Source organism: Myzus persicae, unplaced genomic scaffold (genome assembly GCF_001856785.1).
Source record: "Myzus persicae strain clone G006 unplaced genomic scaffold, MPER_G0061.0, whole genome shotgun sequence".
NCBI lineage: Eukaryota > Metazoa > Arthropoda > Insecta > Hemiptera > Aphididae > Myzus > Myzus persicae.
The window spans coordinates 1,294,726-1,438,437 of NW_019104266.1; the positions used below are offsets into that span (position 1 = coordinate 1,294,726).

Below are 143,712 nucleotides of genomic sequence, written 5' to 3' on the forward strand. Positions count from 1 at the left end.
AGACTTAATCGATATTCGATTGACCCCAATAAATCATTGATTAATTAAGTATTCAATAATTCAGAAGTCAAAACTATTTTATGCGCGCAACATCGTTTAAAAATAAAATCAAATTCATTACATAAAGATTTTAATGTTTTGTGCAATTCACTTTTATAAATGTTAATACTATACAGGCATGGATGGAAATTGAAATAAAATAAATTTTATTATAATGTATAATTGTCGGCCGTCGGGTAATAATATAAAATATTAATGAATTTATTAATATTGCTGTAATTGATAAATAATGTTCGTTATAATCGAATTGGCTTATTTTTTATCTCAATGTCATGGTATCGTAATGATGTACAAATATCCGGATTGGCTATTATTGCCATTAGTCGTTATGCATCAAAAACTTAAATGCTGCCAACCTAATGTTTGACATTTTGAAGATTCTATGTGACTTAATTATTTATTTATGCTATTGTTAATTTGTCAAAATAAAGTAGGTGAATATAAAATCTAAGACGTTATAACATTATCAAAAATAATATATACGCACCTAAGTTAGTTATTATTTAAATCTATAAAACACATAGGTGTACTGCGCGTATAATTTGTGCCTACATAAGTTTAAATAAATAAGCATAAATAAAAGTTCGGGTGCATTCACACTCTTTATTAAATACTAATCTTTATTGGTAGCGTATCAAAATGGGTGAACACTTTATCGCTTATCCGTTATTGGAATTAGCTATGCAATTATCTATAAGTAACTAATATAACTTAAAAAGGAAATTAAATACGAATGATTTGAAAAGATTTTGATTTGTTGCCAAATTCAATAATATAATGTATTTACGAGCATCTTCTATATTTTATGAATATTTTTTTTCAAGTTCACACTGCTCGTAACATATATACCACCTATATTCATACACGGGTGCGGTGATGACAATATTGAATCAAATGCACTTCATGAATATTTAAAATCCACGGAAAAAATATTATTTATATTAATATATAATTTAGTACAACATACATATAATATAATACGTATGTTATTAAATATATTTTAAAAGAGTATAACTGTATAAGACTGCATAGTACATTGTAGTATATATGTAATTGTATTTATAACTGCACTACTGCAGTCTACAAATTATTCATATACGCGTTAAAGCAGAGGCGGCGATCGACAGAACGGAACTTATAATTAGGTATAATATAAATAATATACATAAATAAATGGTGGTCGGATCACCAGATATTTAAAATTTTTAAAACAGCTAATTTATTGGAAAAGGCAACCCCCGCGTTAGAGGTTAAACTCTTGACTGCTTGAGGTAAAACGCTAAGTCAACACTGACAATGCCACAGTATTACATAATTTTAGTGATATGCATATTTAAAATAAATGGTGACCAGACTGTATCGACGTTGGTGAGATATTTAACACAGCAGTATATTATGTACTTTGTTTGGGTTGCTATATTCTATATTGTGTATTATATAATATAATGTATGTATCGAAATATGCTAATGTGATTATCGATGGTGTTTATTGCATAGTCCTTGCTTGTTTTTAACGACATCTGAGGTCAGTATACGAGTACATTCCGTTTTATAATTGAATAGAATATAATATAATATACAATATCTTCATTCTTGGTTTTGACTAAAATGCATTTTCTTTTCTTCTCTTACTATGACATTCGATATTAGTAAATAAGGTACAAATATCGCGTTATAATAATGTATACTATACTAAGTACTAACCTCGATGAAATTATACGAATTAGAATATTCGTATATTATGGTTTTATATTTTTATATATATTGTTTTTTTTATATTATGTAGTTATAAAATCAGATGATAACTATGAGTAGAGGAAATTCATGGACCTCAAAATTAAAGCAGCTGTTGTTAATCCATGGCAAATAATTGTTACGTTATATACATGTATTGGAAACATAGGCGAATAGATTTATTATTCTTACAAAAATAATTTTATTATTTATTATTATAACTTAATATATATTTTGTGACTTAGTCAAAAGTACAATATTTACATTATATTTTATATCATTTTTTGGTCATTACCATTTTGTGAGGGGGGGGGGGTAGGTTGGTTGAGCAACACATGTATGTGGGAAGAGGATTCGTCACTAAAAACCTGGGTGGTCATCCATCCGTGAACTAGCAACGCCGGCCAATGTTGACTTCGAAACACGTTAGTGACTGAAGCCAACCACTGTGTCCCACCAGGCTCCATTGAAAATTATTTTAGACTGAGTTGACTTTTTAATGTACTTATTACATTTATGTGCTGTACATTTTTTTTGTGAGTCTGTCATTTCCTTTTGGAACATTAAAAATGCTTCAATCTCAAAGTTTGAGAGTAGATTCTGGTAGAAAACGGATCTAGTTGGTAATTGAGAGGGGAGAATTTAATTAATTCAATTTAACTCATCCATTACCGTCACATACTCAATGTAATCCAATGTTACTTGACACCTAAACTGGCTGTATATACTATGTTCCCCGTTTTTTTCTTTATTTTACACGAAAATATTACTAAATCTACATTGTTTAGTTATGTTTGGTTGTTATGCCTATGCCACCTATGCATCTATCTATTTAGGGCTGGTACCGAATTGGTTCCCGAGCTCCAACCCCACATGCCGAATTGGTTCCCGTCTGAAAAAGGTATTTTATTAAGTTGAGCCGAATTGGTTCCCGTTTAATTACGCACATTTTACAGGCTTAGGACTGTCAACTTAAAAGTAGGCTTGGTTAAAAATGTGCGTTAATGCGTGTTATAAAAAAAATGATATAATATTATATACAATTTTGAATCGTTGATTTTGAAGTCAACTATAGTCATCACTAGGTGTAGGTACAAAATACAAATAATAAAATATAATAAATACAATTATTTAAAATCGATGATTTGCAAATTTGAAGCAAACTTTCTTTAAGTATTAAAATCGCATAAGCTTCTCATTTGTGTACTCAGTCATACAATTTTCCAAGAATTTGTTATTTTTTTCTTGTTTGCTAGTAAGTTTCCTAGTATTATTACTTCGAAATTTAATATAATTTAATGTCTGAATACTGTTTAAAGTCTCCATAAAATAAAATATATTAGGATGGGCAGTTGTAAATTCTTTATTCAGCTTTGAATGGAACGATTCGCAACAATTTGTAGTCCTATCAATATTTTTGTCAAATCTAGCCCAAATTTTCGGTGGAAAGATACTGTCTGACATTATGTATGTATCATGAACGTAGTCGAAGAACTGATCCAATTTTGGGCAGTAGGGTTTTATGGCCATCAAATCATTATAAAAACAGTCTTCGACATCTTCAGGTGATAATAAGGGCAGTCCAAAAAATAGTTTAAGAAGTTGTCCGATTTCTGAAGCATTATCTTTAAATTCATTTGAGAGACCAAACTGTTGAATTTTTCTCCACCATGACTGACATAAATGGAATCTGCAACCTCTAACTGTAACTTGCTGTAGCTGTGAAGTTATGGCACTATGGATAGCTGTTTCAAAATCAACGAAAACCGTGCCAACTGTTAGATATTTTGCGACCTTATGTAAAGCAAGTATGTAAGTGTCAGTAGTCTTGTTCGGGAGTAGGCTGAATACGACAGGAACATAGCTATTTTGTACCTTGATAAAAATAGAAAATAATTGGTAAAATTGCTTAGGACAACTTTTGAATGTTCCATCGACAAATACCGTAGTGGCTTTCTTGAGTTGTTCCAAGTTCTGCGTGCATGTAAATGTAATTATATTGTTGACAGAATCGTTGTCATAAATAAAGTTTTCTCCGAGATTAGTTATTAACGAATATTCACTGACACTTTTATGCAGTTCTTCAAGATTAGAAGGTAACTTGGGAATTGTTCTTAATTTAGCAGCATTCAAATTTTTACGGACTCTGTTAATATCATTTTGAAGTAGTGACTCACTATGACTGTTTGAAGCTATCTCCTTGCGTATAATTTTTGATGGTCGCTCTGTAATAAGTTCGTCACATTTTCTTTTTAATGAATTTGTCAATTGTTGTCGCACAAGTGTACCATCGTTTTCACTTTCGTGGTTATGTGTTAATACTTCTTCACATAAACAATCTCCGTTCAATTTAACGTATGCTTTACATTTTCGTTTTGTACATATCCAACTCTGTATGTTATCTGCTAGGTTCTTTTGGAATCCAAACTTGTAATTGTCAATAATCAACAACTTAGTTCCCTTTTCAATAAACATAAACTCCATAATTACGAAAAATTAAAATTAAAAAACATAAATTCAAATACGAAGTACAAATTACAAATTTACACGATGTGTTATTCGAGACTGTACAGTGCTCACTGCTTACCAACATTATTGTCATTCGTACATAGGATATAGACGATATACCATACAGCGATAAAAGTACATAATATATCTTAATCGTTATCTCAATTGATCGGGATATCGCAGATAATTTGCTAAACTTCCAATATATAAATATATTGCCATCTTATTGTATATTATACTATAGATTATAGAGTGTAGCCGTGTAGGTACATTTATATTTTATAAATTACCTGTACACAAACGGGAACCAATTCGGCTCAACTTAATAAAATACCATTTTTAAACGGGAACCAATTCGGCTCAACTTAATAAAATACCTTTTTCAAACGGGAACCAATTCGGCCAAACGGGAACCAATTCGGTTACTCCCCTATTTAGGTATTATTAAAAATAAAAAAATGATAAGAAAAATTTGTCAGGTCAACTTTATTTGTTACTTTGTAATGCACTTTTATAGTTTAAACCTTGTGACCTTCTTAATTATTAACAATGCATTATGAGCTAAATACAATTATGAATTATGATGCATATACCCGGTATGGAAATATATGGTTTTTTTTTTGTATACAGATCGAACGTTGTTGAATAATGCATACATTTTTAAATAATGTAAATAAATCACACACACAAATAAGTGCCAATGCAGAACTGTCATTAGATATACACATATAATACTTCGTTGAGTATTTGTTGTATTATGGTATATCACAATTCATACCTATCCAGCCCTATAGTCTATTTGCGTACACAATATCGTATCTGCAATCTACATCATACAGTCTTGTGGTAATATTTATAACCTTTTAAGTGCAACCGGAGTACAAAAATAAATATTTGTATATTGCTACCTACTGAAACAGTTGATGACTCTTTACATTGCAACGGAGGTCAGTATGCCCGTACTTAAGTGCCTAAGTTGAACAAAAATTAGAAGGGAAAAGAGGGAATGCAAAAGTGTAAACAAAACGTGCGTATCAGGAGATCTGAATTTTTTATTCATTAGGATATAATTAAAAGAGTACACTAAAATATTCTTAAAAAATAAGGGGTACTCCGTTTGCGCCGCCCCCTAATTCTTTCACTGGCCTGCCTATAAAATGTACCCTAGGTATATTAGTAGTATCATAGTGGATATTACTATTTATTACACACGAGCTAAACACTAATGAGTAATGTTTGATATGTTTTTGTTGAATTTGAGCATCAAATACTAATCAACATTGTAAATGTAACATATTAATGTTAGGTAACTAGTAGATAATATACATAAGTTTTATTTCTACTTTTTTATAATAGTTACAAATACAATGTACACAATAAATATTTTATACGTTTATTTTAGACAAGATAAATAATAATATTCATGGAAGATGGAACAATAGAATCATTTAAAAAATAAAAAAAACAAGTCTAATATAAACATTCTTTAAAAATGTGCAATCCCAAAAATGTTGCCACTGCGGTCATTTACCTCTTTCACCCTGCCTTAATCGCAACACTGTGCTGGTGTTCGTATCATACAGACATATAGCTATCAGTAATTCTAGGACGCGGACGTTTTCAACTCGTTTATCAGATTACGGCAGAAGCAACATCAGCAACAATAATTAGGAGGACGGTCGTACCCGCGTGTGTTGCTCCGTCTGAATAACGCATAGCATAGCATACTTTACGTTCTAATGAACCCATTTTACTGTGTTATTTTCAATATTAGAGCGAATTGACCCACTATCAAATATAAAGATAAGAATATTATCCAGAGTACAATTTTTTTTTATATCTTAATTTTAAAGCAAGTTATGAGTGTTTAAAAATGAATGGATATTTACAATTTTAAAATCATCGTATATCTTGCTTCAAAATTAAGATATAAAAAAAAATTCTTTTCTAGAGTCACCCGGATAATATTCTTATTTTTACATTTGATAATAGGTCAATTCATTTAAGTATAAAAAAACAGATTAAATGGATTTTCTAAACTTAAAATTTGCTATGTTATACGTTAGTGAAATGGACTCAATATATGCTTGTACCGATATATGACGTCCGATAGGTATAGCTGATATAATATAGCACTATAGCTGCAGAATAATAATAATAGTAATAATATAATACGAGGCTGGTCAACAAAAGAAAACTTATAATTGGATTCCCGAACCAATAAATAGCTACAATATTATACTCGCACGCGTACTACATAATATAATAATATTATGTACACGTTCACTACTGTGCCATCAAAAACAGCTTTTAAACAATGCGTTGTTTTTTCTATCTTCGCGTATAATACCTACGTGATTGATAGTGTTTGTGGAATTTATTCTCCGAACATCGAACAAACGTATAAATTCGAAACCTACGGAATTGGAATTCACCTTAAAAAGAGTCATCGAAACTAGTTTTGGAAAAAAAAACCAACACACGTAACCTACCCAAGAATATTATATAAATATAAATACCTATACATTTATACACACACAACCTCTTTGGACAAAACGTAATAAAAAAAAAATCGTTCAAATAAAGTACACGTAGGTACTATACGTAAGGTAGATGGAATATTAGTACCTATATATGTATAAAATAATAATATGTATGACAAAAGATTGTATTATTCTTTCCCAGGTGCCCGTTCCGATAGAGTTGAAAGATAAAAGACAGTATTAGTTTTGCGACCAATGAGCTATAAACTATAAACGTACAGCAAAAATGCCTATACAAACTTTACAATGTCCAGTGTACTTCCTGTGTTCAAAATATATGAGTTCCACGCCGGTGATTTTCGTCTGTCCTTTTGGCGACCTCTATAAAATATTAGTGGTTAAACATTTTTCATAATATAATATTAAGCTTTATACTATTATATTTTACACAATGGTGAAAATGATAAGGCTGGTTACAATGCGACTAAATGTACTTGCATTTTCAATCAGCGTGTTTTCAAGTTTTATTGAAAATTGAAATATATTCCCTGCCTTTTGAGTACAAAAATTCAGAAAATCTAATACCATCATTGCAAACACGATTTAAAAAGAAATTGGTAAGTTTAAAAAAGCCCAAAAATATATTAAGTACATCTTATAATAATCCGTTTTGAATAAATATAAATAAAATGTTAAAAATGCCGTTCGCTTAATAATTTATTAATGATGGTATATTGGTACGTGAATAGTAAATAATGTATACATTTGATTATATTATTCATTAATGGGTTTGTACATTGAACAATTTATTATTATTGCTTACATTGCGCATTTTAGCGAACACCTAGTCACGTTGCTGCGAGCCAGGGAGATGAGCAAACATTAAACTCGTACTCTTCCATAAAGTGTCTGCACTCTACACTCTACTCTTTACTGAGTTAGCTTTTGGGTTTTGTTTATATAAATTATAATGCAATAATACATCACTTATTGTCTTGTACAATGATAATCGTTTGAGGACTCCTCGTCGAGTCAATTAGTACTTACTACATAAACCGTGCGTAATGCGTTTGTTGCGATTGCAATGGAATAAAAAGACCGTTGCTGAAACAGTAGGCACAGACGAAATTAATATAATATATAACTTATTAGTATACCCATTACGAATAATAATAATAATAAAATTCAAGTGCCAAAGATGTTTTTTTTTCGTGTGACTATAATAATACTTCATATATCCCACATTCCCATCCATACCGCAGATTTGCATTTCTCAGCCATCAGCGAAACATCGTATAGTAACAATAATAATTATAATGTCAACCCACTACATGCATAATACGCAATAGACTTGATCTCTTAAAACACACAACATGGTAACATTATTATTATAACCATTATTGTAAATTTGTTGAAATCTTAGAATGTGATGACATGTTGTACCAGACAAAATAATATGTAAACAATATTCGGTGCTCGAGGTCTGAGACGCATCGTACGGTCCCGTGTACGGCGTACAGATACATAATATTATGTGCACCATTATTATTATGCACTGCTACATGCCAAATACATTTCAAACTTTATACTTTTACCTTATCCTTCAACGGCTTCAACTGTCGTATACCTACCACTGAGCATAATATTATGGATGATGTGTACAAGTATAGAAACTATAAACGCGACGGCTATCCGTCCGTCAACAGCCACCACACTGTAGCATTAAGATAGGATCTCCTCCCCATTATCCCGTCCAACCAAGTTCAAGTGAATCGCGTCAAGAACGCGACGTTATGTCTACGCTTGCTTAATTTTTCTTTCGAATAGTTAATAATATTATGTATAGGTAAATACCACGTGTCCAATGTCGTTATCATCATCAGTGCCAATTCAGTGGTGCAAGGCGTTTTACAGTAGTATAGATAGGCACTTATGGTGCACTCATTACCATACACACCGTATGCATAATGCGCAGATTGTCCTGCTGCAAACGTGCACGTGAGACGACTATAGCAGGTTAATATTTAAAAATGTACTTCGAATGTAATATTATAATATACCCTACCTATAGCCTATATAATAATAATAATATGTGCCTTTACACTTTACAGTTTACACACACTTCGATAGTCGATTGACGACGTATAAGTACTGTGCAGAAGGTAGATGCAATTTTGTCGTCTGAATGTACAATTTTTTATGACGTTCGTGGCCTTCGTTATAAATCATAATACATCATACATGCGATGCATTTAAAGTGCATAGACAATAGTTTATTGTCGGTCGCCGACCAATCGAACGAAACGTAAGTTGTAAGTACCTACCTATACGCATATTGATTATTTTAAGACTGAAGTGAATTGCATAAAAAGCTCTATCCATGATAACGATTAATCGATAAGTTAATTAAACATCATTGAGGTAGGCGTTTACGCGTATCCGTAGTATGGATACGATAGTTTTTAACACTTTATTAGGAGATACACGACCGTCATAATAATGATAATACCTATAAATAATTGTTTTATTTTTTTGCCAAATGGAATAAGTTTAATACTATAGTATAATTTGTTAAAAAAAAAACCAAATTTTGTAAAAATATTATTTAATAAAATAATGTTGAAGTTGTTGGGACAAAAATATATTTGTTTAGTTAAAATTTGTTTGTATCATGAGTAAGCGTATAAAAATATGTTTTTATGAATAACACGAACACATATATCCTAGGTATCTATCTGAAATTCTAGCCGAGACTTCCATGATGATAGAATGGCTAAAGGGCTTAGTACATGGCGATTACCTTAAGTTGCACCAAAGCATATGAGTCATAATATAATGTTAAATCTTGGATCGAAAATATATGTTTGGTATCGTCACCATAGAAAATATGTTGATAATACATATAGGTAGATTATAGTCTGATACGGTGGAGAAGACCATTTGCAGTTAGCAAAAATAGTTATGATTAAATGTGAAATCTGACTTTTGGTAGTTAGTATATAGATACTAGTGTATTTAGACAATCGGCTGACGAAGACTTATTAATACACAACTTAAAATAAAATAAAATATCATTGTTATAACTTAAAATGAATATGTATTATTAATAAGAAATAACTAATAAGTACCTACTATAGTTACTAAACAATTTGTGCTATGGGATGTACATCATTTCCATCAGCTGTCAGTATTTAAAATTTTTCTTCTAAATCAAAGAGATTTCCTGATTAAAAAGAAAATTTTTTAAAATTACTTTCAGATTTAAAGAATAATTAATAGATTTTTTTCCAACGGTCGGATTATTATTTTTTCTGTTATGTATATTATATCATATAATGTGCGAATAATAATTATTCAAAATTAAATCAGGTCATACTAAAACTTTTTAATAATAATTTTGTATCGGAAACTTTTAATCTCGTTTTCTATCTCAATTTACATATTTAAAAACCCTTGCCGTTATTTATAATCTTTTGATTTTTTAATAGAAATCCATATTTCATAAGTACCTATGTATATGTTTATCTCTCGTTGTAAAACTATTTTAAATTTATTTTTTATGCATTTGTGTGTATACTGTATGTATTATAAATACATCTATTATACCGAACAGAAACTCGAGTAACTTATTGAGTTACAACGAGAACGATAGAAGATGATAGATTTGAAATCTATAGGTACTTGACGATGAGAAAAGTCTAAAAATACATTACGAATGTGAAATAAATGTACAAGAGTAATGAGTATTGTGTATAATAGAATGTTTTAGTGAATAGTAATAACAAATTATCGAAAAGTAACCTCTTCGTGGGTTACGCATGTTTAAACTTTTAACACACACGCTGACTTACGATGTTTCAATATTATACCTTTAACCTATATATATATATATATTATATATATATATATATATATATATCTCACCCTGTACTATGTATAGTCTGTACACAATACATGAATAGCAATGCTTTCCTTTTAAACTGTATTTTTAAAAGCACAGAGGTGCTCAGCTATTCAGTGAACATTAAAAATGTATCGATGTCCATAAACCGAACGAAATCAATAGAATATTCAACACACCATCTATATAGGTTCTATGTTTGGAGATGGCGTTATTTTCAGCTACTCAAGCTATTATGAATGTTTTCGTGATTAATCGATTTGTCGCGAAGAAAACGGCCGCATTGGGATGAACCATATTATCGGCATTAAGGCCGTTGACCATTATAATAGTACAAATATGTACCATAATATAATAGGTAATGTAATAATAGAATATATAATATTATTATCATGATCAGATATCGACGATATTATATAACATACCGTACGTACACTTCTAATTATTGTTTGAAATGTATATTACAAGAGTATTGAGTATTGACGTACTATATAGATATAAATATAAATACATCCAAGAGAACTGCAATTTAATGCACGCCGCGGTTGTCGTTACCGCTGCTACGCTTTGTAATCAGAATTTGAAAAAAACAGAGATTTTTTTGTCTCGTTCATATATGAATTTCGTAACACATTAATGACGATTACAATATTATATTTATAAGTAATATATGGTTCATAATATAGATTTTTAGGATTAATAAAATATTATGAATGAAACAAGTAACAACCGGTGATAAAATTTGTAAGTACTATAGCAGTATACCTATATCTTACTAGTGTACTACCACACTGTTTTAGTGGTTGATAACAAAATAAGTATAACCAAGTAATTAAAAAATCAAAAACCTTTTCTGGCAAAAACTTACTACCAAACAAAAAATACTTATAATCAGTGTAACAGTATATCTATACTGGGTATTAAATATTAATTATTATTATTTAATGGTAACGTTTTATTATTTATGTTGTCTGTTGAATTTACAAATCAAACTATAATATTACCTAATATTTTTGTTAAGTTTCTTGAATTTGAGTAATTAATTAATTGCATAAGTCATTAGGTCCTTTTTACCCTGAAAAAATGATGAACTTAATAAGTTAGGTTAAATTAGTTAAATTTTATTTTGACTTAATTTTTTGTTGAACGCTGCTGCAGGTAGTATACAAATTAAGAATTATGTTTATGGACTACGGAGTTACAGCGTATTATTGTAAATATAATATAGGTTCTTTTCAAAAGGAAAAGGCAGCGAATTCCTGGAAAATGTTTAAAACGGTAAAAACATAAAAACAATAGAAAAAGTACAAAAAAAACATCAACCGACAACTTGGTGTTTTTTATAATGATCTGTAGAATATAAATTATTAAAAAATATGAATTTCGACGAGTTTGGCTTTTAAATCGGTATGAATTTCAAATAGTCTTCTTTAATAATATTATCTTTTGAACAAAATCTAACAAAAGGTATTAATTGAGAAGTAGAACATATATCTGAATTTCCATTTTATTTACTGTTTATAGAATTTTGGATTTTAGAAGGTACAATTTAATTTTAATTATCTTACAAAATTTAAAGGTAATAGATTAATATCTAAGGCATCTCATAGGCTTTTTGTTTTATTTTTATTTTAAAGCAAGCTATGAGTATTTTAAGATTACAAACTTTCCTATTTTAAAATTTTCATAACTCGTTTTAAAATTAAAATATAATAAAAAGCATCTAAGATGCCTTAATTAATAATCTTACCTTTACATTTTATTAGGGGTAATATCACTCTAATTTTTAAAATTTTTATGATTATAAGCATTATTATTGTGAACGTATAAAGTTTGTTATGTTGCGCGTGGGGTCAGAGAGAGAAAAGAAAAATGCACCGACATCCTCTTAAGTATTAATTTCCATAGTATAAAATATTAATAATATCATAATATGTCTATTGTGTTTATTCAACTATATGAAAATTTAAAAGTGAAGTGATTTAAAACGTTTGAAAGTTAAAAGTTCTTACAACGAGAATAATCCAATATGAATCAATTGACAGTTTATTTTTGAAAATTGAATTTATCTATTGAACCGAAATCAAAATTCAAAATTATAATACGTATACAATTCCGAGAGAAATATCTATTTTTAATAAATATATTAAATAATAATATAATTATTACTTTAATTTTTAACACATGTCTTACTATGGTAACTAATTTACTGGTGAAGAAGGTTGCATTCAAATTTCAAACTTAAAATAATTACTTTTATATAGAATGTCCTAGTATCGATCAACATATTTTTTATTTTTTTGTGGCTTGATGTAGTTCGTCGTTTGGCCTTTAATACAAACGTGTTCTGAGGTCAAACATCAGCCGGTGTCACTAGTTCCCTGCAGATTGGTGACCAATGACTATCCAGGTCTTATAGTAACAAATCCTCACCACCTATATACGTGTTCTAATCTAACCGTAGACTCCCCTCGCAATTAAAAACCTACCTTTTGAAACCTCAAATCAATAAAAAAACCAAAAATTTTTTTTTAATTAGTGACGTTGCGGAAGTTAGAGTCCTGGGATATAAAACGAGGTATAAAATGTTATTAAAAAATGAAAACAAACAAAAATGATTATATTAATACTTCATAATTTATAGACATCACATAATATTATGTCATATTTGAATTATAACACACTACTGGATGTTTATTAATATTAATTAAAACTGAGTTTTGAATAAATAAAAAATTAATTTATTCGTTTTCATTTAAATAATCCTACTCTCGACAGTTGACAATACCACGGTACTAAAATAATATAGCCGTATTACCCATACTGTACATACATACATCGCATAAAAATAATATATTTATAAAAATATAAATGTTAAACTATTATCAATTGCATCATAATAAAAACGCGAAGAAGCAGAGGATCTGTAGGATCTTTCAGATGCCAATGAATCAATATTATACTATATATGTGCAAATACCATATCATTATATATACAGATACAGACTATAGAGATACATATTATAGAGAGAGAATGAAAATAATCCAGAAACCAGGTCCTGAACTCTCGCTTTGTATAACGGATAAAGGAATTTCTCGATTTTTGTTTTTGTTATTAGTAAAGATATCATTAGTGAAGAATGAATAAGTGTTAAGAACAAGGACACTTGGGTTAACTCCTGAGGAAAAACTAATCTAAAAAATAAAAATAAAATTTGATTAAAAAAGAAACGTAATGAAATTTTAATGCACGTCTGACGTAGAAAAATCTTGATCGAGTACGATGATATTTTTTTAAATCACGCCATGCGTGTTCGGCAATTAGATAATGATATTATGTAGTGCAGTTAATAGATACAAAACAGTTTTCTCACTACTGCGTGGCCGCCGTGGCTTCAAGCAGGTATCTCCTGTTATAATTCTTCAAGTCAGACTCGGGCCACGTTTGTATAATACGTCAAAGATAAAATTGCGAAAGTGTTTGGAATGTTTATATGGGGTACGTACATGCAGTATAGTACTTTACGTATCATAATTAATAGTGGTTGATAAAAGAGAGATTGATATTTCAGTTGTTTATATATTCATATATACCACACCAAAAATATTGTTTGCGAGTATGATTACCGTTGGCGTATTATAATTTTCATAAATAATCCTTCTACAGGCTTAGGTTTTGCCTATGGTAATCGATCATTTGCACAATTTTTTGGAGCTCCCGTGAAAAATCAGTTTAGTAGGTGTAAAATTAATCTGAAGCTCAACCTCCCCTCTTAAATCAACAATTCCGGGTGGGGGTGTAACAAAATAAACATCCTTTGAACGTCCTGCGCAGGTACAAACCGTTTCGCTCACATCCTGTTGGCATCTGCTGCGGCAGATCTTATTATATTAATATGAACATAATCATAATACCACGGCACATGCCACATATTATACATTATGTAATATGTATATTCAATATTTATGTACAATGTGCATTGTAGATGTTCTTCGAAATTTAACGTGATGTGCAACACGCCGAAACACGCACTAAACGATGGTTGCCGTACGTTGGCTTGTTATTTTAATTAAAAAAAATTTTAATCGAGCACGCGATGGTTTGGAATAGCAGCGGCAGCGATGTGGGCCAGAAGGGGGTGGAGTGTACAAATAAGTTAAAAACGTGTACAAAACATAATTATATACTTGACTGTTTTTATTGGCACAAACAGTCGAGTATTCTTTTATTATTACTATTAACATTCTAGCTCAGAAGTTCCCAAATTTTTCATAACGTTTCGACTACAGACCTTCTACTAATTCCATGGGTTTTGCCCATTATGGATATTTTTTTAATTTTGGACACCCACTACATACTCTAATGACTATAGGGCCCGGATTTGAGTTCCCTTAAAAATATCGAAAAATGACCTTTCAAAAATTTAATTGATGACCTTAAAACCTTGGAATTGACCTCATATTTCTTCAGAAATTAATATATAAATTAAGATCGTTTTATATCAAAAACAGATTAGCTGATGCTATTTTAGCTCGATATGTGTACTTATCTATTAAATATTTTTTTCGTAATAGGTATTACTAAAAATAGGTCAAAAAACCTAAACACAAATAACACTCTAAAAATACAATAAAACATCAAAAACCTCTTAAAGTGCGAAAAGTGCACCAAAAAAAGTTAGTTGTTAGGATACTATTTGCTTGAAACGAACTTGTATTTTGGAAAGCATGTTAATCATTCTAGAAAAAAATATGCAAATACATCTAAATATGAACTTTACTAATGATATTTTTTTGCTCATTTATTGTTTCGTTGTTAATCGTTATATATACTATATAGAGTATAAATAAAATGTATATTAGTCTGGCAGCGTCATTGTGACACATCGCTGTACACACTTGAATAACGATTTATGATAAATTATAGAATTAAATTCAAACATCAACGAAAAGTAATAAAAGTAAAATATATAGTTACATAGAAATACTGTATTTATACATAGATAATACATTTATAATATTTAAATATAATAATACATTATATATTTAAAAACTTTATGCGACCCACAATTCGGGAACCACTAGGTATATACTAGCTGGTGCCCTCAGCCTATCAGTATAATACATATACATATATATATAATTATAAACGAGTTTAATGTTCGATGTGTGAATAATCTCGTGAGTCGTGATATTATTTGGTAGGTAGTGTGTACTGTGTATAAACATATTATATAATTATTACGATTGGCGTTTAAAACGAATACGTTTTTTGATTAGTTTTATTTTATACTATTAAATTATTTTCAAGCTTAAATTCAAGCTCAAACCTTGACCCTCTAAATGTCTAATATTATAGGTTAAATTTAATTTGTTTAAAAGAAGAAGCAAACTAAAAATGTTATCGATGGTTGCTACTTTTCACGAAAAAATTCCCGTATAGGTTGCATAATTGTCTACATTCGAAATTCTGCAAACAAATTTAATCAACATAAATCAAAAATGAGATCAGTTTTTAGTTCTTACTATATAATGCAAATAATATACGATTAGCTTATACTTATACATACTTTAAAAGGGAACCGTTGCTTGGGCGTAATGAGTACCTAAACACGATTGCGAAAATTTTGCCTTTTTATTACACGATTGCGAACGAATGTCGCTTGTCAATTAATTTGTTTTTTAGTTGAAACCCGAACGACTGGGAACATTTTTTTAGGCTACGTTGCCAATTTTATAATTTCAAAATATATATATATATTATATATAAATAATACAATACTACATTACTACATTATAACTATGTTACAAAATGAAATAAAATTTTACAAAATGATAGAAGATGTTTAAAATGTTGATTGATTAAAAAAAAATCGATACAAATATCAATTAATAATATCTTCAAATAATGTACAATAACTGATAACTTATAAGTTACTAACAAATAAACACACAAATAATATATATACATTTTTTTAACTTAAATTATTTCCTTGGTAAGCTGCATTTCCAGCTTTTTTTTTAAATTAGATTCTTATGGATTTTATAATCATTGAAATTTTTTTATGTTGATTCAGTTTTAGATTTATCCTTTTTGGCCATAGGATTATGTATATTTTTAATAGAATCTATTATAATCAAAGTTTGTTTTAAAACGGAAATCACTGCCTGTGTTGGAGACTTTGCGTTATAAAACTGATCATTGTACGTTCTATAAAAGCTCTCGCCTCTTGGGCCTTTTTGCAGTGCTAAAAAATAATTATAAGAACTTAGAAATGTTGTATTTACTGGTACAATTTCAGAGCTGAGATGTTTAAAACATTTTTTGAACGTCGTTCAATATTTTGTTGACTGTTGACCAAATGCTTATACTTACCAGTTGACTGATGTAGAGACGTCTTATTCGAAGTTGTTACAATACTTGCAATATATGTCTGTACACAGAGGGGTATTTAAGCACAGGCCTTATAGGCCCGCGCCTAGAGCGGCAACATTGGAGGCCGCCAAATTTAAACTATTTTTTTGCAAAATTTTAAAAAGTATTTTTCATTTGATAAAATCAAACTTAACTAATTTTTTGTTCGCTCAAAATTAAACATCTATCTACATGTACCTACAACTATATTATACCCATACGGGCCATACGCAACACGCACTACGATACACAGTATAATATTATAATATAATACATTTTATATTTAAATATGTTTTATAAATAATTTTAGGAAGGATAGATTGGGGGGGGGGGGGGAGGCGGTGAATTGGCTTAAAGACTACAGGTGGAAAAACCTTAAATATACGCCACTGACTGTAGAGACCCATCTGATATTACCATCATTACGTTTTCTAACAAAACTGTATTTAAAATTATCTAAAAGAGCTAATTCTTTGCCACTTTCGGACATAATTATTTGAATTTAAATATGGAAGAGAATGAAAAGGACAGGACACGAATGAATCATAAATAATACTGCACGACTAAACGAATCGAGCTGGTTTTCTATCAAATTAATATCTATAATATAGGTAAATATGTTAGTAACCTTTCTTATCGTCCGGCGCAATAGCAAAAAACCATTTGAAAATAAAACAAAATTCGTACAAATAATACAAAATCGATTTATTATATAAATATAATTGACTAACACCGAATCTGGCAACGCAGCACGGAAAAAGGCAGGTAAAAACGTTTCCAATCGTAATACGGGAAAATATCCATTCGCAATCGTTCCATTCGCTAATAATATTTTGTAACCTTTGATTCATTTTAACGACACATTCACACATAACCTACCCAGTGACGTAACCAGGGGGGAGGCTAAGCGGGCTTCAGCCCCTCACCATTGGCCGTGTTATTATGGTATAAGTCTTATATAATAAAAGGCAAAGTACAAACCATGATATTTCTAAAAACGGTTTCGAAGAATTATTTTGAGTATTATCAATTATTGGTAGAAGTTATTACGGTCATGGGATATAATAATAACGACCTAGTTGACTAGGTACTGCCTTATAAGGCAAGGGATATAGGATTCTGATTTATTTTGTTTGAACCCCGCCTCCCACCATAAAAAATCCTGGGTACACCACTGATTCTAAATATTGAGTAAATATGATTAAGGTTCTAAAGTACATTATTTTTGTGAAAAATGCAAATACATTAAGTCATATTCTTATCCAAGTATATAATATATATATATAGGTATATAGATCAATATAAGTTCTATTCTGTGATAGAAATGAAACTTATTCAAAATCATACTAGGTACATATTTATATATCATATCATTGTAAATAAACTATGAATATATAATCATTTATAATTTCAAATATTGTTTAGTTTGTAAATATGCATTATACTTCACTATTTAAGTTTAGCATATTATTCATTTTTCATTACCTAGGTCTTAGGTATGTATTTTAGGTTATATAAAATATTATGAATACTTTCAAAAACGTTATTGTTTTTTTTTTAAACTTTTGTATTTATAATATAAATAAATCTTAAATTATGTTGAATACTAGTGTACTACTTCATCAGAGTAAACTGTAAGTTCTAGGTATCATGACAAAATTACCTGTATGTAATTTTCATATAAGTTTAATATTAAAAATCAATTGAATTCTTATTTCTTTATAAGGAGGTATAGATAGATAAAACTATAAGATATATATATGTATAATAGATGTAATAATATAGATTAAGTTTACATTGTACTACAATGAAAACATTAAAAAAATATCTCAAGGTTCATGAAAATTGGATTATTTCCAAATGAAAATTTAAAATGAATTATTTTACACTCATGACCCTAAATATATTATAAAATATAAATAAAATAGAGTGTATTACCATTGGATTATTATATAGCAGTTATTAACTATATTTATTTATTTATGCAAGTTATTGTAGGTATAAATTAAAAAAAAGTAGTACAAAATATACAATTAAAAACACTGTAAACTGGATGTATAAATCAATTTTTATATCTAAATGTATACCTACCGTATACACCACGGCACTTATTATGTTAGAAAAATTAACATATTTAAAATTTTAAACGTTAAGAATTTTATATTTTAAATGAAGAACATTATCATATAATATATATAATAATAACTAATATGTTTATTCGATGAAAAACAACAAACTTTTTAAACAGAAACGTTTTGAATATTATCTTAATCACTTTTTTTTTATTAAATTGATATTTCAATAAATTTAAACAAAGTTACATAAATCATTAAAAACAACTGAGTGATTAAAAAATACCACATGGTCTCATCTAAACTTGAAAAAAATATAACTATATAATATGTGTCAATGCTATCACCTGTCAATGTCAATGTCAAACATATAGATTATTAGAATGATTATAAAATGTATTTATATAAATTGGCTATTACCTACCAAATTACTTATGGTATTCGTTAAAAAATTCAATATAAGTTTACAAAAAACTGACGAAGGAGTACGAATAGGTAGGTGCAGAATGTAGTCATATGGACTATAGTTATACATAAGTTATACATAAATGTAACTACTGGGACCCCCTAATCGTTATAAGGTCATTAGGATATGGAGCACTAGCACAAGAAACAAACTAATACTCCAATAATATCCCATGGAAATAACTATAAGAAGTATAGATAATAAAAATTATTTAAACAGAACCATAAATAAATTATCTTACAAGAATCATTATTGTACACAAAAGTATTAAAGTAGCACAAAATATATGCCGAACAACCTGTTCTATTTCATCGCCAATTCTGTTGACTTTACACGTATGGAAATACTCTACTTCTGTTGTACTTGTTGCTGATGTGGCATTTGGACTACAAAAAACCTATTTAGACTATTTCCAGGACATAGGCAGGACCAAATGAAAATAATTTTCAATTATAGATTGTCAAGAATATGAAGATATGTTGAATGTGCGTTTTTAATATTTGACAATAAATAGAGAGTTCTGCACATAGAAATCAACATCGAATCTGGTTTCTTAGATAAAACTGTAGAAGCTTATTGTATACTTTATAATTTCGTCAGGCGGCGAAATGGATATACATTGAGGACACATTAAGCAATAATTTAGAGGACATTTCAGTGAATAGAAATGAAGTTGGGGTTGTTATTCGCTCCCAAAGTATTAATCATAGAAAAGAGATGTCTGTGGCTACTTTTAATATTAATTTATGGAGGCAGGAGCAGAACCATTTCATTACCAGTTTGGATAAAAAATTATATTAGTACCTTAATTAGTATCTTTTAATTTTTATTTTGAATGTAAGGTGTTGAACTTATTTATTATTTTTGTTATAATATATTATAATATATACCAAAAAGTACCTATTGGGTACTACTACTAAATACTATTCTTTTTTTATTCTTTCTATTATTAATTATTATTATCTTTAATATTGGAAATTAAAGTAATAAATAAATAATTAATTAGAGTTAGAACATTAGGAAAGTGATAGTGAATTACGTTATTACTACCATGAACTTTACTTTGTGCTTCACGCTCCTGAATAGATGTACTTTCCCAATCTTTAAATGTTACCATACTTATGTCGTTCAGTGATTTTCTTTTTGAATCTCTATAAATAGTTTGCTTGTCACATTCCACGAGGATTCGTGTTTTTCAATTTCGAAAATAAACTATTCTACGTCGATCATTGTGAATATGAATAAATTGTACTTAAAAATTACAATAATTAAAATAATCTTTAACCAGGCTCTTTGCATTCATAACAACGCGTTTGCGAATTTCGGTAAGATGGTTGACCGGTGGCCGGTGCCGCCGTCGGACGACAACGAACGGCGAAATCGCTGTGGATGGCGCGCTATATTTAAACATGACGTTTGTTCGGCAACCTAACCTAAAAACCAAGACCTGGTAGCGGTAAAGCCATTCCATCCGGATGGCGAAAGTACATAATACATAAAAGCAATTATAACGAATAGATCGAACAACAACACATGATTGACGTATCATAGACATATGATTAGTAGTTTTTGACCTTACCCAACATGTAAACTGTAATCCGAGTACCATAAGAAAACTGTTAACTCTAGTCACGAATTTGTGGATTTCTATGAAACTAAGACAGATAATTATATAATTATACATTTAAAATCTTCACAAATTCGGCGAACTAGTATTAATCGATAATCATAACCATTCGCATCATTTACGAAAACAACAACTTTCAACGATCACATCCAAAGATCAAAGACATCTGCAACACACGAGAGCCATTCAAGCCGAAAGAGCCGGATGTACTTACAGCGTATATTTATGAGCACCGTAGCCGTTGAAACCTGAGCACCTTCACGTACTCACACAAACAGGACCTGAACAATTTTATAATTTTTGCTTAAATTAAGTGCAGGGATAGTTAATAAACTATTTTTTTATTCACTGTTGAAAATGTCCTTAAACTATTTACTAACAAAACACCAACGTCTGGATCTCTGGCAGTTCGCATAAAACAATACGCAGGGTTATCATAATTATGCGCCTATAAAGAGTACGCAATATTCCAACAAAAATAGATTGCGACAGTATTGCTCTTACGCTGTATTAACTCTCAACTCAGTCTCAAGTATAATCATACATTTGTTTTTTTACAATAATTATCTCTCAGTAACCAACTTAAATTACATTGTTGATGATATTAGAAAAATTATATTGAACAACTGATAATTTGATCAAATGTTTCAACTTTCAAGTATGTAGGTTAGTCATTAGAACACAGAATGTATAACAAAATAAGAAATATACAAACAGTATTATTCTGTTGACCCTATATTCGTGTATATTATATACATATAAATATTGACCAATTTAATTATAAGCATCGTGGTTAACGAGTGTTACAAGAAAATAAACAGAAATAGTTATATGTAATATAAATAATTGATGAGAAATAATATGACAAGAAAAATGCCTTTATCATAAAATTTAAAATACTCAATATAAAATAACACCTATTAATTAATTATGGGTACTAATAGTCGGCACTCGGTAGTAACTATACCAAATATTGAGATTTTAGGAATGAAAACTTTTTTTTCATAACTAGTTATTTATTGTTTTTAACGAGTTAAAGTTAGATTATTTTAGACATTTAATTCAAGTAGTTAAGTTACTAAGTTAATAGTTGTTATGAATTAAAACTAACTAGTTAGTGCCTAAGTTTGAGTATCTATATTTTATATGGTTTATCCACATCTCGAATGCTTGAATTCGGTTGGTCGAAACTTTGGGTAGAACCCAAGTCTCAATTTTGTAAAGTAGTACGGTGAATATATAGCAACGAACCATTCTGATTCGGAAATCATCTACATGGATCTATGCTTATCTGATGGCTATAGAATATATTTCTCATTTTCACAAAATCCGCTCTTACCTTTTCTATACGACGTCCTATATCCTGTGTGAATGATTCCAGTTGTTTATCAATGGTTGCCGTATCAGCCGGTGTTATTTCATGATTTAATATTTTAATTTGCAATTTTTCTGCACGTCTAGTGTTTGATGGCTTAAATATTTCTTGGAGCATAATATAATAATTGTGTAGATAGTTTATACTGCATGTTGATAGTCATTATACTCTGTATAAACGACTTTCAAGCTCTCTGTTGAAAATATATATTTTAAAGATTTTTTAGTCATTAAATCTGTAATAATTGAATTATACACTCAACAATACAAAAAAAAAGGAAACAATAATTTTTTTGTGTACACAAATTATTTTTTATTAATATTAAACAAAATAAAAGTCACATACAGTAATGGCTCATTTTCAAAATACATAATTTTTAAACACGTAGTGGTTTAATTGAAAAAATGTGATCATATAAATTTGAAGAAAAAAAATTTGCTACAGGAAAAAGCAGAATAAAGTTTGTATTGTTAAAATTTTATAAGTAGGTACATGATTTTTAATTACGTAAAGGGGGAACAAAGAATTTAGAACAAAACGAGATATTGTTATCCAGAACAAATAAGCGCAAAGTGGCTATTATTAAAATGTTGTGTGCATAACATGATTATTAAAAACACAAAAGGGGGAAATTATTTTGAAAAAAGGAGATGTTATTTGAAAAAATGAACACAAAGTGGCTATTATTAAAATATTGTATGTGTATAAGGGAGGGGAAAAGACAAACAATTTAGAGCAACATAAAACGAAAACAAAATACAAGATAGGAATAATTGAATGAGACAAAAAATACGCCTGGCAGGAGACACAATAAACCAGGATTTGAGTATACGAGATGGCGAATAGGTGCGGATATGCAAGCTTTAGGCCACTGCATAGTCTGCCCATGGTCACCTCTACAACGTTCTCGCGACTGGTTCCGCTGGCGAACGAGTGTCGCTGAGCGTTTGTTCTGGCGCGTGACGACTTTACCCGACCTTTGAGGCTAAACAGGGGTCAATGGTTGACGGCGACGAGCGGCGGCTATAGTGCGCGATGTCGGGCTCTTTGACGGTCGACGTTGACTGCTCTGAAAACGGGCGGCGGAGAACAATATAGACACTGAGCGAGTGAAGCAAAATTTGACTCTAAGGAATCGGTGGTCACCGCAGATAAACGACTCGGCTGTGCGAATTACCGCATAAAGATAGAATCAGCTTAACGCAATACGCTGTCTTCAACCATCGATAATTTTGGGCCTGGCGTTGTTTTTTCAGCCACGTTTTTATCCAATGACTGCCGCCCCAAAGTCACTCGCCTTCGAATCCTGAAACGGTTGAGTTTTCGCGGGTCCGGCACCTTTGATGTCCGTGTTCCTAGCACATATCTTTACCGCTGGCCCCTTGCCAAGGTCTACGCCGCTGCCGTTGTAACGAATCACCATCGCCATTGTCATCGTCGTCCATCTCTCCTACATACTCGACCATAACTACAGCCTAGAGCTCGAAGGCTAGAAAGTCTCGAACGTCCGTGAACCGTGGATGGTCGGAGAACGTGAGTGACGGGTGACTTACAGCCGGCCACTATCCGTGTTCTTTCTCGTATCCTCCCCTCCTTTGTGTCGCCGTCATCCTATCGACGTCTTTGGCCTAAGGGGGTTAAGCTGTGAACGGTTTTACTTTGGCAGCAACACAAGACGCGGAAAACGTGCTTGACTCGTTTCCACCCAGTGGAAAATCTGCTCCAACGGGATGGAGCGCATTGTCCGGGTGCTGGCGACGGGTCTAGCCAACCAATCAGCTCCCCAAAGCTGTTTAACACCCTTGCACCCTTGACCGGCTGAAGTTCGGGCAATACATCTTGCACCGTGGAGTCGCCAAGTGGGCCGTCCTCAGGAATTAGAGCGGAATCGATGCACTCAGGTTTTGGGTACTTCGATTTGTCTTCTTCTGCAGTACCCGTTGTATACTTTTAGGTGGTCTTTTCTTTATATATATATGCCTATAACATTTTACTTCATTCAATTATTTACCCTAGACACTCGTTTTTCCAGTAAAATAATAGTTGTTTTTCTCAATTTCTTACCATACGATGATGCAAGTTTATTTTAATTAATAACTAATTTTCCTCTCAACTTTCTTAATTTTTTAGTAGAACTTGGTATTTTTTTAAATTTTTTGGGTGACATTGGTTAATCGGGTAGATCAGGTTTAAGCATGCATCAAATCGAATTTTAGTACATTGCCTACCAAGGTGGTTGTCAGCTGAGTTACACTTATAGCCGCTCATCGGCATGTACACAATCAAAATAATTAATAAAATTAAGATTAAACATATTTTTCATATAGAGTGTGCACCTAGCGGGGTTCGCAATTCACTACAGGTGAATAGCGTACTTGATAATATACTGCTCACATTATCACAAGCGAGTCTCATATAGAGTTAGAATTTTTAAAGGACAATGAAGTGCATATCATGCAAGGCAAATAGTATTAATTATAAATACACTTTGTTTATTTAATAGACTATAATAGCCATAAGGTGTATCCACCGATAAACATACAATACTCTATTTGAGATAATTCTTTAGTTCATATTTTCACAAGTTATAATTAGGTATTCAAGTAAATCATCAATTGAATATTTTTAGTCTTGGTTATATAATCAAAACGTTTGTTTTTTTTAAATCTTAAATTAATGCATACATAATAATATTTAATAGAGTACCTACCTAATATTTTTCTGGCCGATACAAAATCAACAAAACGTTGTTACGATAGATTTGACTAGTACCTATAAATTATTTTGGTCTCTCGAAGATTATTTTGACTTATTGATCACTATTTACTTGCTTAGCTACATTTACGTGCGTATACTGTTCCGTACATCACCAGTATTAATCGTTATATCGTTGTCGCGCTAAAGTCATATAATAAAATAAGTCTACGATGGATTCTAACGACAAAACCGTTATGCTGCAGTCAACGGATGGAGAAAAAATGCAAGTGATATTCGAAGAGTTAAGGTCGGCCAAGTTCCACATTCCGACTACATTTTCGGCACAGTTTGGAACATAGCCGGCGTTGAAAAGATACGCGTCTACGCCGAACGTGGCCACGATTTGTCGTCAACCAGTCGCAGCAGGACACTCAGAAACCCATCAGCATTTTTCCACCCCAGCCGTGCAACCCTGCAATCCTCGTGAGCTGTCTGACGTGCTGGAACAGAACGGACCCCCATCCAGTCCACCGAACCACGAGGTGTCTGGTGTGAAGTACCCGGGATAGTGGATACAACGAGTCGCTGAAGGAGAACGGTGCTGTGGACTCGACGGATAAGCAGAACGAAATTGACACTTCATCGTGTACGTCCGTGCAGCCGGCGCCGGAACTTCCAGCAACATCGCCCAAAGTCCGGGAGCTCAACGAATTCGCAGGAGGCTGTTCAAAGAGGGGCCGATGGTCCTCAGAGCCCAATATACATATAAGTTTCGAACTAGTGGACACTCCGGAACTGACAACTCGTGGGGAATGCAGTGACAGCTCTGGTCAGAAGTTGGTCGGCGACCCCATTCATCCTAAACACGTCGCACGATGTGGAGCCGGACGAAGAGATTCGTCCGGCGCATGTTTTGCTGCGCCGTTTAAGATGACCTCAACCTTTTTACTGTATGTAAACGTGATTTATTTAGGTTCAACTTCAAGTGATCTCTCCCCATAGCCATAGGTCTCAATTGAAGTTAAACCTTAGGAAATCAAGCTTATATTACTACCAAAATTATAAAACAACTTTTGTTCATGCAGTTGATTTATATAAATAAACTTGCTTTGTTATGCTACTTATCTAATTGGTTTTTGATTGAAATAGTATGAAAATAAAAATCATAATTAATCATAAAATGACTAGAATTTATGTATAGTTTATATTTATATATATTCACTGTACTTATCCTATAAAAAAGTAACTAGTAACAACTACCAAAAGATAGAAATTGTTGAGTTTTGAACCAACTATAGTTCTATTAGTATTTAATAATTCATGGCGCTTAAACATAAACCTGATAGTGAAAATATATATACACACGTACATGATACGATTAGGGGGAGGGGGAAACCCTGGCCACTAACTTTTTAGATGTATTATAATATATAGTTTAGAAATGTGTGGTTTTTATAGAATCATAACAAAGTTTTGAGAACAGTTAAAACTGCTCTTTGAATTTCCATCTTCCACCCTCGTGTATCCTTTATTGAATTGAGTTTCTAATTTTTATTTTGACCTATTTTTACATCCTATGATGCTAAATAAGTGACTGAAATTTGTGACAATGTAGCATTGACCATGTAGGTCAGTACGTTGATTAATTATGGTTGACTGTAACGTGTAACTATGAAGAAATCGGTAAGCATGGTAAATGCAATATAGCAATAAAAATGTTTGATTATAGGTACTCGTCATAATATTCAAAGTTGCACTTAAAAATAACAGTATTATTATACTATTGTTATACTGCTATAATTCGAAAAAGTCCTAGTTCAAATTATTGATTTACCACCACCATAGAGTCGGAAACGCTTAGAAGTTATGGTCTTGCTCGCCGCAATAAAGTTCCGATTGTAGTGAGTCGTTTCATTGTGAAGTGGGCGAAGGAATTAAAATTGATTATATATATATTATATATATATGAAACTATACTAAAACAATATCTCTTGGGTAGTCATATATCTTATGCGATTAAACTTTCTGAACTATACAACTACAAAGTTTATAACTTCATAAATATGTAAAAATGAGAGAGAATTAAGAAAAAACGAAACTCAAACATAAATTATGACAAAAGAACCCATAACGAAATTGGACACCAAATTCTAAAGTGTCTGTGTTTAAATTATAAAATTATTCATTACATTGGTATGAAATATTAATAAAACTATTATTTTAAAATCGACTACCATGTTTGATACAATACTCGACGTTAGATAATATCAATTAAACTATATGTTAATATGATACTATGTACTATGTAATACATTTATGTTATCATCCGATTATAAATTATACACAAACAAGTTGTAAAAAATTAAAGTTTGATACAGTACTATCTGAATTACTCGGCGTGGCCCGGAAAAAAATTGTGTTTGTTCAACTCCTTTTGGGTGTAACTTCTTTCTTTCAGAAAGCAATTTCTTTTTAAGTGTTAATAATATTATATTATTATAATTTAAAGCCATACCGCCTGACGTTGCCCGTAAGACCACAAGAGTTGAGTACGTAAGTGTATAATTTCTAACTCTAAAGTTTCAAAGTTATATCAAGTTTGTCGTTTTTACTTAATCCAACCTCCGATGATAGGGACAACTTTTTGATATGTCATCAAATAATCTAAATAAATCAGCTTCAAATTTTCTTTCTCTATTTGTACACCTAGCAAGGCGCTTATAATATTTTACCGATAGTACTGTAGTAGAATTTTTTCAAACATTAAAATTTGAAACAGGTTATCATACAGCAAAATTACTACTATATAGTATTACACATTAAATACAAACAATGTACGTACAACAACAAAAGAAGTTGGACAAGTGGGTCCTACCGCTCTGCTGTACATTAGTTGTTGAGCATGTCATTGTAATGTTTGTGTTTTATTTGAATTCAACGATAAATCATTGCATACGAAAAACGATTCTGAGCAGAGACGTGTCATCCTAGCATACAATAAGAATGAAAAAATCATATAATTTAATACTTAAAAAAAAAAAATAAAGATTGAAAATATCTCATAGCTTCAAATGGCGTAAATTTCCATGAAACTTTTTTTTTAATAACGGTATTTTTAATATTTTTGAACTACTATTAAAGCATCTTATGAGCATCCTTGGATTATATTTTCAAGATTTTTTATTATGTGTACAAGTTTTTAACGACAGTAGCTCTTAAAAAATTTCTCAAAGCTCTATAAATGGCTCAAAAACAGTCAAAATATTTCGAAAATGATATTATTGATAATTGGTGAAAATTTCAACAACCCCCAAATTTTTATGACAGACAGTAAAAAAAACACACATCATATTGTGAATACAGTATATTCATTCGCTGTGTTCAGAATCTAAGAAAATACTAATATCTACTAATATCTATTATAAATAGCAACCAATGGCAACCATTTAGAAGCAAAAAAGTTTCAATTTTCACTGTGAATCTAAAGATACTTGTTTGACCACCTCTTTAAAATCAAAATTATTCAAAATCCTTTTTTATTGCACGTTGAAAATGTCAAATCATTAGCTACCATAGTTTAGGCTGTGCGTTGATCAAGAATCAGTCAGGAGTTCTTATTTCATATATATATATATTTATATATTTATATATATAATAAGGTATGGGTTATTATTGAATTACAACCAGTCAATTACACTGGTATGCTGTTTAATACGATAGCCAACGATGTGTAGGGCATTTTGGATGGTTTTATTATACTACACGCTCTGAACTAAAATAGTTTGGAAATGAGAAGACTGCTGCAAAATATACGACCAGTATACAATATAATAAGCGGCAACATATTGTTCACATCAGAGAAAAAAATATCGTTGTCAAGACAAAGGATACTCTATGTATAATAATCTGCGATTAAAATCTAAAGCAGTTTTCTATAACGTATGTATAATGCTAAAATTACATTTTTTTTTTTTGCTACGACATACGATCATTGAGAGCTCAGAGAAAGTCAAGAGTTCAACCCCTTAAATATATCTGTTCTCAGGGTCGTTTTGTTCATAGATAAATTATAATTTGTTGCATTGAATAGAAAAAAACAGACAACAGTGCTACCTAATGAAGTTTAGTAATTAACAGTTATATAATAATTGCGTTTCACATAATAAATTTTTAGTGTATATATTATAACTAACTAACTAGGTAATTAATGATTAGTACTGGCACCATAGTTCCTAGTACTGGCACCATAGTTAATCCTCCAGTCCTCGATACCATAATAATAAAAAAAAAAAAGGTAATTAATGATTATTCGCTTAATTGATACATTTTTTTTTGTTTATGTATGGAATTCAAATATAATTCGTAGAACACGTCGAATACAATACACATATCATATAGATACCATTTATACTAGGTAGTACGGGGAAAACAATCGTCCACGCACAATTTTGAAGTATTTATAAAAATTCTTCAATATTGCTTGTGTTGAAAAACAAATGGCTGATGAGATCACTATTCATTATACATTTATGCACATAGGTTCGACCAATTAACATTCTTTGTTCAAAATGGAGGATGTTAATGCGGTACAACTATGTATACACTGCAAAATGCACGATAAATAATTATTTTGCTGAATATGTATTATTTACTTATATGATTTCCATCGGCCATCTTCAAGGGCATGACAATATAATGACATAGGATTGGTAGTACTTACGATAATATTAACTTTAAGTTTTAAATAAATATGAAATGTACCTATACAGGATGATTCACCAAGCACGATCACCCCAATTTTTTTAATTTAGTGATGAATTAAGTCAAATTCTGATTTTTGGCATTTTTAAATATAATTACAGACCAGATTTTCAAATTTTTAAGATTTTTTACTACCTATTTATGCGGTGATACAACTGACTATTTTTCAAACGGGAATCGCCCCTATTACTGTCATCTATTTATTGGATAATTTTTTTAAAAGTTCAATGTACCTAAATAAACATTAGAATGAACAGTTTTTCAGTCATTAAAATGTTCATATTAAGGATAATTATTTTAAAACATGGTTTAGTTTAAAATATATTTTAATCGGATTTAATGGGTTTATTATTTATTATCCTTAGACCTAAGAATAGTATTTTTTTTAAACAAAAACTTTTATTTTTCATTTCAAATACTGAAAACACAAATTATATTTTTAACATATTACTTTATTTACAAAAGAATATAATCAGTGAAGACACATAGGTAGGTATAGTACCTATTATTATACTAAATACGGAGGAACGTGTTGTTACACAAAAATTGAAAAATCGGGAAACTCGATCTGCTGTATAGTTATAGCTTGATGTAGGTGTCGAGTGTACCTTAGAATTGAGAATAGTTCTGTGTAACGGATGTGTTAAATTTAATTCGATGATAAACCATTGGATCGAAAACAACAGCCTTTGAGCGAAGACTTTCTGCTAGTTTATATTACTCCACTAATTTGTGTGCGTATCATATGAATTTAAACGCAACTCATATTCAACCTATATTATATTGTTAAACAAAAAAATAACGGTACCTATATATATTGAATATTTAACTTTATATCATAAATATATATTTATTATTTATTATAAAACACTGTTATGTAGGGTATATACAAATTCCATAACAATGTGCAGGTGTGCGGAAACATATATATTGTATATGATTGCGGTATTAGTACACACTTGTTTATTAATAATTAATAATCAATATGTATTTTAATATTTAATATATAGCTAACACTTCAAGACTAGAAAACACGGTACACACGTTACACATGTAGTCATGTAGATACTGATGGTTCGTACGATATTACTTTATTTAACGGCTGCAATGCTGTAAGCCATATTATATTGCAGGCAAACGGCTCCAAGAAAATAATATAAAAACCCAATTTGTTTATAAACAACGTGCGCGTTTGCGCAGTGTAATAATAACGAAATATATAATAGTATATTATAATACACTAAATAATGTATGGTAATAATCCATAATATTTTAAAGAAGTTTAAACTAATTATTAACCTATTTGCAAACACGATTGTAGTTTGAAGTGAGGTGAATGGTCCTTTTAATTATATACATTAGCTACCTTACGCGAATTGCCAGTCACATCTACTTATCTACTATATTTTAGTCGTGAATTTTATACTAAATAATAATTTGAATAGTATAATAATGCAAAACTATGCAACTATGTAAGTATAAATGAGGATAAAATAAAATGTAAATTCAATTTTTTTTTTTAGTTCATCAAGATATTCATTAATTTGGTTTTTTATTTAAAATGTCGTTTATAAATGCGGCTAGAACTTAGTACCTAGTATATAGGATGCCATATTATGCGTCGGAGTATAGGATCAACAAGATCGCTTACTAAAGTACTAAGTAGGAAACGTCGGAACGTTTTAATTCGTCTTCCGTTTTATTCGACTTCTGCTCATTAACGCCCGTATACTATAATATTATTATCGCGGCTCGCACAACAATCGAAACGAAAAACAAAACATCTCGAAACAACCGATCTCTTTTTATAGACGCACGCGACACACCGCGCCGTTGTGCACCTAAATATATCTGGCCGCATCATCGACGTGCGTTCACTCAGGCACAGCGGCGACAGCCGACAGGCGAGAAGATCACTTTTCGACGCTTTTATGTATAGTACGACTCGTGTGCCCCGTATAAGTGCCTCGTAAATCGTTTTCAGACCGATTCCGACCGGCGTATCACAATAATAACGTACTGTACAACGTCAACCAATCCGAATTGCGTATATTATTGTAGCGTTACATTATATATACATATGGTGCTCAGAATTCCAGAGGACTGACGTGCGTTCTATAAACCAGACCGGATCGAAGAACAATAGATGAGCGCCATAATATTATATAGTGTTCTGTGTTCCTATTAATATACATTTACGTCAATTCTTTATTATAGATAATTATATACGCATTAAATGCATGTATATAATATTGTTATGTACACAATGTTATAATATTATAATACGTTAACATATTATTAATATTATTATTAATTACGGCGTAGAGTGTAAATTACGATTTACGTTGTTCACCTATTACTGAGAAAAGGACCGTTGTCGATAGAATATTAGAATATAATATACTTGAGTCCTTCCTTCCCCTCATAAATATTTATTTGATATTACGATTTACGAGCTATTACCCCGGCATATTTTGATCTCGAGAGTTTCTCGACAATATATTTGGTTATAATTACCCATCTTAAAATAATATCCAAGTCGATCTCTGACGGCACACGATAAAATGGTATAATTATTGATTTACTTTAGCCGTTTGGGTATACATTTTTACCCCCAGTGTTTACTCTTCATATATCAAAGGCATCCTTCGGTACAAATGTAGGGGTGTTAAAATTGAGTAAGCGTCTGTGAAACGGTATAGTATCATACATATTTTATTTAACTCTATCGTGATAGTAAGCAGAGATTAAAATCCAATTACGTAATTTTATGAATTTAAAGAACCCAACATACATTTTTAATGGTGATTAGTGAAGTACAGGGGAAAGCCAAGGGGCAAGGACTCGATTCCACAAGTGGAAAGTCTACTGTGAATTTGGTTTCATGGCGCAGTAATCATTTTCATCATCATCATCGTCGTGGATGGATTAAAAATCACAATATCCTTATTCACAATCGCATGATGGATATTCTTTAAGATTTTATGAGATTCGGAGTTCTTCGACCCCCCCCCCCCCCCCCACCAACCACTAACAAAGACATTTTTCTAGCCACTGATTCGTATCGTATTTTATAAATGATGGAAATATAATATAAGGTGAGTACTCGAAAACGATTGAGGTTGTACCTATATGCGTAATATACGCTCAGACGCTCTTAATATATTATACGCGTTGTGGAAGGCGCCGTTTGAAACATGTGTGTGGTTTTTTTTTTTTTGTTCGCAAGTCGCAGAAAACCGAACAATGCCTATATATCCGCGAAAAACTGCCGCAAATGAAATGCGCAAAAAAAAAATGTATAAATAAATATATCGAATCTCGGAGATATACACGTATATGTTATTGTTATATATGTATATTATGCGTGCATTGTGCATGTAGATAAAATACTTTTTGTGATATTTGCTGCACAGATGCCAAGTGCCAACTCCATAATTTATAGCGCACCGCCAACGGGGACTATTCGGAAAAATATAAATAAAAAATAATGTTCTCATCGCGATATATAAGCGCATTAATTATGTTACGATATGTATTATGCATTCTCCACGTGTAACAGGACAAAAAAAATTTTAAAAGAGGAAAGAAAAAAACCATCCAATATGTGCTCGCTACTGCCGTCCGCGGTCTGGCAGTGATCTATATATCGTATATTATACTACGTTGTGTTGTGTTGTATAATATGATATTATAATATTATATCGACGAGTGAGTATAAAACACACGCCCACGAGCGTATGGCGTATTATATAATATTGTATCGATAATTACTCTCGCCTCGTTCGTGAGATCGTCTCGCGACCGTATTTATTGGTAAATAAAGAAATGTATATTATTACAGTTCTGAGTAAAATAAAGATATACCCATAGGTATATACTGATTAATTCATATCGCATCTTTCGCTTCTATATACAAATGTATACAAAGTATTATTCCTAGTATAGACGTAGGTAGGTATATTATATTATGTATGGGGTGCCCCAAAAGTCAAGTCTCACACTTTAATCTCCGTAGCAAATCAATATTGAAATGTATTCTCTTTACAGTAATAAGTATGGAAATTCTAATTGAATAGCATAAGATTCAAATTGTTGGTTTCAACAATACTAAAATGTTCGAAAAAATGTTGAATGAAGTACAATTTTTTTAATTTTCCATTCAGCTTTTTTCTTTGTTTGTAATAAATTCGTCTAAGCATTATAATAATTGTATCATTACAATTTATGTTAATAATAATATGAACATAAACATTTTTAAAATATAATATGAAATCGATTTAAAAAATAATAGTAATATAAATAAATTTTAAATCATTTAAATTTAATATTTCTACAATAGTATGAACATACATATTTAAGAAAAACATAAGAAGTCTATTTTTTGGTAGGTATCTATACTAGATAGTCTATAATTTATTGCGATATTATTTTAAAACCACAAGGGATAGTTAACATATTTCCTTCGGGTAAACACAACTTTGACCCGGGAGGGTTTAAATATTTCCATCAGGTAAATATAATGTCAACCCGGGAGAGTTTACTAGCTTTAAGAATCGTGGAGTATACCATACCTTCGGTACAGTTTACCGCTGCACATATACCGCTGCTTTGTTATATTCCGTGTCTTTTTGGACTTTATCGTACGGCTTGATCCGTACAGCTAAATGTTAGTTGTCAGGTTAGATAGTGTGATATCATGTACATCCATGTAGTGGCGTATAGTGTATTTAACCATTATGACACCTGCAGGTGAAAAGCTCAAAACGCTATAAAACACTGTTCCGTTCTACCGGGCATCGGCTACTATCAGAAAACAACGAAACGAATAAAAATACGAAAAAATAGTTTTGTCATAACTATACTTCATTCTTGTCACAGTATAGTTGGTATAGGCTATAAATCATATTATCTTCTATTAATATGATATATACATATAAATATGAAATGAGTTTTTTACAAATGGCTAATCTCAGAAGCTACTGAACCTATTTCAAAAAAATGTATACCAACATACATTCCTTGAGACTCGGAGCACATTTTCTTCTTGTTTCAACACCTTCAGTGGTTCACACATATATGACATTCCTTTTTTACTCACAAAAAAACGAATTATTTTTTGTTCATGTATAAAAATTGAAGTTGGTTATAGAAATAACATTTGAAAATAAAATGTTGTGGACAATCCGACCCCCTGCCATGAGTTGCCGAGATGTTTTTACATGAAATAAAATAAAATTTAATTCATTGTTTGTGATTCAATAATGTACAACAAAAGGTCCTTATGTTTGTATGGAATCGTTTAGACTCAAAAACTATACTCGTCCAATTTTGACGAAAGTTTCAGAGATTGTTATTAGAGATATAAGGAAAATTTTGAGAGTTGTTGTTTGAACCATGCGAAAATACACGTTCGAATAATACATACCGTAGTGCTTTATCGCCTATATCTAATCCACCACAGGCAGATTTCCCACATCCTAGTCGAATAATTCGAATCAGTTGACAAAGCGAAGCATACACCGTGCCGATTTGTTCGTGAACTGTAGGGGTGTACAAAAACCGATATAGCGCCGTGTTTTATGTCCGTTGGTTTTTTTCCCGGGTGAAGTCTCTGGTCACATATAGCTGGAATATGAATTGAATTATGATGTTATTTTACCATGTGAGATGTGTACTGTGTACTATATATTATTCAACTACATGTACCAGTGCCTAGGTGCAGATAGAGATGGCGATGAAAACTGTACGGAGCAAGAATAACACGCCGGTTTACCATAAGCCACAATTTTGAGCGTAATCTTCGAGAATGCAATGATAGTAGGTATTAAATCAAAAAAAAACTGCACATATAGATAGAACAATATTGCGTATAATAATCGTAAACGTGCCGCGTGCGCCACGTGAGATTTGGTTTTCAAGGATAACAGGTTCAGAGTAAAATTTGTGGGAAACGAGTTGTGAAAAATAATATACAATATGTATATGGAAAAAAAAAAATCGTGATTTATATAAGAACGTCATTGGGCATTGGTTGGCAGCTCGGGAAACATGTCGGTGCGGTGCATTCGTATGTATGCGTTTAATATTATATAGTTTATTATATAAAACACAACTATAATACAACTCAATGTTATTGTAATATATCATACAACATGCGTATTATTGGCCCTGCGCTTGTACTGTACATAATGAACGTATTATTTACTAGGCCACCGCATGCGGTTGCAATAATGTACGGTGCACCGGCTCATTAAAATGGCACCGACAGAAAAAGTAAGACAAATAAATACCCACACGCACGAGACACGTACACATCGTAAGTTATACATACATTATGCAGGTGCAAATAGTAAATATGACGGGTCGGAAGTTCGGAACCTGCACAGTCCACGATTAAGTATTTACCTATACATATATATATGTATATATTCCAGATTTGTGTACAGGCGTGAACGGGGGACACGTGAGGTTATATAAATATTGTCACTATACCTGTTGTTGTTGTTGCAGTCATAATAAATATAGACCAGGGGTAACCGATTAATACTTTCCGTGGGCCACATCAAGATTTCGGAGAATTCTCGCGGGCCACAAAAATGCCAAGTACATATTATTATATTTATTATAACATGCCGATTGGCCAAAACTAATGTACAGAGATAAGAGATTATCGGCTGCTCTTCTCCGTGTCTGCGGGGCCGGTTAAAATTCATCCACGGACCGGATGTGGCCCGCTGGCCGCCATTTGGTGATCCCTGATATAGACATATCCGATTGCACCGAAACTGCAGGTAAGTGGTATTTTGCCGATCACGGGTATGGGGTATACATAGAGTTTAATTACTCATAATGCCGGAAGTGTGAAACGACTCGTTTAAAGACACGAAAATCACGCCCTTCTTCCATATATTCCGGGCAGAGCTGCAGACGGTATATTTTGGCATATTTTCGTGTTAACTGCACACGATAATAATCAACAGCATATTATGTGTTGTACATAATGATGTATATTATAACACCTATTATATATAATATGTTACGTACTGAGTGATGCTTGAGATAAATAAAATACCTACTCGTTTTCTCGTTTCAACTTTAATGAAAATATTGTTTTTTTCACATGATTACAGCTATAAATAAAATACTCGTTTTCTAGTTTTAAATTTTTTGAAAATATTGTTTTTTTACATGATAACAGTTTTTTTTTATTATTAAAATGATTACAGTTATGAATTTTAAATATTTTCATGTTGTACAACTAATTAACTACTCGTTCGAAAAAAAATTAATCTATGGATTTCTTGATATTAATCTTAGAAAAATCTTATATTGCTTCGGAGTCCGAATTTGAATATGTATGTTTTTGCCAAACTGTCATTAATTAAGAAATAGACAAATAATAATGATAAAAAATATTACAAAATACCTATCAATTGAAAAAAAAAAATTGTTTACCAAATCATGCAAATTTACAAAACATAGAATGCCAAGAGTATAATAAAAAATTAGTGTCCATCTTTAAAAGGACTACCTTGAATATAATCCATAGCTATTTTAGTATTTTTCATGGGTAGTGTACCTACGGTACATACACCGCGGAAGTCCTTTCATTCCAATATATATTATTATACTTCCTTCCTATCACAATGCACCTAACCGCATGCGTTTGCGTTATAAAATGTGCAACTCCAGCACTCTAAGGTATCTATAATTGGTACTTGCATGTATTACCGATATATTGTACGAGCACTATTGTATTTTTATCACTCTGGAGCAGCAATGTCCGTGTGCATTATTACTATGTAACAACACGCCAAACAAAATGCCTACATATCGTATATTATTATTGTACATCAGCAATTCGTCTGCGCGACAGTGATAATATTTTCTTGTCGAATATCGATATGGAAAGTGAAACTATTGATTGTGATATATAGCACGTTTATGATAATACTTATATACGATTACGCATATTATTATACTATAAGCACTGTTGACTTAATATTGAACCTATATATAATCACATTAATGTGCCGAACGTTTATACGCGTAAGTAATATAATTTATAAATTATAACAATGCGTAGGTATAATTCAAATGCATATTATAATGTACGAGACATTGGGCAACCTACACGGGATTTTGGCGTAGGTCTTTCTATATACGACTTCATCGGTTATAATAAATATTGTGGATATAAATATATTATTATTATGTTACGTGAAAACAATTTTTTTCATTATTTTTGGTTTATATATACAATTTCAGTTTCGTATACAATTCTTAGAATTGTGCTGTACTTACATTGGGTATTTAAATAAGAAACGATAATAGGCAACACTATATGGTTTTTATTTCTATTTTTTAAGTACTTATATTATTAATAAAAACAAATTATTCAAGATAAAGCAATATAATCTTATACTATAAAATAATAATTTAATAATATAATATATATACATGAAACATTAAAACGTAATAATATTATAATGATTTTATGTGTGGTATAAACGCGACGATTTAATTTGCGTACAAAACAATTAATATATTTTTAACTATATTAATTATTATTTTTAGCGTAATATTAGGGACGTGAATATAAGTTATAAATGTATAATATTATTCACCTATTTATTTAGGCATGAATTACTAAAATGACATTTTGAATTGCAAAGAAGTCTACTTGCTTTTTTACTTTAATATTTGTTTGTTTTGCAAAGTTGAGTACCAACAAGCACTGTCCTTCAAAGTTTGGAGTATACACGGGCTGCTTCTCGCAATGATGAAATTTAAGTTTAGGGTACATCGTCATTCGTCAGTGTGTATACATTTTTCTTTGCACATTGTAAATTGGTTTTTACTGTATAAATAGTTGTTAGAGTTTTTCTCAGTCGAGCGAATTTCAAAGAAGTTATGTTTCAATCAAATATAATACGCAATAATAACTATAGTTAAGATGATATTAACCTATTAATAAATTATTATCTAAGAGTATGACGCCAATGAACACATCGTTAGTAACATCGTGCTCTATCTAAGTCTGGAATTTCAACTTTCACTGACTCCTCGATATTTTCATGATAAAATAGTTTTTCGGACATTTCCGCCGTTGCTTGTAGTTTTTTTTTTTTTAACGTTTCCTGTCTATATTTTCTCAATTAATTGTTTTTTTTTTTTTTTTTGATACCGTAATCTCCATCAACTTATTAATATCTTTATCTACTTTATATTAGATACATCAAGGTACAATTAAGTATTAACATTATAGAGGTACTATATCTTTATAAATTTTTGGTCGTAAAATAGTAGGTACGGGAACCCGGGGCTATAGTTGTAACAATTTTCATAACTCTGAAACTAGATGGTATTTATGTTCTGGATATATGTTGTGTACTTTATCACAATGAAATTAATCATTTTTATTTCGTCTTTGGACTGATTTTAGTTGTACGAAGAATTTTAAGACGAAAAAAGTGAATTTTAAGTCTGTAAGTAATTTTTTCCGTAAATGCGTTTAATATTTGCCATTTTTACACTTTATAGCTACCGTTGCATTTGTTAACTTGGCTAATAACTAGTGAATTAACGTATACCTATTTTGGTGTGTACTTTTTGTTTGTATCAAATAATAATATAACTCATAAAGTTGAATTGTTATCAAATAGTAGACTGGAGTTCATTGTCACAAATTACAAGTGGCTGATTGTCACAAATTACGAGTGGCTAGTTGTCACATGTTTTTAAAAGGTTCAAGTTTAATATGTTTAAATTTATTGAATTTTATTAACTTATTGTTTTTTATTAATGGATTTAATATATATTTGTATCGAGAAATTCTAAATTCGACACAAATTTAACATTGACAACTAAAAGTTTAATTTTGATGATGTTTATCATTTGTTTTTTTCCCCGAGACAACTAAACCCCGTGATCATGATGTGATAACAAATCCGGAAGCGGGGTAGATATTGTTACAAATACTTATTTTATTTAATACATTGATTTATATAAAATAATTATAATAAATTGTTCTATGCTCGTAATAAAAAAACTATGTATTATAATTGTAAAAATAAAAAATGTTTTATTCACTGTTCACATTTTTCGATGTATATCATATTACCCATAACATAATAATATAATATATCATTAGCGTAATACGTTTGGTACGTACCTATTTTTCATTATCTCCGTGTATTTTTCATGAAAATATATGGGTCCTAATATTTGGCATCGGATGACGAAATACACGTGTGTACAACAGCCTTGGCCTCTTATAGGATTTTTTCGATATTTAAAATTTTTTTTCAAACGGGTTGCTATATTTCGATGAAAAAGAAACTCGTCCCGTCGTCATCCGCTATGTGTAAAAATGGCCCTGAAGTAAATTCAATAAAAAAAAATCCGTTTGCGTGTTTGAGTTGGCCGCGCATAACTGCTCCTATCGGCTGATGTCCAACAAAATTCAAAAAAACTGCCGCAGCATAACAGAAAACGATGTACTGATGATATTATACATGCACAATCGTAATATTTTCTCTCTTTTGACTCATACTATTATTAGATCTACTACACGTATAGTTGGTGTACTCTAGACAATATTGAATTTATAAGATATCTGCACATTGTATTTTTACTTAAACGACACTGTAATAATGTATACATACTTCTTATTCTTTGTCCGTTCTAAAAAAAACACACTATTTTATGCGCTAACAGGATTTTTATTTATTCATTTTATAACTTGTACCTTAGTCAATACTTTTTGAAGAATTCTATACATTTCGGAATTTTTTTTAAATTCAACAATTTTATATTTATTAATACATAACTTGTTTTACTGTGCTTTACCAATACACACTTTCACAATAGCTGGTAAGTATTGAATAATGAATATTAAAAACATCAATATAAATTATATTTGTGTACAGAGTGTATATATTGTCATTGTTGACGTTTTTTTTTTTTTTAATAACTATGGCTTATACCGATTGGCTTTTTTCCTGGAGAGTGATTTATAAACAGTTGTTAATTAAACACTGAACGACAATATGGGTATACCGAAACAAACAATTATTTAACAACGAGTTCTGTAGAATAAACTATAGTAGATTTAGCAAAGTGTAATTTTCAAGAGATACATAAAATTAATACATAAAAACAATTCTAAAAATGTGGTTTCAGTTTATTTAAATTCACAGGCCAGTCCATTGCTATATAGAGTGGCCCAACACGTAAATACGTATAGGTACCTATCTATACGTGTTTGATATTTTGTATGTGTTATGCCGGGTTGCATAAAAAAATTATTAATTCAACAGCCCAATAAAATTAAAATGGACCAATCATGGGCCGCTAAACCACGTTTAAAGGGTCATTAGCTCACTATTGAATCGTTAAATGTTTAGTGATTGTTCATGCAACCCGGCATTAGTGTTTAAGATAATTATCTACAGCTTATCCAAAAGATTAATGAAATGTTTGATTTTAATTTATAAAAGGTTATGAAGTTGTATTAAAATGCACATAGTTAAGAAAAATATATTTAGTTCTAGTAAATTAAATGTACTCCTACAAAATATTTCATTTAAAACTGTTCGTGGATTTACTTAACTTAAGAGAACCCTAGTTTGTTTTGCAATGAATCAAAATTGACAATTTAACTCTATATATACATATATGTATACAAAAATATTCTGGAAAAGAAATGCCATACAAAAATTTATAATTTTGATGTTGGTAACTGTCACAGTAATTTATTTTTTAATTTCATATCTTCGATCTATGATCATAAAAAACAATACGTAAAACAACATAATAATATATACACCCTGTACACACTTCATATCGTATATTTGTAGTTACATATATGTGCAAATGAGCCTTATGCCCCCCCTACACTAACACATTCAATGAGGCCCATTATCTACTTGAAAAAAAATAAAAATATATATGGGACTATGTATAGAACACATGTATGTTTATTCTTTATATAATATAATATATTGACATTTCGAGTCGACAAAACAAAAACACAAAAGTATCCCATACGAGTAGGTATACGACATCAGGTTTTTCTGGTATTTAAATTGTACTGTTTTAACTAAATCGTTATGCATTGTGCGTGTGTACAATATAGGAGGTTTTCTGTTGAAGTGATTTTTATGCAAGAATTATCAACGGAATAAGGCGGTCGGTTGACGAAAAAATACAATACGTAGGTAGCGTAAGATTCCGTATATTAAATAGTTTTCGTTCAGTGTGTTCGGTGTACTATATCGAAAGGAGAAACGAAAACTGCGACATAAATAATAACGAACGGACGTCAGTCCAAACGTCAATGATGGCGAACCGTTTCGAGGGTAGTGTTGACAGTGTAGCACGTAAATCGTTTTCTCCAGAAGGGCTGCGGTGAATGTAATATTTTAACGCAAGAACCCTCGAGCGCACATACTCCGCAATTTGTTCAGATGACTATGGTGGTGGACGGTCGCATATATAATATAATACACGCAATTTCGACGGCGTCCTTATAGAGTACCTACCTAAATATTATGTGTATAGAGGAAAAAAATTGTTTATAAATATGTACATTATACCTATAATAATATATTGTACAGGCATATTATTATTATTTTCGCCCTTTTTCCGCAGTGCATACTCGAGACCGGTCGCCTTAAAATTGCCATCGAAATGAAACTACCTGTGCAGTATAATATACTGTATATAGTATTCGCACGCGTATAATAGGTACTTACAGAGTACCCACCTATATACCCTCTAGCGGTGTGCGCATGATCATCAAGTCTGACCGTAAGGTAGGTACATATATTGCGAAACGGAGTAATGCGATTTCGTATCATCAAACACACAAAATACATTACTCGAGATTAGTGAAAAATGATTTATAGAAATAGGATCTATCAGTGGATAGCCTCCGATCAAGTCCGAAGGCCAATTCTACTGTACACGGGATGATTCACTGAGCATGTTCGGCCATAATTGTACTGTAGGTAATAGAACAGCAGGTTAAATTAACTTTTGACGAAAACATTGCATTTGAAAATGTTATTGTGTATAAAATAAAACAAAATACATTAAAAGATTCAAGTGCCCAGTATCCACGGTTTTTGAATTGCAACAAAATAGATAAAATCGTCACCTATTCTTTGTTAAAATGTATATAGGTATCTAATTTATGGTCTAATAAAAATGCCAATAAAAAATTGTGATCATATGATTTTTAGATTTTATGGTTGAAGTATATAATACTTATGATGAACCTTGTATTGCATTTTCAAGTCAAAGCTTTAAGAATTGAACATTCCATACATTTTTAACTACAAAATAACTCCCAAATTGTTGAGATTTTGATGAATTAAATTACATTTTGAACCTCAAATGCTTATAGTAAAATATTGGGCCAATGAATGTTTAATATTTTTCAATTCATATGATAAAACTCAAGAGGAACCCATTGTGTTACATTTTCAAGGTTTTCGACCAAGCAAAATGTTTTTTATCGACAATAATTTTAAAAAAACTATAGTATAAATAAAAAATGTATTATGAATTTAAAAGCTCAAAAGATTAAAAAAATGATCGTGTACAGAAAATGAGCATTCAATGAAAATTTCAAGAAGGTATGTTTTTTTATTTATGTCAAAAAAACAAAATCAATTTTGGTTTTGCATAAAAATTCCCGTTTTCCTTTTTTTTTTTTTTACCGACGCTTTTAAAAACGACTAGGAATTTTCAATATTAACCTCTCAAAGTTGACATACTCGTACCAACTAGATTTATTTTACCAACAGCAAAGATACTGAAGTTGAAAAATTAAAGTATTTTAATCGCTCTGAAAAATGTTTACTGCAGACACAAAAAACACACATCACAGTAATATCAATACATCTAACGCTTCGCTTAGAATCTATAAAAAATAATGGTCATGGGGGATCAGACCCTCAATACCCTCCATTGTATACACTTGAGGTTTGGAAGACATGGTGATTTGAACATTTTAGTAAGTACCCAATTAATATTAATCCATACATGTTTATAATTTGTAAACATCGTATAATAAACACTAGATCCAATAGGCAATATTACATCTATTTTATACTTTTGTAAGACCATTTTTAAGGATTATTACCCTTATAGCAGGTAAAGACATTTTAATAACTAAGTAGCTACTTGATAAAATGTTAAATAAGGTACATCAACATTTTCAAATAAAAATATTCATGGATAAGTGCACTAAATAATTTACAGTAAAAAATATCTAATTTGAAAAACTCATTAAACAATACGAAAGAGCACGAAAATTGTAAAATGTAGTCCTCTAGTAGGTACCTACCTACATTTAAATACTCAAAAAATCAGAATTTGGACAAATTCAAATGAAAAATAGGGCAGGGTGGATCATGCTTGGTGAACCACCCTGTATCGTAATAACGAAGACGCGAACGCGGCAAAGGTAGCTATAGTTCTGTTGTATTTTTAACGAAAACAAATTATAAACGGCAAAATTCACATCGACTGCGCCTGAACATGACACAAACACCTTACGAAAACGACACAACCGCGAACCGCCTTTATGCGTATAATATAACACTCGTCCGTCCGTCATAACAACGCGATCGATATGCGCTGTGATATAATGCACGAACACCGAATGTCATTGCAAAAGCAACAGCAACATAATATCCGTATATTATTCTACCTATATACTGTATATCATGTGTGTGTGTGTATGTGTGGCCGGTCAAATGTAATCAAGATATGTAACCTAAATATCTTTGTTGACGCAGTGTACCTATATACAGCGTCGTATATTATAATGTTATAGTTATCGTCCGCACTTGCAAAAACGAATAAACTGCAGTGAACACTATATTATTATATTGTATCTATACGTTATATCATATATATATATATACATACCCACCGCTGTTGCTGTTGCTGTTACAAGTATTACAACTGCTGGTATTTGGAAAATGAAAAACTCTCTCGAAAATTGGATGCTAAGGTCGTAATTCGTTCGACTTGGTAAAAAATATTTTAACCTATCGAGTACAATGTGTAATCAAATACTATATAATATACCTAATATTATAATATAGGTCAACGCCGGCGTACGCGATCTAGCGGCGGCGACGACGAGGCGGTGGTGTCCCTGCTGCCGCGCCCGTATATATTATATTATATTGACGTGAAGTCGTGAACATTGCCCGGACAAAATATTATCATTTCGTTTTCATAATCTTTTCTTTTATTTTATTTTGTTCGTATCGATCGCGTACCCGGATAGCTGCTGCTGTTGATGCCACTCTATGCACATTACATTTCGAAGGGATCTTGATGGTATAGGTATATTATTATATAACATTATCGTCGCACGCGCACACCAGTTATTTAAGTTATTTTGCGCTATTCGTGAGTTGCGTATACAAACGGGCCGCGTGGACATCGTTGTTTTCAGTCAATAATTCATATTATTATAATGTATTTTCACGAGATGCGATATTATATCAGAGGGCTGGCCTCCATCACATACGTCTTAATACAGTTTTTAAGTCTTGCCGACCAATTTTCTGTGTAAAAAATACAATTTATTATTATACATTATTTGCATCATTATCTTTTCTGCGTCTATAGACCGCTCCCCGGAATATCGAGAAGTCGCGTCTATATGACATCGACGACTTGTAACTAAAAAATATATAAAGAAGACGGTTAAAAAAAAATGGTTCATATATTGCATACGACCATACCCCCTGCAGTATTCAGCATTTCAGCATATACGCAGCCCCGACGACAAGAGATATCGCCGTAGTCGGGACCGGAATTAGGCACGCTTTTTTTTTTTATTCAAATCAATAAACATCCACACCCTATCTGCAACACATATGACAAATCACGCTCTACACCAGAGAACACACGTATATACATTATAGAAGAACACTCAAAATATGAAGCTTGGAGAATGGGTATATACAAACTACATACAATATCATATAATATTATTCCCCCGGGGTGGGGTGTATTATAATTTTATCATATTATATTATATAGGTACTCGTTATACACAGAGAGACGCCTAGAGAGAAACGAAATCAACCGTGTAGGTACTAGGTAGTATTAGTCGAGAGCTGCCGTCGTTGACAAATCATCGTGACGGTGAGAGGACATTTATATACACATATAGAATAAGCGAGCGGGATAATCAAATTTTCGGACGGATTGAAATCCTGCCGCCGCATAATATTTTATAGAATGTATAACGAAATTTCCCGGTGATATATATTATTATTATTATTGTTAATTATGCAAGCACGAGAGGAACTAGATACATACTATTCGGTATGAGAGGTTATACTTATTTATTTTCGGTCGATTCCGGAATCCTTCTCTTCGGGCGAACGCTCTGATTGAATCTTACCAAAATATCGATTGCGCACACCCACCGCAGCTATATAAACGTGTGCGAGGTACATAATAGAATATATATTATATTATCGTTATTCATTACGGCGCGACAAGTTTTTCTTCGGCAGCACTGTTGTAACGATATTCGGCAGTCAAAGAAAAAAGCAGCTTCTATATAAATATATAGAAACGTCATATTATGCATACAGTAATAATGTAATTATCAGACGGTTCGTCTGATCGTTGTGGGAGGAGGGGAGCGAGGGAACTGCATACATAACAATATAGGTATATAATAATATTATGTAGTGCGTCCGTTAAATAATATATGCACATCACGTATATACACGTCATAATATTATTATGTACGTCTGCGAACGTATTATGCAGAATGATTCACCAAGCATCAACCCCATTTTTCCCTTTAACAGTGAATTTATTTAAATTCTGATTTTTCAATTTTTAGGTGGACATAGTTTCGAAGACCATGTTTTCAATTATTTAGATGTTTTTAATATTACAAGGAGTGTCCTGCGGCAATACATACTTATTTTTTTACAAATGAGAACCAACCTTTTTTTCTATGAAACAAAAAACAGATGCAACATTGAATATTTTAAACTAGTATTATTATAATAATCAGATATTTTACAATTTTTAAAATGAATAAGTTACCTATTCAAGTTTTTAAATCAACACAGTTCCTATATGTCAGATGTATTCCAAGTGGCATACTCGTACTACCGAAAAGTACTTAATTAAAAAGTCCAAGAAATAAAAAGTCTGTGGTGAAAAAGTCCGGAGTGTGATGCACAATCAAACTTTCAATTAGTATTAGTGTAAATTGTTAACTAAATGATTTACCTGACGCAATTAATAAATAATAAATAATCATGTAAGTACCAATATCCGCAAAATAATCACAAAATATATCAATTAAATATATTACTTTAAATATTGTTATACATACATATATACCAGCATTTTATTTTTAAATAGATATTTTTTTTTGGCAAAAGTTAATTAAACTGATATGTCATAAGATAATATTAGGTAAACATTATAATTATTGAATTTTTTAACACTGTTGTACATATTATATATGTTATATGTGTCAGATTTTTTTAAGTTAAGATAATTAACTAGATAGTTAATACTTAATTAATACTTAATTAAACTGAGAAATCATATTATAATATATTATGTATGTATGGTAATGAACATCAGTACCTAATTATAATCATTGAATTTTTTTTTTAAATAATTATTTTAAATATTGGTACTTACTTATATACATCGAACTCTTTTATCGCGATTCCTTCCAAGCCCACTGATATGGACCTAATATTAATACATAATAATTCAAATAAGTAATAATTAACAAAGTAGGTGTACTAACACAAAGGTAAATTACTCAAAAACTATTTGTTCAAATTTCGATTTAGATACATCAAAGTTTCAAAATATTAATTCACAGCATAAAAAAAATGACGGTGATTCTCATTTGAAAACAAAAATTAGTATCGCCCACTGAACACTCCTTTAATGGTATACAAATTCTAGATAATTGAAAGTAGGAATCTGTAGTATACTTATACGTTACAAAAATCATAATTTTGAAAAATTGTTTTTCAAAGGGAAATTTGAGGATTGCTTCGTGAATCACTCCGTATATTATTTTATAATATTTGTGAATAAAAACACATCGGGGTCTTCGTGTCTTGCACTATTTATATATATACATTATACACATATAGGTACATATAATATACTTATAAATTATAATATTATATAAGAGACGTATTGTTCCGATATACATTATACATGTTACATAATAAGGTATTAGCGAAGAACAAAATAAAAAAAAAAACCAAAAAATAACGATGATAATAATAATAAACTAGAATAAAAAGAATGTGAACGGAAAAATGAATGAATAAATAAAAAATTACGACTCTGGGCGCATATGCATACACAATATAATAATATGTGTACAACGTGTAGGGTGCAGGATGAGATGAAAAGGATCACGTCGCAAGGGTTTTTTTTTTTTATATTTTTAGTATATTGGCGGCGAATGTACATAGGCATTATCGTGCGTGGCTATAATATATAATATGATATGCGTACCTATAATAACCTAAGTTTTAGGTAGATATATTATATCATATCATGTGTATATACATTATACACGCATCGGCCGCGATGATATCCGCGGCCCCTTATTTGGGCGCACGTAAATTACGCTTCCGCCGTGATGTTTATTAGCGTCGTAAACTCGTCTACCCCATGTGCACTGTGCAGCACATTAAAAACACAACAAACCGGTGGAAATAATGTTTGGGAAAATGTTCGCAAATAAAACGTTTCATTATTATTGCTATCATTTTTTTCCCCGCTCCTTTGTTCCTCGCGTCGTTTTATTACCACCTATCTACACACACACACACATACATACCAGGACACGCCAAAACTCACCTTATATATACCTACTCATACCACCCCTACGCGGCATTTGCGAGAGGGTCTCGAATCATCTATTTTCGTTGCAGCAGCGGCGGTGCAGTCATTTGAAGTCATTACACACGTATACTGTTAAATACGTTTCAAACGGCCAACGCGCCATCGATGTCGGGTGTTTTGACGAGACGACTTTTATTTGAATACTTATAAATTGTATTCTGTATACATTGTACTTAATATACACGTCGCGGTTGCCGTTTGCCCGTTGCCGGATCGGTAACTGCTACCCCACGGGCCGCGTCATTAAATGACCCGTCGAGGTCGACCGTCGGGGGAATCATAAACCCTGCAGTCTGGCTCTCGGACACCTTTAATCGGGTGTAGCCCATTTTTGCCAAAATGATAAGAAACTACCGTCATCCTGATTTATAGCCAAAATAATACGCCGGTTTAGCATGCAACATTTCCCACAATCCCGCCTATTGACCGTTAAGAAAAATTGGTAAAACGTTAATAGTTTTCGAAATAATATAATAAGCAGGTCCTTACGTTAAATTAATCATCCTGTGTACATACATAGTTGGTTAGCGTGTTATATTTGTACGAATAAATGTCAAATAATGAATGAATATCATATTACTGGTAGGATAATAATAGGTATTTAATGTCATAACTAGGGTTCGGGACTTCTTGCACTTAAAATTATCGAAATATGCATGCAAATATGCAGTCAAAATCGTCAAAATATGCTTTAAAATATGCAGCTAAATTTTTATAAAATTTTTTTAAAAATGCTTAAAATACATATATTGTATATTGTTATTTATTAATAAATTATTATTATAGACAAAAAAAAATCTAAAAATTAGGTAGGTACTTAATATAATAAAAATAATTTTTACACGGGTTACTCATCCCTCATCTGTATCGTCTTCATGCTCATCTATAACATAAAAAAAAAACATAAATAAAGGTGTTATTATGTTTAATAAGTTTTTTCGTAATTTTACCGTTAAAATTATTGCACTGTATGATAAGACATTTTCTTATGTTCTCAAATTTGAATGCACGGCGATTATCGGTCAGCATATTTTTGTACATAGAGAACGAACGTTCAACGTCCACGGAAGTGATCGGTGCGTACTTAAAATATATTAAATCATTAATTGTCATATCTTCAGGTAATCCGTCAAAATTTTCTTCATCTCCCGACAAAATTTTTGAAATTTTTACTAACAATTGATAGCCTTTATTTTTATTTAACACATTTTCTATTTTTGTTTTTATCGACATTCCTTGTTCACCGTGTATTTGGGTTAATCTTAACCTTGCATCCTCTACAAATGAAATAGAGCTAGCAAGTGATAGTCCTTGCTTTTCAAGACTCGTTATTGTGTTAGGCAAATATGCAAAATTTGATTTAATAAACAATAATTGATTTTTAATGTTTATTTGTCCAATATACTTTTGTGCTATTTTAATAGAGACCGCATAATTTTCATCGAAAGAGTTTAAAATTGACTGTATTAATTCAAAATGTTCACAATAATAGAGACAAGCTTCAATCCATGTACCCCATCTCGTTAAAATTGGTTCAGGTGGGAGTGTTAATGTTGGAGCCATATTTTTAAAAATTTGAATGCGAGACGGGGCTTTACGAAACACTTTCTTTACATTTGCAATAATTTTATCAATTTTAGGGTTATTTATACGTACTGTTTCAGCCACTCTATGAAAGGCATGAGCCAAACATGTCACATGAATAATTTTTGAATATAGATTTTTTATTGCATCTCCGGACTTTACCATATAGGGTGCAGCGTCGGACAAAAACAACAAAACATCATCGTGTCTTACTCCTTCCGGCCACAGAATATTCATCGATTTATCAAATAATTTGAAAATCGTCGTATGGTTAGCTTTTTCCAACTCTTCTACGTGTAACAGAAATTGTTTACCGTAATTATTTTCTTCCAATGTACCTACAATGACATTTGCTACATAACTACCGGTTACATCAGTCGTTTCGTCAATGCTAACCCATATTTTTTTTCCATCAACGTAATTACGAATTTTGTTTATTGTATTTTTATAGACTTCATCAACATAACCTTTACGCAGAGTGGACTCATGAGGTACTTCTTTTCCTGTATATTTTGTTAGAAAATTTCTGAAACTGCAGTTGCTTAATTTATTTAATGGGATATTGGCGGACAACAATGTTTCGCACAAGTCATGGTTAAACGTGCTTTTTTTTGAATGCATTGAAGTAAATACTAACTGCTGTGACTGTTGTGAAGTACTATTAATCCGATCTTCTTGGCGCTTCACTGCTAATTTATGTTTTTCTGTTTTTAAATGTTGTAAGACAATAAATCGCCTATCAACACCTACCTTCGTTTCACATACTTTACAAAATAAAATAATTCCATCCGTAGAAAAAATATTTTTTCCGAATTCGGATATATATTGATTAATTTTACCATTTATTTTGGGCATTTTTAAACAAGTTTTTAAACACAAATTGATAAAAAAAAAAATAGCACAGTTAATAAGAAAAAACGTAAACGTGGTGATGTGATTAACGAACGAACACGTACTGCTTTTCATTTCATCGTACAATTCATACCCGGATAATATTTGATTATTTGGGAAAGTTTGAATTTATATTTGTTTCGTGATAATAAGATAAATCTATAGGAGTATAGGATCCATTAGGTTTTACCACAACTATACTAATTGTTGATATTGTCGATAAAAAGGTTGATTATTATTTATTAAGCGATAAAGAGACTATCGTCGTAAAGATACGTACGTGTTATATACGACAGACTACGACCATCCAATTATGATTTTTCCCGGAAATGTTACGTTTATAAAAATATAAAATGTGAAATATGCCGAAATATGCTAAAAATTGCTCAAATATGCGTTTTTCTTAAAATATGACGAAATATGCAAAAATATGCAAATTCAAACTTAGTATTTAATTTCGTAATTTCATAAAACACATTTATAACTCACTTAGAATAGACTACGACCACTACAAAAAAATATGCAAATGCAAGAAGTCCCGAACCCTAGTCATAACCATAACATATGTAAAATAAGAGTCATTATGATACCTATGTTATATTTGTGTAAATTCACTGAGTATTAATTGTCTTAGATAAAGTTTTCATACTATTTTTTATGTTTCTTTAAAATAATAAAAAGTTGTATAAGTATAAACTATTGATGAATTTATATGAGTAAATTAGTTAAAAAGTTCAATAAATAATACAAAATGTATTAAGGAAAAATTAAAACTACCTAATAGAATACTATACTAAACTATACTATTTTTTATAGGTACATGTCACTTAGTTACAACATATACAATATACATCATACACCAACAATGTCATAAATATAAATAATAAATAATAAAAGTACAAATAGAAGTATGGAATTAAAAATCAATTTTCCGAAATTTAAATTATGCATTTGTTATACAAATATTCTACTATGGAAGTTTGATAGTCTGATCTTCATAACACCATAACACAAGCTGATTCCTAATCCAGATTCACTCTTGGAAAAATTAGAAACTGTGAAATTATTAAAACGTATTAAACATCACAGTAAAACTTTTGAAACCATTGAAATACCTCCCCTTCAAAAAACAAAATCGTGGGTTCAAAATTTTCATCGGAATACTGAAAAACTAAATATGTCAGAAACGCAATACCTACGTAAAAAAGCCTATTCTTTTATACATAACTAGCAGACCTCATGCACTTCGTTGCCTGTTGAAAATGGCATTTCTTATGATTCAAACTTTGTTGAATTTGTTATTTAATATTCGGTGTAATGGTTTTTAAAACTTAAAATTTCTTATTTCTAAAGTTTTATGGAGATGCATTTTAATAATGACCATCTTAAATCTCAAAACACTTATTCAAGTACTACTTTAAAATTCTTTCTTAGTGTACGCTTACATGTTGATAGAAGGTATTGTGAAAATAGCAAGCCTCGAGCTATCATTGTTTAGACTCCACATTCATCAGTCAATGAGTCAGTCAGGAAACGTTTGATTCTATTATATTATAGCCGGTAAGCGGAAAAAAGTCCACCGAAATAAATCCATACAAATGCCATACAATTGTACTATTTTATATTTTTAAAATATTTTGTTGATTTTAATTCGAAAAAGCATCATACAATAATACTTAATAGTACATAATATAGATAACAGAAGATAATCATAAATAATAATAACTAATGGCCTAGTACCTATATCTGATATTACAAAGAAGGATAAGAACAACGTAGTAAGTCCATTGGTGTGTATCCATTCCCTTTGTATTAAACTTGAGCAACGAGCTAATAGTATTAAAGTACTACAGCCTGTTTTGTATTGACTTATTATATATTATTATTTTTATTGTTGTGTCATAAATGTAGTATATACATATAATACTGATGTTTTTTGACTGTAGGTTCTATATTATATCATTAATTACCTAATAATATAAAACAATTTATAATTATAAATTATTACTTATTATACTACAGTACATTATGTATAATATATGTGTTCATATTAATTATATATCAATTTTTTTAAATGGGCTTTTTTCCATTAGATTTTTTTTCTGTGCTTTTTTAAGAGATTCATTATGACTCATCCCTCTCGACGACACCCGTGAGACTAGCTTGTGATTATGCGAGCAGTATGGGTATGCCATGCCTCATTTTGGTTAAATGTTTTTTTCCCAATTATCACAACAGTATATTATGACAAACTTATAACTACTTTCCGGTGGACCAGGATCTTTTAAGGCTACAGTCTGCAGATAAAACATCTCCCAAGTAAACATTATTTTTATGGAATTAATTTCGTCACCGATAACCCATCGAAGGTTGGTGTTTTTGAATTTTGGAGAAATAGTATTTTCACTATTAGTTACTACAATACGTTCTATTTTTTTTTTGGGGGGGGGGGAGGAATCACTTCCACTGCCCCCTAAATTACGTGCCTGAGAAAAACTGCATTCGCAAACTTAGAAGCATAACATAATTAAATAATTTTGTGATCATTGGCCCCTCTTAAACACAATAAAGAAGTCCAAATTCCGACGGACGAGTAGTAACGAAGCGTTGCCAAAACGAAACCAAAGAAAATTATAATTTGTATAACAATATTCGAGAGCGGTCGTTTAAAAATGTCGGTGCACGACAAACAACTATACAGTATGATATTACCTATATTTTATTCTCGATTATTGGAACTCTGCGGTTACGGTTCAGTAGAATCAAATACCTCGGCCGAGTACGTATTGGACGAAACAATTTTTGAATTAAAAATCGTCAGTAAAAATGAAAATCACACCAATGCCATGTACCAATGTACCATGCACAACAAAATGAGATAATCTTAAGGCTAACAACCTTACATGGCTAAATCATGAAACAAGTCACTAAAAACAAATCACAAAATAGCCGCATAAGATAAAACTGGGGAGCGAATATAATATAACTGGCTTTACTAGAAGCCTTGGGAAATAAATATGAAAATAATAATAAAACAATTTTCTACGGGGGAATGAAATGGAACCATACAAATAGAGTAGGATTACTTAAAATCTTTTTTGGCAATAAGAGATTGTCTTTACTACGTCCGGTTACTATAATCTTCGATATAATATCATAGATCATACTGTTATGCATCAAAGTAGGGTAAGATAGATGACGCATAAGATGTATTCTACGAAAAGTGGGATAGGATATTTTATACAACACAACAGGGATATAGGTAAACAGCACACTTGAACAGTAAAGAATCAGGTAAATGACTTGGTGACTAATGAAAAAGATGCAGTAGAACTCAAGTGAAAGAATATAAAAATACTTTGAACATTTTTCAAATAAAATAAACCGGCCAGATCATCTAGTAGGACATGCCTACAATATAGTACGGTTGAACTTAAAGATTACGTAGATTAATCTACGTATAGTTTATAAACATTTACGATTTCCGGAGAGCAATGACAACATTTTTAGAACATCAAAAAATGATGTAAATATAATAAGAGTATGTTTCTTTAGCATTTGAGATAAATTCTGTGAGACAGGGATACGCATTATATTCAACTATATTTAACTTGGGATTTGAGAACATCATGGTAAGTTATTACATGGACAAAGAATAGTAATCACAAACAATAGGTTAACTATCGATGCTTAAGTAATTATAGAGACCAACAAATAAGATGTACCCCAAAAATATATCCAACCTTTAAAAATCGGTGAAAATACGGGACTGAATTTTAACTAAAAAAAAACTAAATTTATGATTCCCTCGAGAAACAAATATAATTTGACCTCGGTAGAGTACGAGCGGAAAATTTTACATTTGATAAAGTGGAAAAAAGCTTTGAATACCTTGGAATTATTATAAATAGTAGCCGACTAGCAACAAGAAACAGTCAAAAGAATACACAGCGGGAAAAAAATGTTACCATAGATCAATCAAGCATCAATTAGCTATTATAATCGAAACTTGCTGTCGAGGTTATGTAGGTTAAAACTGTTAACTAGTTATTGAGTCCAATAATAATAAAACATATATTTATGAGCGATAATGGTGATAAGAGATGTGTGATACGTACTCGATAGAAGAACCTTTAGAAATATTTTTTGCCACTATACAATAAGAAGGGCCAAAAACTCAAAAGGGTGGTAATAGTTACCACTGGTTACTAAACAAATAAATAAGTACACTTTGAATAAGATGGAAATATGCTGCACTAGTTAAAGATATCAATTTGATATTTTTCGTTGAGGAAAAAAAATATTATGGCATGTATATTCAATAAAATACAGCGCAGGTACCAGCCGTTATTTCAGTGCAGATGTACATTGAACATATAATTTTTACGGTTATATAAGAGAAATGATCAAAAACTTTTCCACACACATTGGTATAATAAAATATGACATCTCTCGATATCCGACAATAATAATTGTCACAGTTGTTATTGTGGTGCAGGAGAAGACGCCACTGCGATTTTATAATATGAGCGGCAAACATGTCAATGATGACCGAGTAGCGGGTGCTCACTACTTCACACGAACGATTCTAAAATAATTCGATCCTTGAGTGAGAGTGAAAAATAATAATACAACCTATACGGTACCTATAAACGTATAGAATCAAGAAAGTACCGATTTGCAAATATTTAAAGCATTAAATAATATATTTAACTATTTATGCTCCAATACACCACATACATACGTAGATCTCGGCCGCTGAGCTGCATAATACGTAAGTACGTTAGTACTTGGTTGTATTTCAACGTACAAGGGAGTAAAAATCGGAACGTTACTTCTAAGGTAAAAAGAAAGAAATTAGTACAACAACGAAAAAATAATAAGTTTTATAATTTTCCTAAATAAGATAGCAACCGTATATGTATATTATATATAATAGTAGTAGTATAATAACTCTCGGAATCGTTTTAGATAATTTAATTATTTATCATTCATAATAATACTATAAATTAATACGAGTACAATGAGGTACATATATATATATATTATATATATAAATCTAGATATAATAACAATATTTAATATCTGTTAAAATTTGCAATACCGATCAACATCTTAATCAAATATAATAATTTTCGTAAGAATTTTAAATAATTATATCATATTATATTCACAATAATAACGTGCAAACAATTTTTTTTCTTAAATAAAAACAACGGACATCTGTGTGTGGGAATACAGTTTAACTATGTAAAAACGGTACTGTTTATACTTCCATTCGGACGTAATAATATAATATAGTATAATATAATATTAATAATTTATGTATGACAAAAATTCACTACATTGGCCGGAAAGTCAAGAAAAATACTTATGTAAATAATACTAAAGATTGAGTAAAATAAATAAATAATAGTACAAAAGTAATAATATTTTCTTGTATAAGAACTTAAAAATAACGTACTAAATAGTTAGGTTAACATTAATAAAAATTCACGTGCGTTAATGATTAAAAATACCAAATGCATTGTATTAATACAATAATAATATAATATGTGAGTGCAATACCTATATGTATAAAATATTTATCATTTATATAAATTGTAAATTTAAATAAGGAATGTAATTAGATCATCTAAATATATTATTATTATTATTATTATTACTATTAATCATTGAGCATTGTAGGATACCAATTTGCATAATATTATGCACTGTACCGATCTAAACGCGTCGTCGTGCGTTACATAAAAAACCGGGATCCTGGTCGTTCATCGTCAATTTTGATTTATGAATTTCGCGGTTCAGGGAGGTGGATTTTCACAATATTTTAGAGACCAACGACGAAAATGAATGGATATTATAATTTATATAAAATCAAAAACGGAGGGGAGGAGGCGCGGTGTTTTTTTATTCCTCTCTCTTTCCCTTTGCATATTATATATATATATATATAAATGACGATCCACCACGATGCACAGATCAGTCAATATTTGTATGAGTGTGTTATGAATAGATCGGGTAGGAGGTGAGAGCTGGACATTTTTACACAACACTTGTACACATAAAAAAAATTCTTCTGCAGAACAAAGGCCGCGGTAAGCGTATACGGTGGGGTACAACACGTTTTTCACAACGAATAAAAACATAATAACACTAATAAATAGTAATAATAATAATAGTAGTAGTAGTAATAATAATAATAATGTTAGTACGTGCTACACGGTCCGTTAAATCGGCGAGTTAATTTTTTTGTCTGGCCGTCGACGGCGTGTGAGTGGGTGGGTTGGTGAGTTTGGGAGCTCATATTATTTTGTCGTCATCAATAGGCAAGTGATAACGATGTTTGTTTTGCATATATCAAACATACGCGTTAGAGACGAACGAAGTTTACGGTAAAAAGTTGTATCCGATACACACACGGCAACATATACATTATACATCTTATATACATACATTATAATATACGTAAATATAACATAATATGTATATTTTTTTTATGTATACAATGGAAAATAAAGCGAGTAATATATGTCGAAGAGGAACTAAAACGTTTTAGAATTTGGTTTTGAAAACGAATTATAAAGTAAGTTCAAACCGAAAATGATAAATCGTCGGAATAAGTTGAGCCATTGAAAACCGTCGACGCCGGCGACGGACACGCGCGAGTAACTATATATAATAATAATCAAATAATTAAATATTTTTAATAATAATATATAAAATAAATATGGCCGTCGTCGTCGGCGGATTTGTATCATTATAATAATCACATTTTTTTTTTTATGGGGGGAGTACTTATCGGAGCGGTAAGCAGAACCATCCCCTAGACGGCGGCCTGCCGTTGTCGGGTGGCGAGTCGATGGTCGTCGAACAGGGACAGTCGGCTTCGTGATGGTAATGCTGCATATTGTGGGGTGCGGCGTAATCGTCGCAGTCCTCCTCGTGTCACACGTTGTCCTCTTGCGACATCAGCAATGGGTTCACGTATTCAAAACCCTCGAATTCGGACTGATCGATTTTCTCGATGACACGCCTAAAAAAGTTCAAAAATAAACACAATCACTAATGATTCAATTTGTTCGAGTCGATGACGTTATACCTTATTATATATTTTTTTATTATTATGAGTAAATTACACACATATTTCAATGTTAATCTTTATTTTATATTAAGCTATTCAGTGGCAGGAAAAGCTTTTGTGGGTCACACACAAATAGGTTTCATTCAATCGATCGGGTAATACGAGGGGACCTGGTGTTAAATAGAATTTATATTTTAACTTTTTAAGTATTATATTATGTTCAAAACTTAAGGAAAGAAAACGATATTTTATAGATCAATCGTACGAATTCCAAATTTTCATTAAAAGATAATAATTGAAAAAGTAAATGTAAAGTAATTTCAGGACAGAACTGTAATTATCATAATACCTATAATAAAATATAATTGATCACACGTCCAAAAGTCATATAACAGAGACTAAAATAATTTCAATATTACGCTTATCGCTCCTTCTCATCAAACAATTCACAAACGTAAACATACAATATGCATTGATATTTAACACTCTGTGCATCAAGTTACTTGTTAATATACCCCACATAAGACAACAAAAGATAATACTATAAATGAAACTTATTACATATTATCGTCAAAGTCTTAGGTCCTTAGGATATTAGCTGTTTGTGTTAGACATTGTAATATTACAAAAGCAATACGCGTCCGTATAAACGTCTCAGTTTTTCAATAACTGTACATTTTTTTTTTATGAACAGTACAACATTTTTTGAATTCAAAAATGGTCAGGATCTAGATTTCAAGGATGAGGTTTTCACAAATATTGACCCAATTAAATTAATCATAACAGTTTATAAACATATTTGATTGTTTAACAGTTTAGATTTGTTTCAATTTGGAAACACATTTTTGAGCATATACATTTCTCATTAAAATAAGATCCCATCTATTTCTTATTTTATTACAAAAACTTTCATCTTTGGGGTTTTTTGTAACAAACTAATTATGACGATTCATTAAAAATGTTGAAGTTAAACACAAACGCGATAGCAAACAAATATAATTTAAACATCTAATTACGTATTCATATAGTTCAACAAAATACAATTTGGTCTATATGAATTTAGATTTTTACTAGAGAACACTTATATTCAATTCGTCGATCCCTTGATAATTTGACATCTTGTCAGGAGTTTAAATTTTTCAATGAGTATTGATTTCAACATTTTCTCCATCTTATAAGTTATGGAAATTTAGTGTATTTATATATCTCATACTAATTTACAAAGGCGGACAGTTAATGTACGTAATTAACTGAGTTAGTTAAGTAAAAGTCAACATAAGAATGTATCAAGTTATGAGTTATCAAACGATAAATTCAACTCTCAAAGTTTAAAGTTAAAATTGATATAATACGAATAAATAAGTAAATAACTCGGTAAAAATATATAATTTTAAATATTATATGAACTTTATTACATGTAAGCGTGTACGTACATTGGTCCCAGTGCATTTTAATTCCTAGTTTAAATAACTTATTTAAGGTATATTGTATATATGTGTACATTTAGGTTATTCACTCTACCACTGTTGTTTAACAACAAACAACTTAAGTGTAATTTCAGTATCATATAAATATATGATTATTGATTACAAACAACAAGCATTGTACTTTGAATGACTTCGTTGTTTAAAAATTAGGTTGATGTGTAAACATGAAAATAATTTATTTAGTTAACATTAATAACCTAGCCTTAAATTAAAACACATTTTATTGAATTGTATGTGTTAACAACTTAAATTAACTATACTATAATTATAAATAATATGTAAATAACAAATTATCAACAAATTTAGATTCCACGGCATTTTTTTTTATGCAATAAAATCTTTAAAATCAATTTTTAATATTTTACTTTGAATAAATAAACACTTTTTTATATTAAAAATAAAACATTTATCACCTGTATGTATTATTAAACCAGCGTTATGAAACAGCCATTCAAAGCAAAAAGTCAACAATTTTTTAAACTGTTAAATAAATAGCTCTTGTAATACAAGCAATATTTGGTATTCACATTTATGATAGATATAAATATTCAAAAAAATTGAAAAGGTCCAAAAAGGAAAGACACAGACTATTATTTTGTCATTGAGATTTTAACATAAAATGATTAAAAAAAAATTAAGAGTATGTTTAATTATAATTATAGTATTGGCTGAAAGAGCATTAATAAGAGAAAGGATGATATCAAGGGTGGAAAATATGATCTATAGTTCTTACAAGTTACAAACTATTTAAATGTTTTTAACGTCAACTTATTCGTACATACATACAAATCCTACATACCTGTATTTAAATATAGGTAAGGGCATTTTTAAGTTTTAACCGTATTTTTTTCAGGCCTCAATAACTTTAGAACATTTAAGGTTTGATCACGGACGAAATAAAATATAATAGTATTCTCAGATACGATAAATTTTTTAACAATTTATTATTTATTAGTTTATTACAAAGTAGTAAAGTTTTAGAAACGTTTTATGCATTATTAGCATACTAGTATGTAAAAAATATACACATATACCTACATCAAATATTTACCAAAGAATCAATGTGTAAATGTCTAAAACGAATACGTAGTTAAACGGCACAATTGTATTATTAAATCTATAAAATGGAACTGAACCATGCAACAGATACCCAAATAAGAATTTAAAACGAAATCAGAATACTATATACGTGACGGTCCATAAAAACTCACATAAGTGATATAACCATTATTTATTCAATTCGAATGTATTAAGCATTTAAGTGTATGCGATTTATACAGCAGTATAGGCTACATAAGAACGTAGTGAATATAACAACGATTTATCCCAGATGAAAAGTACGAGCAGAAGCAACACCGTCAGTGGTAGGAAACTATTAAAATTAGAACTTGTCTCGTCGTCGCAACGGAGACTGTAGGTTTTTTTTGTTTATCACAGAACAATGAATATTTAGTTGGCGGATCCCGTGGATCACGTAGCCCTGTACTACATACATAATATATGTGTATATCATATATTATATTTAAATTATAATGAATAATTGAGAATTCTAGTGTACTTGGAACGATGAGTGGTGTTGTGCTTTTTCCCGGCTATAAAATACACCGTTATTAAATCTTGTAAACCCCAATTCAGTTTCCTTGTCACGCCAAGCCCCGAAAAAAATAAATGTGAAGAGGACGAACTTGAGCTAGAATGGTAATCGAAAAACTTCCCTTTCTTTTTTTCTCGCGTTTTTCATTGTATTGCACATAAGAATTACTATACACGTATATTTATATATACTGTACTTGTCTGTACCCTATGGCCAGGGGGTTGATGGATCGTAAAATTTCTAGCGTTTTTAAGGTAATGCTCGGTCGTAAAATTGCGCTGTTCATCTCCTAAATAGTAATAATAATAATGATAATAATAATAAGGGAGCATACTGTCTCTGCAGACTCTGCGCGGTGAATGACGTACAGCGCTGTATATGAGTATAGAAGTTGAACCTCCCTTATTCTACTCAGGAAGGTTTTACGACTATATTTTTTTTTCGACTCTTCGTCGTTTTTGGACTGTTCAACGACGGAAGCTATAATGCTATATATATTTATATATAATATATACTGCCACGCAAAAGATCGTAAAACCAGATCCAAACTAAAAAAAATTCAACGAGATTTTCCGTTACTGTTTGGCAAGCAAACACTATTATTACTGAATAATAATAATGAAAACAATTAAACCCTAGACTGTAGACAACCTACAATAAGGAAGAACAAATTTAAAAATACATCCCATAATATGCTATACCACAATATAATACGTAGCAGGACTAGTTCCAAGATATAGAATTAACCGTTTTAACTGTCCAGAGGTGTACACTTTAACGTGTTGTCGTTGCAAAACTCCGTTCTTACTAATGACGAATATTACAATAGTTATTTTACCAGCTATTATAGGCGCACAGACTCGCCACATGTAGATACTGTGCGTTCGGCGGCGTGTACCTAGTGAGCATTGCGGTGCACCCGACAAGGTATTTCATCCGTGTTATTATACATTGTACAATTCTGGAACTCTCGACTTTGGTGCGTTTATGTACGGCGGGGCCCGAGATTATTTTTAGAGAACGCGAATATTTGCAGATAATCCGTCAGATTTTGGCTCAAAGCCCCGGAAAATAAACTCAGTTATGACTTATACTAATATATAACGACACTGAGTCAAATCTTTATTATATATAATATTATATAGATGTATATAGAGTTTTACTGCTTGCATATGTTGTTACCAACGCCCCTGGGATTCATCTCTATAAATAAAGCACCAGACACACGCGCAACAAGCAATCACACACACATACACACGCATCTCAGACCGCGGAGAGCGTGAGATGTCGCCAAAACGCGTTGACCGGTGTGCATATAATATATTATACAGTATACACGATGCGATACATACACGCGTGTCTCTCATACTATGTATAACAACAATATTTTAGTGGACACGCATCATCATCATCGTCATCGAGAGCGGCGGAGGACAAATGGCCCTCCTCTTCTTTAGAAAATATGAGCGCACATATTTTTCATTCTCAGAATGTTTTTTTTTTTTTGTGAGTCCGTGCGTCTATCACGATATGCTAATTCGGGTGCTAAATGAGCCGTAGACAAAACTGTTATAATATACATTATAGAGGAGGGTTCGATGGGTAGAGAAGACCGCCGTGGAGAAACCGGAGAAAAACACGCGATGAGCGTGAAGGAGAAAAGAAACTGAGAATAAAAAAACAGCACCGAGATAATGAACCAATAGGTAGGTGTCAAACGGAGGGAACGCCACCACGGTTATCTCACGCCCCGGGGGATGCGCCTAATAGCAATGGACAACAATAATAAAGCGGACAATGCGACGAAGAAGAATTTGAATAATTGCGCGTGTCCTGACAAATTACACGACGTGTCCCTTTGACCTTCGCAAACCGTTACACTAAAATATTGACATACACACACACACACACACACACACGCATACACCCGGGTGGTCGCTTTTCAATTTGTAATTTAAAAACCGTAAATATGTCAAAACGGTAGCGCGCGACAATTGGGGAATGACTAAAATAATATTTTCATAGCTGTTCTACCGTGATTACTCAATCTCGGTTTGTATACACATATAAGTATTTACAATACTACACGGATCCGGGATAAAATTCAAGTACATCAGAGAAACTAGAACATAGTAAAATGGTTTAGTTTACTAGATCTGATTGTATATAATAAGAATTACAAAATCAATAATGAGTGAATATTATGATAACAATCACTATATACATCACGCTATACCAACACAAATATAATATTATAACACATCGGTAATTTTTTTTATTACCTATACCTATCAATAATATATAAACCACAAGTTGTTGAGAATTCTACAGCCAAGTATATCAATACTATATTTTTATAAAGTGGGCGGCGGCGTTAGTAAATTAAACACAGTGTAGTAGGTTTTAACAATAAAAGGCACTGAATTTTCTTTTTTAAAATGATTAACAGGATTGTATGTTGTGACACGCCAAAGTTCTATACACACATACACAATATATATATATTTGATCAGAACTTAACATAGACTTCAACACTATGCTACGTTATAATAATATAATTTTACAATTGTCGGCAATCCACGAAGATGAAAATAATGAGTTATTTGTGTTTTCATGCAAAGGGAAACACAGTTAAAGAAAACAGTAAATTTAATTTCGAAGAACTATAAAATGCAATACCATAATAACGTTTACACCAAGAATAATAATATTGACAAAACCAAACTAAAACAACATTAGTATGGCACGAGCACAAGAACAACGCTTTATAAAGCGCGAGGGGGTTAGGTATGTGTGTTTGTTTAAGTGCAGTATACGAATTATTAATTCTTCGTACCCCGCGCTCTCTGCAGAAAAAGGGTGCATGTAAATTCAGTCCGAAGTGAGAAGGTAGGTACATTATAAGTGTTTGTAAAATGTTAATTTATTCGAAACTATAAATTCAATTTTTGAATAAGGAGTTTATAATTAAATATCATAATGTTTAACCTATTTCAACTTAAATAACTAAATTGTAGTCATTTTTAATTCACCGAAGATATCAAAGCACTAATGATAACAAATAATCGCGGTTCATTATCTTAACGTCGCCGTCGTCGTGGAAGCTGTTTAATAAAAATTATTTATTTAGTTTGAACCAGAGTTTAAAAAAATAATTATCATCTACATATATTTAAAAATGGATCCCATTTGCCCTTTGTCACGGCATCAATTGAGAACGTCTCTACCGATTTCATTCTTATATTTTTAAATTAAAGAGAACATCACGGAGCAGGTTTTTAGGCATACATTTAGTCCCATAAAGTTGAAGTTGTAAGAGGAATGTGTACCTGACAATAAAACTACATAATCATAAGCGAGTCTCACGGGCAAAGCCGAGCAGGATGACTATAAATTAAAATATAATATGATTTACACTTAAAAATACATTTATTAAATCGCAATTTTTTTCCGGACAAGGCCTGAGGGAACAGCTATTATAAAGGTAAATGTTAACTATTATTATCATTAATGTTTTTCTTTGCTTAATTACATTCCTACTAATAAACCATGTACATTTTTAACTTTTTAATTAATTTATATATTATTATTATAATATCTTATTTTACCAGAATTTCGGGTGGAATTTACATGCATAAAATTACATATGATTCAATAATGTGAGACTGTGTATTAAGACCCGAAAAAACGATTAATTACATGATTGTGTCCAAATCGGCAGAGAAAAGAAATTATTAGATAAAAAAATAATGTATGAGTATTTTAACTCATACATTATACTATTATACATACGAGTCTATCTCGAACCATAACTTCAAGTAGAAGTGATGGGGGATTTGATACGAGAAAATATATTTCAGCCCCCCCCCCCCTTCCCCAATACAAATGTATTCTGCACACTAAATTACCAAATTTGAAATATATTTTGCGAGGATCTAGTTCACTGAGATAATTTGCGCTTTTCGCACCCATGATAGTGGTCCGAGGGGAACAAAACATACTATGTACAGCGGAGGCGGAACGTAACAACATTATATTAAACCTTTTATATTAGAATATCCTCATAATTCGGGACGGCGACGATTTTCGAGAAAATATAGATGGTAATATATTATATATAGCGTACCGCATCGCTGTTATTAAAACTAAGGCGCCGGGTTGGAGCCAAGAGCTATTTGCCTTCTTGCACACGCTGCATATAATACATAGCAAATGTCGACGATTTCCGAGGCGGCGCAGACGACTATCGGATCCCTAAATCGTCGTCGGAGACAAGAAAGCAAAAGGAGAGCAATAGAGCATACGTTTTCCATCTGTTATTTTATTGTCGTCGTCGTCGTGCATTATTATATAACGGGGCGATTGGCCCGTACGAAATCAAAAAAATAATACCACAATATAATACGGTTAGGGGGGGGGGATCGTGGGGTTCGTATATGATATCATGCATCGTCTTCGTTGTCGTTTGGCAATCGTCCCGCGGGTTTATGCGCGGCCGAATTTTCCCGATTTTTTGGCACGACGAAACGCGAGATCCTTCCCCGCTACCCCGGGCCATTGTCTACAAAAACAGCGAGCGAATACTCTACCGAGAAAACTTAACATACATGCTGGATTTATCATTTATTTATTTTCTATGTACACTCAATTCTCGCGGCGACATGTTCAAGTACACGTGTATGCAATTTCATAGTACCTTGTACCTATATTTAAGAACAAATATTGTTCATTGAAACGCGTTTTGTATGGCGGCAAGAACTGCTCGAGCAGTCGAGCTAAAAATTAGCTCGGTAATTAAGAATCAATATTTTTACTATAAAATAGTGGACCTTATGTGTACAATATGTTGATATTATTTATCGATAGTACGCATCATCAATATACTTACAAAAAAGATTTTACAATTCGGTTTTTGAAAATTATATTTATATACTATATAATTGACTAAATATACCTATATAGTTTACTTTGGAAGGTCAAGGGCTGAAAAGTAGGAGAAAATTGAGTAAATTATACTATTATTACTATGAAAAAAGCGTCACCGTATGGCCGTGTGTATAACATAATATTACAATCTTACCGTGATACATGATAATATTTAATTCCTGCTCTCACAAATTAACGCACAAAAAATGCACACAAACTCAACGCGTATTCGCAGACTTTCAACATTGTGTCTCCCGCGTTTTCGGCGCTCGCATCGAACGTGTATACATTATGAAAGTATGTATGTACGTTGTCGCAGTGCTATTGTTATTTTTGTTTTTGTTTTTTACATCGTCGAAATGTGGCAGCAATAATTTAGAATCGCGCACGCACATACATTTTTTTAAACGATATAAATCAAACGCAAGAGATGCTGCCTGTTGGATTAAATAATAACGATATTTCAATAGATCGTGCAGTGTAGAAGTGAATTATAATACGCATTTGGAAGGAGTTCAGGAGAAAAAACAGATTTAATTTATAGACCACTCGGTAAAGTATGTACAGTGTATATATACAGTATGTTTGATTTTACGACTCTCGTGTGGTTCCTATAAAATATTTTTAATTGGCACTCGACGACGCGTTTCGAATAGATCAATAATCGAAAACTCGCTAGAAAGATATAAAAACACGTATATAACATTTCGGACGTTGAATATAATTTACAGAAGTCTACAATAATATGAAATACATATTATATACATATTATATTATATAACACCTACATTTTCTCCAATTAGTGCATGAAAATGTCACTGAACCGATTTCATTGATACACGAATTAATATAATTATAGTATAAAACGTATATTTTGTTATTAATTATCTATATTATTCAACATTTAATAATAATAATGAAACAACGAATTCAATGAATTATACGAAGTTACTCCAGTCATATAAAGAATTTATAGTTAATTTATATTTAGTAATAAATAGCTTAAGCTATCAACAACTCACCGTTGATGTCTTAAAAAGCTATAATAATGGAGATGAATCGTGGTATTGCTTAAATACAAGCATAAATTAATTCATTAATTTGAGATATTACGTGATTTTTTTGTATAATCTGTGTAGAATAATTCTACTGTAATTAAAACTTATACATTTTCAACTTTAAACGAGGTGTGAAAAACATACTAAATACCAGATTTTAAACTAGATTTATGAGTTATTTACAACCAGTTATTCAACCTAATCAAATTGTTTTCAATAGAATTCAGTCTTGTACAGTGCCAGATCCAAAACTTAGCTTTGTTTTAAAGGTAGAGTAAAAAGGGTGAAGGCTTACACTTGACTTTTTTAGGGCGAAAATCCTTATTTTAGACTTGTTGACGTACAAATGCACTACCTAATCAATTGCGCCACATGCATTTTCAATATCTCCGATAAACTACCCAAACGTAGGAATCGTCTAACAAAACCCAAAATAACCTACAAAAATTATGTTTAAATGATTTGTACGTGTGGTTCAACCAAACCATGGGTAAATAGTACAATAATAATTAATAACTCAAAACGTATAGCTGAATTATCTGGTGGTCGTCAATAACGCACACATTTATCTAAAAACGCATTATTAATCGTTTAGAAATATAAAACCACACACCAGTTAATATATTTAATCAAATAAAACTTGGGATTACGCGTATCTTATCGAAATGTTTAAGAGGAAGCTGAACCCGAATGTATTTTCTCTGTCTTACAAATGTATAACATAACAAAAACTGTTTTGCACAAGATAGCGAATCACTCAGGCTGTAGTCCAGGCTAAGTAACCAAATTTTCACGCTTCAAAGTGGAGAACATTTACTGTGCAACGTTGTTTATATATTTGTTTTTATTTTTAACAGTCTTTGCCATGTTATACATTTGTAAGACGGAAACAACACATGCGGGTGTAGCGTCCTTTTAAGATAAATCGCATCATTATTAGGAACTTAAAGTTACAAATTACAATATAACAATATATAAGTCTAAATTGGGAATGAGATTTAATATTTATACGCAAAGTCAACATTTGTTTTCCCGGGTTTTCAAGCGTTTTGTGGTACACAAAAAGTTGTCAGTTTTCAGGTAAAAAATTTTGTACTGGGGAAGTCGAATTTCACTTATTTTAGTCGAACTGCACTCGGGTAAGAAGCCGGTAGTAGCCGAACTGCACTTGGGCTCAAAAAAAGTATTCCAACAAAAATGTCATGCATTTATAGAATACACTCATTTCTTTTCCCACTTACAAGCTTAGGACTGAAAATGATTTTAATCATTGGCGTGGTTAAAAATGATTGTTATTTGTTTTATACATACCATTGTCTATTATATTATAATAATATTATAGACATATATTGAATCATAAAATATTATTTTCATTATTAAAACTTTTTTTTAAAACTAATTTCAATCCTTCTTTGTACTAATAATATATACGTACTTATAATTTTTTTATTCTTTTTTCAAATCGTCAAATATTAAAATTATTTTTTCAATTTATCATTTTTTTGTAGTAATATAACAAACTGCATTCTAAAAATGCAGTATTCGATGCAGTAATAAATGTGGTAATTCACTTTTGAGCATAGAAGTTAATATATTTTTCAATATCTTTTTTTTTCTTTTACCGTGTAGTTAGAGGTCTTGTGTCAGTATTTTGCATTAAAATATAAGTATCTATATTTGTTATTGTGTTAAAACATCAATAAATATAACTATACAAAGGTCCGATGTCAGAAATATATTCATCAACTACATAGTCACTAAATTCTTGAACAGCGTGGTTTTCTGGGATAGTTGACATAAAGTAATTTGTATAAGATATTTAGAATTTAACTCTTTTTTTGAACGAGTGCAGTTCGACTACTGTCTGCTTTTTACCCGAGCACAGTTCGACCATTAACTTTTTTAAACCCAAGTGCAATTCGACCATTTCTTTTTAGGTAATAAGTGCAATCGACTATCCCGGTGTACTGTGAGCAAACGACAAACACCACTTTTTTAAAGGTTTTTATAGGGTTTATTGTTTAAGGTAATTTGTGACGGTGAGTGACAGTTTTGTAAGGAGGTTAACGAAGAACACAATATTTAGAATCTTACATAAATAATAGTAACTAAGAGGCCGAAAAAAGTCATGGGCGTTATATTCGAATAATAATATGTTGGACACTATCGTCTCGATTCACTTAGCCCAGCGTAGGATAGTAGTATATTATTGTTACTAGGGCAGGGATTTAAATGCATTTTGCATTTTCTCCAAGTGATTAGTGGTAGCTATGCAATACTCGGTCTGGAACATTTTTTTCAACGCTTGTTGAACTGTCAAATGGATAAATAGGCAGGTTATTTTATTTTGCATATTTCAATCATAAATTCTGAAAGGAGCGATTAATGTATTAATTTTACAATGTTTTCTTTATTTTTATGCGTAAAAACACATTTTACGGAAGAAAAAAATACTTCATTTTTCAACTTCAATATTTTTACTGATAGGAGAGTGAATTTAGTTGGTACTTTGGGGGCTAAAAGTTATAATTCTTAATACTTTCTATTATAATAACAATCAGAAAAAACCAAAAAGAGGGGAATTTTTACATAAAACCAGAATTTGACAAAATTTATTTTTTATTCTGTTGTAATTCAAAAAATAACAGTAGACCTTTGAATTTGTCATCAAATATTTTTATTGATACTACTATATGTGGCTTAAATTTTAAAATATTGTAACTTTTTAAGGTATTTATAGACATATGAAATTTTGAATTCAATAACTGTTGATAAAAAAATGTATACAACGTTCCCCATAATTTGTTATTCAATCCATTAAGAATATATTAAAAATACATGGGCACGATTTATTTTTGAAGTACTTGAAGTTCAAATTTAAACAAAATTCGTTAAAATCGTGAAAATTTAGGTAACACTGAATAAAATGTTCTACTTTTATAACTGTTATATTATTTATATTAAATTATTGTAAACAATTTGAGTAAATATTTACTCTTGGAAGGTAAACTTTTTTTTTGTGATATGTACAAAAACTTATGTGAAATCTTGAATTAAATTTTCAAATTTTAGATATAAAAATCAATATTTTTATGTATTTCTAACTCAAAATAATTTCTATGATTTTGACGACTTTTTGTCAAAATTCTAACTTCAGAAGCATATAAAAAATTATTATGAATTAAGTAATCAACTTTTTTTCTAATTACACTAGGAACAACTTATGATGAATCTTGTAAATAATAAATGTTAAGTATTTTTTTTTTAACTTATTCACGTATAAAAATTGAGTTTAAACGATGGTATATAATATATTAAATGGCCAATTAGCGTAGAAAGATTGTCAATATCGGTAAGCTACGGATAGAGTTTAATGTCACGGAACGCGAATAATAACATAGAACATAGAGCACACAGCAGTCTTTCCTACTTCTTTCCGAAGTCCGACCCAAAACAAAAATAATGAAAGCAGAGAAACGAGTGCATTAAAGAAAGGAGGAAAAACTAAATAAATGCACCCACCAAAGGAAATAAATATTACAAAATCAGTACTTGCACACGTATATTATATTATGGGCACAAGAACGCGGCGGAGGGGTACTTTTTTCAACAGCTTGACCTCGGGTGACCACCACGACGTTGAGAAACAGAGTTTTTTGTGTAGTGAAGCAGCTGATCTTTTTTTTCTTTTGGCCGGGGTAGCAATTAAAAAGTGCAGGAAACAGGAGACGTGTGAAACGAGACTGAAACAGGGGAGATTCTGGGGGAACAAGTAATTATAATAATTCCTGGTCAAAACAATGTAGTGGTATACCCTTATACATTGTCGTGTGCTCCTTAGAACATAAAACTTCCCCGGCTTGTTATTATTATTTCCCGTTTAGGGGCCTCGATCGGTTTAAATATCAGGGTCACCCGCCGTAGTCGTCATCGTTGGCGAGACGGCCTCCGCCGTCATCATTATAATAATAGCCCTTTTGTCGTGAATGCCAAACAAAACGTTCACGTTATACATGGGTACGATTAAGACAAGGAAAAAACATCGACTGTATTACTATAGTGTGCTATGGTGGACATGGAATATGATTGCCATTCATTTCATAAAAAAATCACTCACTAACGGAGCAAACCGTCAACAATACTCAGTTCACATCAGTTTATTGTAATTTTTTTTTTGTTTTCACAGTACAAAACATAGTTGGACAGAATACGTCACAACGGTTGGACGTAGAGCAGAGTTTTCTACATAATTGTTATAAATTTGAGTTAAAGAAAAAATATATACAACGATTAATAAAGCATATATTGGACTGTCAGTAATTAATAAATTCCAAAACTACTAAACCGTTTTCAATTCAATAGATTTCTTGAGACTTGGAAGGTGTTTACATATTATTTACTCAACCTCTTTAGGTTGCCATAGACTATAGAGTGGCTTACACATGAATTTAGTTTTCGACTCACGCAAAAAGAATAAATTGTTTATTTATTTGTAAGGTTGCTATTGGTTACATATTATAATATACTATTATAATTATTAGTAGAAATATGGCAATTTAATACAATTTTTTTTTTTTAAATCTTTGAAACGGGCAACGGCGGGTGAAGCAGCTAGTGTAATATAATTGCAGTACAATCATTATCAAATTCAATTTTTAACAATTTTCTCAAAAACTAGATACCAAAATATTCAATACCGTTATAAGCGTTGAATAGCGTTTATAATTTTCAACAAATTTTATCAATAAAAAGTTCTGTGGTTATTGGGGATGAAATTTTTTTGCTTAAAATAAAAAATCAACTAACTGTAAGCTACGTTTTTATGCGTAGGATATCAAATTAACATGAATTTAATATTGAAATCACAGTTGAATAGTTATGATAAATTTAATTTCTGTAATAGATTCGCATAAAAAAGAAAAAACATATATGTTAATATACATGTAGGTACTGCCTAATATTTTCCATCTAGTAACATTAAAGCTGCATTGTTATAAATTACACAATACTTACATAAAATAAGTATTTTTATTTATAAGAACACAATATTTATGATACAAAATATAAAAAAAAGCGTAAAGCCACAATTCACAAATCTAGTACACAAAGAAAACACTGCAATAGAGCGGAGAATTTCACAAAAAAATAAATGCAGTGCAACTCGAAAAATTTTGAGGCAATAGTAAATTGATTTATAGACATAAAAAAGTTGTTGGTCTGCATGCTTTTAGGACGGAATACATGTATAATGTATACTGAACAAATACAAAATACGCAATGCCGTTAAAGAGATTTAAAAGGAAAATCTTATATTATTGGCGTGAATATATGTCGGAAAGATATTACATATATTATAACTTTTGTCATATAAACCACTTATTTTTCATATTACTAGTACCGTAAAATGGACAAAATTCTATTGCTTAAGAATGATAGACATAATTCAAATTTGACAGACGAAACAACAAAATAAGCCTTACATCTAACTTTTTCGTTATTCATAAATATTGAAGAAAAACTTTTTATGTATGCCCTTATAATAGATATTATAACATATAGCTTCTTTGTTATTGAAATTTGACATGTTTTATTTGGTAATACCGTAATGGTTATAGTACCTTAGGTTTAAGGACCACTTAATATGAATATTGTAATTTTGTAAAGTTAATAGCAAAAGAGTGCTTACACATTTTGAGGGCAAAATGTACGCATTTCATTTTTACCAATTACGAAACTTAGTAAAAAACAATAAAACTGAATATTTTATAGTATTTATTACAATAGGTAAGTAATTGCCATGTAATAGTATATTCTATGATAAATATATGAATATAGACATATAATATATGAATGTATATAGTATTATATTTATATGTATCAAACAGCTAGATGTTTATATTACAGAATCGAATACATATTGAGGCCTTAAGATTTCATGAGGCTAATACGACATAACGAAAAGAAATTCGATCCCTAAGAAATACTTGGGAAATCGATTATGTTGAAACCAGTCAAGTGGACAGATGTTTAATTATAATTAATTAATAACAATTGTTTAATTTTAAGTGTGGATTTTGGTATATATAAATATTTTAGTGAAGGATAATAGAAAATCTTACACCACACTATAAAATACTGATCATGTTTCGTGGATCATCCCATAGACGTGTGTGAAAAATATCCGAACAAAGTATTCAACACCGGGTGTTCAACACTCGTCACACTTTATTCACTAAATAGGCCCGGGATCCTGATATATTTTTATTATTATTGTTGATGTAGTTATTATCAATCATTTGAAAATTACTATGTAATATTTATAGGACTTCAAAAAAAAAAAAACCTAAAATTTTTTTTGCAAAACTAATCAATATAGTTACAAACTCTATAATATAAAATCGCTATCGCTTCGCTAACAAATGTATTAAACATTAAACTCAATTCCAATTCTTCGATCAACATTTCTACACGATTTATTGTTATCATTAATATGAACTGAGTGAATTTTATTATATAAATAATTAGTCAACACTGTGATTTATTACAAAGATATAATAAATATTAATACATATTAATTAATGCATTAAATTAAAGTTATGCGTCTAACGAGTATAGTTGTTGCTACATTGCATTCGTCATTTACAATTTCGGAATCTATAACTTGGTTTATTTCAATTTGTAACATAGCTACATAAGACAGCCTTTCTTGTCCCACAGTTGTTCTGAGGTAAGTTTTGATCCTTCGTAAGCAGCTTCCGTAAGTCTTTGTTTACGGCGTTTGTAGGTATTTTAGAAAATAGTTGTAAAATTCCAAATAATAAAGGGAACCCATGTTTAATTTTAAGTTGTAATTTCGAATCGAGTTGTTCAAAAAATATTTTTTAAATGTATTGAATATTTGAGTATAATACGTTTTGTAATATAGTCATAATTAATATAAATATAAAAACCACATACTTAACAAAAACTAAAGTATATCACTGTTAAACATTTACATTTCATGTTTTGTGTAAAATTTAAGTAGTAAAGTGTAAGATTGTAGTGAAATGTATGTACCTAAGAGTCAACCATTTAGGTACCTTATTAAAACGTTATTAGTTCTAAGTTATCTTATAAATAATGGAAGGTTTCCTTACAAATAAGGAAAAAAAAATAGTAAATACTTGAAATAACAAATGTAATACATTTTAGTCATAGACTATAGGTATATCCATATGTTAAAAATAACAATTTAAGTTATCTTAAATAAATGATAAACCAATTTGTTCTACATAGGTAATGCTTTTAAAATTTAAAATTATAGTCCATTATAATAAGGTTATACACGGGAGCGAGTTCAAACCAAGAGAGAAGGCGATTGTAGTCTATAGGCACGCAAATAAGGGGGTTAGGGGATTGACCACCCTAAAATATGCTATGTTTATGATAACAATTTGTACTCTTTCGATGTTGAATGTTTCATTTTCCCTGATGAAACCTTTAAAACTGTACCAAGTTAGTTAATGCATTTACATACTACAAAGGAATTTACATGAATAATATATTTCCTCTAGTTTATTCATTGACTGCTCATAAAAATGAACAAACCTATAATATAATTTATCAAGAACTTGAAAATTTGCAGAACAATATAACTTGACATTAAATCCTTAATTTACAGTATGCGATTTTGAGTCAGCAAACATAAATGCGTTAAAGGAGTTGCAAGAAATTTTTGATAACTTCAATGAAAGCATTGTTGACTTTGCTATTTACATAATGAGGACGACTACAGCATGGTAGGAGACAAGCTATCCCTCCAGAAATGTGGAATGCATATGAATTGTATTATGTATTAAGCCAAAGACAGAGAACAAACAATGTAGTAGTAGGTTTCTATTCAAAAACTGGAAAAAATCCTATTAAATCATCATTTTAATACTTGGAAGTTTTTAGAAAATATAAAAAATTGAAGAAGAAACCGAAAAATACAATTATTCAGATAAGGGATGGTCATACCCATACCAAATCACCAGTTCCCAAAAAATGTACTGCAAATCAGAAACGAGTTGATAATATATTAAGTAATTATATTCATTGCAAATAATAGAACGAAATCACCGTATATCTTAAAGCATTGGTTCGCCACTTAAAACTATACAATGATCCAAATACTGATGAAATAAACTAAATTTACAGTAAATATATGGTTCTTATTCCTTTGGTTTTCTTCCGACACAGACTTACAAAAAATTATAGAAAAGTGCATTGGACATTAAAAATAATGGATAAAATTACATTGGATGAACATGTATATTGGATATAACTGCATAGTTGGACTAAGCAAAAATTGAACCAATATTAATACTCCTTTAGTCTTATGCAACAATTTTTTTTTGAGAATGCTATGGCTCCACCCCCTCCCCTCCTCTGAATACACCACTGGTTATACAAATATACAATTCAATTAAGGTATGAAGATCATGTTTTTTTCATAATAGTTAATTTTATCAAATATACGTAAGTACAGACCAGTAAACAGTGTGCCAAGTGTGACAATATCAATTTTTGGCATTATCAATGTAAAATATAAGAAGTTATTTTTATAAAAATAAATGAACATTCATTTTTTAACAAAATGTGTTAATATTACTTATATGACAATTTTAACTTTTATGTAATATTTTAAACTTATCACTAATAAGTTATTAGTTTTTCAATTACCCAATCACCACTATTTATTAACTATTATTTACTAACAATAATTAATTAATAATTGAATCAATATAATTTTTTTAAGGAAATGTTAAATCTACTTACAGATCATCAGGTGTTAAATGAACAGGTTCATCTGTAAACTCTGGTGGGAAATTGGCAAGGTCACGATCAGAATCTAGTCGAGGCTTATATGGAGGGCTAACTTGCTTTTGTTCTAACTAAAATAATATAAATTATTTGATTAAATTGTTTTAGTGTTATGGTAATATTAACGATTTAAAATAATAAATGATAATTTGAAGTTAGTCATTATGAGGATTTACCATTTCCCAATCAATAGATTTAAAGAATGGGTGAGTTATAATATCATAGAAGCCAGTGTCTCGATTACAACCCAAGCGATCCACAGGATTCTTATTTAAAAATCCTTTCAAAACTGATGCTGCTTTTACGGAAAGTGATCTCGGAATACGAATAGTTTTTTCCAAAATAACTACAAAAAAAGTTTAAAACAATGAGAAAACTGTTTTTGAAATAACTTTTATTTATATTATATTACCTTGGAATAGATAATCTTCAGTATTTTGATCAGGATTTTCTGATGCTCCAGCAATATCAAACGGACTTCTGCCAGCCAACATTTCATACAATAGAACTCCTAAAGCCCACCAATCCACACTGAAAATACCAAACAAATTTAGCTTAACTTCAAGTATATTATTGGATATATTGTAAAGTAGTACTATTTTTTAAATATTAGTATATATAATTTTACTCTTTGCAGCAATAGAACATACTGACAATAAAATAGATCTTCTGTGCATCCCCCAACAACACCCCACCATAGTGCCAGTGTTACTGGACTCGATGGCAGTGTTGTGTAGGAATGCACAGGATTGGCTTGTACTCTCACTGGACAGAGTAAAGGCTACTATACTTAAGTATACAGCATATGTTTCATTCAAAAACAAGAAATTTATAGTTATTAATAACCATGCCTATATCAAATTTAGTTTTAAAAAAATGTATACCTAAATCCATAATCTTCTCCTCTTAAAATTTCTGGAGCAATGTAATTAGGAGTACCGCAGAATGTGCAAGTTGTATCTCCAGGCCTTATTCCTTCTTTACACATTCCATAATCCGTCAATTTTATATGGCCCTCGTGATCAAGTAATACATTATCCAATTTTAAATCTCGATATATTATACCTGAATAACAATGTAATAAAATGTATCATACATTAAAATATAATATACATACAAATAAAAAGTTTGAATTATAGATCACTATACAATTTTTCACTAATTATGAATAAGTATACTAAGATGTTTAATTCATTAAAGAAAAATAATAAATAATTATATTAAGTATTTATTCAGGAAAATAACTATTACATAATATATCTATAAAAAATAGAAAGTTTACTTAAAACTAGAATTAAACAATCAAAATGATTCCTAATATCTGTGTTCATATTCAAGCAAATAGCATTTATTACTAATTTTAGAAACTTTGCTCATAGAAAGAGGGTAATATTCCAAATAAATATTATTAATTAATATCTCCAGTAAATGCCTGTAGATTGACAAAAATAATTTAAATGAACTGGAAAAAAAATCAAACCAAATTATTAGTATGGTCACTGTCCATTATAATCCATAAGAGCTAAACATTTTTTTTAAATTAAAACAATTTATATGCTATTTAAAGGCAAAAACACAAACATGGACATTAATACCCTTTGTTAAATGTAAATTTAATACTACATTGCAGGTGTGTAGATAGCAATTTGGAGGGGTGACACCATATCTGTAGACAATTTTCACTACATACACTGTAAATTCTATATTTATATATACATTTACAAATTTTTAAAAAAAAACCATTTTTGCTATAGACATATGTTGGGAAAATATTCCCATCTTCCATATCTTTTTTTTTTAGTTATTCTAGGTTATTTTGAACAAACTAAGAACTTTTCACATTCGATTGACCCCCAAAGTAAAAACTAAAATACTAGTTCCAGTTTGCTAGCAGAAACCACTCAAATTAATAAAGCAATTTTTCTGTAAAAACATAGTAAAACCAATAAATTCATTGTCCCACTCAGAATCTAAAAATGCAAAAATATTTCATGATAAAATACATTTTTATGTAGGTAAACAATTTGAACAAAATATGCTATATGCTCAAAAATACCAGAAAACATTATTTTTTTGTAGGTTCAAGTAATAATGTAAAACTAGCTGTTCTCCTACTCAATTTTTCATGGAGTAGGTAATAAAAATAAACATGCAAACGCATAAATTCACAGTTTTTATAATGAGTAAATATCAATGCACAAAAATCATTTGTTTATGAATATAACGGATCAGTTAGGTCAAAATAAACTATCTGCACAAATACAGATAGTAGGATGAACATCAATTGAAATTATTTTGTTATTTATATACTCAAATTATTCACCATGTACAATATATATACAACAGTGTATTTGATGGCTCTTGGTTTTTTAATTTTATCAATTGGTATATGGTCTTTCCACATATCATGTAAATAGATTTGTAACAAAAAAAGTTACTTAATTATAAAATAGAAAATGAATTAAAATATTAATCCTATAACTGTATCAAGGATTTCATGAATTAATATAAAAATATTACATTAATTATTAAGAAACAATTGATTACCTTTAGTATGCAAAAAATTCAAAGCTAAACTAATTTCTGATGCATAAAATCTAGCATGTTCTTCAGGCAATCGCCTTTGCCTTTGCATATGAAACATTAAGTCACCTCCACGAACAAATTCAATCACAAAAAATAATCGGCTGGCCGTTTGGAAGCAAGAATGGAGTCCTACCAAAAATGGATGATTAGAGGCAGTCTCAAAAACATGTTTCTCTGTTTGTACCCAATCAATATCCTAAAATTAAAAAATACATATTAAATATTTTATATGTAGTCTCAAACTAACCTATTATGTTATATTCATGATGTCACAATCTTAGAAACTTATATTTATATAATATAAACACTAATAAGTAATATATTATAAAAAGTGCAGTGGGTTGTAGGCAGTTAGGAGTGGGTATATTTTGATTTTAAAAGAATGATAAATTATTGATTTCGCCAAGTACAAATTGATTCATACAAAAATGGTCAGTTTGCAATTTTTTATGTTATTATTCACAATTTATAAGTAGAATTAAGTAATACAAAATATTTTAGGAAACATAAATAAAATTAAGAAATAAAAATATTTTAGGAGTTAAAATAATTAATAGATATTAATGAACTAATAGGAAATGTTTTTCATAAAAAGGCCATAAAATGTTATTTGACAATAAAACATATGGTAACATACAGAATGCTTAAAATTAAAAAAAATATTGGACTTTACATTATAACAATTCAAAAATAATAGACTACTTCCCTAGAGATGTATAGCATAGTTCTTTAATAATTAATTGTAAATAAACAAACTGTGGGCTTGTTTATTTAACATCAACATTTATTTTGATTTTTAGCTATTATTAAATTAAAATATATTAATTACTTCATCATCTGTAACAAGTGCTTTTTTTATAACTTTCATAGCATAGATGCATTTGGTTTTTTTAAGTTCAACCATTAAGACTTTGGCATAACTTCCACGACCAATAACCCTAATTAGCTCAAAGTCGGCAATAGAATATTGACGTGAGACTCCAACTTCTTCATCACCTGCTATAAAATATATAATTAACAATTAAATTATATCGTAACAATAAAATTGTGAAATACTACTTTTCGCTTGTGGATCTTCAATGGGTACAGAATCAGCTGATTGATCAATAACAGAATTTTGATCAGAATATTCTTTTAAATCCGGTAAAGCAGTATCAGAGCTAGGTGTACCTAAACATTAATACAGTGTTCATGAAATATACATTATCATTTTTATATAATATATTTTTATAATTACTTAGAGATGTCTGTGAGTCACCATTGGTGTCTTCATTACCTACAGGATCATTAGTGCAAGTTTTTTTACCAAGCTTGTGACATTTTTTGTGGATAAGCAATTTGCATTGAATACATTTGAATCCTTGCCGGCCTAATCCCCAAATTCGATCATGACAGTATGCACAAAATGCTCGCTAATTATAAAACAAATAATAATTAATCAGTAAATAACTAATAATGTTAGTTACATATCACATTTAATTGAAACAAAATGTTTAATATCACTATTACTATATTACATACTACATTATTGTCATGTACTTGATGTTTAGTAGAAAAACTGCAAAATATTCCCATATTTTATAATTTTATTGAAACCAATGAATAAGTGTTTAAAATAAAGAACGCAGAACATAACATTCAAACTTATCTTATTTGTTGAGAAACATATATAGCCTTTAAAATTAATTATTATTATTATTTTTTAATAACTAGTTCTTATTTAATTAAACGTCAACATACTTTTTATCTTAATTTTGTTGTATACAGAATACAGATACACATAAAAACTAAATGACCTAAGACCTCTTTCTAACGGAAAATATAGTTTAAATAATTTAAAACTATTAAAAGATATTAATTGCTTAATAACACATAAAATAGTACAAGTGAACTCAATGTTTAACTGAGTATTATGTTATCTTAATTATAAAACATTTTTAAACTATATTATACTGATTCAATAACACAAAATGGATCAGTAGTACCTATTGTAATTAGTTAGTTAATTACAACATTCTTTAGATGTACCTTGTTTAAAAACTTTAAATATTTTGATGAAATTTTACTATAATGTAATTCCCTCAAGTCTAATTAAAAATTAAAAAAACATTTTTTAAATGGCTTATCGTCTCAAAGTAGAGTTAAGCAGAAAATCAATATTGAAATTAATACAATTTATTTATTACACATACCCTGTTAAACCTTTTAGGTTGAAAAATATGTCCATTCACTCGATATAGTTTTCTCCACCTTCTGGCTCCACGTCTGTATATACTACCTGCAAATTATCAATGTATTTTTTCCATAATAAGATAAAAATCTATATTTATCTATTTTTTTTTTTCATATTTTAAATTCATTAACTTACGATCTTCCCCTTGACAAGGCATTCCTGGTGCTTGTGGTACATTAGGAAATACTAAAGAAAATTTTTAATATTAATGATAAATTATTATATGATATTATTAGTAATTTAAGAAATGTTATGTATTGCAAATATAAATAAAAAATTAATTAGTCTACCATCTCACACATTCCAAATAGAATAAGGGCAAAAATTTTAAAATCTAGTATTATTATTCCATGTTCAAGCACGGAATTTAAAAGATACTAAATATTGATAAAAATGGATGTAGTTCTTACATGTATTATATAAAATAAAGAATTTGTTAGTAAGGTCTGATTGATCAATTGTACCTTTTCAAATCTCTTTAATTATACGATAGATGTTTTAAATTATGATTCTATTGTATTAAATACTGAGAAAAATATATTAAGAAGAATTATACTTCAAATTTAACCATGTATCTATTTATATTACTGCACTATTGCATTACTCAATCATAATTTAGTAAATTAATATCAAAATATATGTAATTATAATTTAATTGTTAACATGCAGTATTTGTGCTTAACGGAACTCAAATTTTAATTCTATGTCCAACAAACTAGCAATTTAAACTATACAAAATTTGTTAAAACAAAAAAATTAGGGAGAAATATTTAATATAATATACATAAGCCATCAAGTATATAGCTTTTTATTTAAATAAGTTTAGTATAATATAACCAGGTGTATTTGTATAAGTAACAAGTATATTATTTTAAATATTATCACAAGTAGGTAAATTGAATTATTTTCAAATAATAATGAATTAGAATTACTACTTATACTTTACTAACTGTCCACTAATATAGCTACTACTACAACTACTACTACACATGAATACACGCATACACACCCACACACAACATATCCGTATATTTACAAACGATTATGATTTTTTTGGCAACATTACCATTGTATTTGTTACCTGTGGCGTAAACATGGTCTTCATCGTCAGATATAGAAGGAGATGGTGATGGGTCATGAACACTGCAAGGATAATGTTGTACAATAGGAGTAGATTGGTAACCAAAACAGTTTATGTTTTGTCGCATAGCCATTGTCGATCCACATGAATCCGGCAAACTTAGAGAAGTAGGTGGAGCATACAAATGGCGTGGTGGTGGTGTTCTAGGTCGCGAAGGAGGAATAGTCTGATTTAACAATAGAGATAATGAACCCGGCCCTGTGAATTCTATATCTCCAAGTGAAGGACGACGGTAAAATGTGGAGGTATGATGATAGTCATCATCTTCTATGGAACCAAAACTACTAGTGCTGTGCAAGGACTGATGTTGGTAGTACGATGTAGATGGAGGAGCTGGAGTGGAAATTGGTACATGATGGTTATAAAAACCTAAAGATGACGATTGCCGTTTTGGCGACTTGCCTCGATCAGAAACAGTAGATGCGCTCCAGTAGCCCCAAGCCATAATAGACTAATTCTTTTCAACTTTCTTTTAAGTTCAAAATGTCCGTATTTACACTCTAACTAATGAAACTTTAAATAAATGTGTGTTCAAAATTCGTGTTTTGTCGAATTAAAAATAGGGTAAAAAGTAAAGCTAATGAGTCCGGAAAACATTAAGATTTTAAAATATGGTTAACAGGTAAGTGAAAATAAAGCTGTAATTTCCGCTCCTTAGAAATGTATTATTAATTCGTGAATATGTTTAAAACAAAAAGAAATATTTGTATATAATTGACTAATGACTCAAGATAGAATAAAAACCAGAACAAAGTATAAATAACAATTGATCCGATAATCCATGAATGTCAATTTCATTGACAATTGATCGAACATGGGTGGAAAGTTTTATTATTATTTATGATGATTCAAACAATAAATAAATATAATATATATAAGTCACTAGAATTCGCAAAGTATGTTTTTATTTAAACAAGTGTAAAACGCGTGAAAGAATTACCATTAATTGAATAATCTAGATAAGTTATCAACGAATACGTAAACGCACAACCCGTCACACAAATACGAACGGACACGTTGTACGCGATACGGGAAAGCGTTCATCAACTACCGCGCAACCCGACGACAAATTGAAAAATCAATAATAATAATAATAGAAGTAGAAAAAACCTACAGTACCGACGCCCTACGAGTAGCGCGAAACTGTTTGTTTTCAACAATTATTATTGTCATCATACCGAACGCGTAACGACAGAATTATTATTTTTACCGTCGACATAATAAACCACAATGCGATGTGTATTGAGCTTTTTGGAGACACAACAAGCACTTCTTGTACCACTGGCGGCCGTAAGGAGGTTCCACCCTAAAATCAAAACGCCAGAGCGCCGAATCCGCCGTAACGTACGGTACTTCCCCGCACGTCCCGTTCTCTAAGCCGTTGTAGTGGTAGAGCATAGAGGGGCGGAATCCCGCCTGATTCCTAACACCCTCACCGCAACTGTTCAAGGGTACCCGTGACCCATGTACCTAACCGGAAGGCGGTGGGGACATGAGTGCTGAAGTGGGTGAGGAGGGCACAAATAATAAGGTTGTATATTGTATTGTAGTTGCAGTTTTGCCGCGTTTGGCCGAGACAACGAGACTTAAATTTTGAGTACCATTAACATGCACATTATTGCTATTATACATAACACATATATTGTCGTTTTAAATAATACCCTACTTGGCTACTGGCTATGTGTCAAAGAACATTGGAAAGAATTTGATTAGACTTGTCGAGTGTTTGGTTGGAAGTGGGGGGGAGGGGGGGTGTTGGACTTACCGTGTATCGTTAATTCGGAATCTTTATTGAGTTCGTATAATCGAACGGCTTCGTCCAATTCCATTTGTGTAGATAATATACACGGATCGCCTAAATGTAAAAATATAAATGACAGTCAATATCAATTCAATTTCATTAAAACACGCTTACATTTTTTAAAAAGACAATCTAAATATAAATATTTTACCTAATTTAATTTGTGATGTTTATTCTTTTTATCATTAATATTCAATGCATGCAAAAAATATACTCATTAAATATTGCCTATCTGCTCGATATGCTAGAGCAAAAACATTTTTATGGAATTATTTGAGTTAAATTTTAATTTTGAAACATTAAATATCATAAATTTAACCTAAAAAGTGTAGTGCTATCGCCTATCAATACACTATAAATTTGTTTACAACAATTAAATGGAGTGTAATGAATATTTGAAGTTGTCCATAATATGATTATTATACAATGATACCTCTACCTTATAAGTTGGAAAATGGGAATATAAAAAAGGAATAACAAAAAAAAAATGTTATCAATAATTATCATACATTAAGGCTATTCATGGTAAATGAAAAACTAATTAACAATGATAAATTGATAAATGAGTAATCACTATTGAGTTAATGTAGTTAAATACAGATCCTGACATTTTAATAATATCATAAGGCCAAATGGTTTAGTTTAATATATCACATTAATAGTAACAATGGCCAATGGGGTCAATGATATATGTTTTTTTAAATAATTAACAAGATATTTAAAATGTCTAAAAATTAGTTAATTTTTATGGTACAGTGTAAAAACAAAATAAAATAGGTATATTAGCAATATTTTTTTTTTTATTATTGGTCTTTTAGGTTCGGCAACAATGACTATTAGCTTTTTGTGGGGGTTATGATTGGTTGAGGAATACGTATTTTTCTGTGGGGCAAGGATTTTTTCCCCAAGTGTTCGGGTGGTCATCCATCCTGGAGCCAATGATGTATTGGTTGGTGCTTAACCAACACATATTAGTGACTGGCCAACTACTGCACCATACTAGGCCCAACTTTTGTTGTTATTTAACATAATTATAATTTTATTTATTTATCTAGTTACATTAGTATTTATAATATTTATATACATAGGAAAAAATAGACCAAAAATGTAAATAATAATCACTGCATTTTATATCTAATTCAAATATTTTTTTAAAAGAGCATGGAACAAAGATTAATTAATTAAATTGGATATTGGTCAACTATATTCAAAATCTGTTAACAATTTTAGTATTCCCTAAAATGCAGGTCTTGTTGTGCATATGCTTATTGCACACATTGTGTACAAAGATTGTTATTCGTTTCTAAGTGAGCTCATAGTATTTTTAAATAGAAATATTTCACATGCTTAAAAATATATATTTTTTAAAAACCATTGTACAAACATAGACCATTTGTACATTAAAGTGTGATAATAAATCAATTAAATCAAATATTAAAGCTAACAACAAATAATTGTTGCTGCTGATCAAAAATTAGAGATACTTCATGTCTGTAAAACAGACATAATACATGTAGGACATCTCCTTAACATAATTTTGATATTAAAATGCTTATAAATAAAATACTTTCATTAAACATTAGTTTACATAGGCCCAGCCAATTTAATATATTAAAAGATTTTAATTTTCCAAAAAAAATAATCAATCTCATTAAAGCCAGCATGGAAAATTCAGAGATAAAAATTAAAATTGTCAATTCTACATCTCAATTGTTTAAAGTAGCCACTGGTCTGAGACAAGGGGACGAGCTCTCTCAAATTCTTTTTAACCTAGTACTGGAAAAAAACATAGTTAGAGATGAACATATCAGAAGGCATAACATTAGGTCAGTCAAAGATAGGTCTTCTGACATATGAAGACAATATTGGCATCATAGGAGACAGTATAGAGATAATGAAGACACATTGTAAGAACCTAATGGATGCTGCAAGTAAAGTCAGTCTCATGATAAATGACGAAAAGACAGGATATATGAAACTTATCGGAAGGGATAGGATGTATCAACGAGGAGAAAGTGTGGATATGGAAGGACACATTTTCTACAGAGTACCACAATTTAAATACTTAGGTGTTCTAGTAACTCAAGACAATGAGTTAAAGGTGGAGGTATCAAGAAGATTACAATTAGCAAACAAATGCTATTTTTGGAGCCGGAACCCTGCTAAAATCTAGGTCGATATCTGTAAATTTAAAGATTAAAATGTATATGACATTAATACGCCCCATCATCCTGTATGGCTCAGAAACATGGGTACTAAGAAAGGCAGAGGAAGTAAGATTAGACACATTTGAAAGAAAAGTAACCTGACGAATATATGGACCATATCTGGACCCTTGAACTGGAGAACAGAGGAGCTTCAAAACATGTGCCAAAAACTATGCATATCAAGGAAGCCGCAAAAAGAAGGCTAATGTGGGCTGGACACATTAAGATTAGTTTATTATAATCTTATTAGAAAAAAAAAAAATTATAAGAAAATAGATTAAATATAAAGGTATAAATTGTATTTTTTTTTTAAGTCTCATATTTTAGTAATAATATATTCAAGTTCATAAATTATATATTAACGATATAATGTATAAAATAATTGAATTACCTTCTTCATCAACCCATTTCATAGTGAAATCTTGATCGGATGAAAACCGACAAATAACCATCATTTCATACCGCAGTTGGTCAACGGTTATTTTTGGATCTATATAAGTAATCATAACTTCCCTAAAACAAATATTTTAAATGTTAGTAACTAATTTTTTGATTAATCAAAAATATATAATTGTATTTTAACTTACCCATTGAAAGCCGTTTTTACACGGATTTCAGGGACATCCACAGTAGGCATCCTAAACATTAAAATACACAGAAATGATTAAACAGATACTAATTATGAAAAGAAAAAGAAATATATATTAGTTATTAAGCACTAATAATTATCATTATTGTTTTTATGAAATATATGAACTAATAATTTATTGTTACCAATCCGGAGTTACAAGTATTATTAGTGAAATAGAGTTTTACTCCAATCTGGACTATTTCAACAATTCTTTATCTTAGTAATAGCGTATAAAACATTTTCAACATTATCAATGTGTTAGCTAAAAATGTACTGAATTAAATATTTATAAAAAACGTTTGTTATATTATTATGTCCCATTTTTCATTGCACATACTGCACAGCAAAATAAAATGAATATAATTGTATTACAATTTTAAAATAGGAATGATTTTTTCATTATTTCTAACAGTAAAATATTTGGAGTAACAAAGGGATCCAACATAGCACAATAAAATACAATGGTGTTTAAGAGATTGAAATTAAACCTTATCAAAAATACCTAACTAGTTTGGATTATAATAATTATTTTAACTGTTAACACCCACATATGAATAATAGATACCTATTGAATTTTTTTTTCAATTTTATACTTCAACAAAAATAAAGGAAAACAATTTAGGGGACTTTTATTTTATTTTTAGAAGAAAATATACAATCTATATCTTAGACATAATAAGTATATGTGCGATAAGGGAAACAAAGAATAGGGTGATATACATAAATTTGAGGAAAGAAGCCACCCACTGATGACACTTTCGTCTAGGTTTAATCATATGCGATTTAGTTATATGTTAGTATTTATATTATATAATAAATATAATATATTTAGTTATATCTTATTATTATTAGTTAAATAAAAAATCTCTGCACCATTTCCGTTTAAGTCGCCTTGGAGGGCTACCTGGGATAGTGAGGGAAGATAAGTTTTTAATGAGTGGATTTGAATGAGAGGATAGACGATTATGAAATTTTTTATAAAAACGTTTAGCTTCTTCGTGAATAGTATTTAAGTTGCAATCTAAATGTAGGGTATGGTTTGATATATATGGAGGTGCGTTAAATACTTTCCTTAAGGCCTTTAGGGGACTAAAAACTAAATCTTTCACTTGATAATATCCCAGAAACATTTTATAATAATTAATGAAAGACTAATAATCTTTAACCCAAACAACATTCGAGCTAACCCAAAACCTTTACAATTTTTATTCAAAATTCCATGTGATATTTTTTTTGCCGTTAGATTTTTAATAATAACTATTTTTGGTTTAGAATTATATAAAACTTAGATTGTTATTAGAAGTTTTATAAAAAAAAATTATGTCATAGTTATACCATACTATCAAAGAAATAATTGATGAGTTAATAATATTTTATACAATATCTTATGAATTAAATTAGGTAAAACATTTTCCCTGAACTACTTAAAACCCATATAAAATGTATGAGCATTCAAATGTTTGTTTAATTTTGTAATCGGGTACACAAACACCTGAATACACCTAGCAATCGTAACTATATGGTTCTATATGGTGTCACTGAAGCATTTATACATACTTAAGCAAATATTAATTTTGCTGGCCTTTTTAATTCTAAAAAAAAGTACTACTCTATGTGACAGTAAATAAATCTTCCAAATTTATTTCACCTACTTCCTAAACTAGATCTAAGTACAAATGTACAATAATGCATTAAACAATTAAGACTACTATTATATACTTAAATAGTTAAATCAAACACTAGAAAATGTACCTAATTACTTGATGAAAAAAAGAACATTTTTTTTTAAACTGTTGACGTAACTGTACAATTTCTTTGAAAAATAATTTCAACTAAATAAAATATTTAGAAAACTAAGCAATGAATAGTTAATAAGATGATGTACTGTTATTTTTTTCTGTCTTACAAACACAGAACATAGTAAATTATTTACATTCAGCAGGATCCGTTTAGTTGAATTGATTAATATTAAATTTGAAAAAAAAAGAATATTATCTATTCTAAATACTTTACCTTTAAAACTGCTTTCAAGTAGGTATGTAAAATATTATAATTTAAAAATACTCATCTCACTTTAAAATTAAAATATGGAAATGAAAAAAACTAATGAGATTATAATTAGTAAAATCTTATATTTAAATCAACAAAAACAAACTCGGTTCTGCTAAGTATAAACTTGCTATGTTATGCAATTGTAGTACCTTCATATCAAAATAATATGAGTGTTTAGGCAATAAGAATATATCACACTGGGATAGTGGGATCCAACTTCAAAATTTAATATGTACAACATACATTTATGTTCACCAGAACCAATTTTATGTTGTTAGCTTTAATATTAAAGTGAATTGACATATTACAAATTATTAAGGTAAAAACATTATCAGGTTTGTAACAATACTTCAATTGTTAACCTAGTTCTGAGCATAATTAAAAAATTGTACATACTCATAACTTGCTTACAAATTGTAAAACCGTAAGTCAATTGCCTCTAACATTAAAGTGTACATCACAAAATGTCTATAATAAGTAGTATGTATTGTAAGATAGAGAGACCATGTGGGTGTGGTGTCCTAAGAATACAGGTACTCTTTCTTTATTTAATCATGAATCAACAAAAACATAGAAATATCCTAAAAATGACAAATGTAACTATTAATAAATTTATTTTTAAAGAAGAATCAAATAATTATTAAACATTCAATTATCTATTACTATTATAATTGCTCTTAATGGGAAAATAGAATGTGTTTTTAATGAAGTACATTAGTATTTGTTTGTCACAAGAGTACCTTATTTATTAACATTGACACTAAATTTTAAGCAAATAAAGTAAGAAATGTATTTTAAGAAATTCAAAACAAATTATTTTAATGGAACAATTTTATTGTAAAAACAAAAACTTTTCTTACAAAATATAACAATAAATACAAATATAATATTATGAATATTCAATATTCTAATATGTTATTATACATTTTACATATAAAATTTGAGGTTTAGGTTTAGGACCATTTAAAAAAATCACATCTTAAAGATTCAATTAAGTTTAAAATAGAATCAGTTGAATAATTATTTATAAGTTATAAGTACACTATAAAATTATATTTTTGAACTAAACTTAATTAGTTTAGATACTATATTTCAAATGTATCCAATGTTGTAAGCAATCAAAATATAGTACACGGAAGTTAAAACAAAAATTTTTTTGCAACTGAGTCAGTTTTATTCTTTATTGACTAAAAGTAAATATAAGGAAATAATATAATTGGCAAAAAATTATAACTTAATAAATTATTTGTTCAAAACCTTTAAAAATGAATATAATTAACAATTGACAACTTATCACTCGGTAATTATTACAAACTCGATAGAAGCGCTATAAAAATGATTTTGTTATACAAAAATAATGAATTACACTTCTAATAAAATAAACAGTATGTTTAAATTGTTGTTTTTCTTCATTATTTACATGCCTGAAATTTGATTTTATGTTTACATGTTCTAAAATCTAAACATAAAACTTTTAGTAATACATACTAATTTTCAATAAGTATAACAATAGGCACTTAATTTTCAAATATAAATTGTAAAAATACATTTTTAGAGTATATTATCTTATTAAAAATTTGAGATTTTAGTATAGCTATGATATTTCCCTCAAGATAAACACAATATGAATAAATCTTGAAATAAAAGTACATACAATGTTAACACTTATTAGACCAATCATAAAATATATATCTACAGGACCATTCAAATGCTGTGTCACTAAACTCTGTCCCACAAGAGAACTTATCGGTTATGGTACATCCCACATTACAATGTTGCCTACAATGCATTCCACTAAATTTGAATAGAATGCAAGTATGTTATATGGTAACATGGAGGGGGAATAAGACATCATATTTGACCGACAGATCTCATTCTACGTACCCCTAATCCAACCTTATATGTTCTCTGGTAGATAGACTGGATAGAATACTAAATGGTCAAGTTTACATCGATATGCTGCCATAAACTTCATAAAGCAAAAGATGACATTTATTGGTACAGCAAAAAACAACTAACTGCTTGTCTGAGGATTACATTTACATTTACTTCTTTAACAATTTGGTATATACTCACATTAAATAATTAAAACAGATACTTGAATTTACTAATCAATGGGCAAGTTGGGTAATCAAAGATGCACACATTTCAAAAAACTCCATTGTATGATGTCCTGAGCACTTTTTTTGTGGCTGTACAACAACATCTTGTCTTGGAGATTGATTTTCAACTTCTAAAGTTGGTGCAGGTAAATTTCCATTTTCTAACTGATCGTTTGTTAAACTCTTAAAATCCAACAAATAGCTTTTGTAGTCCACTTGATACAGTTGCAGTGAGATCATGATATAATTATCAGTTTTTTGATTCATGTGTCGTACTTGGACATGGTAAGGATTTATTACTTTCCATTGAAAATTCAATGCTTTCATTGCTCTATATACTTCATTCATAATATCTGTAGGTCTGCTTTGAGATCTTATGCCTAAATGCCATTTAGCTCGTTTCATTGGAGATCCTCGAGCACCTTGATCTATAGATTGAGCACGTTCTCTTTGAGATATTATTCTTTCAGGATGTGGTTTTGCAACTGCATTTAAAGTTGATGGCTCCAGACTTCCACCTGTTGGAGGTGGACTACTAGCAATATAAAAATCTTTTAATTCTGCTTTAGCTGCTTCATCGGCGATTCGTTTATTATCAATTATTAAATGATAGGCAATACCTAATTGATCATGTGGATCGCCACTCAATAAAGCATTGTGAACTTCAGAGTCTTTTACACTAAATTTTTCACAAACTTCATTAACCGCATCTGTATCAATCACTGAAGAGTCTCGATCAACTGGTGAAGGGAAAAGATATGCAGGTAGTTCGTGCTGAAACCATTCATGTTTTTTAATATCTTCAATAGACGCTCTTTTCATTGGATCTACTTGTAACATATGACATAGTAAACTAACAACAGATTTATTCAAATAATCGGGTATAGGAAAGATACCAGATTTAATTTTTCGAAATAAAGTTGGCACATGTTCATCATCAAAAGGCAAAGAACCACATAATAATGCATATAAAATAACACCACATGACCAAATATCTACCTCAGGTCCAGCGTACAATTTTCCTGAAATAACTTCTGGTGCAGCATAGTTAGGTGATCCACAGCTAGTTCTTAAAAATTCTCCATCCATCATCATATTGGATAAGCCAAAATCAGCAATTTTAACATGTAGATTATGATCTAATAATAAGTTTTCTGGTTTTAAATCTCTGTGTACAATCATGTGTCTATGACAATAGTCAACGCCAGATATGATTTGTTGAAAGAAACGACGAGCTTCAAATTCCTTAAGTTTACCATGTTTTACTATATAATCAAATAGTTCTCCACCAGACACATACTCCATTATCATGAATATATCAGTAGGTGTGCTGATAACTTGATACAATTTAATGATGTGAGGATGACGGAAGAGTTTGAGATTTTGAATTTCTCGACGTATTTTTCCAACAACATCCAGACTTTTAATCTTCTGTCTATTGAGTATTTTGACAGCCACCTTGTGTTTGGTGAGCTGATGTTCGCCGATTTTCACTTTACCAAACGTACCAACACCGAGTGTCTGTCCAAGTATATAATGACCTATTTTGACGATTGGTTGTAGTTGACTGGTGGCGGGCTTAACCTCGGCCATGTTTCCCGATGTTCTTTTAAACTGCAGCAATGGACGTACACAATATTTCTTAAACACTGGAAATAAAAATCGGCACAGCAACTACCTAATCGTGATTTTACTCAATTAAAACACGCGTTTGAGGGATCAAACCGTGATAATTTAAGGACCGCGGAAACACAACAATAATTGCATAGGAAATCGGAATATTTTGAAGGCCGATCTCAATCCCACTTATATTCGGAGAAAAAAAAATAAACACAATATAAACATTATATACACACGCAGACAAGCGCGCGCACGTAAACGCAGTGCCTATGTCTTGTAATCAAATCGATTGTATTATGAACTCAGAACTACCAGCGCGCATAACCTCATTGAGGCTCAGTGAAATTTTACCAAAATAAAAAAATCGTATAAATTACCTGTATCTTGGGGATTGAACACCAACGATCACCGAGTCACACTCGGATCACTCGCAACGATCTAGACCACGGTGAATTTTAATTACAATCCCGTTTTCATTTTTACACACTTCCAAAACAAATCACTAATCGAAGTACAAAAAAAAAAAAACAATAAAAAAATGCTTTTTTATCTACTGCAGTGTTGTCGTGCAGTGTTGGTATGCGGTAGTCCTAGTCTAAGCACTTATACGCGGTATATGGTGTGGCCGGTATTTATTCATTTTCGGGCATGCGCTGTTGGCAGTGGATTGATAACACGTGAGATAAGATTTTACGACGACGACGAGAGACGAGACAGTGACGATAACATTTTCACTTTTTACATTTACCTACATTATATTATTATTAAAATAATTCATTACGAATTACGATTTCTTGTTTTTCGCGTGTCGATCGCCGACGACTTTTAATGCGTGCTTAGTGTTTTCTAAATACGAAAGAATCGTTCACTCCGCTCCTACTTTAGTGTATTTTCTCTCTTATACACTTCAGATTACAACGTAGCATATTAAGGTTCGTAATTTTCTGTTGTTTCAACCGATATTACTCAATTTGACCAACTTTTTATGTGGTATTGTTTAAACTGTGTTACGTAGTATTCGAAATCGTCTTTGAAGCAACATTCTCATCATTAGGTTTCTAATACCTTGTAAACGTCCCCAGACAGATATTATTACAAGGTCTTCTGTGTATTTTTTTTATACACCCAAGTTGTATGTGAGCAGATATTTAACTTAGTTTTGTTCATCTTAGTAGACTGATTGATCTGTACTTAATATTTCAAATTATTTCCAATCCACAGTTTTTCCTACACAACTGTTGTTTTTATTTTCCACTAATTATTATATTGTTATTCATTTATAATGCTTTATGTTCATAAATATAAAATTATTTATTATTTATACATTTTTTGTGTACTTAATAATGTTTATAGCATCATGGCAGTGCGTAGTACTGGACCTCTTTTGTCAAGACTGCGTGACCTAATGAAGTTAAAGTATTTAGGTGAACCCATTCAAGGTTATATTGTTTTATCGGAAGATGCTCATCAAGTAAGCTTCTATTTTTGTACCTTTACCTTTATGATATTATTAGAGAATTTATTTTTTTAGAATGAGTATATTTCTGAATGTGATGGACGGCGAGCTTTTATCACTGGTTTCACAGGTTCTGCTGGTGTTGCTCTTATTACACAAAATGAGGCCTTATTGTGGACGGATGGTCGTTACTTTGTACAAGCTCAACAACAATTAGACGATAATTGGACTTTAATGAAAATGGGTTTGTGTATATTAAATAGTAAATACCTATATTTAAAAAAAAAAAAACAAATAATAAAATATGCTCTCATATAATTACAGTTATAATTCTATTTCAATTGTAAATTGACATCATTATGTCAATTATATAGAACAGTATAGTTCAAGATATTTATATTAGTTAAAATTGTTATGATTTTTCATTGGTTAGTGGTAAATTACTTGAAAAACTAGGTAGCCTAATATAAGATAAGATAACATTTAAATTTATGTAAATGTTCTTAAAAAAATGTAGTTATATAATGTTCTTATGATTAGTGTCTTAGTTGTTGAAAATAGAAGAATCACAACCCTATGTAAACTTAAGATAACAATTTGAAGACCATCTTTAAAATAACACTATACACATTTGTTATCTTTAAACTGCATAACATACCAAATTTACAATTAATTTTGTTGATCTACTATCAAAATTAAAGGTAGAAAGACTGTCTAAACTCAACATTAAGATGTATAAGAATATTGGAGCATATACTCCCTATATCCCCCCTCAAAACAAACAACCCATCAGCGGACATGTCATGATGGTCAACAATGAATTGTATCCCCGCGAAACGCAAAAACCTTTTTAAGTAGCTGACCATTTTTTGATGTGATGTGACTAGTATGTGCCTCCAGTGTTCTTATCTATCTTGATGAAATTATATTTTTGATTATTTTTTTATTCAATATTTTTATGTATGAAAAATAATTATTTTATTTTATAATTATATAATAAATTGAGGTATCATAGCTGTATCCATTCGACATAACATAAAATACATTTTTACCAAATTGAGTTTTATACAGCATACGATTAGAAAAAAAAGTCAATTTAAACCCACTTCTTAGTTTCAATTTGTTCCATTGTAGATTGTTTAATATGTGACTAACGGTTTATACTATAAAAAATTGTATGTTTACACTTTGCATTATTTTGTTATGTAAAAAAATCTATTATATTAGATTAATGTATACTTGAAAACGATAATTGTAAAATACTCGTTCAAATTAAATAATATATTTTTATGATAATTTATGTTAATAATATCAAACAATCTGTATTATTTAAAAAAAATGCATTATTAATTCAAAACTCTTACCAAGTTTAAATTAACAACTATATTCACAATAATTGTGTGTAGACATCCAACATCTATTCTTTTTCTTTAATTGGAAAAATTGTTTATGTTAAGATTACATAATTATTTATATGTTCTTTTTATGTTACAGGTCTTCCGGATACAAGTACATTGGCTGAATGGCTAACAAAAAATATGAAAGCTGGCTCTAGAATTGCTGTTGATGCTAATTTAATAACATACAGTGAATGGCGTAGAATTAATAAAGAAATAAAATATAAAGGCATTAACTTGGTTCCATTAGATACCAACCTCATAGATCGTATGTGGTCTGACCGTCCAGCTATTCCATCAAATCCAGTTAAACCGTTAAACATCAAATTTACTGGTTTGTGGATTATTATTATTTTATTTTCATCCAAAAACAAAAAAAAATGTATATTGTATTATTAATTATTATCTTGTTCTAGGAAAAAAGTGTGGAGAAAAGGTTGAAGAAGTTAGACAAAAAATGACTGAAAAAAATGCTACTATTTTGTTAGTAACTGCTCTTGATGAAATTGCATGTAAGTTTGAATATTATATTAATGTATTCATCATACCTACATTTAATTCTTTTTCAAAACAATTATTACTTAAAAGTTTGAAATTATATATTACATCAGTATACAATGCATTTATATTGTTTTGTAATTGTCTATATTTTATTTTCAGGGTTATTAAACTTGAGAGGATCTGACATAACATATAATCCAGTATTTTATTCATATGTCATTGTCACACACACAGATGTCCATTTATTTGTCGATGACAAAAAATTAGATCCAACCGTACCAGAACATTTTAAAAGTGAAAACTTATCAGTTATTATACAACCTTATGATAAACTGCATACATTTTTTAATGATATTGTAAGTTTGATATTGTTATTTGTTATTTGAATAATTATGTAAAAGTAATCTGGTATAAGTGAATACTGAATATTATTTAAACTTATAAAATTCTACATGTGCATAATTTTAGTTGGCATCAGACAATAGTAAGACTGGAAAAGTTTGGGTATCAGATCGATCTAGTTATAACTTGGTTAACATTGTACCAAAATCAAATCGCATTTCTAAACCTACCCCAATTCCACTCATGAAAGCTATTAAAAACTCAGTTGAAATTAATGGTAAATTAAAGTTGTTATCAGTCTGATGCAATACAATTAATATTTTTTTTTTCAGGTCTTAAAAATGCCCATATCAAAGATGGTGCTGCATTGTGCTCATATTTTGCTTGGTTAGAAGAAAGCATATCATTAGGAAACTTAACTGAAATATCAGTTGCTGAAAAGTTATTATCATTTAGAAGGTAATTATTGCTTAAAAATGGTATTTTAATTTAATTTCTGTTTATATTAATCATAGTTAGTGATAATTATTAATTTTAATAGTTTGCAAGAAGATTTTGTGGGTCCAAGTTTTGAAACAATTTCTTCGTCTGGTCCAAATGGTGGAATAATTCATTATTCACCAACTCCAGAAACTGATAGAAAATTGAGTGTAGACGAAATGTATTTATGTGACTCTGGTGGTCAATTTTTGTTAGTATTATAATTTTTTGTTATTAGCAACTTATTTATTTTACTCTTAATATATATTTTTATTAAAATAGGGATGGAACTACTGATGTAACTCGTACACTACATTTTGGAACACCAACAGACTATCAGAAAGAATGTTTTACTAGAGTTTTTAAAGGTCAAGCAAATTTAGCAATGAGCAAATTTCCTCACAAAATCCTAGTAAATTTTACAGTTCTATTTCAAATTTTATTTTTATTGACTTATTATGATATTTTTTTACACTTTAAGGGCAATTGTCTGGATTCATATGCACGTAGATTTTTGTGGGATGTCGGCTTAGATTACATGCATGGTACAGGTCACGGTATTGGTGCTTACTTAAATGTACATGAAGGTCCTATGGGAATATCTTGGAGAGAAATACCAAATGATCCTGGTTTACAACCAGGAATGTTTTTATCAAATGGTAATTTTTTTGTTGAAAAACTACCCATGTCCCTCCAAAATGTTTAGTATACTGGTTGTGTAAAACAAAATTAATGTTGTACATCCAGTTGTGTCAATATTATATATTATTTATAAATTACGACTAGAAATAACTACAATATTAACTGTTTTATTCTACATTCTATGACATTTTCCTCCCTGTTTATTAGATCTTCGATTAAAAACTAAGTACAATTTTATTTTCAAACAGCAAGATATTTTCCAATATATCTGTTGATAATTATAAATAAATGTATTAAATTCCCTATTTTTAACTCTATATATCATGCTTTATTCATAATAGACCAAAATGATAAAATTCTTGTATGTAAACCATTTCTTGTGGTCTCGTCTATTAGACTTAACTGATTTAAGAAACACAACATACTTCTAATTTTTTTTTATTAATCTTTAAATAATATTCATATTACAATATTTCATATTCAGAACCTGGATATTATGAGGAAGACTTTGGTATACGCATTGAAGACATTGTCTTGGTTAAAGATTCAACAACTGCCTATAAAATGCCACAGAAACCATTTTTACAATTTGAAACTGTTACTATGTGTCCTATTCAAAGTAAAATGTTGGTGATGGATTTGCTCACAGATACCGAGGTAAAAAAAGTCAATTATAATTGCTTATAATAGTGCCTTTATTAATTGTATTAAAATTGTTTAGATTGATTATTTAAATGAATACCATCGCAAGTGTTTAGAAGTTCTAACACCATTATTAGAAAAATTTGATGACAAAAGAGCAATAACATGGCTGAAAAAGGAAACACAACCAATCAAGCGATAAATTATGATTATATTTCCATTATATAATCAATTTTTAATTGAATGTTTTTTTTTCATTTTACAAAAATTCTTAAAGTAAAAACTAATATTGTAATTTTATATACCTATTCTACTATATTATATACTATATATTTAGTAATACTTTTCTGCTATGTAAAATTATAATTAATATATTTATTCACCAATCCATTGTTTCTTTTCTGTTACCAAATTGTATACTATTAGCACTATAAAATTGTTTGTACCATTTTCTATGTGCCAAGAGTGTTGATTCTTGTTTTGAAGCTAATGGCTTTTCAATGTAACTCTTGTGGTTCCAAATGACTACATCTCTCTCAAACTGTAATTACAATAATTATAAAATGTAGTATTAAATTGTGAAAATTATAAAACAATAGTAATTCAGACTAAACTAACCATTGCAGCTTCCATAAATAAAACTACTGAAGCATACAGTGACAAATACAATGGACAGTAGATACGATGAACAACTTTCTGTATCAATGGCTCAACAGGTGTGACAACTTGTACCAATTTTATGGGCCCGAAACTCGTTTTAAAATTTAAAATCACTAATCCAGGACCAATCTATAAAACAATAACAATTTATACTTCAATAACTCAGCATTTCCATTCAGACATAGTTCATTCTTTTTCAAGTGCACTTGGCAGGGGTTAAAGTGGGGGGGGGGGTCGCAGGAAGAGTCAGTCCCTCTACCTCTGACGGCGGTTAAAATGCGTCCCCTTTAACAAATTATGATTTTATACATTAAACATTATACATAAAATTCTATATGGAACTCTGAGTCTCAGAATATTATTTGGAAACATTAGTCCCCTTTGGAATTTTTTCCCACTTTAAACCCTGACCATTGGGGAAGAAATTTGAAAATAATAACTTATATTTGTATAATAAATAAACAATAAACATGTTGTTTATCATAGATATACAAATGTAACAACTAATAATTATATTATAATACAGTAACTGGTAACAACGTAATATGCTTAGTATACTATCCATTTTTAGGTGGATAGGTATGTACGACAAATGTACAATCTACTTATATTTAGTATACATTATTCACAGACGACACGTATATTGGGTAAAAGTGAAAAGGCTTGACTAAAAAGCAGGACTAAAGCCTGCCTCTGTCAAAAATTGTCATTTTTTGACTCTGGATTCTTTACACATATGTTTTATGTTACCTATTAATTTGTGTTTGGATATTAAAGTCATACTTTAAAAAAAAAAATGTAATATAAGTAATAACTACCTATATATTATATGAAATATATATATGTGTGTTTCTTGATATGCAGTTAGATACCTATACTAATAACACAATTCATTTTATAGTCACAATAAGTTAATTTTTATTTATACCTACCCATATAAACGCTATTAATTGAAAGTATATTTTTGTTTCGTTATTAGCTAATTAAAAAAAAATCGTTGTTTTATAATATTACCTATAGGCTATATGACGTATAAAACGTATTGTAAATATTAAATTATGGATATTCGGAGTATACAAAAAACGATTCTGAGCGGAGGCGTCCTAGCATACCTACTTGTATGTATAATCAAATTTAAAAATTAAAAGAAATGAATAAAAATCAAAAATATCTCTTAGCTATAAATCGTTACGCTATTTCCGGTAAACTTTTTTTTTTTGATTAAGGTAGAAAAGATTGTGGGAAATCTTCTATTGAAATTTCTAAAAACTTTTATACATTTCAAACTGAAAAACAATTTGAAAATTTTTGAGATTTGGATGGATTTTGAGAAAATTTGAACTTTAAATACATAAATAAAAATAATTGTGCCTAAGTATCGTTAATATTTTTGAAATTCCATTAAAGAAACTTATAAGGAACCTTCAAAAAAGCAAAATTCAAGCAATGTTTTTGTCGAGAATAATTTTTGGAAAATAAGAATAAAAGACTATATAAATAGCTCAAAAAGAGTAAAAATAATTCGAAAATGTTACCATACACGAAAAATGCTATTATAAATATTTGATGTACAGTTTAAAGTGTCTACGGTTATGATTTTTTGAATTACAACAAAACTACATTTTTTATGTAAAAATAAAAAATCACACTATTTTTTAATTTTCCTGACGCTTATTAGTTATTTAAGCTACTGAAAATTTTTAATTTTGACCTATCGATTCGCACTAACTACATTCATTTTTCTTTCAGAAAAGATACTGATGTTTATAATTGGAGCATTTGTTTTACAAATATTAATGACAGAAAAAAAACACATTATGGTAAAAATACTTTTCATTCGCTACTCTAGGAATCTAAAATAATATTATACATTATAATATTATATAAACACAGTTTCTTTCTTTTAAAGATATTTTTATTTTTAAGTTCCAATTTTTTTTTAATTTAAAAATATTTAACATGGGGATTTAAAACTCTTACGTACCTAGGCAGGGACGAATTTTGGATATTTTGATAGGGGGCACATATAAATTTAACGCAAGTGTGCACCTGGCCTAATGGTTATAAATAGGTATCGATAAGACACTATAAGCTGTAACTAGTTTTATCAGTTTAAATGCAAATAATGATTATAACAGTAGGTAGTATTATTCTTATTTACTGCATTTTTCGGGCATGGACCAGTTGCGCCTAAAACAATATTTGTATTTTAGGTCAGTATACCAATTGCGCCGCTTAAATTTTAGGTCAGTATACCAATTGCGCCGCTTAAATTTTAGGTCAGTACACCAATTGCGCTACTTATATTGTAGGTTCCTTATTTTTGCATGGGAATATGTAAGTTACTACACGGCGGAAAAAGTTACATATGAATATACACAGTAAATGTGCAACTTTTAACCTTTATTTTAGTCCAAAAACAGTCGTTGCCAATTTTGAACAAGCGATTCATTTTGCTGTTTAAAAAGTTTGGCCTTCAATAACTCTGGTAGGTTGTAGGTTTCATTTCACACAAGCTTAGTGGAGGAATATCCAAAGATATGGACTATAAGCTGAGTATAAAAACATAGATTCTGAAATAGGAAAATGGCTACATTTAATTTTTGGCTTGTCACTTTTTCCACACTATGAAGTGGAGGATGTTTTTATAAATGAATTAATGACAATTTAGCCAACGAATTCAAATGTTACTAAATTCACTGACTATATCGTTGAAAATGATATATCATCAACCTCTACATTCCCCCCCATACTGTGGGCATCGAATACAATAAGCTTTGAACGTACGTAACCTAACCTAACCAATGCATGTGAAGGTTTTCATCAAATTTTTATTCCTCACATCCAAATATTTTTGTCTTTCTAAAAGCAATTATAGAAACACAAACCAACACTTACCTATACTGCAATAAACAGTACTGAAGAAGATAAATATACACCAAACCGAGCATATTTAGTGAAAAAAGTGGCCATAGAATCTATTATTGAGAAATACAAATCCGGAAAAATTACTAGCAAAGAATTTTTAAAACCAGTTTCTTATTATTACAGTAAAATATAAAAAACATTAAATGGAAACATAAATTGTAATTATATTTTTATATTTTTATGTTTATTAATTATGTATTATTGACTTGTATCTATGTGTATAATTTGGTATAGATTTATATTGTACAATTATTATTAATATTAACGTTTATTGTAAAAATATTATAAACCCTGAAAACAACTGAGCGCAATTGGTCTATCAACCCAAAAAAAGACATAGCGCAATTGGCATATCGACCCAAAAAATACAGAGCGCAATTGGTATATCGACCCAAAAAAGACAGAGCGCAATTGGTATGTTAAAAGGTCATTTTAAGCGCAATTGGTAAACTCCCCATTTTTCATTTATATGATAGGTACTCGTAATTACCTGAAAAAAATTGAAGTTAGAAAATTGACAGGGGGGGGGGGCATGTGCACCTGTGCAACTCTCCTGAATCCGCCATTGTACCTAGGTATATTATTATATTTCATTATTTTATATAGGTATACAAATACTCGATGTCACAGTGACATTTTCAAAACATTTAGATTAATTTTATGTTATTGCCTGTTTGTTTTCATACCACAAACTTATTAACACCGTTCTTTGTAGGACGGTATTGACTCGAACATTAATAGCAATAATATATTATGTACATTTATAGCTACAGGCTACTGCCTATATTATTATAATTATTAAATATTAATAATAATATTCACTCAGAACCGTTTTTTGTACACCATATATCAAATTTTACGCTCATAATAAAAGATTTCACTCTGTAAATTCTAAAATCAGAGTGAATTGACCTTTTATAAAACTTAAGTTTATTATCCAGGGCATCTCGGAGGCTTTTAATTTTTATTAAGAAGCAAGTTATGACCTTTATGAAACCATACTGTTAAAAACAAAATATCAGTAAAAGCCTCCGAGATGCCCCAGAAAATAATCTTACATTCAATTTTATAATGGGTTAATTCACTTAAGTTTCTAATTTTAAAAATACCACAGTAAATTGGATTATTGTTAAAGTAAAATTTGCTATGTTGTATAGGTACCTACGTCTGTAAGAATTAGTCAACACATGCGTGGGCCACACCCTCTTAAATCATCTCAACGAATTAACGACTTCACCTGCGGTTACCTGTTGAGCTTCCACGTCCATTTTGAAAACAACGAACTTGCCAAACACCACCAGCCTGTGCTGCAGATCGAGCGTGGACACGTGCGGCCCGCGGGTGCCGTCCGCCCTCCATGCGGCCGTCCACTCGTGAACGCCGAGCAACTTCCACAGCGACCGGTCGGCCTGAGCGGCGTACTGGCCGCCGAGCGCCATGTGGCCGTGCAGTGCTGGCAGATGGGCCACGTCCGCCCCGTTTTCCGGGATGTCTTGGATGTGCGCGTTCACGTAGTGCTCGCTGCGGCCGCGGTACAACCAGCCGCGGCCGGCCTCCTCGACGTCTCTGGCCGGGCGCCACGACGGCGCCTCGTTCTCCGCGTGGTACCACACGAACACGAACCCGTTGGCTTCGCAACAATCCCATCTCTTCACGGACGCCGCCCTCGATGACACCCCTGTGCACACATCCACGCGAAAATGTTTTCGGTTTATCACAAGCACGTATATCGAAAATCGATATGGATAATGAGTAAATATGACTTATAATAACCCATTGATTCCGTCAGTACCTACCCAGTTAAACAATCTATATTGATTCCGCTATAGTTTCCAGATACAAATTTAACATGTGGCCGTCCAGCAGGTTACCTACTCCTTAACTTTGTTAACTAATCAAAAATAAATTTACGTTTGGCATGAATATTTTTTTAGATGATATGCTAACAAAATAATTTTATAATTGTTCATTTTTACATATCCATCGACACGTCTCGATGTAGGCAACTTTACTGATGATAGAATATCAAACGTAGGTTTAAATATTTTAGGATATATTGTATATATTTTGTATCATGTCTAATTAGGTAGGTATATAACAAATATAATAAATTATTTGTGTATCTGTGCAGCAGTTATCTTTTATCAAGCAAATTCAACAAAAGACAAAACAATGAATTAGTATTATATATCATAATAGGAATAATGTTCAGCTTCAGCCTTCAACAGATTAAAAATTATATCTTTGCAGTTTTCACCTGCTACATCTTACATATGTAATTATTCTACCAGTAAAACTAAAATATGCATGTATAATAGTTTAAAAATAATTTCTTAAGAGGATCCTACCGTGCGTTTATTGTCTCCCTCTTACAAAAAAACTGAGTATGCCGTATGTTAGGATATATTTTAGTTAAGCACTAGGTAGGTACAGAATAATACAATTATATAATACATAAATGATAGTAGAAATGTATACCTTCATTTATACATGAAATATAAATAATGTCTACTGTCGTTTACCAAGTAACTAGTAGTTATTACTACTAGTTACTAACTACGTAGGTACATATGTATAATGGTTATTGGTTATAGATATGAAAACTTAAACTATTATCTGAATACTAATTTTTACCATTAGAACAATCGTTCGGAATTCGGACGCACTTTCCACTGGTACCGTCAAATGTCCATCCGTGAAATGGGCATTGAAGACAGTTTCCTCTAACTATTCCTCCAATAGCCATATTAGCGCCCAGATGAGGACAGTAGGCATTTAATATATTGACGTTGCCGTTGGATGCACGAAACACTGCGAAGTTTTCTCCTAAAATGAGTAAAGGGGGGTCAGGGGGTTATTTTTCTCAAGATAGTGTCCTGCTTAGTGCACCGAGAGAAAAAGTTATCAGTAACTGAGATTAAAACCTGCAACGATGCACTGCCTCTAGAGTCTCCGTCCCACACAGGGCATAATGCATATGCACAAGGATGGTGCACCATGGGGCATAAAAGCAGTGTAAACAACAAAAAATAATTCATTTTTTAAATAGCTAATCAATACAATCCTATAAACTACAAAAACTACAACCTAACCTAGCAATTCTAGTAAAATTTAAAACATTAATTCGTTTTAAAAATAATTCAATTTTTACTATTCAAAAGCACAAAATTGATATTCTGTAAAATTGACACAGTCGGTATTCAACCATTATTAATAATTTAAATGTAAAAACACCCTATAGGGTGTACACTGTAGCACATCTATTAATGCCTAAAATTATACCTACAGCTTGAAAATGAATTTAATTTTTTTTTTTCTACGGTTTAACTCTTATACGCGGAGTCTTAAGAGTCAAGGTCTTGTTCACTTTTTAAATTTTATTATTTTAATTTGTTCAAACTAGACAGTGCAGTGGTTTGAATAAATTATACCATTCTGGTTAAACCTCTATAATAGTTTTTTATACTCATATCTACTATGAATGTCAAAAAGTCACAAAATAACCGAAAATCCAAAATATTATCTGCTGCTGTCATAATATTATAAATTAACTTTCAAGGACACTCCTCAAGAAAATCGATTTTAGACAGTGTTAGACCATGTAATATCTTCTTCTTCTTGTCGTATCGGTCTTCATATTCCCTTCACTCCCCAGTAAGCCGCAATTTGTATTGCTTTGTCTGAAATTATATGCGTCAAAAAATATTCCTTTCTACACTTATTCGGTAATTGTGGGCATACAAACAGATGGTCCGCATCCAGCTCTCCACCACATTCGCATTTCCCATCATCTTTCAATCCCCATTTTTTCATATTACTCGCTGTCCTTCCAGTTTCCGTTCGTAATCTATTCAGTGTCTTCCATACCGACCATGGTAAGTGACTTCCGGTCGGTAAGCTTTCCTTCGGATCCTTCCATAGCAGTGAGTTATGCTCTTTCATTGCCTCCTTCCATAAGTCTATTCTCGTTGCTTCAGGTGTTTGTGATAGGCTAATTGTTGTCTTCAAAAAATTTTTCCTTGATTTGAGCCGGCTCCCCATGGTTTTACCTCCATATAGAGGATGTCTTAAGTCTGATTCTTGTTTTGTTTTCTCTACCCTTGCTGCCACCTCTCGCCTTATATTAGGGGGTGCTATACCGCATAATACTTGTACTTTCTGAACTGGTGTTGGTCTCAGGCACCCCGTAATTAATCTGTTAGTTACATTTAGGGCCACATCTACCTTTTTAGCATGTGCTGAGTTTCTCCATGCAGCACAAGCATATTCACCCGTCGAGTAACATAATGATAAGGCTGTCGTTCTCAAGACATGATGAGGGTCTGCGCCCCATTGACAGCCAACCAATTTTTGAAGCAAGCAGTTTCTTGTTCCTATTTTATTTTTTGTGTTTTCACAATGACTTCTATATGTCAGGGCTCGGTCAAGTTTAATGCCTAAGTAGGTTGGTTCTTCGCAATGCTCTAATTCTGTGTCTTGCCAATTAATTCTCAGTTTCCGCTTGGCGTCTCTGTTTCGTAAGTGGAAAGCGGTAATTAGTGTTTTTGCTGGATTCGGTTTGAGATAATTATCATTATAATATTCCTTCATAGTATTAAGTGTGGCATTCAGATTCACTTCCACCTCTTCGAATGTTTTGCCCTGGGTTGTAATAGCGAGGTCATCAGCGTATATAAAGTGCTTCGTTTGGGTCCCAATTGGTTGATCATTAGTATAAATATTAAATAAAATTGGTGATAGAACACTTCCTTGGGGTAATCCATTATTTTGTCTTCTCCATCTGCTCTTTTTGGCCTGCAATGATACAAAAAACCGTCTATTCCTTAATAAAAGACTAATAATTTTTGTGAATTTCGCATCTTCAGTTAGCTCATATATTTTCTTAAGCAGTAATCTATGATTAACCGTATCATATGCAGCGCTAAGGTCGATAAAAGCTGCACCTGTTATTACATTATTCTCATAGCCTTTCTCTATTTCTTCAACAAGGTTAAGTATTTGCCCCGTGCATGACTTACCAGCCCTAAAGCCAGCTTGTTGCTTGATTAGTTTCCCGTCTATCTTGTCTTTTATTCTATTCAGTACCATTCTCTCAAACATTTTATATGTATGACATAATAGTGACACGGGTCTAAAGTTACTTGCATCTGTAGGGGCTTTTCCAGGCTTCAATAATGCCACAACATGTGATTTGAGCCATTCTGTTGGGATACTATCGGTTTTGATACAGTTATTGAACATGTTTAGTAGCCATTCCTTGGCTTTGGGGCCTAGTTGCTTGATCTGTTCTGTCATGATTCCGTCGATGCCCGCTGCTTTCCTATTTTTCATTACTCCGATGGCCATATTTAGCTCATCCATCTCGAATGGTTTATTGAAGTCACTTGTATTATTCTTTATATCCATTTTAAATTTAAGCTTAGTATGTAATATAAAATTATAATTTTACTGCGAATTCTGTTAAAATCCTGTAAAATAGATGATTTATTGAAATTAAAAGTATAAAACATGATTTTAAAAATATTGAACAATTATATTAGTATAATATTTGTATAGGTACCTAATTTACATTTTATACAATAAGCAAAACCAAAAAAAAACATTTACAGAAGTCCGCAGTCTTCACCCTGATGGCTAAAGCTGCAGCATGTGCATATGTGTATCTACTTATCACGTGAAACTATTATATTTTATTGATAATGGAAAATTATATTATTTTTATTTTGCTTTTTGTTTAAGAATATCTTATAAAACACATAAAAAAAACTACAATAGAGTGTATTTATACTAAAAATTGCAAAAGGTCATTATAGAATCTTTTTAAATGGTCCGTAATTCAGTAAATATAAGTACTTCACGTCGGCATTAATTACATGTGTAGCACAAACCTACAAATACCTAAGAGCGGTGCTAGACGGGGGCCAATGGTCCATTTGCCCTAGGTAAAAATACTTGGGCACTACCTTTTGGCCCTCCTTAAAATTTGAGCAACACTAATTATTCAAAATTGACGTTCATATAATAAATAAGAAATAATCAAACATTTTTTTTAAACTAGGAAACAAAATGAAAGATTGCCAAAGTTGACTGAAAGATTCTTGTAAAATAAAAACACTAAATAATTTAAAATATAGTTTTACTTTTTTGTGACGTATAAAATGGCTTTTTCAGAAACATTTATTTTACATAAACTGGCTATGTAATTATTCCACCACCGAGTGATTTATACTGTGTAGGTAGAGCAGACCATTTCAAGTCTTATCCAAATTAAAATTTATTTGAGGAACCATTTATCAAATGAGAAATTAATTCACATTGTTACACTGGAAATTGAAAAAAAAACTCTGACAACTTTGGATCTGGAAATGGTTGTTGACAAATTTAAATGCTTTCCACAATAACCGAAAAAAGAATAATAATCATAATGATTTCATATTAATCTACCTAATAATATTCTTTAAATCATTGTAATAATAATTAATTTTATGTTTAATAAATAAATTAGAAAAAATGTGCTCATTGTATATCAATGAATATAAACCTATACTCATTTTTTGTAATTGTTGAATAGTTATTAGGTCAGGGGCATCATTTCAATATTTTCCGTGGTAGGGCTATAGGGCATAATAATGAAGGGCCCTAGCAAAAAAAAAAGGCCTATGTAGAATGAGTTTATAAATCTTTTAGATTTTTTGATTTCTTGTAATCATCTTTAGAATCCTTATGAATAATTTCATATTTTACTTTCAAGATTTTGGATACCTTATAGGTAAACAAATTGAACATTTTATAAATTATGAACTACCTTTACGAATTAATTTTAAAGTTGTAATTTTGTTAAAATTTGAACTTCAAATGTATACAGAACATAACTGTGTAATAATTATTATTATTATCTTTAATAGATTTCTTAATAGCATTAATAAAAATGTATTAGACTCCTTGCATTTAATTTTCAAGATCTTTTACATAGCAAAAAATGTTGTATCGACGTTTTAGATAAAAAAAATAGAAATTTCCAAACTTCCAAATTTCTGTAAATGTAGCTCAAAAAGAGTAAATATTTTGAAAATGTTATCATGTATGATGAATAAGAAATGTTAGTAAAAACATTCGGTGAAAAAATCGCAAGTATTTACGGATATTACTTTTTGGAATTACAACAAAAAAAGTAAATAGGTATAAACAGTATAAAATTAATTTTATCAAAACTGGTTTTGGATAAAAATTCCCGTTTTCCTCAATAATTTTTTTGTTTTTTGTTTTAATTGAGATAAATACTGATAATTAATGACTTTGGCCCTATAAGTATCTAATAGATACTTATAGAGTGTAGACACGTTTTCAATTTAACGTTTCCGAAAACAGAACACTTTAACTTACCTAGAGCCGTCACGTATTTAACTTGATTGACCATGATTTGATCGGAGTCTAGGAGCGCAAACCATCCGTTCGGATAGACTGGCGGTAACGTCCCTTTTTTCCTCAGTCTCATCATGGATCGTATCAAGTGTAACTTATCCTTTGACGCCCACTGGTTTTGTGTGAAGTGCTGTTCGTAACCCACGTCTGCCAATTTCTTTTGATAATAAAACAGAAGCAACTTACTTTAATTGTTTGAGTAGGTATCTCAAAAATAATACATATACAATATACATTATACATATTTTATAAGTATAAACTATAATATAAAAAAACCCCAATTCACCAATCAATCACGACTGATCGCGATAGTTTGCGTGACAATTTTACAATTTAACAGTCATAATTATTATTATCGTATTATAGCCTGCAGTACTCAGTGATCAAAGAGTAAGAATGTAGCCAGCATAACTATACCGAGGTCAGCGCGTTTAGGGGCCTAGAGTGCACAATTTTTGCTTTCAATAAAATTTAATTATTACATTTTTTTTTTATGATTCAAAGCATACATTTTAATTTTATGAACATATTGTTTATAATTGTGTTGTATCACGTATAAGTTTGGATATTTTACTTACGCAAATACGCTATGTTCATGCGTAATACATGGCGGTTGGCGAATGAATTACCTTAATGAATAGGGACTGCAAATTCAAAATTATGACGAACAACTCGAAGTTTTTATGAGTGTTTTTCAGATTGCATTAAAATGTTGAACCACTTAAAATCTAATAGTTCCATGACAGTTGTACACAAAATAATATGACGTGCTACATAATATTATATAGGTCCTACTGTTTGAAGACTAACTTTACGCAAAACGACGTTTTTAATAAAACATGTAAGTAATAATATTTATAAAATGTACGGAATAATTTTCAAGCGGAAGAACCTTCTTGAGATCAATCTGATACTTGGCCAAATGGGGGAGAAGAGTTAAAAACATCGCTCCCAGAATTAAATGTTGAGGTTACCATAATACCTAGGTTTCAGTTGTACCTATGCCTACTTATATAATATGCTATAGACAGTGTGTATTTATACACAGTCTAATATCAATCGTTTACCCTTTGTATGTCCAATGGTCTGATCAAAAATCGGTAACCATACCACAATCCCAATGATGCACATACTCCTGCGGCCACGTACTTGCCGCAGTCGCTACTGCAGTAATCATACGCCAACTGAACCGACAGACAGATGGCCAAAAAAGAAAATATTGATTTCTCCATGATTACCTATACAAAATATTGTAATATTTAAACATCAATTAAAATATTTCACTGAATTTGTGTCTTGAGAAATTTTACAAAAATATAACATTCGAGACCCACGCACAACGTGCGTAAACCACGTGTGTTTATCAACTGAGGACCCCTGCAGGGGTTGTGCGTTGCACGAATGCGTTTAGGTAGGTAGGTAGATAGGTATAGGTATACCTAAATTTTATTTGGCGTTTACCTTTTGTTTTTTTTTTTACTTGGACGTTTCTTATTGGATTACATATTTTATCATAAAAGAATGTTTTACGTATTATACGATCGATTTATGTATTGTACATTCATCATGATTCATGACATACAGAGTCGTTCAAAACCTAGCTATATGTCACCAGAAACCAATGACTACTGCAGTTTTCACTACGACAATATATAACCAAATGCAAAAATGATGAGTAGTACGCATGAATTAATAAATTAATGTTTTAATGAGTTATTAAATTAATATTAATACATGTATTATTGAAGGTGATTTTATTTTTTGGTATTATTATTATTATTATTATTATTATCTTGAATTATTATTACATACTATACATTATAAATGAGACAATATTTCATATTTCATGTTTAATTATTGTATAATTTAGACTTGGCTCACATAAACTTTGATCAATCGTCATATTTTAGTTGATGGTGTTTTTTTAAAACACTTTTGGATTGATTCGCGATAGTATTATACTTAAATCTTCCATATATGAGTACACTGTAAATTAATCTAAAGACAAAAAGTATCCAACAACACGATAACGAGTCAATCTTGTCACCCCAAAAGGGATTGTTTTAAAAATTAAACTTATACAATATAATATTAATTTATTATATTACCATGCCATTATAAACTATTATTGACGGATAACCATCAAAAAATATTTAATCCTTCAATATATTTAGTCTTATATACTCTTATAAATAATGCGTAAAATTATTATTATATTTACTTCGTTAATCTACCCAAAATTGACTTATATGAGAGCTTATTTGTGTCTCTTTCTTTAAAGACTTTCCATAATTTTTAAATAATATAAATGTACTTATCCAAAATTTTAAATATCACAAATTCACATAATCTAAAATTAAAAAGTAGAGTTAAATTAATACCTATACAAGATCTTGTCTGACTGATTCATCTATAGCCGAAATTATGAGCATAAAGTTTGGTCAGTTGTCTCGTTTTATAGTGAAGAGATTTTGAGATTCATATTTCATGGTGGAAATTATTATTATTAATTTATAATTTATAATAATATCTATTAATAATGGAAATGATCTAAAGGCTATCTCTAAATGTGATATAAAAACAAAAAGTTGCAACACAAAAAGACTGCACACGCTCAGGCTATAGCTTATTCAGCTATAGTTATACCATATAATATAATGTAGAGAATACATATATAAAATAATTTAAGTTCGGTAAATTAGGTACTATAGATTATAATAGTCGCTGACAAAAAAAAATATTTAAAAAAAATGCATTTTGAACCTGTTCCACATATTTTATTGCAATTCGGCATAACGAAAAAGAATGCACTTAACATAACATAGATTCCCTGGTGTTATAAAATGTATTAATTCACGTCACAGGTATGATAGGCCATATAATTTGCGCACATATACATTCCGTTGAATACCTTGTTCCTGCGAGTAAAAAAATAGAGAATGTTTGGTTGATTGAATTTTTAAAGTCACTCCTTGAACATATACAGACACAATTCATACACAAAAATACAAAACACACAAATCGTTTGATTTCCAAGTTAAAAATTACGCTTCTTTCTCTTGGAGAATACTATAACTTAGCTATATATCATAGGTCACCTATACGGCTGAATTTACAATTTGAACGACTCTGTATACCTACCAACCTTTTATAAATGTGTTTGCATATATATATATAGATGACAGTTTAGTGGCCAAGACTGCATAGTAAAGTAACATTAAATCTTATCGGTCCGCATACGATTATTATGTGTGTATAAATATATATATAAATTATTATAATATGTATATCCTATCTGTAGTTCAGTATACCTATGTACATAATATATATATATATATAAGAATGCGTGTCAAATGGTTTATTCATGAATTTGACCGGGTAGAAAATTATGTATGTAAGCTCCAATCTATATATGGTATATATATATACTTCATGTATATATGTGACCAATAAAATACATAATATATACTATCTATACGTCTATAATCTATAAGCGCAATGCATATGAGCATATGCTGTATGCCTGTATATATTATACGCAACGCACATACCTACTTGTATTGGTTATTATACTTATTAAATCGCACAAGTTCTGCCGTTGGTCAAAGTGTGTCCACTCATAGGAATTCGTTGTTTTCTGTGGTGACTAGTGAACATAATAATAGTGTTGAAGACATTAAGTAAAGATATTTTTAAATTCCTGAGAAAAAAAATTTTCTCAAAATTATTGATATTTGTATACGAACACGATTATAACAAACATATATTATTTTTTACAAATTTACCTAATACAAATAAGATTATTAAAATATGACAATATAATTACTATAGTACCTATATTTATTTCAATAATAAATGTAAATTCATAAAAATCAATGATACAACAGTTGGCAAATATATTAAACGACGTAAAATGTATTTTTATTAGATGTGGATATAAATACCCATACCTACTTGAAATGTTTTTTAAATTTATTAATTTATACAAGATAAACTTTGATGATAGTTTGATGATAGTTAAACAATAAATTTGAATATTTGCATTTACATTTAATTGTAGTGCAATTAGACTTACATAGTTACATGAACATGGTTCATAAATGTGTTGAAGTAGGATCACCATAATTAGTTGACCTATAGGTCTGTATGTATTAGCATGTTCGTATTTTAACTTATTTTTTAATATATTTACAAACTGTACATACTTATGTGAAAAAGGACCCAACGCATGAAAAATAAAATAACCTTTGCCAAACCTCTTAATAAAGACATTTTTCGAAACGATTTTTTATTTGATTAATTGTTTATAATGTTTAAAAAAATCAACAGACATTCTGTGGCACTTGTTATGGTGTAATAATTAGGTAACAATATTTATATAAATTTAGATAGTCTCGTCTATGATTGGAAAGTTGAGTTTATGTTTTGTTTTGTTTTTGTTTACCGTTTTATTATGCATTTCATCTGTTTTCTTCCTATAGTTATCATCTACTTGGATAATGTACGTCTAATAGCTAGTTAATGTATGAAACTATGGTTTTAAATGTTGAGTGTGTTAATGATCCTAATTATTTGCACATTGACCACAGTCCACATTTCAGACTTAAGCCGAAGCAAATACATTCTAATGCATTTGATACTATATTATATGTATACCTATGTCCTATGTAAGTAATTCAATATACCGGATATAACAGTATAAGGCAGGGTCAATTTTATCATTAAAATACTTTCTATATTTGTACTATTTTTTATTTTTATACGATCTATATTGTCATATTATGTAGGTTCTATAAATGTTGTAGTATTGATTTTCTAGTTACCTAGCTATGTCATTATTTTTTTATGTACCTATAGTTGCACAAAATATTATGAAATTATAGTAATGGGGAATATTTGTATGGCATTGGGTGAATAATTAATTATTCATGAGTCAAAACTTATACATTTTTTTAGATAGATAAGATTTTGACACATTTTAATCCACCTTGTGTATATACAGTGATTAGTGGCTTTAGCCAAATAATAGGCTAAAGTAGTGCTTACTTGTCGTAAAAAGCGAAATTTCACTTCACTACATTCTGCCATTCTGGTTCATTAAAAATATTTAATACTACTGAACATAATATAATAATCTATTTTTGACTCAATAGCAAGATTATGCAATCTTAATAGTTAATATGCATAGATGATGGACCAGACAAAAAAATGTTCTGCTTGAGAGTATAAATTTAAAAAATATGTAAGTTGCCATTAATAAAAATTGAAAAAAAAATATCCAAAAGTTAATGTTACGAAAAATACAATTTTAAAGTGGTTTACAGGTTGGTAAATTATTGAACAATAGAAAAACTATTAAATAACCATAATCGAAATTCCGTAGTTAATCATCAGCTGATGATAAAGTCAGTACACTGTGTGTCTGTGCATAATAAATTAATAACATTAAATTTATATTATAGGTAGATTTGACTAAAATGTTTGTTGAATGCATGCTTATGTTGTGAACTCTTATAAATTAAAAATAGTTTTCGCACTCGTATGACGGTAACGGCAAAACACGTTTGAAACGTTAGCGGTCAAGGGTAAGGACGACGAGTGCAGCGTTTTTACGTTGGGAAAAGAAAAAAGAGAAGGTGTAAGAGCAAAAGAAAGAGAATTGGCGGCAGTGGCTGCACCTTCGTGTGTATGCTTTATTATTATTATTGTTATTACATTATATTTTTTTACTGTGCTTCATGCGCGGATCTTCGGAACCGGCTGCGGCTGGTCGACCGTCGCATCGCCGTAGGTATCACAACACCCATATGGCTATATATATGTTTATAGGTATTTTATATACTACGATATATACACACCTATCTACCTAGGGAACAATAATATAAATTATAATGCCTTTTTTATTATTATTATTATTATTATTATTGTTATTATCATCATCATTATGATCGTCATCGCATCATCTATACACAATTATTTATAAAACACATGCGATCTATAGTGATGGTTGTAACGCTATAGGTTCTTTTTATTTTTCACCACACGTGGTCGACGTCTTCATGAAATTTCCTATACAATACTATTACATAGTACGTAATTATCGTTCTGCGATGTGTGTGCGTATAGGTAATGATAATATTATTATTGTGATTTATAACAATAATTTTGATTCAGTCACGCTAGCCATTTTTAACTGAGCATCGCTGCGCAGTGAAAGACGTCCACGTAAAAGTAAATACGAAATGCAATCTTTCGGCAAAATTATAATTTACACTTTTTATGCGTCTGTGGAAACTGGAAAGTATATAAATGATTTTAGGAGGCTACGCCCACTTAAACTTCTACTTTCAGTCTATCTGCCCAAGGTAGCCAAGTTTATCCAATAACAAATATTTTATACGCGGGACATTGTGGTAATGGCCTTTGGGGTAATTCATACAAATATGATTTCCAAAAATTAAATTTGTTGTGATATGACTTTAAAAAAAAACTGCGACCAAAGATGTGTGCTCAATGTTTATAAACATTAATTTGTTATTGAAATGGTTCACTGTCAAATTAATAAATAGTATTTATTTAGAAGAAATACAAATAAGATTATCCTATATATAAGCGTGATATACTGGTAAAAATGTATAATAACATTACGAATATACTGGATCATATTATGTTTTTAGAATTTGAAAATAGTTATTAGTATTTACTATTTAGTTTATTATTGTTATTGAGTGTACACAGAGTTGCAATACGAGTATACAGCGTGATAGATTAAAATAATAAAAAAACATAAGGGTTATAACCTTTTGGTTATAGCTATAGCCATGTATTAATGTAATGATCATTTTTTTTTATATTTCAATATCATATTTTTTCCGAACGACGTAAAAGAGTATTAGCTTTCAGGCTTTAAGGTATTTTTTTTTACTAAAAATCATTATACAGCCAGTATTTGTAAAAGTATTACATACAATTGTTGAAACTAAGAACAAGCCATAAAAATGATTATAATTTTGACAAGCTATCTGTTAGAATACTTAACAATTTTTACATCAACTATTAAGTGAAATTGTAAAATACAAATAATTTACAGCGGTATAATACTCGTAATATTCTTTTTCACATTCACTAATCAGTATCACTAATAATTCATGGTACCTATTACTAAATTATTGTAACTAACACGAATGACTAATTTTTTTCTTATCTATAAATGTTGCTTAATAATTATTAAGCCATTATTATACTAATACACTAATTGTGTTAATTAATTCATACAGTACCTAGGTACTTCAAAATGTAATAATTTAATTGTATGATTGTATGAAATTTAAAATATACTTTTACGGAATTTCTTATAACATTTTCATTTTCACGTAAATATATTCGACAACAATATTTTTTTCATAAATCCTTTTATTCCATGATCTTTAAGGTTCTTACTATCTACAGCTTGAAATATTATAGGCAGAATTTTTTTTTAATAAAACTAGTTTGGAATAGTTTAGCATTAATATATAGGTACATAAATATTAGTTTATACATGAACATTTACATATTACGTCATATTAAACATCTAGTCAGTAAAATATAATAACATTACTAATACAAAATATATGCATTAGGTATAAGAGCCATCTTTTCCAACCAGTGATTTGGTAAAAATGCAAAATGTATTTTTCATAAAACGAATCTAAATTGTAATCAAAATAGTTGATAAAATCTCATATATATATGAACTGAAGTATAAATATTTTATGAAGGTGCAAGCTAATGTCTAAACCTAGGTCTATGAAAGTTTAAAATGTGGAATGGAAATATATTATACTATTTTTAATTGTATTAGAATATATTAATAATGTATAAACATGTAAGAATTTCATATTCATATCGTAATATTATAATTAAAAAAAATACTTTAAGATTGTATTAAACAGGACTTTTGTTTGATAAATAAAATGTGTAAAAATCGCATAGCATAATATATTATAATAATAGGTATATAAAAGGTTAACTAATAGCAATTATTATTTAATATTTATATATACCTATGAGAATACTTCGTTCTTGAGTCTATGTTTGTGTTTGCAAGTTTAATATTTATATATAGTGTATGTTATCGATAATAACTGATCTCCTATAGATATATTTATATAGCATAATATCGTACGCGTAAGTCGCTCGACTAACGATGTATTATAATTTATAATATAGGTAGTTTGCTGCAGAATGCATACGTTGCAACGTGCAAAGCAGATTGATTATTTATTATTATGCACATTGTCCTTTTTTTATTTTCACATAACCGTAAATCGTTTTGCATAGTGCTGATGATTCGTGAGAAACATTATCTCTACACCGATGTTTATAATATATACTGAATGGTGCTTACAGCAGCTTAATAAAATTATACTTGTGTATACATATTATTATGATGTGTGTACTTAATATAATCATTCTACCATCAATATCTAGGTGAAAAAGTGTTCAATTTCACTGATGGCATTACTCTTTTCAGTCACCGTCAAATATTAGAAACAAAAATCATTTTACGAGTGGTTGTCCTTGGTTCCACTGTTACAGTGCACACTGCACAGAATGCTCCATACACGCGACCTTGCCACCCTTCGGCAACTTGATTGATGGTAGCCACTGGTCAGTTTTTTTCTTTTCTTTTCTTTTTTTTTTTAGTAATAAAGTGATGCCTGCACGTACCTATACCTATATACCCGTTTATATAGGTAGCAGGCAGTATATAAGGAACATCTACTTACATCACATATAACATGTATATAATATAAATTGTATAGAAACCTACCCTCGTTAATGCACGATCTTCTTTGTTTCCCCAATTGTTGTTGGAACCAATTACTCGGTATTATTGAAAGTTGGTGGTGTAGTTGTAGCTAGGGCACGTTCACACATACGAAAATTGTGGTTTGTATTGTTTCACTAACTATATGCTTATGCTTGGCCACATTCAAACTCTGTTTTCGTTTTAGCCGCATACACATATTTAAACGAAATCAAGGTTGTCAGTATTTTGATTCTCCAGCAATAAATGAGTGTTCGCGTATTCACGCATAAGAAAGAAAAAAATTTTGAAACACATTTAGTATAATATGATCTAATAACTTCGTGAGTTTCGCTGAACTGCGAATTAAATACTTATGTAGAACGTGGATATTATAACATAAAAAAAAATTGCCATTAAAAATACCTAAATTGGGACAAATCAATTGTAGTGAAACAATGTCAACACTGTTGCACTAAAACTACCAACGGGAGTGTCTATTTTGTGGACATTGATAAAACTCCGGAACTCAAATGTACAGACTATAGTACTATACCTTCTATCCGATGGCTGAATATTTATACAAAATTAAAAAAGTTCAATTCAATGCAGTCTATGTCAAGATAAATATTAAATAATGAATATATTATACGACAATCACGATACACGCCTTGAAAAGAAATACTTGTGATGATGCAGTGCAGATACTGACGACTGCAACGAATGGCGGTGACGTTAAAAAACAGTTTGAGGCCAAGTTCAAGGTTGTGCAATGAAATGCTTTCATATGGCGAAAACAAATTGAATCATTAAAACGTAATACATCTTTCAATCACGGTTAAGGTACCGTTATTCGGTCATGACCACATGTCTATGGATAAAAAATTAACAAGTAAATTGCTTACTGATAATAAATTGCAAAGAGAAAAAAAAATTCGCAGAACCGGAACCATCAACATGTTAAATTTGTATGTGAGCATAATATTATAATGACGTATTTACTATTTATAGTATCTTATATATCTAGTCTATTGATCATAAATATATATTGTCTTTTAATATTCTGCTGTGCAGTATAATAAGACAATTCTAAAACACAAAAATAAAACTCTCCTAAGAATAACATAATAATAAATTGTTTATTAAAAATTCCATCATTGGAATCATATATTATAAGCTAGGCATCTAGGCCGTATGTTAAGAAATAGGTACTTTCGATCAACATGTCTCTAACTAATAAATTTGTTGATTTTGTTGTATATTGAATATTGATAAGTATACCTATAACTCAACTGAAAAGTAAAAGTACATTTATTTATGCAAATAAGTCTCTTAAAAAGCTTTAAAGGTTCATATTAATCATAATAGGCACGTAGTCATCAAGTTAATGATGTCTTCTGTATTCTTCTTTAAGTATTTTCCAAAATTAAACTGAAAAATGCTGCAAAATGAAATCACGGTTTAGAATTTTTAATCATTTTATTTGAACTGTTATGAAAACTAAGCTCCAATTAATTTACAATTTTATATTTTATAATGTATAAGATATACAAAAAATAATTTATAATATTCTAAAGTTTTTTAATTTAATAATATTGGTGACATTTTGTTTATAGATTCAGAGAATAATTTTGATAAATAGTACCTAAATACCGATTTATAAAAATTAAGCATAATATATTTTGTTATTATTATGTTTATACGTATATATAAGTATACACTATCAGTCTATATTACTATGTACTATAATTTGTCTTAATAACGTCATACCTAATGGGTAATACGAAAATATACCTATGGCATATTATTATGAGCAAAAAATAATAATATATATATTAAATTCATATAATTTTATAGTTTACCGAATTATTTTACTTCTAAATGTTAAAATATTAGGTTTTGTTGATTATGTTATTCGTATGATGTGTACAGTTAATAAAATGTTTGGTATACAATAACAAAACATTCTTATATTTTATTATTATTAAGTTATGATCTTTATTTAAATGCCCTACGTTAATTATTTAGTATAATAAAGTCCATAACTTACTTTTTCAATTTTAATATACTACTTGTACAGTAGGAACGTACGTTTCGTTTATGTATAAAGGGTGTAAACGTGCCCTTATAAACGCTATAAAACTGGGCCACTAGTCCGTGGCCTTGGTGTAACCCTTCGAGCATTGTTCGCCTCCGATCATTATCTAGCGTGTTAAATAATATTATATATACAGTGAGATAATGTTTTTTTTTTTTTGTTGTTGTTCGTCTCTGGTCGAACGTATGCAAAGAGGATGCAGGCGAAACAGTCGTCTGAACCTCTAAGGAATAATAAACAGGTGTGCTGATTGCCTGCCTACCGGTTTTACCATTTGAATAGAACGAGATTTTCATTTCGGGATCACGGCTAATTCTTAGGTAAAAAAAAAATAATAATAATAACATACGAAGAAAGAATACAGGTTAATTAAAAAAAAAACAAAAAAAACGGACTCGTTTTTATCTACCTGTTACTACCCCTACAAAAAATACAACGCCTAATAAAACTACATGTAATTTATAACTATACAATACTTTATGCTAAAATGAAGTTTTTAAACCTTCAAAAGGTTTATTAGAAAACATTCAGAACTCGATATAGGTAGGTATTATTATAGTGGTACACTGTTTATTTATTCATTAACGTTAACAATTTTTTGTTCACTTTAAATCTCTTAAAACGATAATAAATAGGTAAGTAATAGCCATTATGTAAATTGTACACACGTCATACATCGATGAAACAGGCCAAAGCAATCCAATAGTCCGATGTATACATTTTCAACTAGTAATCTTGAAATTTAATTTAATTATTTATGGAATTAAATTATCAAATCTTCATTATAAACTTTATGAAGTCAAAGATGAAATGTGAATTTTACTTTATAGAATAATTTTGACGGGTAACTGAACGCGTGAACGTGAAGTGTAAATTCACATGAGCAAGGAATATGGAACGCCTATAGAATAATATAATATAGTCCATGACGTTTTACCTCGGTGTCTATATAATAATTTGTATTGCACTATTTCTACTGGAATCGACGAAAGTGTAAAACACCGTGGTTTGATTCCAGGTCATCAAAACGAGTCCATATTGGTTTAAAAAAATTCAATTCAGCTGAATTTTTGAACCATTTATACAAATCTTGTGTAATGTTTAAAACAATTAATAATATTCTACGAACAGAAATCGAGAAACATCGAATAGTATTTTGTAAACCTATAAATATTTGCGTGACGCGTACAACGAAAAATAGTATATTACATTATTATAGAGAGGTGTGTATGAATCATATAACTAATAACACATTATTATTTTCAATTTCAAACCTTTATTAAAATGTTATAATCCCTTGATAATACACAATGTGTTTAATTAATATAATAAATTATAATATTATTATCCTTTACATCCTTTAAGCATACATTTTGTATTATATAACTATACGGAAATATTGTTTGTTTATTCCCAGGATTTTGGCGTACTATTTCGTTGATTTGACTAAATAAACAAAAATGAAATTTCAAAGCGAACAACATTTACTATCACAACTTGACTACTTGACTAGTGTAAAGTATGCACATGCACGATATTTTATATTATATAGATTAAAACTTAATATTAAATTTGACTTATTATAGTTAAATTTTGGATTTACTAACCGTAGTCACGCTAAGACTGAAAAAATATGTTTTAACCATATTTAATAATTAACTTAAATATCTATAAGGTAATTAAATCAATTAACGAATACCAATTAAGTTGAAATAAAATAGTTAAATGTATATTACTCATAGTAGAGACATTTTTTTAGAAAAATGTGTATGTAAGTAGTTTTCAAAATTCATATTAATATATTATTAATTTATACAAAACTAAACATTGTCAAATCTTACACTCATGTATGTTTATTGAAAAAGTTTTTCATCATATGATTTCAAAACTTTTTTGCAGACTCGAAAAGCGTGTACCATATAATATTAATCAGGGCTTGTTAACTACATGATATTATTATGTTTGTTGTTCCATAAAAGGTTTTCATTTTATTTTCACGCACAACCCTCCGACCCGGGTTTCAACAGGAGTAATGCTAAATCTCTTAGGTCCAACTTTCAAGTCAGGGATCCAACAGATCATTGTAAATACTTACCTAAACTTAAGTTATACACACCTTTTACTATTTAAAACCCTTTTATATCTTTAGTAGGTATTTTTACAATTTCATCGGATATTTGTATATTTTTAAATATGTTATAATACAGAGAAATATACTGATTTTATATCAATAATATTATAAAGTTTTTAAAATCAAATGTTAACGGATGACATTACACGCTTATGTCTCATAGTTCATACGGTCATACATAAATATCACGCCTATTATATTATCATATATAGATTCATAGGTACTGATGCAATGTCACTGAAAATGGCCGGGCGTTTACCTACAAAACCGTGATGCGATAGACTCACAGCTTATCATTGTTATTTCGTTTACGAAATTTCGGACATCACATCGATATTAGTATGTGTACCCGTCAACAATTAAATTTTTTTCCAACGTCATAACAATTATTTATATTTCAATAACGCCAAAGAATTTACCGTCCCGTATACATATAATAATATATATAGTATTATATGCAATATGTCCCATCCAAATATTTATATATAAACACTTTCAGCTACAAATCCCAAAACTACCATTTATAAAAAGCGTGTTTGGAAACTGGTATCGCATTGATATTATACAATGTATAAACACACTCGTGAATCATATTATAATATGATATAGATTTGTACAGCCATCGCAAGCTCCGACAACGGTATTTAATATAACATGAATATAATATATGTAGGCAGGTAGGAATATAAAATATTTTAGTGGGACTAGTGTTATATATAGACAGGTAGGTTATAATATATTAAAATGTACAATATACACTTATGTGTGCTGTGTGTGTGTCATATACAAATGCATGTATAAAATATATAGGCAGGTAAGTATATAATATATTATAGTGTGCATCATATAATATAAACATTATGCGTAGGTACATCGCGATACGAAGACGTCGTAAATGGTTAGGTTAGCGCTTACCTGCAGCAATGCACTATTCCGGTTCGGTGGATAGATGAACAAAAAACGTATAATTGGCTAGGTATAATATTATATACGTATACTTATTTATATATTAATACTATATATATATATATATATATATATAAATAGATGGAGTGGCGACGAGAACACGACTACGTGACCGAATGCGAAACGATATTATATTATCGCGGGGCGGAAAAACGAACGTCCACAAGCATAAATTATATTACATTTTATTCCAACAATGAAAATGATATTAAACGATATATTTATTACATTACGTCGTACAGCGCAGCGCGCGCGATACGATAACTGTATAATATCATACCTAATAATATTGTCGTATAATGTAATGACGAATAATAATTATTGCGGTCCGCGGGTGTGTAAAGTATCCGTTTGGATTTCCGTTTTCGTTTTTTTTTACGCTCGCGCGTTCTTCCTCTTTTCGTCCGATTCCCACTCACCGCCGTACACACACACGTACAATATAATATTATATGGCACCTTACATACTATGTATATTTATACTCGGATATTGTCGTTATATACGTACGACGATATTCACACTACATAGGCGTGCGAAATAGCGCTGAGCTGCCAGGGGGGGGACAGGGAGGGGGGATCGGAAAACCGAGTGCGCTGCTATAATATTATACTGTACACATATACAACAATAATATGACCGAGACCGATGTCACCTATATATAGCCAGGTCCACACACGGACGCGCGTTATTAGTATATTATACGCGCGTTTTCACTATTTTGTCGGGAGCACGCGACTCCGACACGACCGATTTTTACATAATATAATATACATACATACAGGCGGTTACACACACGCTGCTCCTCTCAGTAAATAATATTATTATATATTGTACGCTTTTTTGTTTTCGGGATAAAAAAAAAGAAACAAAAAAACCCCTTCGCCGATCATCATCAACGCCCAGCAAGTGCTCCGCCGCAGCAACCCCGCCGCCTACTTCACCTGTCCGCGGCCGCAACACGTTCCCGTCATCGTCGCCGTCGTCCTCGCCGTCCTCGTCGTCTCGTGAGATCGCCATCGCCGCAGGCAAAACCCACACTCCAGCCGCCGAAGAACACAATATAATAATAATATTTTAATGATAAATATTATTATCGCATCTACACACGCGCATAATATTAATATTATATTCTACAGCGTTTAGTCTCTTCTCCTTTTTCTCCTTCGTCTCCGTATCCTCCATCTCCTCACTTTTTACAGTGACTCCGTCTGTCGCTCTCTCTCTCTCTCTCTCTCTCTCTCTCTCTCTCACACACACACACACTCGCTCGTCCGTGCTCACAATTGTATTCCTATTATACATTCAACACTGGGCAGCGTGTTTGGGGGTGTGGAGGGGGCGGACGGCCGTGGCCTCTTAATCTGGAGTTGTGTGCGCGCGCCGCGCACGTGTGTGTACTCACCGCCTTCGTCCGGGCGTAGTCACTGGGGGCGCGCTCTCACACAGTACACAGCCGGCGGACCGCGGGCGGCTAACGCAGAGTGGCTATGGACACCGCGAACGGGGTAGTGGCCGGTGCTGATGCCTTTACCGTCGCGCTGTCGCTACTGCTGTTCGTCGTGCTCCTCATTCTGGGGGCCACATCAGCGTGTGGCCGCGGTTTCTGGACCGCTCGCCGTCAACCAGGCACAGCCGCAGTCGCTGCCGCCCGCACCGCCGTGCTAGACGGCCCGACAGCGTACCCGGTCATCGGGGCGCTGCACGCCATGGACGGACACCAGGACAGACCGTTCCGCCGGTTCACCGAGCTGTCCCACAAGTACGGGCCCGTCTACGCCATGGCCATGGGATCGACGCCTTGCGTGATCGTCAACGATTACCCGTCCATCAAGGAAGTCCTAATCACCAACGGTTCTAAGTTTGGCGGCCGGCCTGACTTTATCCGCTACAACGTGCTGTTCGCCGGAGACCGAAATAACTGTGAGTATACCGATGAAAAGTGACGTTTTATAAATATTTAGGGATAAGAATGACATTTATATGAATCCTTCTAATAAACATTCATAATAAGCGTTTAAGTGTTATTGCGATATAAAATCACAAAGATTTTCAATTTCCTATGTTTTTGGGTTACGTGTGGTTTTTCAAAATCTAATCTAATGATCACCACCAAAAATAATAATTAAAAATATAAATGTCATGTTTGCGCGGCAAATAGAGTTCGTCAGCACGGGCTGTAATGGTGACCCCTGATGTATACATTTATATACGTTGTATATTATATTATTATTATTAATATTATAGCTGATTTATTTTTTTTCATTCTATTTCGGCAAATATTCGCACCGCGCTCAAAAATATTATTATATAATATAATAGATTGATGAGCATAATATTCTCGAAAACAAATTTATGGGCGAGAATTTCCCGGAACGAAATTGTTATATAAAGTACAAATAATTTATTTTATTTATGTTTAAAATGACAAGGAACTGGTAGTGTTTAAAAAATATGTACTTAAAAAAATAATAGAATAAGTAGTTAAAACAGCCTCCTCTTAATCTATGCTCAAAGCATAATATTCAGCTGGAAATATATAATATATAATACATATATAATCACTTACCATTTTCTTAAACTTGTTAATGTAAGTATTTTAAATGTAATAAATCTGAACCTGAATTATAGCTTTAAGTGTAAAACGCTCAAATGATGTGAACGCTAATTTTCTGTACATTTATTTTGGTTTACGCTCTATAGCAATTTACAATAAGTACGAATAGGTAACTACTATTAAAAATGAAAATATCATCTATAGATACATCATAATGTAACAATTATTTTAGGAGTAAATAATATAGTATAATAATATGTACATCGTATAACAATATATATTTTTTTGAATGTGTGTATATATACAATTACATATAAAATATTTGTCAATGAGTTTTTGTCTTTTGTGCAATGATAAAACTGAATAATCTTTATGAGTAATAATGATAGATATTATTATAGGTACTCGTTTGACTTGACAAATGGTTTGAATTTGAATTCTAAGCTAAACTATGAATGCATAATGGTTTTTGAATGTGTCATGTATATGTATATGTCCATATTTAGTGTATTGTCAATTTATTTTTCTCGTATAAGGAATGCAACAAACATTTCAAGCTTTCTGTAATAGCCCTATAGTATATATAGATTATAAATCGTATTTAATCGATACTAAGATAATGATTGCATTTTGACCAGCGATTTTTATAAAATTTCTGAAATCTTCAAACGTTAATAATTCTTAAGAGTAAGTAACATACCTTCAATTTAAAAAACCATTATATAAGTATTATATATATATAATTCTATACAGTTGGAAATCTATTTTCAAAACCACGAGCCCTGTGGTCAGATTAATCTTTTCAAAATTTCAAATTCTACGAATTATAATTTTCGCAATTAAGTGTAAGAAAATAACACGCTATATCACTTTATTATTACCATACATCAATATTTTGTTCCACGCGATGACCGAATAATGAGTACCCAATTATTCAAAACCTGGATTCTGTATTCTATTATGATTTTATCCCATGCGCCTACCGCAATAGAAAGTCTAGAGTGTTCCATCGCTATTATTAAATCATATTCGAATTCGAAACGATTCAATGACGTAGATATTCATATTTCTTTCGTTTTACTTTGTTTATTTTTAAAACTGTTTATGTAAGTGGTATGAGTATCTCACTCGTCACTGCTTAAAGTAAACATTGTGAATTATGAAATATTTGTTTTTTTACAAGTATATATAATACTTACAAGAATCCCAACACATCAATATATAATATTATATAATTAATATACTCATTAGTTTTCTGAAACATTTTACGGTTATTATTCGTATGTAGATAATTGTGAATCAACGAAATTCATTATAGTAGACGCTTTTTAAATGGGTACTATATTGACGTAAATATGCATAATATGCACTTTATTACTTTCATTATAATATTACATACGTACTACTGCGGATTTAATTGTTAATCAAATTACCGACTGTACGTCAAAATAAGGATTTACTATCCTATTATTTTCTTCACATGAAATTTAATACTAATTTGGAAGTTCAATTGGGTTCAAATAGTTTTAGACAGAGGTTAATATACTGTATTAAACATCATATTATAAAGTTATTGAACTTTGCCCTGTGGTATATTTTGGTTAACGAAAATATAAATACGAAATATTACTATTGCACATGTTATATAGGTACTTCAGACACTTGTTCTTCCTCTGTGTCACTGTGTCGTTTATATTTTTTTCCCCACCAAATATAATCTTAGACAATTCGTGGTTAGGTTAAGAAAGCTGATCTCATTTTCAAAATATATGCCTTCCAATATTATTTATCATGGTAAATAATTACTAGTTGCAATAGGTTTATGACATTTACGTATTGTATGACTACGGTATCATAGTTGCAACTCATTTCCTGCAAGTACATTGATACACCGTTTCATTCACTCAAGAGGTAAGTTTTTCAATTGTTGAAGATGGCCACATTTTTTTTACCAGGAAATATTTGGGGGAGGGGGCACAGAAAAAAAAGACAGCCAATTTACAAAACACTCACCTATTTTCGTTTCCACATCACTTTACTATGTATAGCATGTTAATTAAAACGTTAATTCAAATAAGAAGACAAAATAACATTAAAATATATTAAAATTTTATTTTAAAACTACTTCGTGTAAAACATTTATTTAATATCATCACAAGATTAATGTTTCATTATAATGCTATTTTTCGCGATGACGGAAATTAGTTATTATAGGTTTTCGAGTTTTAAACTTAGCTCTTTATAATAAATAAGTAAATTGGGTACGAATATTATGAAATTGAAAGTAATTATTATACATCTTATATATTAATATCACGAATTAGATACTAAATAAAGTAATGACTAATGAGCTTTATCATTTAAATAGTCTATACTCTATATTACCTATATAAACCTACTCGTAAATAGATAAATACGCGTTCATTTTTAAAACTTGTAATCTATATAATGTTCCTATAGACACGTTTCGATCAAAGGGATCTTATTGACAAATACTGGTTTGGAGGCCCAGCTGGTAAAACCAAAATTTTCCCACTGACTTTATTAAGTACAAATAAATGTATTCAGTATTATTACACTAAGGGGTTTTAGTATAGGCAAAAATTATACAAGAAAGTCGTAAGATATTACGACGTCAATATAACATGGGTTATGTTTATAAAAAGTAAAAAAAACTTAAATTATTTTTATGTTTACAATTATAGTTGAATATAAATCATTATTTTTTTCTCACCTATATTTTATACAAGATTTTTTAACCTAAACATTCTCATAAAATAAAACAATAGGTTTGTCAGTTCTTATTGTTACAGTTGCTTAACTAAACAGGGAAATCAAAATTATGTTTCAAGGATTTTTATCAGACATCACTAATGTTTTGGCGATGCCACAGGAGTTATTGTTTATTGTTATATATAATTTAATGACTTAATAAATTGTTGGCTCAGCTCCCATAGCCCCCCTCCCGTTTTTGGTCCATACTCCATGGTTTTATTGGAGTTTATCATCAATATAATCAAGTGTACTATAATAAATATAAGTGTAATTCAAATAAAATTTCTTATATTTTAATCGAAAAAATAAAGGAATAATTAGTTCATTTTTATCTAACTGGGCAAAATAATAGCTCAATATTTATGTTTGATATGTGACCATCAAAGGGTCCATTTAAATTGATTATTTTCTAACGGTTTCCTAAAGAAACCACAATTTATTTGACTGTCAAATTAATATTTCCAAACCCTAATGGACCATACTGCCAGTGTCATTGTGCAGGGTTGGTTATTCGTTTAAATCGGACATTATATAGAACGCAATCATCATATAAATAGGTAGTAGTAATGGTACAAATTTAAATATAAAAAATAAGACTCGCTATAGTAGGTAATCACTGAATCACTGCACTAATAATATTAATAATATTATATTATAAACAGTAACTATCAAGTACTACACCATATAGCTGCATTCTACAATTTTAATTACAGATATAGACATTATGTATGTATGAAATATGTTACTGCAGTTATTTTCTAAAGTACCTATTAATTATAGGTACACTTTAATGTATTATCTACTTACAACGTAAACTAAAAATATTTTTATTAAAGCAGTTTTTAAGACAGTATCAAAATTTATTAACATACAAATTTATAACAATACACAAATCATATTTATAATAATCGTATTGTTACAATATTTATAACATCTGTACCTAGGTATTTTTTATCTACCTTTAAAAACAATATCGATCCATAAATAGAATAAGTAAAATAAATAAATTCATATATTATGAAGATATTTTTTTTCATCAGACTATTCATAACAAAACTATAATGTTTACCTATATCATAAGCTGTATAGGCATTTAAAAATAATATTAGGTAAGTAAAACAATTATTTTGTATTTTATTTTGTAATAATTTTGATTTTTTTTTGATTTTTCTAAAAATATAATATACATTTCAGTATGACGATTGATGCTTGGATAAAAATATTCTTAAACAATAAACGTGATCTTTTAGAAAGTAATAGTGTAATGGTCCAACTAGATAAATTATGAATAATTCAAATAATCAGTCAAATATAATATCATATGTTCAATGACTGTTGACTGCGGGTATAGATTTTATTCATAATCCTCTGATAATTCAGTACGTCATGGCATCAGATCGACTGTAATATTATTCAAAATACTAATATAATACATTTTAAATATGTATAAAAAGTAATTCAATAATTAGATATGGGGTTAAAAGTTGGGTTTGTGTCAACATTAAGGTTAAGTTAACCCTAGGTAATAGCCAATAGGTACATCGTTTACGCCATCGGACTAACAATGATGTGTTTTTTCTTTTCTTCAGCACTGGCGCTATGTGATTGGTCGTGGCTTCAAGAAACCAGGAGGAAGATTGCTCGAATGTACTGTTCCCCGAAAGTGTGTTCATCCAACTACGGGCTGCTGGACTCTATTGCTTCCGATGAGCTGGACGTATTTTTGGGATCATTAGCCGAAGTGACCATCCAGGGTTCCGAGCGTGAGGTACAGGTGAAGCAGCCGTTGCTGATGGCCTGCGCCAACATGTTCATCAGGTTCATGTGTACGACGCAATTCGAGTACGGCGACCCTGATTTCCAGAATATGGTCCGCACGTTTGACGAGATATTCTGGGATATCAACCAAGGTTACGCAGTTGACTTCTTGCCATGGCTGAGGCCATTCTACGAGGGCCACATGCGAAAGCTGTCCAAGTGGTCAACGGACATCAGGAGATTCATGATGGATGAGGTTGTGTCGAAGAGGAACAGTTACGCGAAGGCTGTAGCCGCAGCATTAGAAGGCGTTGGTGACCGAAATCATGACGACAATGACGACGCTGCAGACAACGACGAGCAAGAACCAACTGACTTCACTGACGCCTTGCTCATGAGCCTGCGCAAGGAGCCCAGGCTCAAAATGGACCACGTGCTGTTCGAGTTGGAAGATTTTATCGGCGGTCATTCTGCAGTTGGAAACATGGTCATGCTCGCACTGTCTATGGTGGCTACTAGACCTCACGTGGCCCAAGCGATCCGGGATGAGGCCGAACAAGTCACCGGCGGCCAACGATTGGTCCGCCTTTACGACAAGCCGGACATGCCGTACACCGAGGCCACTCTGTTCGAGACCCTGCGTGTCATTTCGTCACCCATCGTCCCTCACGTGGCAACAGAGGATACTACCATCCAAGGTGAGGAAAACGATAGTTAAAGTACTCACAGGACCTGTTGAAATCGTATACCAAGTCCAAAACCCACGTACCTACTTGTGATTTCGACTCCATAAAAAGATTGATAGATCAAAACGTGTCACATTGTCGGATCATTAAATATAAAAAAACACTTTTAGTGTGGGTTAAAAAAGCACAATATTAATTTTAATCTACAAACCAAATATATTATAATAACGCTAAAAATATTTATCAAGTTTACCAAAAAGTTTGAAAAAAACACAACATTTTATTTTAAATTGTGATATTCTTACCACCTAAAATGACTTATGTTTGCAAAGAAGATGAAATTGTTATTCTTATAACAAGTAAAAAAATATTTAATTCATATTTAGTTACATAATATAAATACATATTATACCTAAATAGTAAATAATACATTTTACATTAAAAAAAATACCTAAATACCTACCTACATTTTTAACTTTTGAAGTTACTAACTTAAGTTATTTGGATGCAGCATTAAAAAAACGAGAACCCATACTCGCAGTATAGGATATGACAAAAGTGGACGGTGTTGATTTAGAGATTATTATGTATAGTGCAATAATTTTAATTAAACAATAGTCAAGATAAAATAATAAATAAATAATGTAATATTCTTTCGATATCTACAGTCGGTTCAGCAATTTAATAACAATACATTTTTCGAACATAATATCATAAATGAGGTGAATAAACTAATGATCCGAAATCAGATAAAAAAAAAACATCATGTCATTTTTGGTGACTTGGAAAAATCTTAGAATAAATCCTGATATATAGGGGCCACAGGGTCGCGACTATAATAATATTATATTACAAAAGTATACCTACCTATTATTCAATATGTGATTTTTTAATATGACATGAGCATCTATATTTATATTTTTTTTGCGTTCGTGTACATTTAGGATTCAAAATATCGAAAGGAACTTGCATTATAATCAACAACTTCGAAATCAACAACAGCCCTGCGTACTGGGACGACCCGGAAGTGTTCGACCCCAATCGTTTCATACACTGCAAGTCCGGCGCAAAGCCGTGCATCCGGAAACCAGAATACTTCCTGCCCTTTGGCACCGGCAAAAGGACGTGCATTGGACAACAATTGGTTTCCGGGTTCGGGTTCGTACTGCTCGCCGGCATACTGCAGAGGTACGAGGTAAAGGCCACTGCTCAATTGGCGATACCCGAGGCGCGTCTGGCTCTACCACCCGACACCTATCCTCTGATATTGAAACCTCTCGATGGATGTCGAATATAAATACAAAATATATAGAACAATCTCGTTGACATGAGACTAAAATGGCAATCATTATCGTTGTACATTAAATTAGATAATTATTGTAAATACTCAAACACATATAAAATATAATAAGTATCGAATCACAAGACTGTTTGATTTACAATCTATTCGTATACGATACGTATACATATATGTAAGAACATGACAATAATTTTAACAACATGTTCATTTCGATAATCGATTCAATCGCGTATATTAATAGGTATATAAATATATTTTTAAAATAGACTGAAACACACTGTTTGAAATACATTTTGTATAGGTCCAAAAATGTAATTGTACCTGTAATATTTAAAATAAAATGATAAGTATTCATTCGAATTTGATATCAATTTCAATTTGAATATCATACATTTTTTTGAATGAGTATAAATATATATTTTTTTTACAAAATTGTATTATTTTTTATACATAATATATTTGTTGAATTTGAATTTATATTTATATCACATGTATTTTTTTAATTGTTAGTTAATAAGAAATTAGTTGTTCTACACTTAAGATTTTATCTCCTATGACGTTAAGTCATACTATTCAAATAAAGTATCAACGATAACAGTTAGTATATTCCCAATTGTATCCATGCATTACTATCGTCCATGTATTATAAAATTAAAAAAAATATAAAACAAACTGTATACTTCAATAAAATAAATACAGACCACGATAGATAAAGTGTTTTATTCTTAAAGTATAAAGTAACATTACGTTTTAATAATTATAGTTACATAGACGATAGACCAGTACAAGTTATTTTTTTTCGGAAGTGTTTGTGTAAATAAAAATTTTCCCACGATTACATATACATACTGTTGATAATTTATATTAGGGACCAGGAAGAAGGGCATTCTGAGGAAAAACATTTTCATGTGAAGGTCCCTTATATCTAAAGGGAGGAGTATGTTCGCTCAACTAAATAGTACAATATTAAACTTGTCCACTACTTAATTAATGATTATAAACAAGGCTTCACCACTCTAACCTTTCCAAGCTCTTTACGTTTCTTGTAATACAGTATCCCCGAGACTTGAGAGAGATAAATATTACCTATATAAATTGTATTATTATAAAACAAACAACGCGAGGGCTGGCGAAAGCAATAAGAAAGCAATTACCACCCAGTCTCACAGTTGAAACACAAAAAAGTTTCTTATATTTCAAAACTGATTATGACATATCAGTCATCGCCTTTTGAGGCAGTACAATTGGCTTCAATTTTCAACTTTAAGGGTAATATATCTGCACTGAAAAAAAGATGTTCATTCTACAAACAAAACGCCATTTATTGACCATTTTTATTGGCACAAAGATTTTTTTTATTATTTCAACAAAGTATTGTTCATTGGATACAACATGGAGTAGTATATACTTTATATCGGCCGATTTGCCGACACCCGATTTTCCGACATACTATATTATGATGAATTATACTAACTAATTAAACTTTATTATTTTATAGTAATTTTTTACAAGTCAACTATTAATACTATAAAGTATAAATTAACATTATAAGCTTCTGTTTTCTAAATGAAAATGAAACATTATATTATATTATATTATTACCTATATTTCAATTGTAATATATTATCGTTATTTAACGCGATTTCGTAAAAAATTAAATTTCATACGTTCATAAACTTTTTTCTGTATTGACGCTGGAATTTTTTTTTACAGTTATTTGAAGGAAAACTTATGGATAACCTTGTATTAGATTTTTAAACCTTAAGTATAAATCCCAAAAATTGTATGAATTTTCAACTTAAAAATTCCTTGCAAATTTTCGCGATTTTGATATATTTCATAAATATTTGAACTTTAAATGCTTATAAACAAAAATTGTGACTAAAGATTTTTTATTTTTTTTTTTACTACTATAAGTTCAACTTTTTTTTGGATAGCCAAATTTTTTTATCGGTATTTTAAGAAAAAAAAATTTAAAAAATCAAAAATTTCAATTGCCTATAATTAGCTTAAAAAAATTCTAATTATTTTGAAAATTTAATCATAAATAGATAACGCTAATATAAACATTTGGTGAAAATTTCAAGTATTTTCAATGATTCGTTTTTGAGTTACAGCAAAATCAAAAAATCGCTCAGAAGTTATTATAAACCACGACATTTTAAATTTAATATTATTATACTCGTATAACAAACTGACGATGCAATGATTACTAACTGTCAACTGACAAATGCCAATAATATCATAGTATAGTTTTATCAACATTTTGATTGTAGATTGTAATATTCTAAATTTCCACATAAAAATTAATTTTGTATTTTATGAAACTACGTTTTGTCGGCAAATTGGAACTTTTTCATTTTTCCCGGAAACCGGTTTTTGCGTCGGCGAAACGAGTAGTCGGCGAATAGGGCCTGAATCACACGGGCACCCACCCGTGTAGGTATATCGTACACTCTACACAGACACCCATCCGTGCATATATTCGATACCCGGTCAGTTAATGCGCATACAATGATGTCCATGCAGTGATGTCCGAGTGGCCGCTTGCTCGCTGAGCTGCGCTCGGACCAAAAAAACCGAAAATATCCCTAGACTTGCTATGCAACACCACCACCACAAGTTTAGTTACAGGGTAACCGCCGTATCACCACTCTTATCATATTCTCTTACCACTCACCAACAAGGCCGTAGCCAGGGGGGAGGGTTCAACCCCCCCCCCCGACATTTTTTTTTGAAATAAGATTTAATTAATTTTTTTAAATAAAGATTAATTTAATTTAAATAATATTTTTATATTTTATAATTTTATTATATAATATAACATATTTATACACTAAATCTCCCCCTAAATATTTTTCTGACTACGGCCTTGCTCACGAGCACCCTGTTCACAGAAAAACTGTGTTGTTCTGTGACCCGGGTACCGAAGCATTCTAAGCCACGGACTAGGATATACAGGACTGGAGTCGGCAAGGCCAGGGGGTAGTAGTAGTCCTCAAATGTTTCTAAAGGTACAGATGTTGTTACTAGCGCATTCTGATTGAGTTTATTGGCAACGATTATTTTTAAATATTTATAAATTATAATCTATTATACTGTTGGTTATTTATATTTATCTATGTATATAATATTTTTTTGAATAAAGGTTGATTTACTAAACGAATAATTTAGTAAGTTGTTATACCCGGTAATAATACCAATCAGTAAAAATGTGAATTTAAAGTATTAAAAGTCATGGTAATAGTCAGATTTTATTGTCTTAAGTCATACAAAATCTTAAATTTTTAATACATTGCATTGAATATCATGCATACACAATGAACATTATTTTTTTATTTTTTTTTTTTTGTCATATTTATTTTTATTTGTACAATCTGTATAAAAAAAATATTTACAATAAGTACAATGGAGATAATGATAGTATATATTGGTAATTGGACATGGTTGACTTGTTGAAGAGACTATTCATTGATAGCACTTCATGGCAGGATGGTGGACTAGTCAACTAGTCGATTAGTAGGTCACGGCACCAGCTACGCTTTAAACGTCGGCCAGGGTCGCCCGGGATTGTTCGGCAAGATAGGTTTTGGATGAGAGGGTTTCGGTGATTTGGAAGTTTAAGGTGGAAACGTTTATAGAGGGTTTTGGCGACGTTTTTTACTGTCGGAATGAGGAGGTCCCTGTGGAGGGTATCATTTGTAACATAAAAAGGGGCTTTGGTTATCTGCCTGAGGCATTTGGATTGAAATGTTTGGATTCGGTTTATGTTGGAGTCTTTGGCTGAACCCCAGAGTTGGATTCCGTAGGTCCAGATAGGTTTGAGGAGTACTTTGTACATGAGGATTTTATTGTGTAGTGAGAGATGTTTGGATGATAGGAGGAGGCGAAGTTGTCTTTGACGATTATTTAGTACAAGTCGTTTGTTACGTATGTGGGTAGCCCACGTGAGTCGACGATCTAGGCATAAGCCTAGGTAACGGACATTTTGAGCGGTCGGGAGTGGTTGGTTGTTGAGTGTGATAGAGGGACAGCTTATTGGTCTGAGAGTGAATGTGCAGTGAATGGATTTGGATTCATTGAGTTTGAACCCCCATTCTTAAATACATTATTAGTCCTAATAGTATCATCTCTAACCACGTAAAGTCACTCAAGTGAAATCACAACATTTTTCAAACCTTAAATTGGTTTAGACATTTATTACTTAAATAATTTGTACTAAGAATCAAATAAATATACTTTTAGTTATTAAAATAATTAATGTTAATTTATTTGTAATTATTTAAAAGAAACCATCAAATTAAATAATTTTAGAACCAGTGTGCTATGAATATTATGAAAATTGAGTATTGTCTAATTCCTAACACAGATAGCGCTAGGTACTTACTGCACACATACCTCTAGAATAATTTGGGAATCATTGATAATGTTTTTGATACCAGTCCTGTATATCTTAGTCACGGCTTTAGATAGAATGGTTGCACAACGAGTCATTATTTTGCATAGATAATAAAGATATGGATAGGACATATTGGTCTTATCAGCGGTCTTCGAGGGGAACAATTGAGGCCAAATAAAGTATACCTATATTGAGTATCGACTATCAATATAAAGGAGCCTCAATTGCCTTCCCCTCCGGGAACGCGGCCTCAAATGTATTTAACATAGGCGTGGCCTATCCATATCTTTATTATCTATGTTATTTTGTGATCACCAATTGTTCTTATCAGATATCTGTTAAAAGTTACGTTACACCGCTATCTAGTTGCTTACATATACATCATCAAAATTGTATTCTTATTTTATATTGTTGTATATGTATTCAAAAATTACTAATTAGTAATTTACAAATTGTATGGGTAATCCGATAATCCATTAAAGTTTCAAACTTATCAAATTATGAAATGAAAAATACAAAGAATAGGCTATTACGGATTTAGATATTTCTATCTAAAGCCGTGGTTCCAATTAACAACCACCAGGAGCGTTAGTAGTAGTTCACTTTTTCGTATGTTAGATAAGAACTCTCGTACACCGCGTTCTAAGTTTCTAACATTGCGTAGTATAGCCCGATGTGCAACCATTCTATCTAAAGCCGTGATCTCAGTCCGTGATCTAAGCACAAAGTACGAGTATTTATTACTTCAATAAGTTAAAAAGTTATACTATAGTGCGTTTCACGAAATTAGAGACTCAACTATAACGCGACAGGTAATCTATTATTAGTAGGGCTACTCAAAATGTGGAATAAAAAGCGCACGTAAATTGAACTGCCGCATACAGGCGCTGTAGTATAGCTCTGCGCTCAGTAATTTCAAATCAACTGCGCTTTTGCAAAGTTTGAACGACATTGAAATCCAAATTTTTGATGCAATTTAACGAATTGGACTATCCTATTAAAAAATAGTATGTAGGTATACGTATTTCGTTAAAGTATATTTTTTAATTGAATGTAAGTATATGTTTATTGATTATTGAATTTGAAATATATTATTTATAAAATTATTGTTATGTAACAGAACGATTATCATTAATATAACTATTTTGGTAATGATTAATCTATCTATCTATCCATCTATCTATATAACACTATATAAAAAGGTTATAACACTTATAACTATAAAGCACTATATAATGAATGACGATTTTTTTCGCACTCATAATCTTTAAAACTACTTGTCCGATTCGCTTGAAATTCGACGAAGATATTTAGCCAGATCACGGGAAGGTTAGTATCCATAAAAAATCACAAAATATAACCCGCCGGCAGCAGAAGTTAAGATATAAGGTTGTTACAAGTGGAGCGCTCTATCGGGATAATATTCATTATACATGATAATGTATTTAATATATATAAATAAATATAAAACTCATTGTTTTATAAAAAAAAGAAAAAACTTATAGTGGCACGCTCTAGAGGATTTATAATAACATAGAACAATAATGAACTATATAAATCTATAAAAATAAGATGAATATTAATAATGGCTAATCGACTGACGGACCAGCCGCAAACCGGGTAACCTCAGTTAGTGAATAATATAAAAAGATTATTATATCTTCGGCTAACAGGCAAACGGCCGTATCCGCCATAGAATAGCAATATACAAATAAGGAGCAAAAAAAAACATCGAATGAGCTCATTCTAGTGGTTCTAGGCTTCTAGCTACAACCATCCCTAAGTTATTTAATATTTCTTTTAGCCATATCAACATTTTCTTGAGGCCTTATCCACCTTTTTGACAATTTAATTAACAGGTGTAAAATAAATCGGACGTGTGCAGTGTGCACCATTGTATGAACGTTTCAGCCATTTCTGAGTAATACGCATGGTCGTATCAGCCAAATTCGCAGATACGTCTATCTGAACTTCAACTTGAATTAACGAAATCCCAATTGTGACAAAAAATAACAGATGGTTTATTAATAAGTGCTAGCCTTCAAATACTATTGTTACATCGTTAAAAAATAATAGTCATCACAATAATAGATTATAACAGCGTGTCTAGTAAAAAATGATCATCGTACGACGACCAGCGTTATTATATTAATTGTCGAGATAACGGATCCACCAGAATCCAGGTAATATAAATAGTAGACGTATCCGCCTTTTTATTAATAATTATTGAACCGATTAGTTGTTTTTAAGTTTGAGTTCATCAATGTACCACAATAACTTTGCATTACCATCCATTTAAATTTAATCTGCGTAGTTTACTATTGATAATAAATAATAATATTCAAAAAGAAAAATTTGTTTTTTTATTTTCAGGATCCTGCCAGTATAGCTGTCGATATCAATAAACTCTTGCGGTTGGTACTCCGCATTTTGTAAAACTGACAACAAAGACTTTATAGGTACTCATAGACGGAGAATCCGAGCATAGTGGAAGTGTCCGTTGTGAAAGGTGGCGCGCTGCACATGTTGTTCCATACTTCTGCGCATGTGCAAATAACAAACCAGGTTGTGTTTAGTTATGCTGTAATAGCAATTTTACCGTACTGCATTATGATCATATAGATATTAAAAGTTAAACGTAAGAAATATGGATAGATACAATAGTTATTTACTATTTTATTAGAACAATTATATAATATGTACTATTATATAGGATTATAAATTATAACATAGTATAATTAGTTGTATAATATTATATGCTAATATTGTTAATAACAATGTTTTTGGTCGCAAGAAATGGAATCACTGCTGGGAATGAGTGGCGAATGATGACACCACCCACGCTCATTCCATATTTCCATTTCGCGATTCGTTATTTTGACACTGCACAGTGTGCTCTTTCCGTTTTTTCAAAAACCAGTTGGGTATCCTAAAAAAAAGTCGTGTTACGTGTGGTCGAAACAAAGCCAAGGTAAGATAAAGATAAAAATATATAATTATATACTAGCTGATCTCGTGCACTTCGTCGCCCGTTAAAATAGCCAACTCTATATCAGACTCGCTTGTGGTTATGCGATCAGTATATAACAATCACACCAAAAACACTTCGTCCAACTCCGTGTAAAAAATGTATAAGTAAAAAAAATAGTCATGTATAAATACATTAGACATCTTTACCCCCTCGAGGTCGTCGGTCAAAATGTATTGAAATTTACCCATTTAGCCATTTATTTTGATGTAAAATTATACAAATATAATGGTTTTCATTCATAGATGGACTATGGTAATTTCTGTTGAAACACTTTAGAATCCATTTTAAAAATGGAAACAAATTATAAAATATCTATTGAATATTAGTAGTTTCAACTTACAATTACAAAAAATAACACGTGGTTATAATATATTACAGTGCGGCGGTGAAAACACATGCCAACGTATATTACCTATACTCTGTTCAAAATAAGATGATGAGCAGGTGGCCGAGTTGTGCATGGGCCTGACTGTTCCGTGGCAGCGCCCGACATGCTGCTGTAGTAAGGACGGCATCTGACCGTCCAGGAACGAAAACAGGTCGCTGCCTGGTCATCATCTTATTTTGAATAGAGTATACGGTCTACGATAAGCAAAGGCGCAGGCAACGGCGGGAACCGCCGCCCAGTGTACGACGTATACGTATACGGCATGGAAGGTGGGGGCAAACGGTCTCTTGCGCTGCAACGTCGAACGTTACACCTAAAACCATCGAGCACAATATCTTTTTGCCTTAAAAATACTTAACTTTTTTGCCAATATATTCGGTATTATTCAACCAATGTTTTAAAAAATGACAAAGGGAATCTATTGATACCACAAACGAACCAATCTGTCCATTTATTAGTTCTGTAGGCCTGGCTAAAGAATATGGGCAAACTCTGGCTCGCGCGATGTACTACGGTCGTGACCGCTCAGCTTTTATTTTTTTATTTAGCCTCGCGCCCTCTACCATTGCGATGGATACTATGAGCATAAAACAATATGGTGGATTGCGGACCCCGCTTAGTGCTTACTCTATTTGAATAATATTATTTTTTTATTTTTACAAGTCAATGAGCACAACTCAGCTACCTTGGTAGGCAATATACGAAAATTCCATTTGATGCTTGCTTATTACCAGCTGATCTGCCCGATTAACCAACGGCAACCAATAAACAAAAAAATGATACTTATTTATAATAAATATATTTATATTTCTTCTATAACCAATATCATCCATTTATAAACGAATAATTAATAATATTATTCAGTATTATTAATTGTAAATAAATTTAAAAATAACTTTTTATTACTGCAATATTATTGCGGTTATAAAAGGTTAGTCATTAGATTATTTTACATTAAATTTACTAGGTAATATACTAAGTACTAAGTATTTGTTATAATTACAACGATTTATTTTTTTATATGTATAAAAAATACAGTAGTGTGAGTAAAGTTGTACTTTTATTAAACTATTATATGTATTATAATTATATAATCTTTATTGAACTTATTCAATTAAAAATGACACCTATTATTTTAATAATAAAAAAACTATTTTAATTATCATGAACCCCTAGTAAAATTACCTTTTCTTCTACTGATAGAAGTATTGTGGACTCTAAATTTACCTCTTTTATTTGTAGTCGATGCAAATGCGTTAAGAGGACGTGTGAATACAATTTAAAAATTGTTGATTGATTTTCATATTTTTTAAATTTTTTGCCAATTTTTGAAGAACGAGGGTTGGCAAAACTGGTACCATTTTTTGTAACCTTAACTATTTGGTACAAGTCCCTGCAATTAACTCTGTATTGTTTAATAATTAAAATACATTGTTTTTTCTATGTACATTAGTAATATTATAATCTGATTTTAACTTTTAATTGTATGGCATTAAACATTGGTAAAATTATGAATTTTACTTCTTGAAACAGTCTCATTAGTGAACAGTGATCAGCTTCCATAATTCCATTTTAGATTCTGAGCGGAGCGATAAATGTATTGATTTTACAATGATGTGTGTTTTTATTTTTATTTGTTTGTCAACAACTTTTCGGTTAGGAAAGTGAATCTAGTTGTTGCTTTCGAGAGATCACTTAAAATTCCCAATAGTTTTCAAAAGCAACAGAAAAAACAAACAAAATAATTAAGGAAAAACGGGAATTTTCACGCAAATCCATTTTTCGAAAAAATCGATTTTGGTTTTTAGTTTTTAGTGTAACTCTAACAAAAATGACAAAAGATATATGAAATTTTCACTAAATACTTGTGTAAGCATTTTCTATACACCATACAATTTTCAAAATATTTCGAATTGTGTTGATCTGTTTACAGGAATATTAAATTTTCGATTATTATTTGTTTTTTTTTTAAACTCAAGTTGATAAAAAAATTTGAAAATGTGTACAAGATTCCTTGTAAGTAGTTTTTAATGGAAATTTAAAAAAAAAGTTGAGCGGAAATCCACAATAATTTTTTATGAGCTTTTAAACTTAGAATTTTTGGTACTCGTCCAATATGCTATCTACCGTAAATATTTTATCTACTGTAATTTTATTATAGTTTAGTATGATATCTACCGCATGCCCGTATGCTGTATATTAATATATTATACATACTTTAATACTTTATCATTTTGCAATTACAATTTGAGATTAAGAGGACGTGATACCCGCATGTGTTGTGTCCGTCTTACAAGTGCGTAACATAGCAAATTTTACGCTCAGCAGAAAACGTGTAGCTCCGTTAGTTTAAAAATTAATGCGAATTGACCTCTTATAAACATTTGATGAATTGGTAAGCTATTTTTAATTAAATATATGTATGTACAAAACACATTTTTTTTTTGTGAGTTGATTTAAACAACTGTTTACTTTATTTTTATCTAGTAGTATCTATAACTAAATGAGGTTGGAATAATTAGTTTATATTAAAAAACTGTAATTTATATAATTAGCTAACACTTATCGGACCATACTTAAAAAAAGAAGACACTATTTTGCGTTCAGCCATTCCACCTGAAGAGAGGCTATCTGTTACATTAAGGTATACACTTTTATTCTAACATATTCTAGTTACAAATATTAATTTTATAAAGATAACAAAAACAAGTCACTTTAATTATTATATTTATTATGTCATATTTTATCATTATATTAACATAAATACATATAAATGTTGGTTACACTCATAGGCGTACAATGGTTACACTTCATGATTTATTCAAATCAAATAAATAAAATATACTTTTGCTTGTAAACTGTATGTTACTATGTTTATTGTTGTAATGAATGATAATATATACATTATTAATAAAATAGCCAGTAGGTATAACTTTTACCTTATTTCTTATTTTTATGAGAGACTTGTATTAAATATGTGAATTGCTGTGTTCTGGACTTAACATAATATTTATTAAATTAAATATGAATTTAATCATATAATATTAGGAAATTAATATTATGTACTGACGTACTGTTCAATAAACTAATTGAAAATAAATAATTATAATGATTGATAAGATGATGAATTATGACCTTGTGAGTATTCATGAGAAGATGCATTGTAGTTTTGAGGAGTAACATTTTGATTTTGAGTTATATGGTAATTGTAGGGTTGGAATGGAATATTAGGGGGGTAAGGTCTTGGTACTGCAGAATATTCATTAGTATATGATAGTTCCTTTGGAGCATCTTTAATGTTTTTGATGGAATTAATAATTTCAGAATACAATTGGAGTTTTTGATTGCTTGTTAGCTCTCTTATTTGTGGTAGTAATGATAAAAAGAAAGATTTGTCAGGATCTTCTACTTCAGGAGTTCTGTTTTTCAGAACATCCAGAAGTTTATTTTCAAAATTTGGTTCTTTATTT

General features: G+C 30.5%; 8 protein-coding genes and 1 long non-coding RNA gene across 12 annotated transcripts in view; 3 read left to right on the forward strand and 6 right to left on the reverse strand.

Annotated features, from left to right (window-relative positions):
- Positions 1-2,970: 2,970 nt before the first annotated feature.
- LOC111040650 lies at positions 2,971-4,278 on the reverse strand. Its single transcript, XM_022324631.1, has one exon. It carries the CDS (start codon positions 4,276-4,278, stop codon positions 2,971-2,973), a length of 1,308 nt encoding a protein of 435 aa, XP_022180323.1.
- A 45,589-nt stretch (positions 4,279-49,867) lies between these two features.
- LOC111040676 lies at positions 49,868-51,425 on the reverse strand. The gene has a single exon (XM_022324668.1). The coding sequence runs from the start codon at positions 51,256-51,258 to the stop codon at positions 49,933-49,935; it is 1,326 nt and encodes a 441-aa protein (XP_022180360.1). The 5' UTR covers positions 51,259-51,425; the 3' UTR covers positions 49,868-49,932.
- A 6,008-nt stretch (positions 51,426-57,433) lies between these two features.
- LOC111040624 (atypical protein kinase C) lies at positions 57,434-84,212 on the reverse strand. Of its 3 annotated transcripts, none has more exons than XM_022324585.1 (12): positions 82,407-84,212; positions 81,476-81,526; positions 81,300-81,385; positions 80,345-80,519; positions 80,167-80,277; positions 79,937-80,103; positions 79,069-79,303; positions 77,406-77,586; positions 76,934-77,052; positions 76,698-76,867; positions 76,477-76,592; positions 57,434-58,564 (listed from the first exon to the last, which is right to left on the reverse strand). In XM_022324585.1, the coding sequence occupies exons 1-12, from the start codon at positions 82,924-82,926 to the stop codon at positions 58,477-58,479; spliced, it is 2,019 nt and encodes a 672-aa protein (XP_022180277.1). In that variant the 5' UTR covers positions 82,927-84,212; the 3' UTR covers positions 57,434-58,476. The 3 variants fall into 3 exon arrangements, with proteins under 3 accessions (XP_022180277.1, XP_022180278.1, XP_022180276.1); XM_022324586.1 differs by having other exon boundaries at positions 79,937-80,106; positions 82,422-84,210; XM_022324584.1 differs by having other exon boundaries at positions 79,937-80,106; positions 82,407-84,210.
- A 2,863-nt stretch (positions 84,213-87,075) lies between these two features.
- On the reverse strand, positions 87,076-93,484 carry LOC111040628. The gene is made up of 2 exons (XR_002605227.1): positions 93,272-93,484; positions 87,076-87,127 (listed from the first exon to the last, which is right to left on the reverse strand). It is a non-coding gene; the product is annotated as an uncharacterized LOC111040628 (long non-coding RNA).
- On the reverse strand, positions 90,463-93,122 carry LOC111040626 (5'-AMP-activated protein kinase catalytic subunit alpha-2). Its single transcript, XM_022324589.1, has one exon. It carries the CDS (start codon positions 92,865-92,867, stop codon positions 91,284-91,286), a length of 1,584 nt encoding a protein of 527 aa, XP_022180281.1. The 5' UTR covers positions 92,868-93,122; the 3' UTR covers positions 90,463-91,283.
- On the forward strand, positions 93,197-98,574 carry LOC111040625 (xaa-Pro aminopeptidase ApepP-like). 2 transcript variants are annotated; one of them, XM_022324588.1, is made up of 13 exons: positions 93,197-93,342; positions 94,248-94,365; positions 94,426-94,594; positions 95,845-96,081; positions 96,164-96,259; positions 96,408-96,604; positions 96,717-96,867; positions 96,923-97,049; positions 97,132-97,281; positions 97,353-97,482; positions 97,552-97,729; positions 98,197-98,369; positions 98,434-98,574. In XM_022324588.1, exons 2-13 carry the CDS (start codon positions 94,252-94,254, stop codon positions 98,554-98,556), a joined length of 1,845 nt encoding a protein of 614 aa, XP_022180280.1. In that variant the 5' UTR covers positions 93,197-93,342; positions 94,248-94,251; the 3' UTR covers positions 98,557-98,574. The 2 variants fall into 2 exon arrangements, with proteins under 2 accessions (XP_022180280.1, XP_022180279.1); XM_022324587.1 differs by lacking the exon at positions 93,197-93,342 and adding an exon at positions 93,638-93,826.
- Positions 98,575-98,636: 62 nt separating this feature from the next.
- LOC111040627 (cholesterol 7-desaturase) lies at positions 98,637-110,727 on the reverse strand. Its single transcript, XM_022324590.1, has 6 exons — positions 110,432-110,727; positions 109,326-109,521; positions 104,577-104,768; positions 103,190-103,620; positions 98,973-99,143; positions 98,637-98,895 (listed from the first exon to the last, which is right to left on the reverse strand). Exons 1-6 carry the CDS (start codon positions 110,594-110,596, stop codon positions 98,734-98,736), a joined length of 1,317 nt encoding a protein of 438 aa, XP_022180282.1. The 5' UTR covers positions 110,597-110,727; the 3' UTR covers positions 98,637-98,733.
- A 13,339-nt stretch (positions 110,728-124,066) lies between these two features.
- LOC111040689 (cytochrome P450 307a1-like) lies at positions 124,067-133,879 on the forward strand. Its single transcript, XM_022324694.1, has 3 exons — positions 124,067-125,271; positions 130,270-131,136; positions 132,069-133,879. Exons 1-3 carry the CDS (start codon positions 124,839-124,841, stop codon positions 132,419-132,421), a joined length of 1,653 nt encoding a protein of 550 aa, XP_022180386.1. The 5' UTR covers positions 124,067-124,838; the 3' UTR covers positions 132,422-133,879.
- Positions 133,880-139,716: 5,837 nt separating this feature from the next.
- LOC111040672 overlaps positions 139,717-143,712 on the forward strand; it is a 19,438-nt gene continuing 15,442 nt past the window's right edge. The window contains exon 1 of the mRNA XM_022324664.1: positions 139,717-139,794. The gene's annotated coding sequence lies outside the window, so the exon portion shown is untranslated. The remainder of the gene's footprint in view (positions 139,795-143,712) is intronic.

Excerpts from the sequence above, each read along its gene's own strand:
- LOC111040650 (XM_022324631.1), bottom strand. The coding sequence starts at position 4,278 with ATGGAGTTTATGTTTATTGAAAAGGGAACTAAGTTGTTGATTATTGAC.
- LOC111040676 (XM_022324668.1), bottom strand. The coding sequence starts at position 51,258 with ATGCATTCAAAAAAAAGCACGTTTAACCATGACTTGTGCGAAACATTG.
- LOC111040624 (XM_022324584.1), bottom strand. The coding sequence starts at position 82,926 with ATGGCTTGGGGCTACTGGAGCGCATCTACTGTTTCTGATCGAGGCAAG. Across the intron at positions 81,386-81,475 it reads GCCTTGTCAAGGGGAAGATC|GTAGTATATACAGACGTGGA; the intron begins GTAAGTTAATGA and ends GATAATTTGCAG. Across the intron at positions 79,304-79,936 it reads CACTTGTTACAGATGATGAA|GATATTGATTGGGTACAAAC; the intron begins GTAATTAATATA and ends TTTTAATTTTAG.
- LOC111040626 (XM_022324589.1), bottom strand. The coding sequence starts at position 92,867 with ATGGCCGAGGTTAAGCCCGCCACCAGTCAACTACAACCAATCGTCAAA.
- LOC111040625 (XM_022324588.1), top strand. The coding sequence starts at position 94,252 with ATGGCAGTGCGTAGTACTGGACCTCTTTTGTCAAGACTGCGTGACCTA. Across the intron at positions 96,605-96,716 it reads ATACATTTTTTAATGATATT|TTGGCATCAGACAATAGTAA; the intron begins GTAAGTTTGATA and ends GCATAATTTTAG. Across the intron at positions 97,483-97,551 it reads AATTTCCTCACAAAATCCTA|GGCAATTGTCTGGATTCATA; the intron begins GTAAATTTTACA and ends TTACACTTTAAG.
- LOC111040627 (XM_022324590.1), bottom strand. The coding sequence starts at position 110,596 with ATGGAGAAATCAATATTTTCTTTTTTGGCCATCTGTCTGTCGGTTCAG. Across the intron at positions 109,522-110,431 it reads GACCATTGGACATACAAAGG|AAATTGGCAGACGTGGGTTA; the intron begins GTAAACGATTGA and ends TATTATCAAAAG. Across the intron at positions 104,769-109,325 it reads TAAATACGTGACGGCTCTAG|GAGAAAACTTCGCAGTGTTT; the intron begins GTAAGTTAAAGT and ends TACTCATTTTAG.
- LOC111040689 (XM_022324694.1), top strand. The coding sequence starts at position 124,839 with ATGGACACCGCGAACGGGGTAGTGGCCGGTGCTGATGCCTTTACCGTC. Across the intron at positions 125,272-130,269 it reads CGCCGGAGACCGAAATAACT|CACTGGCGCTATGTGATTGG; the intron begins GTGAGTATACCG and ends TCTTTTCTTCAG. Across the intron at positions 131,137-132,068 it reads AGAGGATACTACCATCCAAG|GATTCAAAATATCGAAAGGA; the intron begins GTGAGGAAAACG and ends GTGTACATTTAG.